At 46.6% G+C, this 144,179-nt stretch overlaps 1 protein-coding gene and 1 pseudogene across 1 annotated transcript; one reads left to right on the top strand and one right to left on the bottom strand.

The window, feature by feature from the left end:
* Nucleotides 1-58,835: 58,835 nt before the first annotated feature.
* TADA3 (transcriptional adaptor 3) lies at nucleotides 58,836-143,775 on the bottom strand. Its single transcript, XM_086939377.1, has 9 exons — nucleotides 143,369-143,775; nucleotides 123,957-124,168; nucleotides 117,252-117,502; nucleotides 93,880-93,985; nucleotides 92,472-92,604; nucleotides 88,083-88,186; nucleotides 84,991-85,100; nucleotides 75,363-75,548; nucleotides 58,836-61,626 (listed from the first exon to the last, which is right to left on the bottom strand). The coding sequence occupies exons 2-9, from the start codon at nucleotides 124,161-124,163 to the stop codon at nucleotides 61,434-61,436; spliced, it is 1,290 nt and encodes a 429-aa protein (XP_086795503.1). The 5' UTR covers nucleotides 124,164-124,168; nucleotides 143,369-143,775; the 3' UTR covers nucleotides 58,836-61,433.
* On the top strand, nucleotides 101,509-102,601 carry LOC147693131 (zinc finger protein 862-like; annotated as a pseudogene).
* Nucleotides 143,776-144,179: the final 404 nt, after the last annotated feature.

Below are 144,179 nucleotides of genomic sequence, written 5' to 3'. Positions count from 1 at the left end.
ACAGCAGGAACATGGTAGCCATGACGTAGCCTTTTGCGGAGAGGCTGCTAGATTGGCAGCTCCCATTTGATTTTCACACTGCTGGGGTTGGTGAGGGCTTGCGTCACGCTGTGATTAACAGGACAGGGTCTCGTCAGACCCTGCACTGTTAATTAGCCGTCAACGACCATTCATTTGAAAGTGCTTTAGCCTCCCCCCTGCTGGTCAGTAATTCAGTCCCATTTAGGATATTGCACTAAAACAAGTAGAAGGGAAACACAATCCTTCACCTTCGACAAAGCCGGTTTTCTTTTCAACACAGGAGCTACTTCCTTTTGTGTGCCCCACCAACACTAGTCGCTGAATTTACATGATTACAGCGACATTACAACAGGTTCATGAGTGTTAAGGTGCCCTGCCCCAAGAGCAATGAATAGCAGGGAACGCTGCAGCACTCCAGGAAATGGATCTGGTTGGGGGAAAACGACATGAACACTGAAGGGGGGGGGGGGAGGGGGGGGAGGGGGGGGGATGGAAAAAAGTGAGGTGACAGCTGATGTTAGAATTGCCACTTTTTTCAGATACAAATACCAGATATATGTTCATGTCTGAAAAGGGTGCTTAGAAATGGTATGTTAACACAAATCTGAGTAAAGTATAAATATGTTGTATTTCTTGAAGTAATTGGTTTAACTATTGAGGAACCACATGTGATTTCAATCGAATCGCCTACTTTAATACTTGGAAGCAGTCTAATCAAGAGAAATTAAATAACCTTTAGCCTGAAATCTAGTTTAAAACTCTGCCTTGCAGAATTTACAGGGCCCGACGGTGCTTGCGTGCACACGCACACTTTCACAGCTTGGGAATACTTTTGTACTTTTGAAGTGATTACATGATTCATGCTTTTATTTACTGGAAAAAAATTAAATCCTGATTTAGCAAGTTTTTTTTCTGCAAGCCTATGTTTGAAAATACAGCGCTCAACAGTAAGCTTACTCTATCAACTTGTGTATGCCAATAAAAGCTTTTTAAATAAAAAAAGAAAGAACGGTGTATAGCACAACGAAATACTCCTTTGAATGTGGGGAATGGGTTTGTGTACATGTCTGCTTGTTTCTTTCTGTGTGTGTGTGTGCATGCTTGAGAATATATAGCATTGTGCCACACAACAACAAAAAATGGTATGACATTAAGAAGTTGCAAATATTACAAAACTAGAAAAAGTTACCATATTATCCTGTTTGGCTTTGATTTAGTGTAATGATTTAACCTGTTTTGTTTACATAAATACATTTCTGTTGTGTTGTGATATGTGCTGCAAGTGGTATAGAAGTTATTAAGTATCATCCTGTCTTGCTGTAAGCCCCGCCCATAGCCCCGCCCACTTGCCACACCTCTAGCTCATTTTAATGAGTACCTGCACTTATTTTTTCCCATTTAAAGCACTGCCTGGGAAAGAGAATGTAACGGCGGATTGGAGTTCAAGGATTACAGTGATTGGAAGTTGAATCAGGAGAGCTTGAGGATGAGAGGCTGTTATGGGGCCCTCTGGAGAGAGATCTCTTTGCCAGCAGGTTGACATTTCAGGTTCGGAATTATTACAGTTGGACGCCGGATCCAGGTGCCCTGGCGGCGGATGGTTTTCTAGCAGCTCCCCGGGCACAGCCATCACCGACCGTGCGCTCAGCCCGTTAGAGCCCTTGACACGCGCCCGTGGAGCTCAGAGTGGGTGGAAGCATGGACGTCATTCAGGGATCACCAAGGGGATCCCTCGCTTTCCCTTCCTGATACCTGGCACTGCCCCTTGCGACCTCCGAGATACAGAGAAGGGACTGCCTGGGAGTTGGCCAAAATTAATTGACAAAAATAAAATCTGACATAAATATTGTGTCCTGAACACTGTCTACTGAAATTTGTAGATTGCATGTTATTAATTTCAATAGGGCTGTATTTTAGAATATTTAGAACACAATTTTTTTGTCAGACTAAATTTAGTATATGATTTCCAGGTACTATACAGCCAGAGTGCATTAAAGTGCACCAGTCTGGGACACATTGTCCACATGTTTACGGTCACTTGATGTCACTTCCTGTGATACCATTGAGTCACAGACCATGGGATGTCACTTCCTGTGATGCCATACATAGGTCAAATGGCATGTGATGTCACTTCCGCTCTCCCTGGTATATTGGTGAATCGACATCCATGGGCGCAAGGTCACGTTTCGTGAAGTCCAGCGCATTGCCCATGTAGCCTGTCCTTTCCAGCGCAAACAGACTGAGTGATCCGCGCACAATATGGAAGGGACAGCTGCAGTATAGGGTGACACCTAGAGAGTGTGTAAGGGTGTAAGAGTGTCAGGAGGCGAAAGTGGTAAGTTTAAACTTTGTGGGTACTCACCACTAGATGTGCCTTTCTCACACTTTTAAACTATCACCTGAGTGGGTTCGTTGTGAGTGGTGTGAAAAATGCACAGAAAAGCACACATTTCCAATGGTGTGTGAGGAAAGACTAGATATTGCATAGGAAAAAGGACTTTTGATATCCCAAACTTTTTGTTGTACTATAACAGCTTTCCTAACCCTGTAAGTGAGGATTTTAAGCAATCCCGAACATTTGGGAGGGAAGGAAACAGTGGGTTGTGTAAGCATGCCTAAAGATTTCTACATTAGGTCGAGCTCAATCCCAGTAATTTATGAGCAGGTACACGCCTGGGAAATGTACACATTTCTGTAAGAACGAAGCCAGGGTGCAGAGAGCTGAATGTCAGGATTGAGTGAGGGTTACATAACTGGGCCTTTCTATCCAGCCCTGACAGTAGAGTTTGTAGCAAAGCTTGCCAACAGGTAACTATGAGCCAGGCGTCAGAGGAGCGGCAGCCTTCATGGGTGCCAACTTCAGTTGGCAGCTTCCTTGTACCACAACTTGGCACTGGGATCTGTCAATAGGTTTTGAAAACTCGCCTTGCAGACAGCCTTAGTGTGTGAGTTGTGTGCGCCTGTTACTATGGGAGTAGCACCAAAGTGTTTACCTAGGAAGTGAAATGAATCAATCAAACTTGTTGAGACACATGGGCCCTGCGTGGGGCCCCGCACGCGGCATACTTTAACTTCACAGCTCTACCACTGACTTGTCTCTGGAAGATTTGCTGACCGGAGCCCCACCTAACCCATCAAACAAACAATTTCTTTTAACAGGTTGGTCTACTTGGAAGTTTAAGCCAAATAAACACGAGAGGGGTGGTAGTCATCACAACTAAACCCTCTTAACTAGTTCCAGGGTTTCCATCAGCACACCTCTTTAAGACATCTCCTGCCCCCACCACCACCGTTGCAGGATCAGGTCTACACAATGCTGGTCCACAAACTTTACAATGGCAGGAGTAAATGCACTTTATTTTAGAAACACAAGTATGTCAGTTGGGTAGTAAGTTACTAATACTAACCAGATTTCCAACGAGACAAAGTGCATGGGTGCTGCTTCGAGGAAGTGCGCGTGCGCAGTCCATCATATCATAAACAAAATTCTGAAGCACTACTCCTGTGACGCTCACATCAACCGAAACCCAAGCATGGACAAAGCCAACAGGTCTTGCCCTGAGAGAGCTGGCCTCTGTTCAGAGAGCGCCCTGTGCAAAACCCTATTTTGAGTCCACCTCTCATTCGTCGTCTTTAACTGTTGAAAATAATGAGATGAGAAGGTCTGGGTGGCAAGAGTAAGGAAAGCCATGAGAAGGAAAGGCATCAGAATGCACAAACAGGCGCTAGCGGCCTCCAGAAACAGTGTTTGAATGCACATTCTTTGGAGCCACGTCAGAGGAAGTCTGTTGCAGGCAGCTCCTGAGCCCACCTAAAGACCTGTGCCCTGAGCAGGGGCCCAGCGTGCGCAAGCTAAAGTCAAGCTGCATACCTTATTGATCTATTGGCTTTTTTTTTGCCCATGCTGTGCAACACTGTCTAAAAACAAAAAAACACCGCTGCATCATTCTGCTGGTCTGAACATGCATGATGATGTAAGTGCATTAATGTGGCAGCATCCACGTGCACGCCAGCCTAATGCACAGGCTTCATTTAATCTTTATTTACAGATTTACAGATCCAAGATGGCAGACACCACTTACCGATCCAAGATGGCAGGCGCCATTTACCGATCCAAGATGGCAGGCGCCATTTACCGATCCAAGATGGCCGGCACCATTTACCAATCCAAGATGGCAGGCGCCATTTACCGATCCAAGATGGCAGATGCCATTTACCGATCCAAGATGGCAGGCACCATTTACCGATCCAAGATGGCAGGCGCCATTTACCGATCCAAGGTGGCAGGTGCCATTTACCGATCCAAGATGGCAGGTGCCATTTACCGATCCAAGATGGCAGGTGCCATGCCAAAACCGGACGTGAAGGGGGCGGTGCTGGCCACGCTTGTGAGAGAGGCGTTTTAAGACCGCACAGACTTCTAGGACAGTGAGCGGACGAGAAAAGCAAAGCACTTCCTAAGACCCAGTAAGGTGAACGGGGCGGTATCTAAAGACTGTTCAGTATGAACGAGATGACGAAATATTGTTAAATTCAGAATAACAACATTGGGGACAGCTTATTCTTTGAGGCATGGTATCTTTGTTTTTAAGATTTAATTGGGCATTTTTTAAACAATAACAATAACAATAATTTCCAACAGTGGGTGTGATGTATACTTTATCAGGGAGATGTAGTCACAGCCACGAAGATAGGATAAGAAGTGAAGGGTTAGATTTGTAAACGCCTTCATTTCCTCTACAGACTGACAGAAAGCAGTTCAAGTGATATACGGACAGAGTATGACCAAACAACAACATCAATTGAAAGGGGGTCACTGGTATGCCCAATTGAAGCAGTGAAATGGTAAATACACTTTGGCAGGATGTGTGTTCAATGGGTAAGATAAAGGGATTCATGAATCCCAGAATGTTGTACTGACGCGTCTTGTCTTTGTGTTGTAAAATGTTCCCTCAGGTAATACAAAAGGCATGAATGTTTGCAGTGTGGTGAAAACGGACCCTCGCCCTGAGGAAATTGGCAGAAATGTAATAGGCAATAAAACATGTTGGCCCTCTATGGATATATTAGGCAATATAGTGTCTTTTAATGTGACCAGACCAATGGCACCAATAAAGAAGGATAGCTAGTGGGGGTCCAGCTCGCTTTTAACTTGAATAAAGTGGTTTCAAAGCATTAGGTCCAACTTTATTAGTTAGGGGCCAGACACAGTGAGTACTAGGGAGGTACATCCTAGCACTCATGTCACAAGGATTTTTAATTTTCATCACTGGCTTAACTAGTCTTTCACAGTTTTCACACAATTTTTTTATGTATGGTAGTGCTGATTATGAGAACCTGAGCCCACTAGTGAGAACCTACTAGTGGACTCCCATGGTGTTACTTCCGTGAGGCATTCCATACCTGTTCACTATTTTTTTCATATTTTTTCATTCTTTCCATCTTTTCACAATTTTTAGAATTGTTTGTCACATCACACAATGGATTGTACACAAGGGGAACTGAATTAAAGTGACAAAATAGAACAGGGATTCTCGGCAATAGACAGTATATAGATAACTGCTAAGATAGCACACAAAATTGTGATAGCTAAAGGCACGTGGAAATCCAAGTTGGACTGTTCAAAGAATGGGACCCGGTCATATTGTGTTAGCCGTGCCAAAACAACCAAAGAGACGAGCAACCACAAAACATATTTGTTCTGGGTTTGTTGATTTTCTTATACAGACATTTCTAATTGTGCAAAATTTGTTATATTGTGTTTTTGGAAAATTGTAAACATTTTGTCCACCTTAGTCAATGGTCTCTAACATTTTTTTCACAGCACAAAAGGCATCCAAACCCCCCCACCCCCCACATCCTTAAATCAGGGAGCAAAAAGCAGGTTTCAGCTAAACCATTTTTGATGTTCATTTGGAGGTGGTCATTGGTAGCATGCAATAAGTAACCAGAAGTGTTTTGGTTATGTCTCATCATTCAAACTGTAATACAGCTTTACTTGGCATGTCAGAATAGAATACAACAATTAGGTTTTATAATCCTAGATGTCTAATATTTGGGCAGTATCTGAGATGAGACACATTCATTTGGTTCTTGTAAACCTGTGTTCATCAACACAGGAAAATCTAGCCTTAGATGATATCAAATGATTATACATTAAATGATAGTTTTGCCTTTATTTCCATGGCAATCTTATACGGTCAGATACTCATTAGAATATTCGCTTTCACGGTCTTCAAACCAAATTACACATTGGCAATTTCTTGTCTTTGCCTTTATGCTGAATTCTTGGAATACACTCAATATTTACGGTTATTGGAACACATTTCAAGCACAGGTAATTTTTGCAGTGTTTCGTTTCTTAATTAATTTGGCCTACATCCTCAAGTTTGTGTTTTATTTCACTCCATTTTTTACATTAATGCACTAGCACGAGTCATAGCATGATAGCGTACCTAGTCAATCACCCTGGATATTTGGCACTTGGACTCCTTACATATTGTATCTCCAATTTGGGCTTAACATTCAGATGAGAACAAATATCATAATCTATTGACCAGATCTGCAGTCAAAAATACTTTATTACTCTGAACTGTTGGGTCATAGATGTCTACATGGAAAAGTATAGGGGAATTTTGTTAATTTTTTTTAACGTGAACATTAACACAAAAACATGTTTATGTTAAATAGTAATGTACATTGGGGAGGAGCCAAGCTCGACATCGTGATGGCCGCACGGTAGCTCGGCTCCGCCGGCCTCCCTGCCCAAACTTGACTATCCTGGCACTCATCCTGCCCAAAAAGAATAACTATTTATATGCGAAGCTCTGCAGTCACTCACCATCCGTCCTGGTGGATCCGGCGCTCAGTGGGTCCGCGGCGGCGACCTCCCGGAAAGTGCGGCCTCTTCGGGGTGGAGACCGGGGCCTCGCCTTCTGCGAGTGGCCGGCGAGAAGGTGTCGGCGGCGGCCTCGGGTGGAGGTTTGGGCCGGCCGGAAGATGCCGATGTGCGAAGAGCCCGGAGGCACATGAACGCGCCTGGGACTACCGTCCGGTGTTCCAGAAGTGGTGTGCGGCAAGCTGTGTGTGGGGGACGCCGTGTTGGTGGCTTCCCCCCTTTTGTTGCCGTCCGGCCATTCCGGACTCCATCGCTCGGTGGCGGAGAGTGTTTCCAACGGAGCGGTGGCGCCGGCGGGTCCCCCTCTTTTGGTGGTCATTATTTCAGCACCGTGGGTGTTGTTTGTGCGCTTGAGGGGGATCCCGCGGGGGCCCTGAAGGTGAGCCCACCCCTGGAGTTGGTTTCGAAGAAACGACGCAACAGTTGCAAAATGGCGGCTGATGCCATGTCCTGCGGAACGCCCCGGGATGCCGATTCCTTGCCTTTGTGTTCCGCTTGGGCCTGTTCTGGTGAGCGCGAACCCACGATTGGTGACATCCTGCAGGCGCTGAAGATTTGGCAGCTGGCCTTGGCCCAAGATTTTTGTGTACAAGACGAGGTGATGGCCGCCATTGCTCTCGGGTCGTCCCTTGGAGACGCGGATGGGCCCGAGGTGGCCGTTGATTGTTCCCCGCTTTCCGGTGGGTGTAGTGACGATCCGATACGTAAGCGAGTGGAACTGCTGGTGATCATTGACACTGGTATGTACGACTGCCGTAAACAGCTCCTGCTTTGCTATCGGCAGAGGAGATCTCCTGGGTTGCTCCCATTGATTGTCCAGCGACTTTTCCACGGCCTTTTCTCATCACCTTGTTTTGTGCCCACTGCATCGACGTACTTCGTGGCGTTAGTTAAGAAAGGACTGGGATGAGCTCGGATCTTACTCCGGAGGACTACTATTCGGTGCACGGAGATATGGTCTGCCCCAAATTGTGATAATTTGTTGATTCTTTCATAATCATGGATATCCGAAAACCAGCTAGTTTCGTTTTGGGCCACGCTCATGGTTTATTTGGGCGGGGGGCGGGGGCCGCGCTTCCTGCTACATGGTTCCTCTCCCCAGGCTCTTCTTTTTCACTTTCTTTTTCTCTGTACCATCTTATTCTATATTTCGGGTTCACTATTAGGGCGACAGGCACGCTGCTGTGGGGGGTAGGCCGTAGCCTTCTGCAGGGGTGCAGGGTGGGGTGGGTGGGTTAGGGTCTATTAGATAGTTATTTGTTTCTATGGCTCTTTTGTGTCCTTTCCTTGGGTCTCCACGACTGTGCGTATTCCCGCGGGGTGAGTTACTGGGGGGGAGGAATAGGTATATGATGTAATATGGTACCCACAGCTTTGTTTATCCTGAATTAGTTGCCCCGCCCCCAAGCACATTTGCTATTTGCATTATTGATCGCCATTACCGCCATGGGGAGGGTACAGTAACGTGGAGTCCCCCTATTCTCTACTTTCTTTTTATTTTTCATTTTAGTATTTTTGTTTTCTTATTTCCCGCGTTGGGTTGTATAATGATTGCAACTTTATCTGTCTCCCTGATGGTTTTTACTATTCTGGGACCGCTGTTCAGTTTGTCCCTGGGTACGTGAGGTTGTGAGTGGACACTACCAACGAGGAACTGTAAGTGAACCTATGGTTTGCATGCTCTGGACCTTTCTGATTACTGATCTGTGGATTTACTATTATGATGTAGTTGGTCTTGTTCCCCGCCACGTACACCAGGTCGCTATTTATACGACTGATCCTTTATTCTTTCAATATATAAAAATTAACCTCCTTTGATCCTATGTCGAGTGGCTCCATTTAGTTAGCAACATGGACTTGCAGCATTAGGTAATATCGTCTAACCACTCCGTGCCTTTAATTGATGATGGTGCTTTCCAGTCTTGTTCCGTGGCCGGCCCCCGGGTTGTAGGCCCGTATTTGTATGCATCCATTTACTCAAATAAAGGTTTTCAAAAATTTTAAAAACAAAAAAAATAGTAATGTACATTCATTTTATAATTCATGTTAAATGTAGAACAAATTAAAAAAATGCTACAGCATTAGTAACTTAATTTTTAAATAAATCTTTAAATAATGGAAATCTACAAAATAAATTATTTTTCTGAAGTTTAAATAAAAAAATACCCACCTAAAGAAAAAATCGTTTTTAGTATACATTAATAAGTAAAAGAGATGTAACTAATTATATTGTTACATTATTTTTACATTCAAAATAGGATATTAAAGTATTTCATGAATAATAATTATCTATTTGACTTTATATTTTTTACTATTTTAAATGTTTTCATTTGACATTATTTTAATTACATATCTCCATTATCTCCAATGTGAGGGTGTTGCAATACCAATGGTTGGCTATGTGTGGTTCTGAACTCACTACTTTTGTAGAAACTTATTCGATTTTGTGACTAAGAAAAAAAGTAGTAAACTTACTCAAAAGTGTAAATGACTCGAAGGGTAAGCTACTTTTGTGAATCAGGCCCACTGTGCTCAACATTTCAGTGGAGCCCTATACCTCCGATCAGGAAAGCCCAGTTTGTCATTTGTCCTGATATTGTCAATGAAAAGCCGAACCAATGCAGGGGAATGTCCCCTAGTGGCAGATTCCCGCTAGTGATCACAGAGGTATTAAATCCTTTTTAGATGACGCCATTAAAACTCCTCTTTTTTATGTAACTATCAAATATCTTATTTATAAAATCTTCAAAATGATCTTTAATTTGTACTGAAGGTGGTGGTCTATTCGTTTTTGCAGAAATATCCAGCATAACAAAGAATACCTGGAAAACATGATGTGTGCGCTATTTTGGACGTGGATGTGGTACGGCTACAAAATTATCTTGATTATTTTTAAGGTAAAGTATTTCACACTTAATTTAAATGGCTTAATATTAGATAGCACATTTTCAAGAGTGATCCACCCTAAGACATCAGATTCGTATTTAGAAGCTTCCTTTCTTTTCATGTTAGCTTATTTGTTTATTTTTTTTTGCGCTTTCTTTAGGTTTTTACCAAGTTTGAAGATGTTTTAATGTGTCTAGGATTCCTGGTACAAAACTTTCTAGACACGTGATTTCGAGGATGAAATCCAAAATGTGTAAAGGAAGATGTATGAAAGGAATATAAACAAATTCTAAATAAATTCCGCTGCTGCTAATATATATTTTTTTTGCTCTGAGAATAAGTGGAAAAACATCAAAGGTATTTTTACTGGGTCTTAGTTAGATGTTTAATGTCAGTAGGCCCGATTCACAGAACTATCTTAAGACACAATCCTAAACTTACTACCATTTTGGTATTCACAGAAGGCACCTACTCAATTTGGTATTCACAGAAGGCACCTACTCATTTTGGTATTCACAGAAGGCACTTACTCATCAATGAGTAAGTGCCTTCTGTGAATACCAAAATGAGTAAGTGCCTTCTGTGAATACCAAAATGAGTAAATGGTAGGAAGTTTAGGATTTTGTCTTAAGTTCGTTCTGTGAATCTTGCCCAGTGTGTGACTTAAATTGAGATCCAGATGTTAAAGCCTAATGAGTTTTTATAGTAGTTGATTTCTGTTTTTTTACGACGACACCCAAAACTTTGAGATGTTTTGCGGTCCTCTGTTTGAAATAATATTAGCTGGAAGACCATGTAATCTGAAGATGTCAGACAAGAATACAAGGGCCATCTAAGAGGCTGCTTCAGTTTTTGTAAAGGCTGAAAAATAGGCAATTTTCAGATTTAATTGAATTGTAATATTTCTAGTAGTGCTTGTATCAGAGTGAGGTAAATGTACAATGAAGTCAGTAGTCACATATAGTCAAAGGGACAAGTGGGCATTTTCTAAAGGTTGTAAGAACTCATCCTCTTTGGTGACTTGATTTTGCTTCTGTGCAAACTGAACAAGTAGGAACATGTTTGCGCACATCTGATGTTAAAGCAGGCCATCAAAAACGTATAACATTTACTTCTGTGATTCTTTTGCCTCTGTGTCCTAGTGCAGTTGAATCATGGCAAATTCAAAGTTTAAAGGAATGTAGTCATGGAGTTGGGATGTACAATCTTTCGCTGTAGAACAAAGGACCATCAATTTTTTGATGAGATGAATTATTCTAAATTCTTTCTTGACCAGAGTAATAGTTGGTTGCACTTTGGACTTCTAAAAAAGTAGTTGTGATGGAGGATAAAACTATTTTGAGGGAAAGAATATGTGAAGGGGCCATGAGGAACAGATACATCCTGATAATGCCTAAACAAGGAGGCTACAACAATATGTTTCTCCAGGCATATATATGAGATGGCAACATTATGCTCATCTGCCTTCAACTTGAATGTTAGACGGAGACCCGGAGGGTCGGCCGAGGTCAGGGGGAGAGGCCTCCAGTGAGGGCCGTCTCCAGCGATCGTACAGACGAGTAACTTCCCCCCCACAGATGGATACCACACAAGGTTGAGGACAACACTCTTTATATACGATTCTTGAAGTAAGGTTATCAGCGATACAGCGAGGTCTGGACACGAGGGTCCTCTCAATTCTAGTCTCTGTAGGGGAAGGGGTAGCGGGACAGTCTTGGTACCGGTCCGGTACGGGTGTGGCAAGATGGAAGCTCACAATCCTCGAGCTTAGGGGTCTGCAAGGTCGGGCCGCGGCGGCGCCAGCAGGCTTGGATGATAGTTCTCGAAGGAGGGCCGCGGCAGCGCCAGCAGGCTTGGATGATAGTTCTCGAAGGAGGGCCGCGGCAGCGGCCGCAGGCTTTCATGATGGTTCACGATGTAGAGGGCCGCGGCAGCGCCAGCAGGCTTGGTCGATGGTTCACGATGTAGAGGGCCGAGGCAGCGCCAGCAGGCTTCGGAGATGTTCACAAGGCAGGGCTGCGGCAGCGCCAGCAGTCCGTCAAGGATGAGTTCTTCAAGGTGTCTCTCGACTCCAGGATACAACTGCCTTCCTGCTCTGGAGCTGCCCCAGTTATAGGTCTGGTCTCCTTTGATGTCCGGACCCTCGCGCTTGGAGGTCGGGAGGTCCGGGATGAGGGAGTCCAGACACCCAGCAGGGGGGTGGAGCCAGCGCCCGGGGAGGCTGGGGGCGATCGGCACCTGGCGGGGGAGAGCCATCGACACTCCTTTCTCCCATTGACCTGCCAAGTGGTCTCTTCACCTCCTGGGTGGATGGTGGTGCCTCGATGTCGGGCCTGGCCAGGCCCAGGGTTGGGGTCGAGTCGAGGCCACGCGGCCTCGTGGTGCAGTGTCCAAGATGGCGGCTGGGCCGGGGTAATGCTGCCGATGGAGGCCCGGGCCAGCCGATGTCGGGGTGTTCGGGAGCAGGCGTCCCGTGGGGGACGGGTTGCGGGTTGCCTCGGTGGGTTGCCGGGATGGTTCTTTCTGAGGATACAGGGAGAGCCGGTGTCCGGGCCCTATCAGGCGGGGAGGGAGCGGGCCTTCCACGAGGCCTGTCCAACATGCGTCCCCCCCAGCTGAAGGCAGGGAGAGTCACCCATCTTCTTGGGTACTCTCCTTGCCGAGGCGGAAAAAGCGTGACAGGCCGTCCGCGTTGGCGTGATCTTGGCCAGGACGATGCTCCACAGTGAAGTCCATCCCCTGTAAGGAGATGGACCATCGTAACAGTTTTGGGTTTTCCCCCCGCATTTGCATCAGCCACTGCAGGGGTCGGTGGTCCGTCTGTACCCTGAAGTGAGTACCGAAGAGGTAGGGCCGGAATTTCTTGAGGGCCCATACCACTGCGAAGGCCTCCCGCTCGATGGTGCTCCAGCGCTGTTCTCGAGCCAGCAGGCGTCGGCTGATGAAGGCCACTGGCTGATCGACTCCCTCGGCGTTGAGTTGAGAGAGGACTGCCCCAACGCCATGATCTGAGGCGTCCGTCTGGACTATGAATTCCCGGCTGTAGTCGGGGGCCTTGAGCACGGGGGCGGTGCACATGGCGGTCTTCAACTTCTCGAAGGCCGCTTGACAGTCTGAAGTCCAGTTGACTGTTTTGGGGCTTTTCTTGGATGTGAGTTCCGTGAGGGGCCCCACAATGCTGCCATAGTCCTTTACAAACCGCCGGTAGTAGCCGGTGAGCCCCAGGAAGGCTCGGACCTCGGTTTGGGTGACAGGGGGTTGCCAGGACTGGATGGCAGCGATCTTGAGCTGAAGGGGTGCCACCAGACCGCTCCCCACTTGGTGTCCGAGGTAGGTCACGGACCCTTGGCCCACCTGGCATTTGCTGGCTTTTATGGTGAGGCCGGCCTGCTGGAGGGCGTGCAGGACTTCTCGGAGGTGGTGGAGGTGGTCTGCCCAGTGGCGACTGTACACAGCAATATTGTCCAGGTAGGCGGCGCTGAAATCTTCGAGGCCCGCCAGTACCTGGTTCACGAGTCGTTGGAAGGTAGCTGGAGCGTTTTTCATGCCGAATGGCATCACTTTGAAGTGGTAGTGGCCATCCGGGGTAGAGAAGGCGGATCGTTCTTGGGCCCTGGGAGTGAGGCCGATTTGCCAGTAGCCCGCTGTTAGATCGAAGATGCTCAAGTAGCGGGCCGCCCCCCATGCGGTCAACTAGCTCATCTGCCCGGGGGATGGGGTGAGCGTCGGTTCTGGTAACGGCGTTCAGGCCCCGATAGTCCACACAGAACCGGAGCTCGGGGGCAACGCCCGGGGCGGCAGCCTTGGGGACCAGTACGACTGGGCTGGCCCAGGGGCTGTCGGATGGTTCGATTACTCCTAGCGCCAGCATCTTGGTGACTTCGCTCTGGATGCAGGCGCGCACCCGATCTGGCACCCGGTACGCCCTGTGTCGAATAGGTGGACTATCTCCGGTGTCCACGTCGTGAAGGCACCAGGGGGTGAGGGAGAACAAGTTTGCAAACTGTAGCAGGAGAGTTCGACAGTCTTGGCGTTGCTCCGGGGTCAAAGCGTCGGAGAGTCTGACTCCTTCCACCGAGCCATCCTGTTCACGGGTTCTCAGTAGGTCAGGAAGGGGCTCGGAGTCTTCCTCCGTCCCACTGTCTGTGGCCATCAGTAGGCTGAGTTCCGAGCGTACGAAGTGGGGTTTGAGTCTGTTGGCGTGGAGGACTCGTAGAGGGTTCCGGGGAGATTCCATGTCGATCAGGTAGGTGACGGGGCCCTTGCGCTCTATCACCTTGAAGGGTCCGGTCCATTTGTCCTGCAGGGCACAGGGTTCGACCGGTGACATCACCCAGACTTGCTGTCCCGGTTCGAACTCGATGGAGGAGGCATGCTGATCGTACCATTTCTTCATGTCCTCCTGGCTGGCCTCAAGGTTGACTTTGGCGAGCTCCCTGAATTGCTGGGTCTGGTTGCGGAGGGTCAGGAGATACTTATACACATCTGGAGGAGTCTTTTGGGGGGTCATCTCCCATCCTTCCTTGACCAGGCTGAGGGGACCCCGGACCGGGTGTCCGTACAGGAGCTCAAAGGGGCTGAAGCCGAGGGATTTCTGGGGGACTTCTCGATAGGCGAATAGGAGGCACGGGAGCAGCACGTCCCATTGTCGACGTAGGGGCTCTTCCAGGCCCATGATCATTCCTTTAAGAGTGCGGTTAAACCGCTCGACCAGTCCATTTCCTTGCGGGTGATAAGGGGTCGTGAATTTATAGGTGACCCCGCACTGTTGCCAGAGAGACCTCATGTACTTCGAGATAAAGTTTGTGCCCCTGTCGCTGACGACTTCCCGGGGGAAGCCCACTCGAGAGAAGATCCCCATCAGGGCTCGGCCTACCACAGGTGCTGTCACGGTCCGAAGAGGAATGGCCTCGGGGTAGCGGGTGGCGTGGTCCACCAGGACCAGGATGAATCGGTGCCCCTGTGCCGTGCGGGGGTCCAGGGGCCCCACAATGTCTATTCCCACCCGTTCGAACGGGGTGGTGACGACGGGAAAGGGTTGCAGGGGTGCTTTGATCTTTCGGCCGCTCTTCCCGCTGGCCTGGCAGGTGGGGCAGGCCCGGCAGTGGTTGGAGACATCGTTTCGCATTTTGGGCCAGTAGAAGTGAGTTACCAAGTGGTTGTACGTTTTGTCTTGCCCCAGGTGCCCAGCGAGGGGGACATCGTGTGCCAAGTTCAAAAGGAAGTCTCTGAAGCGGAGGGGTACCACCAGTACCCGACTGGCCCCCAGCTCCGCGATTCTTTGCTCACTGTAGAGCAGGTCATTGTCCCAATAAATCCAGTGGGCCCCGGAGGTGTCTCCTGCGCTCTGGGCGAGGGCTTGCTGCCGGAGTCCCTCGAGGGAGGGACAGGCTCTCTGTTCCTGGCGGAATTGTTCCGGGGTGGGACCACCCTCTTGACGCCACTGGGCCAGTTCGGGAAGGTCCTGGAGTTGAACGGGCCCGTCTTCATCTTGTTCTGGGGGATTGGCTCCTAGGGCGGCTCCCTCTGGGATGATCGGGGGAGGAGGCTCTGGCCATTCCGGTTCTTCGGGACTGGGGATGGCGCGGGCGGCCATGGACCGGGTCGTTATGCAGGCCCATTCAGGGAGGCCCAACATCCCCAGGTGCTCTCTTCTCTCGACGGCAGCCCAGGGGGAACTCTCGAGGTCGTTCCCCAGGAGGCAGTCCACCGGGGCATCATCGCGGACAGTCACTTTCAGCATTCCGGACACTCCTCCCCACTTGAAGGGGACGCAGGCCATCCGACACAGGCTTTCTGAAATGTCGGCTGACCGGACGGGGCAAAGGATGTTTGGCAAGATCTGATCCGGGGTCACCAGATGACAGCGGACTGCTGTCACACTCGCCCCGGTGTCGTGTAAGGCTTCAGCCCGGCGTCCATTAATGTTGACCCACTGGCTGTATTTCTGCGTGTTGGCGGGTAGGGGGGCCCGCGGGATCATGTCTCTTTCCCCTAGGCAGACCAGGGACATGGCGGCTGGTTCCCACTCGGGCTGGTCGGCCTCGTACTCCTCAGGGTCTTCTGGAGCTTGCTCTTCCCCCAGGGCGGCGGCAGCGACCTGGCGGGGTATCGGGTTCTGGTTCTTCGGGCAATTAGGATCATTGGCGTAGTGGCCAGGTCGCTGGCATCGGTGGCAGGTAACGTTGGCTCGAAAACCTGGACGCATCGGGGGGGTTTCCCCTGCCGGCCGGGGGCGGGGTGTTGCTGGCGGGAGCCACTGGGACGGCGTCTCTGCCCCGACCATGGCCTCCTCCTCCCCCTCGGGGGCGATAAGGTCCTTGGGTGGTTCTGTTCGGCTGGCTGGGCCCGCTTCGGGCAACTCGGGTGCTTTCCCATCGGTCAGCTTCGGCGGCGAGTTGCCGAGGTTCAGTCAGTTTACTGTCGAGGAGGTGCTGCCTGAGCTCGACGAAACAATTGTAGGAGAGGTGCTCCCACACAATAAGGTCAAAGAGTTGCTCGTAAGTGGTCACCTTGCTGCCCTTGATCCACCCCTCGAAGGCTCGGCTGAAGAAGTTCACGTACTGCACCCAAGTCGTACCCGGGATCCGTTTGCAGTTGCGGAACCGCTGGCGGTACATCTCGGGTGTGAGTCCGTGTCGAGTGAGGAGTGCGGCTTTCTTGTGGTCGTAGGATGTCATCTGATGGTCCGGGAGTTGCAGCAGGGCGTCTCGCCCCTCGTTGACGAACCTCCCCCATAACCCGGCTCCCCAGTCGCTCCGGGGAATCCGGTGGGAGGTCATGGCTACCTCATAGGCTTTGAACCATTGCTGGATGTCATCGTTCCGGTAATACTCTCTGACGACATCCTTGGGGATGTGGACTTTGCGGTCTGTAGTGGCAGGAGTGTTCGGGAACCCCAAGATCTTTGTTCTGTTTGCAAAGCTCTATTTCTTTTAGGTTGCGCTCATGTTCGTAGGCTAGCTTTTTCTCTTCTAACTCTCTCTGTCTTTGTTTCTCTTCCCGCTCCTCTCGGAGCCGCAGGTGTTCCAACGTTATTTTTTGTTCCGCCAATTTCAGTTCTCCATCTAAACGAAGTCGAGCTAGTTCCAATTCGTGGAGCCTGCTTTTTTCCCGTTCTCGGATCTCCTCTGGGGAGAGACCCGATCTTCTTTCTTCCGTCGGGGTGGTGCTCGTTTCCGGTGCCTCGCGGCTTTGGTTTTCGGGTACGGCCGTACCCGTCTCTGCCCAGGATTCCAGGGCCTTTTTGAAGTCTTCTTTCGTGCTCAGTCCGGTGGTAGCAATGCCTAGTTCTATGCAAAATTGTTTCAGTTCTCTGTGGTTGTACTCTTCTAGTTTCTCCATCTGGAAGTTTTCTGTGGTTCCGCTCTCTTTTGTTGTCATTGTGGTTGAGTCGTGGGGTGAGTTACTCTCTGTACGATTACGCTTTGGTTCGGATCCCGCCGCTGGCCACCAATGTTAGACGGAGACCCGGAGGGTCGGCCGAGGTCAGGGGGAGAGGCCTCCAGTGAGGGCCGTCTCCAGCGATCGTACAGACGAGTAACTTCCCCCCCACAGATGGACACCACACAAGGTTGAGGACAACACTCTTTATATACGATTCTTGAAGTAAGGTTATCAGCGATACAGCGAGGTCTGGACACGAGGGTCCTCTCAATTCTAGTCTATGTAGGGGAAGGAGTAGCGGGACAGTCTTGGTACCGGTCCGGTACGGGTGCGGCAAGATGGAAGCTCACAATCCTCGAGCTTAGGGGTCTGCAAGGTCGGGCCGCGGCAGCGCCAGCAGGCTTGGATGATAGTTCTCGAAGGAGGGCCGCAGCAGCGCCAGCAGGCTTGGATGATAGTTCTCGAAGGAGGGCCGCGGCAGCGCCCGCAGGCTTGGATGATGGTTCACGATGTAGAGGGCCGCGGCAGCGCCAGCAGGCTTGGTCGATGGTTCACGATGTAGAGGGCCGCGGCAGCGCCAGCAGGCTTCGGAGATGTTCACAAGGCAGGGCTGCGGCAGCGCCAGCAGTCCGTCAAGGATGAGTTCTTCAAGGTGTCTCTCGACTCCAGGATACAACTGCCTTCCTGCTCTGGAGCTGCCCCAGTTATAGGTCTGGTCTCCTTTGATGTCCGGACCCTCGCGCTTGGAGGTCGGGAGGTCCGGGATGAGGGAGTCCAGACACCCAGCAGGGGGGTGGAGCCAGCGCCCGGGGAGGCTGGGGGCGATCGGCACCTGGCGGGGGAGAGCCATCGACACTCCTTTCTCCCATTGACCTGCCAAGTGGTCTCTTCACCTCCTGGGTGGATGGTGGTGCCTCGATGTCGGGCCTGGCCAGGCCCAGGGTTGGGGTCGAGCCGAGGCCTCGCGGCCTCGTGGTGCAGTGTCCAAGATGGCGGCTGGGCCGGGGTAATGCTGCCGATGGAGGCCCGGGCCAGCCGATGTCGGGGTGTTCGGGAGCAGGCGTCCCGTGGGGGACGGGTTGCGGGTTGCCTCGGTGGGTTGCCGGGATGGTTCTTTCTGGGGATACAGGGAGAGCCGGTGTCCGGGCCCTATCAGGCGGGGAGGGAGCGGGCCTTCCACGAGGCCTGTCCAACATGGAAGCACTTAGCAATTTTGTTGATTTGTACTCTGATGTTATACTCTGATGTTTTGCGACCAAGAGATGTCTCTAGTCTAGAAATCCTTTGTCTGAAGATAATAAATCGTTTTCAGGACAAAAAGTGAGAATTGTTTTCAGGAGAAGGGGATTTCCTTGAATAGAAGAATACAAATTGCTGATTTTTAGGGTCAACTTTTTCAATCGAAAACTTCTGCGGCTTGATGAGAGGCATCTGTTTCCTCCAAATAAAGTTTCTTGCTATTTGGCTGAAGATGAACAGTCGTATTAGTAAAGCTGTCTTTGAGAGCCAAACAGCGTTGATTGGCTACCGACTTCAATTGAAAAATGTCCCCCTTTTGTAACAGATTAATGATGGGTGTTGTCAAGGATGAATACTATGTAATTAATTTGCGATAACAATTCATAAAAAACATTGTATTTTATTGACAGATTACAGGACCGACTAATCTAATTTGCAGAGTCAAAGTTTTTGTCAGTCGTAATTTCATTAGGAGAAAAAAGGTATCTGTGGTAAAGGAAGGTGCACAGTCCAACTGTGTAGATTAAGATCCTTTATTGTAGGTTCCTTCCAAGTAAGATAAATGGGTCAAGATAACAAGTACAGAAGTAAAACCCCACCAGGAGCCAGCTGTTAGCAGCTCAGCCTGAGTTGACCAACTGCCACAGTCAGGTAGAGAGAGACACTGTGAGCCAGAGAGTCACCCAGGCATTCTATGATGTCACAGATATCATAGTACAGTCTATCCAGTGAAGAACAGTGGAGAGGACATTTACTACAGTATCCAAAGCATGAAATACTAGTTTGCTCTAAAGCACATTTCTCAAGTTTCACAAAATAGCTTTGTCACCGAAAACATGTTAAGACATGCCTTACAAACACGCCATGTTCATAAGACGTTCTGATTTTTTAAAAATATCATTTGGGTTAAGAATAACTGATGAGGTGGTGGTAGTCAAATGGATTCTTTTGTAACTTTCTTACATTTCGGAGGAGTAAAAGACAGGAATGTCCATTGAGGAGCATGAAAAGGAGGATGAAAGGGTTGTAGGACGTTACAGCGCAAACATAACAATGCATGCCTTCATATTACAGTTTTTACATTGCAACATCCATTACAATGCATGATATTACAACGCATGCCATCACAACGCATTTTTAGAAACCACACTTACAACGCATTCCATTACAACGCATATTACTTTTAGGGCAACAGTAGGGTAAGTGTTGGATAGTGTACGGGTACAAATTAGTATTTCCGAACCAGTGAGTACAACGGTAGGGTAAATGTTGGATAGTGTAGGGTTAAAAATGACTATTCGCCCATTACTTACCTCATAATGTGTTGTAATGGCATGCGTTGTAGTGACATGCGTTGTAATGACATGCGTTGTAGAGGCATGCATTGTAATGGCTGCATTGTAACGGTATGCAATGTAAAGGATGTTGAGTTGTAATGACTGCATTGTAAAGGTTGTTTCCTGGATAAAAGGCTTTTTTTTGTTTCCTCATTTCTCTTTAATGTACTCTTCTATTTGTGGAACTAAGGTTATCAGAGCAGAACAATCTACATCGCAGCAAAGACCTGAAATGAGCTCCTTATCAACATCAGACGCGCCCCTTCTCTGCACACCTTCAGGAAGAGCCTGACGACCTGGCTCTTTGACTGACCTGTAACTGCCCCAGTGCCTTAAGACCCTCACGGATGAGTAGTGCGCTTCAGAATTCTTTATTGATTGAGATGGAAGCACTCAGCAAATGAATGTGGCAGCTCATCTGGTAAATCCTGAAAACCAAGCAAAACAGTGTGCTGTTTTGTTCCAGCACGTTCAACTCTTTAAATGTACTCATGGAAGGAGAGAAAACATCACACAAATAATCATCTGGTTTCATGATGTCAACAAAAAACATTTGAGTGCAAGAAATAAAACCTCAAGACAGGCAACCAAAAAAAAGTCTGAATTGACAAAGAAACACAGTTGAAGAAAAAGGAGTTGCATACAAGCAAGAGCAACAAACTGTGATGAGCTTCAGGAATAGATTCCTTTTATAGTCTTGAACAGGAGTAACCTGGATGGAATTCACTGGAAGTAAAAGCCGGCATGTTGGATTGGTTTGTTCAATACATATGTCTACCGGACGATTTCTTGACCAAATGACATTTTCCTACTCTCCAACAGGTTTTAAAAGTGGATGGCCAACCACCAAATGAAACTGAATTTCATCTACTCTCACCAAAAAAAGTCGAATCTTCCTGCTTAAGAGTGTTGAAATATAATCGACAGACGTGAACATCGCCGGCGCCATCTTGCCAAACAAGAGCCATCGTATGCACGTAAACGGCACCCGTTTTAGATACCGTGGCCATTTTGTGCGTTGCCGATCACCAGCGCATCACCCTGACCTCACATTCATCCCCCGCGCTCTGCCAACCCCCTAGCACACATGCTAGAGTCATAAAGCATCCTCAGCGCAACCCAGCCCCGGAGCCACTTCCCGTGCCTAACACCCATGTCCTTTCATCCCCCTCGCATGAACAGGCCCATTGATAACCTCCTCCCCTGCACCTGGCTGTTCGATCCGGTCCCAGGCAATAACTAGCCCCTGCGGATACAGTTTATTACCCCCGTACATTAGAAACTCGCTCCCCATCAAAGGGGTCGGACTTAATCAATGACACAAGCCTCTTAGATCTGACCAATTCCGCATACTTCAGACCCTGCCGGAATGCACAGCTGCGCGATAATCACCTGCTGAGACCGGGGTGGAGGACATTTGCTGTTGGGTATGTGTGGGAACAAGTTGGAAGCTGGGATTCCGGGGATGTAATAAACCACTGTCAGGAATATGTTACCATGCAATAAACAGTCAAGATTGTGTATATAAGGCTATGCTACAGAGGTACAGTTAGAGCACCTCGAGAAGACATTTCGTTTGTCCGAATTGACGTGCTCTCCTCCGGAGAAATAAACCAGTTCATCACTCTCCAGATATCCAGCGCCTGCCTCTTTATTTGATTAGCTAATAATCGAGTAGATCAGAGGCAATTAACGCCAAAACAGTGATTGATGATAACTAGCAAAAATCTGCTTTTCTACCATCAGTGACACGTGGGTCCGGTAGAGAGGTCCTAACGACGGAGTGAACGACTGCAACGATCGGAAAGTGCACCTGCCTGAAAGAGATCCTCGTCAGGCAGCCGATCATCCGAACTTCACCGGTTCTGGACGGACCTCTCTCGAGTGATCTACAGTCCTGACTTGGATCCCACAGGAGTGCCGTGGCAAAAACGGAAAACTGAGGATGATCAGGCGCTGGAAGTGGAAGACGAAGAACTATCCAAACAGTCCGGGTAAGGTTGAGTAGGACGTTTATACGTCTGATTGGTAGGACGTTATACGTCTGATTGGTAGGATGGTTTATCCATCTGATTGATTGTTTGATTGCATTGGAATTGTTTGATTTGAAAAAACTAGTATTACGCTCTTTGGTTCTTTAGTTCTTAGGATATTTGGTTCTTTTTTAGATATTCCCTGCTTGCAAACAATGAAGAATAGGAACGTTCTCTCTCTTTGCAGACAGTGAAGGATAGGTAGTGCGGATCTTTGTCCACAATTGTTTGAGATCTTCATTTGTCCGATTATACGTCATGCCTATCTTCTCCCCACTGATTGGTAATTGGTTCTGCCCGGACCGCTTATTAGAGGTCAGTCATCCGGCTCCACCGGAAGGCACCCTGTGGTCTGGGCTCTCCTAACCCCCACCCCCTTTAGGTTACTGGCAGTTCCTTAAGGGTTTCTTTATTTTTCAAGTTAAGGTATTCTTAAGGCAGTCTCTTTGAGTCCATCAAAACAAAAACTAAACGCTTGACATGGACCAGGGTTCTTCTAAATGCGAAGTTACAAAGGGGTCTCTTCTATTCTTTTTGTCCTCCTCCCAGGCGGTGGTTGGATATACCCAAAAAAAAACAAGAAATAAGGTTCAGGCGGAGTGCCTTGAAAACACACAGAAATGAGGGAGGGGTAGTGTACCTTCACCAAGTCCCTAACATGTTGTGCCTAGGTGGGGGAAACGTTTGGTGACTTTTGGTGGCTCTTGACCCTCTCCCACAAACCCCTTAAAATCCGCTGGCATGCAGACGGCACTTGCCTGCTACCACGACCCCCTTGGGCCGTGGTTGTGGGAGACTCCGACTCCTCTTGGTTGCAGAGGTTCGTAGTCCCGAGCGCGTTGCTCCTTGAGCTGTAGCCTGTCTCGACCTCCGACCCTGCGTCCTGTCTGCTCCACGTTGGTTCCCCGACGTCGTTTAGTTCTTCTTTCTCGGGTCCCAGCTTACACAGCACACCTGTAGACTCCTTCCACTCTCCACGGTCCGCGTCTTCTCCCGTCGAACGCCATCTCTGCCCCTCCTCGTCCTCTTGAACCGTTGCCCCTTCTGCGTTGTCCTCCGCCGCTCGACTGCTAACCGCACTTCCGGTCGCATCCACCGTGGTGCCCATCTTGGGTTGGTCGGGTTCTCGATCGGAGGGTCCGAAACCCTCACACACCCCTAATAAGGACATGAATGTAAAATATGGATTAGTCCCTGTAGCTTACAGTAAACTATGACATAAAAGCACTAAAAAAGATCGTGAAAATCAGTGGCCACTGATGGGATCTTTTGACCTCGATAAAATATAAACGCTAGAGAAAGCTCTACGTAAAAAGAAAACTACCCCAACTATGCTTGACAGTCTCGGCATGTGGCAAAAAGAAACGTTTCAACAAAAGAAAAAAGATGAAGCAAGAATAGATAAGGAACTAAAGAAATCAGCTCACCTAGCTGGTAAAAAGTTAGAAGAGGAGATTAAGGAAAGAGAAAACTAGGAAGGAGCGATAATCAGAGATCTCAGGACAATGCCCTGTCATAGCGCCCTCGGTTCTTTACCCTGAGTTACCATCAAAACAGAAGATAGACAACGTTTTACTCCTAGGTCCACCAATTATCTACATGCCACCTCCTTATGCCGCTACTCATCCTCTAATACACCAAGATTCTCAGAGTGTAACCAAAGGTAGCGCCAGGGCCTCGGTACCCACGGCCTCCGCGCCGACTGAGCCTCTCGTGCCTGATACCTCGTCAAACGACAAACCAGTAAGAACAGAAACAACAGAAAAGGGCCAGTAAGAATCCCGCGATTGAGTAAGAGTGAGCGAGCAGGTATTAAGAAAATCGTAAAAACTCTGATAGAAAGTAAAGAAACATAAGAATATATAACAGATATATGTAACTCCTATGTCGACAATCACAAGCGACATTTTGTCGTGCGTTTTTGTTATTACACCCTTACAGCTTATGAGGAAAAGTACGAGAAAATAGGGCCTGACTGACTCATGACTCTGTACAGGAAGGTAGATACAGGAGACGAGAATGACTGTGATGTGGCGGAACTTTTTTCTTATACCCTAGAAGTCTTCCGCCACCTCATAGAACAAGGACGGGTAATCAAAAACACGACATCAGAAATGACCGAGCCTCCGATGGAGAGGCTAGACAATATAATGCCCATAAAAGAAGCAGCCCCCTATTGGGTCCCCCCTAGAGGATAGGGAACTCACGATGACATAAATCACCAGGACTCCAAAGGAAGAGTGGTTTATAATTGGGTATATCAGCCTTGGGATAGACAGGACATCCTGACGTTCCGCAAATCCTTGCCGGACTTGCAAAAGAATCCCACCGCATTTTACACAGAATTAGGTACCGCACTAGGATCAACAATTATGACGCTTGCCGACATCGACTTGTTCTTTGGGCTATGCCTACCAGCTGATGTGTGGAAACAGATCAGAACAAGCATTTGCAAAGCAATAGGTCTCGCATTAGGAAAGTTTGAGCTATTGGTATGGTAAATAACAATTGTTATATTTATGTTTTGGTTTTGAAAATAGCTAAATTAATACCTTTGTCATTTACAATGCAAATAGTTTTAACTTTCGCAAATGTGACACCTATAGCATTTGTAATGCAATATGTGTTGTATTTATGTGACTTAGATGCATTGATATTACAAATAACAATGGCTTTTATTTGTTTTAATAATTAATACTTAAATAAAAGTTATTGTAATTTATAATGGCAATAGCTTAAACTTTTGTAAATCCCTTTTGTGAAGATTATGTTCAGTGTATTTTATTGTGACGGAAATCCAAGAACAGAAGTGAAATATTACCATCTTTTTGTGACATTTGTAATAAAGCTTGAAATATTGAGAGAACATATTTGAACCTGTTGTTGTTGAATGGTTGCACAGATTGATGCTGTGGTGGCGCTGAGTGATGCTGTGGCGATGCGATAGATAGAGTGAGTGCGATAGATAGAGTGAGTGCGATAGATAGATAGTGAGTGCGATAGATAGATAGAGGGAGGGCAATAGATAGATAGAGGGAGGGCGATAGATAGAGTGAGGGCGATCAATAGATAGATAGATAGAGTGAGATAGATAGACAGATAGAGTGAGTGCAATAGACAGACAGATAGAGTGAGGGCGATAGATAGATAGACAGATAGATAGAGTAAGGGCAATAGAAAGAGTGAGGGCAAAATATAGATAGAGTGAGGGCGATAGAGTGAGGGCGATAGATATATAGAGTGAGGGCGATAGATATATAGAGTCAGGGCGATAGATAGAGTGAGGGTGATAGAGTGAGGGCAATAGATAGATAGAGTGAGAGTGATAGATAGATAGAGTGAGAGCGATAGATAGAGTGAGGGCGATAGATAGAGTGAGGGTGTGGTTGTGTGTGTGGGAGTGTGTGTGGTTGGGTGTGGTTGTGTGGGTGTGGTTGTGTGTGTGTGGATGGGTGTGTGTGGTTGTGTGTGGATGTGTGTGGGAGTGTGTGTGGTTGTGTGTGTGTTGTGTTTTTGGTTGTGTGTGTGGGTGTGGTTGTGTGTGTGGTTGTGTGTGTGTGGGTGGTTGTGTGGGTGGTTGTGTGGGTGGTTGTGTGTGGTGATGTGTGGGGTTGTGTGGGGTTGTGTGTGGGGTTGTGTGGGTGGTTGTGTGTGTGGTGATGTGTGGGGCTATGTGTGGGGTTGTGTGTGGGGTTGTGTGTGGGGTTGTGTGTGTGGTGTTGTGTGTGTGGTGTTGTGTGTGTGTGGTGTTGTGTGTGTGTGTGGTGTTGTGTATGGTGTGATGTCACGTCAGACCTGAATGTGATGTGCTCTGCTGTGTGTCATGTGGTGTCAGGCCTGAGTGTGATGTGCTCTGCTGTGTGTGATGTGGTGTCAGACCTGAGCGTGATGTGCTCTGCTGTGTGTGATGTGGTGTCAGACCTGAGCGTGATGTGCTCTGCTGTGTGTGATGTGGTGTCAGACCTGAGCGTGATGTGCTCTGCTGTGTGTGATGTGGTGTCAGGCATATGCGTGATGTGCTCTGCTGTGTGTGATGTGGTGTCTGTCCTGAGTGTGATGTGCTCTGCTGTGTGTGATGTGGTGTCAGGCCTGAGTGTGATGTGCTCTGCTGTGTGTGATGTGGTTTCAGACCTGAACGTGATGTGCTCTGCTGAGTGTGATGTGGTGTCAGGCATGTGCGTGATGTTCTCTGCTGTGTGTGATGTGGTGTCAGACCTTACGGTGCCTGCCAGATGTTGCTGAAAAGGATGGGCTAAAAGGGAGGGGGGAATGCAAGGAGCACAGCTGTACCCGTGATATGATCAACACATTATATTTAAAACTCTTTCACAGAAACCATACAGGTGTGCTGGAAAATGTAGTAAAGGGTGGGCTTTGTTATTAAAGAGCCCAAATCGAACCTTTTTTCGAGTGTTTACTGCAACAACGCTCGACTATTTTGGGAATTTACAAACCAGGACGCCCAATATAAACATTGGTTTTCACGTAGCCAAAGTGGGAGAAGCAAGGTCTGGATGACAGTCGGTGTGATCTTGGGCATGACAGCCTTCAGCGAGCAACGGGGGGCGGATTCCTTTGAAGTCTGATGCCGACTGCAAGCAAACCATCATGAGTGCGGAGAGAGGCTCACAAGCTGCTAAATGGTGTGTTCACCCATTCACTGCCTACCTTCGAACTAAGGCAGTCTGTGATAGAATGAAGCAAATGTCATAAAATGCACAGTCGGCATGCTACAAAATAACGTTAACGAACTGCACTCATCATAACTGTCTGATTGTTTGCATCCTTGTGCACCACCAAACACCGTGCTGCCAATGCCGCAAGGTCCAACTCATGCCACGGAAACCCCAAACAGGACCAAAAGACTAGAAAGCTAGCAGCAACACACTGGTGCGGTCTCCTGTTTTCAAGTTGTTGAAGTGAAATAGTAAACAGTGACGGGTACATCACTCGGTGTGCGGTGGTTTAAGATTCACTCCGATACCACCAACACAGTCCAAGAAGAAATGGACTACACAAACGAATGCACAAATAAGTACAGGGTAAAAACATAAAATACAGCTTTCTTTTTGTCTCTATCCTTTTATCTATCTATAAGTTGGAATGTTTGCAAATGGTGACACAGTAGAGCTATAGCGGCACAATAAAATTACATACGAGAAATGGCACAGGTGCGTGCACAGCGAAGAGGCAGATGAAGGGATATCAGACTCATGCAGAAATATTGGCTTACACGTGAATGCAGATAAACTGACTGACACATTGATTAATGCATGTCGGACAAGCAGATACACGTGTAGACAGTACAATTCAACGGAAAGGCAGACAAGTGTGTTCACCCATTCACTGCCTTACTTCGAACTAAGGCAGTCTGTGATAGAATGAAGCAAATGTCATAAAATGCATAGTCGGCATGCTACGAAATAACGTTTACGAACTGCACTCATAATAACTGTCTGATCGTTTGCATCCTTGTGCCCCGCCAAACACCGTGCTGCCAATGCCGCAAGGTCCAACCCATGACACGGAAACCCCAAACAGGACCAAATGACTAGAAAGCTAGCAGCAACACACTGGTGCTGTCTCCTGTTTTCAAGTTGTTGAAGTGAAATAGTAAACAGTGACGGGTACATCACTCGGTGTGTGGTGGTTTAAGATTTCCTCTGATACCACCAACACAGTCCAAGAAGAAATGGACTACACAAACAAATGCACATAAAAGTACAGGGTCAAAACATAAAATACAGCTTTCTTTTTGTCTCTATCATTTTATCTATCTATAAGTTGGAATGTTTGCAAATGGTGACACAGTAGAGCTATAACGGCACAATAAAATTACATACGAGAAATGGCACAGGTGCGTGCACAGCGAAGAGGCAGATGAAGGGATATCGGAGTCCTGCAGAAATATTGGCTTACACGTGAATGCAGATAAACGGACTGACACATTGATTAATGCACGTTGGACAAGCAGATACATGTGTAGACAGTACAATTCACCGGAAAGGCAGACAAGTGTGTTCACCCATTCACTGCCTTACTTCGAACTAAGGCAGTCTGTGATAGAATGAAGCAAATGGCATAAAATGCATAGTCGGCATGCTACGAAATAACGTTAACGAACTGCACTCATCATAACTGTCTGATCGTTTGCATCCTTGTACACCGCCAAACACCATGCTGCCAATGCCGCAAGGTCCAACTCATGCCACGGAAACCCCAAACAGGACCAAATGACTAGAAAGCTAGCAGCAACACACTGGTGCTGTCTCCTGTTTTCAAGTTGTTGAAGTGAAATAGTAAACAGTGACGGGTACATCACTTGGTGTGTGGTGGTTTAAGATTCACTCCGATACCACCAACACAGTCCAAAAAGAAATGGACTACACAAACGAATGCACATATAAGTACAGGGTCTAAACATAAAATACAGCTTTCTTTTTGTCTCTATCATTTTATCTATCTATAAGTTAGAATGTTTGCAAATGGTGACACAGTAGAGCTATAGCGGCACAATAAAATTACATACGAGAAATGGCACAGGTGCATGCACAGCGAAGAGGCAGATGAAGGGATATCGGACCCATGCAGAAATATTGGCTTACACGTGAATGCAGATAAACGGACTGACACATTGATTAATGCACGTTGGACAAGCAGATACACGTGTAGACAGTACAATTCACCAGAAAGGCAGACAAGTATACATGGGTTGACAACATAACTGGGTAGAGGAACGGACAGACCGAAGGACGGTTGGATGGACGGGCAGGCAAACAATTAGACGGATAACATAGTAAACAGTCAGACAAGCAAACGCCCATAAAGATAAATATGAAAACGGCGAGATACCCGGCAGGTAAACAGACACTTGAGAGGAAAAAGAAAAACAACAAACAAATAAACGACAGACAGGTACATGAAAAGACCAGTAGGTAAAAGATTGAACAAACTGAAAGGCAGGATAAACAACAGGGAGTTAAAGGGATAGACACAAAAGAGGCAGAAAGCAAAAAAGTGTGAAGCAGGGGGCGGGGGAGGAGAAATGGGAGACACGGCCTGGCGGCCGTGAAGTGTGAAGCAGTGGGCGGGGGAGCGGAGCCCTTTGAAGTGAAGCTCTCGGAGGCAGGCGGCTCGGGAGCGAGGGAAAAGCGTGTGTTTGTGTTCAAGTGAACTGTTTGAAATCCGCCGATGGTTTGAGAACTTAGTTTGCCCACTATAATTCTCCCCTATCCATTCCTTGCGGAATGGGATAGGCGAGACCTAAAAATAGACCACACTGACCTGTTCGGTCATACCTGGGGACAACTCGATGTGCTGGACAAACAACGAAACCCTGGACCAGGGGTCTGCAAACCGGTCCTGGAGGCCCTGTAGAGGGTACGGACACTGGAAATCCCAATGCCCAATCCTGTTAGGAATGAATAAAGAAATAGGGGCGAGAGAATTGACAAATGGACCGAGAGGTAGAGGACGTGGGAGAGGGTACGCAAACGACGCCAGTGAAGAGAGACCAGGTAGAGTAAATGCATTTGACCGTCTCCGACAGAATCAGTACCAACAATCTGACTACAACAACACGTACAATTTCTCATAGGACTGCCTAGGGCATGGGAGGGATCCAGTCGAGGTCTATGTTGGCCAGCAAGGCCCTTATGTTACCGCAAAGGTCCTGGGCACAAAGTCACCATTTCTGGTAGACACTGGAGCAACACGTGGTGCATTATCTAAACGACTGATTCCAAGGGCACCCTTGTCTGGCTCACACGTGACATCAATAGGATTTGATGGTACGTCCTCCACTAACCCCTTGTCTAAACCGATCCCCTTTGACCTTGGAGAAAATATCATTGACACAACATTTCTCCTCTCCTCCAATACTCCAGACGCCATTATGGGTCCCGATCTGCAGAAGCATTTTCGAGCGACCATCAGATGCTCGCCTGACGGAATCCGAGTCATCTTATATGACAACCACCACCACCTAAGACCTCACCCATCCCAACACATTTACCCCATTACCGAAGCAGACGTGTCCCTACTGGACACTTTACCACCGCACTTGTGGGCCAAGGCTGACTCAGATGTAGGACGAATTATGATAGACCCAGTGCATGTGACAATACGACAGGACGCAACCTTACCGAAAGTACCCCAGTACAAGATATCACCAGAGGGCGAGAAAGCATTGATCGAAATAATACAGTCACTGGTAGAAGCAGGAGTAGTAGAGGAGGTAGTGAGCAATGTCTGTAACAGTCCGATCCTACCGATCATTAAGAGACAAGGAAAGGGAGATGGGAAAGCATACCGCTTCATCATTGACCTACGAGAGATCAACAAAATAGTTGTGCCACAGTACTCTGTAGTCTCTGACATCACCACTATCCTGCCTCTAATCCTGTCCACTGCCACCACGTTCACCATAATTGACCTTAAGAACGCCTTCTTCTCCATACCCATTCACCAAGACAGCCACTATCTCTTTGGATTTACCCTAAGATCCCGCTCGTATAGATTTTGTCGAGCACCCCAGGGGTACACCGAGAGAACGAGCATCTACAGTCAGGCGCTCAAAAGACAGTTAGATGAAGTTCAGTTACCAGACGGGGTGGCGTTGATACAGTATGTAGACGATATCCTTCTAGCAGCAGACACCACTCCACTAGCAGTCACTGCCACCATCCAGCTCTTACACTTCCTTGCAGAGAATGGCCTCAAAGTTTCCCAAAAGAAATTGCAGTTTTGCAAACCCCAAGTCACGTATCTAGGACACCTCTTATCAAAGGAAGGGAGGAAGCTCACGCCTGACAGAATCCAGACTATTCTAGACACTCCCGTCCCTAAGACCCAGAAGCAAGTCCGCTCTTTGGTAGGCCTTACCTCATTCTGTTGAAAGTGGTTGCTGAACTTCAGTCTCATAGTCAAACCCCTACTTTCCCTACTAGCCAAATACATTCCATTACCATTCCCTTGGACCCCCGAATGCCAGACCGCGTTCAAAGAATTACGAGATGTCCTTTGTTCAGCACCCATTTTAGGAACCCCAGACTACTCCAAGCCATTTTCCCTCTATACACACGAAAGAGAGAGATGTGCCTTATCTGTCCTAACACAATCAATTGATCCCAAGCAGCGCCCTTGCGCTTATTTCTCAGCCACCCTTGACCAAATAGCCAGAGCGCTACCGGCGTGCTTATGTGCCATAGCAGCTGCAGCAGTTTCGATCCGCCAGAGTGAGGGAATGGTACTCTCCAACTCTCTTACGGTGTTAGTACCCCATGCAGTTGACACACTCCTGAATCAAACCAAAACCCAACATCTGACTAGTGCACGACTGACAGGATAAGAGTTGACCGTGCTAGCGCCACACATTACTCTGAAGCGATGCACCACTCTAAATCCAGCTACGTTGTTACCTCTGCCCGAAAACGACCCCAGCGTGACTCCCCTACATGACTGTGTGACCCTCACTGACAAACAGACAAGGAGCAGGATAGATCTCCAAGACACTGCTTTTCCAGAACCTGACGGGGAACTATGCGTAGATGGCTTGTGCATCAAACTCCCAGATGGCACAACCTCAGCTGCATACGCCATCACCACTGCCCAAAACATAATAGAAATAGCCCGCATTGCACAACAATCCGCGCAGGCGGCAGAACTGATTGCCCTCACACGAGCATGCATCTTAGCAGCAGGAAAGACAGTAAACATATACACGGACAGCCAGTACGCTTTTGGGGTGTTTCACCATTTCGGGCTCTTGTGGAGGGAAAGGGGAATCCTGACCTCGCACGGCACACCCATCCTACACGGAGATCTAGTTTCCGCCTTGACTGAAGCAGTCCTCCTCCCAAAGTAGCTGGCAGTAAATAAATGCCAAGCGCATAAGAAAGTGACGGACATTATTGGACAGGGAAATGCACTAGCTGACGTTACTGCCCGAGCCACAGACGAAGACAGAACTGCAACACGAATGTATGTGACTAGAGGCCAGATGTAGGTGGGAGATTTTGGCCATTTACCGGCCGGTAAAGGCCGAAATCGGCCGTTACCGACCGGTAAATGGCCATGGAGATGTAGGGGGATAAAAAACATGCATTTTCGGGAATTTTACCGAATCGGTAATTTTACCGATTCGGTAAAATTACAGAATCGGTAAAATTACTGATTCTGTATATTTTACCGAATCGGTAAATATACCGGTCGGTAAAATTACCGAAAATGCATGTTTGGTATGTAGGTGCCAATTTTAACATTGACACATGGCTTTGAAAATCGGTATTTTACCATGCAATACAATTGCATGATAAAATACCGATTCAGGTGTACATGCACATCTGTGCATGTACACCTGTGCCATGTGGCACACATACATGCCCTTAGGGCATGTATGTGTGCCACATGACACACAAGCCTAAAACAGGGGTGCCAGAGGGTATCAAAGTGACACCCCCTGCACCCTTGCAAAATTCGGTATTATTTGATATTGAATCCTATGGGCTTCAAGGCCCATAGGATTCAATAGCAAATACCGATTCGGTATTTACCGAATCGGTAAATACCGATTTTTACCGATTTGGTCAGATTTACCGAATTGGTACCTACATTAGAAATACCTACTCTTAATTACCCAATCGGTAAAATTCGGTAATTAACACCATCGATGCTAGTGTTATTTTCCTCCTGTACTGCAGATCACTGTTTCCCATTGTTCATGACTAAGCATGAGCGAATTTTGCGGATCTCGCGTTTGCGAATTTTGCGGATTTGCGGATTCGCAATCCGCAAAATCCGCGAATTCCCGCGAATTTGCGGATTTTTTTTTTTTTGTGTTCGCCCGTGTTTCTGCCAGTTCGCGAGGGTTTTGTACACTTTCGCAAATTGCGAACTTACCTGTCGGGTCGCAAGTTTCGCGAACTTGTTGTTTCTACGTGTCCAGCCTGTTTGGGACACTCTTCTTCATCACTGCCACTCTCTGTCACCACTGCCACTCTCTGACTACTCATGCCACCCTCTGCCCCACCCATGCCACCCTCTGTTTCATCACCACACCCTCTGGTTGTCCAGTGTACATTATTTTCGGCAAAGCAAAGCACACCTTCCCTGCCTCAAGTGACCTGAATTCATTTGGGGCTGATTAATGTGTCACAGAATATTTTTTTAGCTGGCACCTGCTTCCTTAGTGCGCCCTGATTAGTGATCTTTTGCACTTGCTAAGTGCTTTCATTGTTGCAAAATTAGTTACAACACCTGCCCTGCCCCAACTGACAATAATGAATTAGGGGCTGATTAATGGATTTTAACTTCCAGCCTGGCTCCTGCTTGTCTCCCTTAGCTGTAATTCAGGACCTTTGTGGCATATGTGTAACTATTCTGAGGTTCAGAGCAGGGTCACATAATAGTTTCAACTGGCAACTGAACTCTGGAGGGGCCCCTCAGGAAGCACTACAGGAAATGGCTACTAATGATGAGCCTGAACTTTTGAACCTGGTAAGTAGTTACTTTCAGTTTTGCTAAAATCGTATTTCTGCAATTTTGCACTTATTCGCGGGCCGCGAACTCACGCGAACAGTGCGAGCAGTGCGAGCAAAATCCGCTGCTCGCGGATTTGCGGATTTTGCGGGAGATTCGCAAATCTCGCGGATTGCGGATTTCCCGAAAATCCGCAAAATCCGCGAGCGGAACGGATTTTCCGCCCATGCTTATTCATGACGAGCTCAGCTCGTCATGAGTGTATGGAGGTGTACATCATGACGAGCTGAGCTCGTCATGAGCGTCCAAGGGGTTAAGAGTCTGTATTTCTGATTTTGCTACATCTGGCCCTAGGTCACAAGCTGAGAAATGGACAGACGCTAGGGCCACTATAAGAGACATCCAACTGACGAGTACACCACACGAACTGACTGAATGGGCGCGGGTGGGACTGAAAGACGATGAAGGCTGCTGGAGGACAAAAGACAGAGACAAATGGCTGCTACCGAACGCCTATCTGATCCCCATATTGACCATGGCACACCTACCTGCACACATAGGATCCGCTCCCATGACCAAACTGATTGCTAGGGTATGGCATACCGGCAAGATAGCAGACTCAGCAAAACGCTTAGTACAACAATGCATGGTAACTGCAACACAACCCAGGGAAAGGGACAGTAGTACCACGGGGAGGGTTTGGAGTCCCCGACCATCCCTTTGAAATCCTCCAAATGGATTACATTCAACTAGAAAGGTGCCATGGTCTGAAATACGTTCTAGTTATTGTGTGCGCCTTCAGCAAATGGGTGGAAGCATACCCCACTCGTGACAATACTGCCACTGCAAAGGTATTGCTGAAGAAATTCTTCCCCCGATATGGCCTTTGTAGAGTTTTATGGAGCGACAATGGCCCCCATTTCATAGCCGAGGTCATCCAACACATACTGAAGGGGCTGGGAGTAAAACAAAAGTTCCATGCCATTTTCCACCCCCAGTCAGCGGGCCTGGTAGGAAGGCATAACGCCACACTGAAATTAAAACTAGCAAAGATAGTCACCACAACTGGGCTGAAATGGCCTGATGCCCTTCCACTGGCATTGCTATCCATGCGCTCCACCCCAACCAGACACCAATTGACCACGCACGAGGTTGTTTTCGGCAGGCCGATGAATATTTGGGCGGCCCCGAAACCAACAACCATTAACGATGTCCCGGACATACTCATGTCGACTATTTGTGTAAATTGATGAGCAAACTAACTTATCCACCAACAGGTGCAGTAAGCCATACCAGATGTGTCCAGGGGCCAGGACACAATATCAAACCCGGGAACTTCGTCCTGATTCGGAACTTCCAGAGGTCGAAGAGTTTGGAACCCTGGTGGACGGGCCCCTGGTAAGTCTTAATTACCACCCGAACTGCACTTCGAGTGGAAGGAAAGAAAAACTGGCTGCACACTCACCACTGCAAACGAATAGCACTGACACTGGCAACAAAAGAAGACGTGGACAGCCAAGAAGAGCTCCTGACGAAAGATCGACCAGCCCTGAGTTGTTACCCTGAAACAGAGACACTTGAACGGACAGAGTTTCCAGACCCCACAGTGCCGTCCAAAGAAGGGTACAACTTACGACGACAGGAGAGTGCTCCGACCAAGCAGGCCACTAAGTCAAAAGTCTCAGAGCGGTAGCCAACACTACAAAGGCTACCAGGAGAAACGCTAGACAAAAGTATGTGGTCCTGCCAGTCTCACCGAGCCTCTTGAAGGTGATGGAAGCTCCCGAACATCTGAAGAACCGCTGCAACGACACCAAGACTGCCAAGATCCACAGCTTAAAGACAATCATACTCCTCACAGCATCTCTTGCCAATGGTCACAGTCTGGATCATTGAAGAGAGTGCTCCTGCTAACCTAACACTGATACCGACCAGGCAACCCACCACTGAAAAGGAACACTATCTGGTTTCACTGGCACCACGGCTCCGAGAACGACGCAAAGAGTTCTGGAACAATTCCTTTGTGCAGTTGTTGCACCAACACAATTTTGTCGCAAATGCCACCAACTGTTGGATCTGTGGGCTGCTACCACATGCCACTGAACATTCCATTCCTTTCATCCCTTCACCTGTCTCCGTTCATGGGTCCTGCCTCGCCTGGTTAATGCTCCTGCAAGAGAGCTACAAAGACAATGCCACATCCGATGGGACAATGAAACAATTCTATAACGAGTTCTGGCTGAACAAAACTGGAAGAACGACTGCTCCCTTTTGTCCTCTCACTTCAAACGCAACTTTCCCAATGAACATTCCTGCAAAAGAACGAGTGGAAATGAAAATACTGAATAACCCAGCCAGACCAACCTTCTCCTTTCTAAAGAAAAGAACAGCTGCAACCACAACTGTAGCCCTATCTGTAGTAAGCGTCCCATGTCTTGTCTGCATCGAAGGCCATGGGACTGAAATCGTGGGCCACAGCACTTGTCAGATCACGAGAAAACTGAACACTGCCGACCCCCCTTCATTTGTTGCATCACTCAACATGTACTTCATCTTTGGTACAAAAGCCTACACCTGGCTCCCAAAAGGCTGGGGGGGGGGGGCGCATGCTACATCGCTTTTGTTCTGCCTCCAACCTACACTGCACCTGCCAGACACCACCGAGAAAGGCGATCTGGAGACAAGGACCAAGCGGACTCTGCTATATCCCAGTTTCTTGATACAGCAAAAGGCCTTGTCCCGCTTTGGGGTCCGATGACAAACAGCCGGGCAATTCGACACCTGACTCAAGCAGTACAGACAGCTTTGAACGTCACAGCCGGCATCCTCACCAACAACACCGCCGAGCTTCAAGCGGTCCGCCTGTTGGCTTTGCAGAATCGCCTTGTTTTAGACGTTGTGCTGGCAGACGGCGGAGGAGCATGCCGCATCATCGGTGCCAGCTGTTGCACTTTGTCTCTGATGGCTCGCCTTCTGTCTATAAGGCAATTGAACAGCTTCACAGGCTGGCATCAGAGATCCACCAAGAACAAGAGACTTGGACACTTCGGAGCTGGTTTTGGGGCATATTAAAAGATTGGGGTTGGAAACTGTTGATGATCATCTTGGTACCAGGTTTCATAATATGTGGCTGCTGTTTGGGGATACAATGCACACCGCCCTTGTGTTCTCTATGTCTGAATTCTTTGTGTCCAAGAACTGTAGAAACTCGTATAGAACGAATTAATGCAATGTATGACACAGAGATACAGAATATCATGGGGATTGAAATAGATTAGCAAGATGTCTTGGAATGTTCAAAGGAGCGACTGTTGAAATATAATCGACAGACGTGAACATCGCTGGCGCCATCTTGCCTAACAAGAGCCATCGTATGCACGTAAACGGCACCCATTTTAGATACCGTAGCCATTTTGTGCGTTGCCGATCACCAGCCCCTCACCCTGACCTCACAGTCATCTCCCGCGCTCTGCCAACCCCCAAGCACACATGCTAGAGTCATAAAGCATCCTCAGCGCGACCCAGCCCCGGAGCCACTTCCCGTGCCTAACACCCATGTCCTTTCATCCCCCTCGCATTAACAGGCCCATTGATAACCTCCTCCCCTGCACCTGGCTGTTCGATCCGGTCCCAGGCAATAACTAGCCCCTGCGGAGACAGTTTATTACCCCCGTACAGTAGAAACTTGCTCCCCATCAAAGGGGTCAGAATTAATCAATGACACAACCCTCTTAGATCTGACCGATTCCGCATACTTCAGACCCTGCCGGAATGCTGTAATGGCTGGATTTTCTGTTTAGATGGGATCAGCCCCCAGGGGCCCCTGTGACCCAGCCAAAACGTACTCACCTTCCCTTTCTTAGATCGTATTCACAATGAGTAGCTATACAGATAAATATACAGATTGCACCTAAGAATGGGGAATGACAATATACATATATGGATTTTCTATAATATCTTATTCACATCAGTTGGCCTCGCGGTCACCCCGACCCAGACCGTTCTACCCTAGGGCAGATCTGACACACAATCCGGTGTGTCTACACACGGGCCTGCAGAACCCAATGCTCCCTTTTCCAAATTGTTCGCGATCCTGCGAAACTACACGTCAGTGTCCCTCCTGACGCTCTCACTTATTTTAAGCCACAATCTGGTGGATTTACACACTGGTCTCCCACCCAGTGTTCTCATTAACGCCGCATATCAACGACGACCACATTCCTATGAACCATTATTGGGACGATATCTCGGCAATCTACTTGGGACAAAAACTAAAATAATAACTTTGAATATGGGTTCAAATTGTATAGTGTACTTCTTGCTTTTGACATCAAAGGTCCACTCATTCCCTCTTTATTCGATTACCACTTATTTGATCGGGATTTCTCATCCGTTCACCTAAATAGTGCTCAACTAGGAATATCGTTTACCCCGATTGAACATAAGCACCAGGTACACAATAATTCTATACGAATTAGGATATTTATTAACAATAGACATAAATCACATTACTATGCAACATTACATTTGCAAAGGGAATAAAAGATAAAGGTTAGAGTGCACATACTATAAGAATCGGTCGGACATCACCTGGTTAATGGGAAATCGGGACTCGGCAGTCATCTAGGCTCCTGTCTCGTCTCTGGGTCCTGGCTCGCCTTGCAGTCACCCTCAGCCGTCACAAGTACACGTCTGCACCGCTAGGCTCAACCTCGTCTGCTCTCCCTCAGGACCTCGGAACCTTGCTGTTTATTAACTACCGTCTCTCTCTCTCTGTATCAGTGCGCTCCGCGCCACTTCTCGTTCAGTCTATCTCAGAGAGTTTCGGTCTTAAATCTTTCTCCGACTTCAAAGATGGCGACTTGTCCACCATGAAAGTGAATAATAGCAGAGATGCTAACGGCTAGATGCCGCCTACGGACTGACTAACTCAAGACTAACACCTTCGCTAATATCAAAGCCCGTTCCTTCATGGAAATTCACGGCCAGTAACCTGCCGCCCACCAAATTCTTGTACCTCCCCGTACCAAGGACACTTTCCCAGCCGGCCGGCCTGAAGTTGTGTCTTCGGAGTGGAGAAAAATACATTCCTTCGATAAGGGTCAGCCTGAACCGGTTCTCTCCAAGCGAACAACAGCTTGAAACTAAAACATTACACTTAACCTAGAAAGCCTTCTCGAGCTACCGGGCAAAAAGCAAAATGGAGTCTGTCTCGTTTAAGGCCTACGGAGCCCATAATATGCATAGCTCCATGAAAAACAGATCGGCATGTTAGCAAATGAGCGAATCATGACTAATACTTATATATCTAACCCCTCACTTAAATTCATAAGCCTTACTCTAAGGAAAATAACACGCAAATGCCTTTATGTATATAAGACAGGGTCCCTGTCTATCGGCCTACTCCCTATGCTATGGGGGTGATAGGCTGGAGTCACTTCTCCATCATTCTCCTTCTCCAAAGAGCTAGCAAAAAGACAGCCATAACATTACACCCCTTGACTCCAGTCTATTAACCACAAACTAAATGGAACTAACGTCAGTAGACGAATAATATGAAACAAAACTAACTGATCTACGAGCCTTAGTAAGTCTAAAATATTGTAGCAGGGAAGGAATACACTGAATAAAGCAACAAATCGCTATAAGGATACAAACAGCAACAATAACCCCTCCCAAAATTTGTCGTAAAAAATGCATGTCAGGGAGCCAGTTAAAAAGCCAGTCAAAGAAACCCTGATCTATATGTTCTCTAATTTCTGCAGTCAAGTCGTGGAGTTTATTAATATGGGATTGGATATCTTTAGAATGGTCAGATAAATTAAAACAACATAGACCTTCAAATTCAGAGCACTCATGCCCATGTTTTAACAACAAATAATCGATTGCAGCACGGTTTTGTAAAATAGCTCTACGTTCACCTTGGGAATCTAACAATAAATCTGATAAAACAGTAGATGTTTGGTTGATCGATTTTACCATCCAGCAGGCCATTTTACTGATTGTTTTGGCATTATACACGGCCAATGCCGGAACACCAATAATAGAAAAAGCTAAACCAAGATATTCTGATCTGGAAAAAAGATGAACAGAGGAATCGCAGTCTTCATGTAATGACATAGAATCCCGAACAATACGAGAATGGGAAGGGGGATGTGAAGAAAACATTAGCAAACTTAATCTAGTGATGGCACATGGGCCACCAGAAATATTCGCAGGAATATAGGGCCAAGATGAATTCCCGCAGGAAAAGAGCCATCCAGCTGGTAATAACATTGAACGATAATGGCTAGTGGCTACAACTAAACTTTTACAGGTCATATTGTTTTTCACTGAAAGACATGAATTAGGAAGTCTTTTTAAACATAGCAAACGTTGATGAAATGAAAAAGTAGTAGCGGCTTGGAGTTTCAACCGCAAACATTCAGAGATGGCCTTAGGATTACAGGTCATCATGAAACAAAGGTCACCAGGGGTAATATTAAAAGTAGTAATTCTGGAGTTAATAGGGACATCGAGGTCCGAAAGAAGAGTACATGAGGGACAAAATTCATGGGCCGCAAAATCGCCCAGAATAACATTAGGTCGGGCATTGGATACATTGAATACATGATGCAGAGTTTCAGTAGATGCAGGGACAGCAACCAAACAGGTCGATAAAATGTCAGTGACAGACTTCATGGGGGTAAGGCAAAAATGCGGAGAGTTCGTCACTCGCTTAGCGAGTGTGATCCAGAAATTTGAAGATTTCTGCCACGCAGATCGCGCAGCTCTTGTTATCCCATCACTCGGCGTCGGTAGATCCTCTCCTCTCCCGGCGTAGCAGGCCAAAAGGAGTCCAACGCCGACACATCCTGCAGCAGCAGTCCAAAGAATGATCTGAAATAATACAAACACAGGCCTTAATCATTCTCGTAAGTAACATTTATCAGCTGGGACAGCTTCCCAGCCATCTTGCCCTGGCTTCATCACCAAAACGGTGTTGTCATGACCGGTCGCAATAATATCAGCCTGTTCAGGAGGATTTTTAGGCGATTGCACCCATATTTTAGCTCCAGGAAGATCAGAGGATCCGAAGCCTTTTTGTCCTCGCACAGTTAGCAACGTTGGGGCAGAGCCTTTTTTGATCTCACCACTGAAGACAGGCATAATCAGTAACTGAGCAACACGGTCAGACTTTTTGATGAACAAATCCGTCTCACTGCTATTAAGCAAGAGAACCTTAATCTCTCCCTGATAATCACTGTCGATTACTCCTCCGAGTACTTGTACACCTTTCAGGGCCAGGCCAGATCTAGGGGCAATTAATCCAAAACTACCGGCAGGTATAGAGACACCAATGCCAGTTTCAACAATTATTCGATCCTTTCCTGGGAAGTGTACATCATTTAATGCATGCAGGTCGAGGCCTGCGGAACCTGGGGTTGCTCTACATGGAGCCATAGCACCGGGGGTAATTTCCCAATATGTGACAGTAGTCACCACAGAATTAGGTTTCGCATCAACATGTGGAGGAAAGAAACGCATCAAAGGAGATTCAGCATGCAACAAAGGACGATTGTTCAATATCAGTAAAGCTTGAAGTAGGACATCTCTCCACTGGCTGTAACGGTCATCAGTCAACTTGCGCAACTGTTCTTTCAACAAGCCATTCATTCTCTCAATCAGTCCCGAAGCTTGTGGATAATATGGAATATGAAACACCCAATCTATATTATTCTCCATACAGAATTCCTGCACCAATCTTCCACGAAAGTGGGATGCATTGTCTGATTGAATTTGGAATGGGACACCATAATACAGAATAATTAGCTCCAGGGTTTTAATGGTACTCACTTGGGTAGCATTCTTGCAAGGGAAAGCGACCAAAAGGCCACTATAAGTATCAACCACTGTACAAATGTATTGACAATTTCTGCTCATGGGGAGCGGACCAATATAATCAATCTGCCAAATTTGGGCGGGCAATTTACCTCGATGTAAGTGGCCTCGAACAATTTGAGGCACCTCTTTCTTTCTAGAATGCTGGCAAATGGGACAATGTAGAATGGCATCTTTAATTAAAGAAAAGGGAATATGAATTCCTCTATCAGCAGCCCACCTGTTAGTGGCTTTCTCTCCAAAATGTCCTGCTTTCTGATGGGCCCATTTCGCCAATCCCGCCAAATCAGAATCTTGCATGTCAACCACTGCCTCAGAAATTTTAGACTGTTCATCTGCAATATTATGAAAAAATTTGTCAAGGGAGTCGATTGGAGTATGAGCATCCACGTGAAAGATTGTTACAGTACTCTGCGGAAGCAGTTCCCAAATCTCTTGCCACAATTCTTTACCCCACAGCTCTTTAGAATGTAATTCCCAATTATGCGAGTGCCATGTAGGCAGCCACACTGCTAGTCCATTTGCAGTGGACCAAGAATCAGTGAAAATATGACATGTACCTGGTAACTCCTGTTTCAAAACTTGGTAAACAGCATAGAGTTCAGCATATTGACTACTCTTACCATCTCCAGTTGTGCTCAACAATTTCTGTGTAATCGGGTTATAGGAGACAGCTTTCCAATGTCTCTTGTCACCAATGAACTTCGCAGAACCATCCGTAAACCACACATGTTTTCTATCCTCCGCGGACAGATCATCAAATGATTTACCCCACTTCACGGGAGACTCCTGCACTACGGGAACCGAACACTCACTTTCAGCCTCATTGGAGGGCGCCTGCGCCACTCGCTCATGTAAAACCGCCACACCTTTCGGACCCACACGTGCCCTGTCCTGAATGTACCATTTCCATTTAATCACACTAGCCTCCTGAGCATGTCCAATTCGATGGGACTTCGGTGAACTCAAAACCCACTGCATGATGGGAATCTCAGGCCTCAAAATCACAGCATGGCCTAAAGTCAATTGCTCGGTATCCACCAGAGCCCAATAACAAGCAAGCAACTGTTTTTCAAAAGGTGAGTAACGCTCACCAGCCTCTGGTAACTTTTTGGTCCAAAAACCTAATGGCACTTTTTGTCTGCCTTGCTTTTGCCACAAACTCCAATTGGCATACAGACCTTCCACGGATACATTCAAATCCACATTACCTTCACTCACGGGCCACAAATCCAAAGCATACTGAATAGCTTCTTTAGCCAAATTAAAAGCAGTCTGTTGAGGTTCACCCCATTCAAACGCATTCTTTTTACGAGTGACTCGATACAATGGAGCCAAGATCTGACTCAAATGGGGAATATGCTGACGCCAAAATCCAAACAATCCAATAAAGCATTGCGCCTCTTTCCTATTTCTGGGAACAGCAAAATCAAGTATTTTTCGTTTAACCTGTGGAATCACCTCTCTGTGACCCTCATGCCAATTAATTCCTAGAAATTTTACAGCTTGGGATGGAGTTTGTAATTTGTCAGGATTAATTTCCCAACCTTTTGCTCGCAAACAGTCAATGATCTGATCTAAATGAGACTGCACCTGGTCTTGCGTTTCACCTTGAATCAAAATGTCGTCAATATAATGACAAATCTGAACTTGTGGAATCGTGGGCACTTCAGATAAATGCTCCGCCACCAGCCGGTGACAGATCGTAGGACTATGTACATAACCTTGAGGAAGACTCCGGAACGTCATTTGACGTCCATTCCATGTAAAACTGAATTGTTCCTGGCATTCAGGGGCAATCGGAATTGAAAAGAATGCATTAGCAATATCAATGGAAGCATACCACGTACCCGGATGCTTTTGAATTCTCTCAATCAATGTAACAATATCAGGCACTGCAACAGTCAATTTAGGTGTATGTTTGTTCAATTCTCGATAATCAACAGTCATGCGCCAAGAGTTGTCACTTTTGCGCACGGGCCAAACAGGATTATTCCAAGCAGATGTGACCGGAGTAATGACTCCCGCGTCAACCAAATCCTGAATCGTAGCTGTAATTTCTTCATGACCACCTGGGATGCGATATTGTTTCTGAGAAATCACTTTCGTCGCTAAAAGGATCTTAATAGGTGGCATGCGTAAACGGCCAACCCGTACGGGTCTGGTCGAAATGTACTGTCTAGTACCAAATTGATAGTAACCATCATCCAATTGCAAAATCATACCTTTCAAGATGTCAATTCCAATAATGTATTCCAAAAGTGGCACAACCAACACAGAGTATTCTCTACGAGGAATTCTACCAATTTTAATTTCAAGTGCAGTTTGAACTGCGGGTGTTTCTTTACCACCCAGCCCGGTAATCGTGAAAGACTGTCCATGAAATTTTCTTGACTTACCATGAATTAAAGTGGCCTCCGCCCCAGTATCAACTAACGCTCGGGCCCTTTGGATATTACGATGTTTCCAAAAAATCTCAATATCTACATAGGGTCTGTAATCTCTGTGGGCCCACCTGCGTACCGGAGCTTGACCTATTTCCTAGTCATCTTTCCTGCGTTCCGTCAACCAAGACAGATCAGGGTAAATGTTCTCAGTTTTCTTGGGTATCAGAATTTCTTGTTCATATCCGTCTCCAGTACGAAACGGGTTAGTGTCAGGTTCAAAAAGTTGTGAGTTACGATCAGAGAGTCTGTTACGATCCTCCCTCTTTCTTATGTCAGGGGAAAAACTCCTTGCATCTCTACGTCTGCTAGAACCACGATCATCTCTTCCCCTCTCACGATCATCCTCTCTCCCCCTCCCATCAGTACGACGGGGGAACCACCGCGTTCATAGCGCCGATCATCACGGCGATCAGTATTCACACATCGTCTCTCATCACCACTGTCATCCGAACCACGATCATACTCATTCTTTCGCACACGACGGGCACCTTCCTTTCGATCCAAACCACGCTTACGAAACATATCCCATAGGATATTATTAGGTTCGCCATCAATTTCTTCCCTTTTGACACCATCAGCAATGAGAGCAAGAAACATGTCACGTCTAGAGAACTTATAGTCCCCAGCAGTACGACCCTCAGGTCGGGATTGTCTTTCAGGTTTAAACCATTCACCCAGCTCACCAAGCTGGCGAACAGACTCGAGCACAGCAGACAAAGGATTGCCAGTTTGATTAATCAATAATGTCATCATGACCTGCTTGTAAGCAACAGGAGAAGTACGTATAATGCGGTTACGCACAGAAGATGTTAAAAGACCATCCAATAACCTGTCAGCAGTACTAAGGAAGATACACGTTTTCATGACTTCTTCCTTTAAACGTTGCGACGCATCGCGCAGAGTATACCACGGCTTTTCATCAGAGGGCCAATCAGACTCAGTTGGATATTTATGATTACAGCCTTCAGACGCAAGCTGGAGCAAAGAAGTTTGGACATTACCATTGAAATTCCGAAAATGGTCCTGAATAGTAGAATCAGAACTCAAAGAGCAAAATCGTAAGCAATCAACAGCATCGAGCATAATACCGGAAGCGCCAAGCTCATAAAGACGCACCATCCAGGTAAGCAAGGCCTCACCAGGCCGTTGTTTAAATCGTTGCAGGATGTCACTAATCTCCTGCTGAGTAAAATCTTCAATACAGTCAAGAGGGATACCACCCGGATTACCAGGGGCTTGTTGTAATTTCCGTCGAAAGATCGGGTGAGCAGAAACTGCGGGAAGAGCTTCCGAGGAAGCCCGCATCTTAGATTTAACAGAACAATCAGGGCAAGCTACGTCATCCACACGGGAAGAACGAGCACGGTCAGAATCAGGAGTCAAATCAATGCACGAAGCAGATTTACAATCACGTCCGGAGCGAGAAGACTCGCGCTTGTCACCCTCCTCTGCCGAGGAGTCAGAAGTATGAGAATCCCAGATATTACCGTCCCACTCATCGGGGTTCCAATCCATTCCAGCTTTTGCTACAACCATACGCACTTTGCGTGAAGACACACGTCCACGACGATGTTTATACTTATATCGTGCAATACGGACCGCAGCCCTTTCGGCAATGGTCTGATATGTTTCAAGTTTATCGGCAAGCAATTTATTTTGACAACGCAACAAAGTGTGCGCATTTTGCAACTCGACACACTGTCCTTCCGAATCTTTAAACTGTTTCTGTAGTTGAACAAACCTCTCATGCAATATTTTGTATGCATTAAGAATAATCCACCCTCTGCGTCCTAAAATAGGAAGCTCATCACCCTTCACTACTGGCGCTTTCTGTAGACACGAAATCACATCAGCAGGCTCCGCCTGCTCTAAGAATGAAGACCAATTTTCACTCAAGCCAGTAGAATCAGCCCACTCACGGGCCAAAGCCTCGTAAGGCGTAGACTCCCAGCCGGGAATCTGGATCGGTAATTTAAAAACCGAATGTGATTTTTTCGCAAACATAATGACACGCAAAAAATTATATACACAATTATAAACAAAATTTTATACGTACAAGCCGAGCGCAAACCAACGAGATGAAAACACAACGCACACAGGCTTCGTAAACAGTTCGTGACGCCAGATGTAATGGCTGGATTTTCTGTTTAGATGGGATCAGCCCCCAGGGGCCCCTGTGACCCAGCCAAAACGTACTCACCTTCCCTTTCTTAGATCGTATTCACAATGAGTAGCTATACAGATAAATATACAGATTGCACCTAAGAATGGGGAATGACAATATACATATATGGATTTTCTATAATATCTTATTCACATCAGTTGGCCTCGCGGTCACCCCGACCCAGACCGTTCTACCCTAGGGCAGATCTGACACACAATCCGGTGTGTCTACACACGGGCCTGCAGAACCCAATGCTCCCTTTTCCAAATTGTTCGCGATCCTGCGAAACTACACGTCAGTGTCCCTCCTGACGCTCTCACTTATTTTAAGCCACAATCTGGTGGATTTACACACTGGTCTCCCACCCAGTGTTCTCATTAACGCCGCATATCAACGACGACCACATTCCTATGAACCATTATTGGGACGATATCTCGGCAATCTACTTGGGACAAAAACTAAAATAATAACTTTGAATATGGGTTCAAATTGTATAGTGTACTTCTTGCTTTTGACATCAAAGGTCCACTCATTCCCTCTTTATTCGATTACCACTTATTTGATCGGGATTTCTCATCCGTTCACCTAAATAGTGCTCAACTAGGAATATCGTTTACCCCGATTGAACATAAGCACCAGGTACACAATAATTCTATACGAATTAGGATATTTATTAACAATAGACATAAATCACATTACTATGCAACATTACATTTGCAAAGGGAATAAAAGATAAAGGTTAGAGTGCACATACTATAAGAATCGGTCGGACATCACCTGGTTAATGGGAAATCGGGACTCGGCAGTCATCTAGGCTCCTGTCTCGTCTCTGGGTCCTGGCTCGCCTTGCAGTCACCCTCAGCCGTCACAAGTACATGTCTGCACCGCTAGGCTCAACCTCGTCTGCTCTCCCTCAGGACCTCGGAACCTTGCTGTTTATTAACTACCGTCTCTCTCTCTCTGTATCAGTGCGCTCCGCGCCACTTCTCGTTCAGTCTATCTCAGAGAGTTTCGGTCTTAAATCTTTCTCCGACTTCAAAGATGGCGACTTGTCCACCATGAAAGTGAATAATAGCAGAGATGCTAACGGCTAGATGCCGCCTACGGACTGACTAACTCAAGACTAACACCTTCGCTAATATCAAAGCCCGTTCCTTCATGGAAATTCACGGCCAGTAACCTGCCGCCCACCAAATTCTTGTACCTCCCCGTACCAAGGACACTTTCCCAGCCGGCCGGCCTGAAGTTGTGTCTTCGGAGTGGAGAAAAATACATTCCTTCGATAAGGGTCAGCCTGAACCGGTTCTCTCCAAGCGAACAACAGCTTGAAACTAAAACATTACACTTAACCTAGAAAGCCTTCTCGAGCTACCGGGCAAAAAGCAAAATGGAGTCTGTCTCGTTTAAGGCCTACGGAGCCCATAATATGCATAGCTCCATGAAAAACAGATCGGCATGTTAGCAAATGAGCGAATCATGACTAATACTTATATATCTAACCCCTCACTTAAATTCATAAGCCTTACTCTAAGGAAAATAACACGCAAATGCCTTTATGTATATAAGACAGGGTCCCTGTCTATCGGCCTACTCCCTATGCTATGGGGGTGATAGGCTGGAGTCACTTCTCCATCATTCTCCTTCTCCAAAGAGCTAGCAAAAAGACAGCCATAACAAATGCCCAGCTGCGTGATAACAATCACCTGCTGAGACCGGGGTGGGGGACATTTGCTGTTGGGTATGTGTGGGAACAAGTTGGAAGCGGGGATTCCGGGGATGTAATAAACCACTGTCAGGAATGTGTTACCCTTCAATAAACAGTCAAGATTGTGTATATAAGGCTATGCCACAGAGGTACAGTTAGAGCACCTCAAGAAGACATTTTGTTTGTCCGAATTGACGTGTTCTCCTCCGGAGAAATAAAGCTGTTCATCGCTTTCCAGATTTACAGTGCATGCCTCTTTATTTGGTTAGCTAATAATTGAGTAGATCAGAGGTGATTAACGCCAAAGCAGTGATTGATGATAAATAGAGAAAATCTGCTTTTCTACAAGAGTGGCTTGATTTCTTCTCTCCTCTGGCCTGTAAACCAACCATCAAGGAGAATGGCAAAATATTGGCCTTAATCCGTGACCATCGTTTTAACCTTCAGAAGCAAATTGTGCCTATAACTATGAGCACCCACCACCAATACAGACTTCTCTGGAACATAAGCCAATTCATTCCTCAGCAGGACCTGAAAACTGTAGTCGTGGAGCTGGTACTCTCCATGCTAGACTATGGGAACTCTCTCCTCTCAGGTCTCCCCAAAGCACATCTAGCATAGGCCGTGGTAGTGAACTCTGTTCCGTTTGCAGAGTTTGCAGAATTTTCTGCACTCCGTGAAGCTTGCGGAGTACAGAAAACTCCGCTTTGCGATGTGCAGCGGAGTTTCTTCCACGCTCGCGAAAGGTAAGTTCGCGATAGCAAACATTACGTTTGCGAGCGCGAGGTGTCGCATAAGTAGAATTTCTACCCAAGCTGCAGGAATACCAGCACAAACTGCAGTTCGCACTGCACTCAGCCACTCGTGTAACGTCACTGTTTTTTTTAAACTTCGCGGAGTTCCGCATAGCAAAACTCTGCGAACTACGCCCAGGGTTAATCTAGCAACCCTGATAGCAATGCTTCACACAGCTGCCTGCTTTGATCATAAAAAAAAATCTAATCATATTTCTCCTGTTAACACCAAATAATGCCTTCCTCTTGAAGAAGAGCCCAATTTAAGAATTCATGCATGACCCACGAAGCCTTCCACAATGCCACATTCTCCTGTTTGGTTGGAAAACTGAAAACGGGGATTGGGAAATACTGAAGCCCTCCCGCCTGAACCTCCAACATTCAGGCAACAACCTAGTATGAAACAAGCATTCTCTAGCAATGCAGCAAGATCTGGAACTTCCTTGCACAGCTCTTCGCACAACTTCGAGTCTTTTCAGGTGTAAAAAGAATCTCAAAATCCTACTATTTGAGAGACACTTTGGATGAAGCTGTGATCACTTCTCCACATCCCCTTTATGACTTATTCAACCTATCCAGATGCAATCCGCCTCACCTTTCTCCCTGGATGTGAATGGCTGGGTCCATGTACGCCTTTTGTTGCTGATCTGTTATTTTTATGTAGATTGTTATCCATATTCTTCTTCGTGTTCTCTTGTAAAGTGTTCTGAGTGGGAAACAGCCTTTACCACGAAGTTTTACAACGAAAATTAATTACAACGGATTTTTCACATCAGTTATTTTTACCACGCATATCTTCACAATGCTTCTATTGGTGAGTATGTGGTAAGTAATTTATATATTTTTAAGGGGAATTAAAAGAAGGAGGTTTGAGGGGCCTCCCCTCCCAAAATATAAAATTTAAAAATATTAGCAAACCATTAAACGACAGAAATGTAATTTGTTAAAAATATATATATTATGTTAATTATGAGGAATTAAGAATTAATGTCTAACTTTTGAACAGTAGGTGGCAGTGTTAGACTGTGACTGGATTTTACACTATCAATAAGCATGGTAACAGTATGTGTGGAAGTGGATTGCGTGGTGAAGGTATTTCAAATGTGAGTGAATGTGAATGCGTGGTAGTGGTGAAGGAACATATGAAACCACAACAATAAATAAACAAGAGAAAAAAAGGCAAATCCCCCAAAGAAAATCTGTCAAGGACTTTAAATATATATTTCAGCTGGTTGGAAAAAGACTACTAAACCAAAGGAGACCAGCAGAGAGAGCTTTGATACTGGCTGTAAGGGGACCTTCCTTCACCCTTGCATCCTTCACCCTTGCTTCCTTCACCCTTGCATCCTTATGCAGAGGAACAACTCCAGCCAGGAGCATCAGACAACTTCCCGGGTGAGTAGGTAGGTTCTTTCAACTAAGTTGGCTTTTTTTTAAACAAGTGTTTAAAAAAATTAAAAACTCTGCACTAATGTTTGCCACAATTCTCTGATAATGGTTGTCTGCCCATGGCGGCCCCAGAGTCTGACCCTGCTGTACACAATTTCAAGCTATTCTTTGCCCACCTGAAAACTTTGGGCCAATTCGGAGAAAACAATCTTGGTTTTGTGACACTAAAAACATTGACATCAGGGTATCCCTACCACACCTGCTCCAGAGCTGGACATTAATTCCACAAAAGAGGAATACAACGAATGCATGGATAAGCGAACCAATGAGCACGTGTCACTGACATGCAAGAGGAAAATACCTGAGCCTTCTCTCCTCTGGTTCTCGAAGAATCTATATGCTGAAATAATTCATCTGAGGCATCTTGATAAACTATGGAGACAAGCACCTCCACCTTCAAATCATACTACTCTTTGGCTGCCAGAAAAAAACTACAAATAAAACATCTTCAGAGCTCAATCTAGCCACATTAAACCCAAGATCGATACTGCTAAAAACTGCCCAAGCTACGTTTCACATCATCATACAATCAAACTATTTCTCACATCAGCATCAAAATGTGAAAAACCGCCATCTTTGCAGAGAATATAAAGTCTATTGAGCAATCATTTCTGCCAAAATCCTCTGTCCCAACTGACTGCAGACTGATTACAAAGCCCAGGGGACCAGGTCACACTTTGACACAATCTCTGAGTCAGAATTATTTGAAACTATGACTAGGATTACGCCTTCCAATCACCTCGCCGACACATTGCCTAGCACCCGGACCAAGGAAATGACCAAGATGCTGCCACCATATCGGACCTGCCTGGTTAACCCCTCACTGGAACAAGGTGTCTCCCCCAACAGGTTGAAAATTGTTCATGTCTTCGTATCCTGAAAATGCGCTATCAATGGCCCGAACAACTTAAGTGTGATTTCAACACTTCCCTTCATAGGAAAAGTGCTGGGAAGCTGTGCAGCATTACAACGATTACTCTTCTTCCAGGCTAATAAGTTCCTTGACGTTTTCCAATCTGGGTTCAGGCAGAGTTGTAGCACAGAAACGACCCTTCTGCAAATGGTGGATGACTCTCTGTGCCTCCTCGACTTAGAAGACTTTGTCTACTGAGGTTCTGCAACTTTTGGCAGCCTTCGATGCAGTAAACCAACACGTTCTGTTTAACATCCTAAAGGAACGGCTAATGGCCCGATTACGAAGTCATTCGGAAACTGTTCTGACCGAATCGTTCTCGGAATTGTTTCCGAACGAATCATATTCTGCAAGTCTGAACAACCGATTAAGATACTTCTCAACATAGTTTGTTCGGACTCGTATTGACTTCAATGGAAGCCTGTGTTCCGAATGAGAACACAGGCTTCAAAAGGGGTGGTTGTGGAAAACCTTTCACCCTTTGCCGGGTACCCCATGGTGCTTGCCACATTGTGCACGGCTGGAAAGAGGGGTCCCTTGGGTACTGCATCATCTGGATGGGGGGGCTGCTAAAGGCCCCCAAAGAGAGATTCTGACAGCCGTTTTGTGTCGGGCATACCAAATCCGAACGGCTGTCCGAATCGGTCATTGTAATTGCTTGCTCTGAAACATGTCCATAGAGCTGTTCGATTCGGCTCAGAAAGACTCTGGCTGTCCGAATGCCTTTCAGGACCCAATGAGATAGCCCGAACGGTTTCCTGGCATCGTAATCGGTCTTTTGGAAATGTGTACGATTCAGCCAAAAACAAGGAACGAATTCCAATCCCGTTCGGAGCCTTGCTGAACGACATCGTAATCAGGCTACAGGTAATGAAGGGACTGTTCTAAAGTGGCTCAACTCCTGTTTTTCTAACCTTTTACAAATAGTGAAAACGGAGAGCGCTGTCTAGGAAAAGAACAAACCTAAAACAAGGGGCTCCTGAGAACTCCGTCCTCTCCGCACCCTGCTTTCATCTATATTTTGTACCACTTGATGAGATTTTGAGAAAACTAAATTTCTCCATCATTAATACCTTAATGATACCTAGATCTACCTGAAAATGTCATCTTCTGAAAAACATCCGCCTACTCTCCTCCAAACCGGCAGGGTTAAAAAATGGATGGCGAGCCACCACTTAAAACTCAATCCAACAAAAACTGAAATTCATCTAATCTCACCGAAAAAGTCCAATCCCCCTATCCAAGAGTGGATGGAATTAGTCTTTTCTATGAACTGCTATCTAGCCATTCACGACTACCACATCACTGGGTTCATCCATGACAACCTTCTAGACCTCCAGAGGTACATTTCAGAAAGGGCCAAGAGACAACGCCCTCAGCTAAGACTGCTCTGGGGTATTAGGCAGGTAACTTCTGAGCAGTACTTGAAACCTGCGCTCCAAGCGATGGTTCTTTCTAGACTCAATTATGAAACCTTACTGGTCTCTGGTCAACATAAAGTGCATCTAGCTCCACGGAGAGCAGTGCTCCATGCAGCTGCCTGCTTTTTTGATAGGCCAAAGGAAATGTGACCACATCTCTTATTTTGGGTCCCCTGCAATGGCTCCCCATTGATGCAGCAGCCCAATTTAGCACTGCATGCATTACTAACAGTTTTCCATAACTTCACTCCCTCTTACCTGGTTAGAAAACGGACCTTTCGACTTCAACAAAGATCAAGGGAGCAGAGTCCCTCCTGTTCAAACCTCTGGCATTCAGGCAAGAACGCTTCGTGGGACAGAAATTTTCTGTTAGTGCAACAAGGCTCTGGAACCCCCTCCCACAGCCCTTCGCACCACACCATGTCTGTTCACATTCAGAAGAAAATTCAAAACCCTCTGATTTGAGAGACATTTGGATAAAGTAAAGATCTTTCTTGGCATCTACTACATTGACTTGATTTGTCTCTCCTGTTACCAAATAATTGTTCTCTACCCTCTATTTGTGCTCTGCTGAGGATTTATAATGATTTTTAGGTAAGTGTGCCTTATCTTCCAGAATACTTTCTGTTAACAACGTTTTGTTTCTTTGTTTTCTTGGTGAATAGAGGTCGTTTTATGATGTTTGTTAACTAGAACGTACTACCTGTTCTCTTTTAAAGCGCTCTAATCCCTTTGGGGCAAGTCCTCGCTAAATAAAAATTGCAAAAAATAAATTGCAACTACACCAAGAAGAAGGGAGCTGGTCCAGAAAAAGGATCTTGTGGCACATGCAACACATGCTTCAAACAAGATTTTTCATAGTTGCATGCTACTTTGATTGACATAACACTTTCCTATCTAGATGTCCACCATGTTGTATGGGTTATCTTAACATAAGTAGGATTCTGCATTCTACAGACCAACTGCTCGTCACTTGATGGCAATAAAGCTGGTGAAACTGCTGCTAGGATCACCACTGCTGGAAGGATTATTACATATTTATCTCATTGTGATGTTTCACACAAAACACATAACTATTCTGGGGTCCTAGCACAATAAGTCTGCTTCAGTTGCTTTCTACAGGCATATGCCTATCAATGAGGTTCATAGGAAGGCTACATCAGTGTGAGAAGTTGGCCTGGCATATGCTGTCCACTAGTTAAAGTGGCCATCTTGCACCAGTACAAACAACCCCTTAGAGGTGAAAGGTTAAAGATGACCTTCTTTGAAAGCAATCCTAGTGGTAGCTGTGGAGAGCAGCCTGCAGGCTAAGTCGTGAAGGAATGTAAAGCAGTTTGTTTTACCAGTCTATTATCTCTTGAATGACCAAATGAAAGGAGAACCACACCAGGAATATATATAAGTATATGTATTTATTCTAAAACACCCTACTAGTCTCTCTTGGGGCTAGAGGTAAAAACACATACGTTACACTTAATAACACATAGTAAATTACCACAATATACGATAGGCCTGAGGGGCGAACCAAACTATATATCAATAAAGTGGTATTAGAACCACAAACTGACTGGACACAAGGCCTAGAGCCTGTAGAAGCGCTGGGACCACAAGGAACCACCCAAGGAATTGACACAGAGGAAGCACACAGCTGCGAATCGCCATTAACTTCAATGGGAAAAGCCGCGGTTGGCAATTTAAAGATAAGGGACACTTAAGAGAGGACTTTGAGCAAACCTCTTTAGACTTAAGGAGTTCTAGGGCCGACACCCACAGGAGCACCGGAGTACTCTAGTTACCTCACCCAGGGAAGCCGGGTGCATAGGTGTTTTTTGATGTCGGGAATCGTCGTTGATTTTAATGGTGATCTGCTGCAAAGTGCTGCTGCCGTCGAAGTGGAAAGTGTCTAGTGTGATCCAAGCCTGGATCAAAGATGTGAAGAACCTGAAAGCAGAGGGGACAGAGTCTGGGTCACAAGCCAGTGACCAGGGGCACTATAGACGAATGCCCACCGATGTCGGGTGATTTCAGGTTGAAGAGGTGAAGCTCGACTCTGCAGTCACGAGGACCAGAAGGCATCGACGATGACCAGGAGCTGGATTTGAGCTGTCCCACGAAGGATGTCGAGTGCTGCTGTGTCGGTGCCCAGATGGGACCCAACAGCAACCCACGCAGAAAGAGAAGAAATGCTTCGGCGCGGACCGGCAAGGTCCGGGGGACTCACCGAGTGGTGGAGAGTCAGGGCACATCTGGAGCAACCAGGGAAGCCCACGGAGAGTCAGTTTCCTTCATAGGGACCCACCAGTCGACAGACCAGGAATCACGAAGGGGCCTCGAGCGGTCGCACTCAGAACTGGCTCACGGAACACTCATGGAGTGTAGGCCAGCAATCTTCGGTGCAGATGGTGCTCGGGGCTTGGGGCTTGGGCTACGAGTAACCCAAAGCACAGCTTCAAGAGACGTCGAGAAGCTAATGCACTTGCAAATGTGCATGGTGGTCAGGAGTTCCGGTTCCACGTTACACGCGAGGGCTGCGGGTCTCAGCTCCTCTGTCCAGTTTCACGCCAGAGCAGGGGCTGGTAGCCCCTGCAACAGGTTTGAATTTGGCTATGCACAGGGACACCAAATGTGCCCCCAATGCAGACTTCGAAGCGCTCTTGGAGTGCACCCACCCAGCCCCAATACACTAAAACCTGTCTGGGAGGTGGTTACACCTACCTGTGTACCCCCCCCCCCCCCCCCCCCCCACCGCCATGACTAGCGGGGGGTGGGGGGTATGATTCCAAAGTGTTTGACACCAAACATGACATGTTTCCGTGCAGCCATACCAAAGTTAGCATTTACCGCAAGGTTATAATGCATTTAAGTGTATATGGTCTGGCTGCATCACAGAACAACCTCAGAGAATAGATTCCGAAGGCTGCAGAGGGGCCCTGCTAATGCATGGGCACCCTCTCACATGAACCCATGCACCCTGCCTTCATGATTGATAAGGCCTGCCATAGGGGTGACTGATAGGTTTCTATGTGCAGTGATTTAAGGTAGATATAGGGAACCTATATCTTAGTAAGGGGTGCACACACAACCTTACCCAGGCTGCAGTAGCAGTCCTGTGGTGTCATTTTGGAAGGCTTCCCAGGGGTGAAATAATACATGCTGCAGCCCCTGGTAGGCCTCTGGGGTACCTATGCCCTTAGTACCTAGTGTACCATATACTAGGGACTCACAAGGATACCCCTGTAACCAAACTGGAGTGTACCTACAGTACATGGAATCAATTTAGAGAGGAAGCAGCTAGGCTGGGGACCTGAATAGCAGGTTCCCAGCCAAACTAAGTCAAAAACCATCAAAACACCAGGAAAAAAATGGGAGCAACCAGGTAGTCAGATTCCACCTTCCTACAATCAGTTACACCACAAAAATGTCTTAGGCACTATGGCCTGACATACAAAGTTATTCCAAATTGTGTATCAATGTTTTGAGAACGGAATATATTTTTGCAAACTGAGCTATGTACAAATAGTCAGTTCACAGAATACAGAATCGCAAGAGGTCACAGAATGCCCCTACCTAAATAATATTCTATGATTATTTCACGTCCCCCGTGGTGGACAATCCTGAACTCGCAGTAGAGACTTATTCCACCTGGCTCAACTCTGCCTTTTCTCATATAGTCCAAACAAAAAAAAGGCGGCCTAAGCAGGACCCGTCTGTCTGTTCTCTGGTTCTCAGAGGCCCTTAGACTTGAAAAACAAGGTTGTTGATGCCAAGAGTGGAAATGGAAAGTCCAATATGACTCCCACGAGAGAGAAACTTACAAATGCTCGTTAACTCAATATAAAGCCCTATTGGTTTCAGAAAAGGCAGCCTACTTCTCATCGCTAATTGAATCTGCCAAAAACTCAGCGAAATAACTATCAAGTCATCAACAAACTCACTAAACAACAGGAGTATAAAAGGGGTTGGGTTAGCCAGTCCTTTTGCGATTAATTTGCTTCGCACTTCAAGGGTAAAATCGACTCAATTTGTGACTCATTTGGTCACTGTGGTAATGTTTCGCCGTCCACCAGCCAAAATAATGTGGACGCCGTTTCCGATAATGACGTGTCCACTAATGGCTTAGAGTAATTTTCCCCTGTCTCGGAGTCACAAATAAAAGTGCTCATCTTGAGCATCAAGTCAGGTTCTCTGGATGATCCCTGTCTGGCCTCCGTTATTAAGCTGCTCCCAAACATTATTGCAGTCCATCTTTCAAACCTTTTCAATAACATGTTGAGAACAGGTATCTTTCCATTCCAATTGAAGCAAGCCTTCATTCTGCCTTTATTGAAAAATTTAATCTGGACCCCGAAGATGCGGCCAATTATCAGCCTATTTCTAGACTTCCCTTCCCTACGAAAATATTTGAGAAAGTGATGAACACTCAATTAAATCAGTTCAATATTGGCTCTACCTGCCTGGATCCCACTCAATTCGGTTTCAGGCACGAACATAGTACAGAGACTGCCTTGATCAAGGCCACTGATGGGCTTAAATTCACCCTGGACAAGAGGGGGGGTCAGCTGCCCGTATCCTGTTGGGCCTGTCTGCAGCATTTGATACGATGGATCATTCTATGTTGATACACCGTTTGGGAGCAAAAGGTATAATAAAATCTTGCCTTGAAACTAGTCTCCTCCTTCCTATTGAACAGGGAAACATAATCAACATTGATGCTTTCTCCTCAAGCTCGTTCCGCCTGCTCTGCGGGGTTACGCAGGGATCCTCTCTTAGCCCTACTCTTAAATATATACGTTACTGATCTGGCTCCACTGGTCGAATCCTTCGGGTTCTCTCTCGCATCTTATGCGGATGATACGCAAATTGTGCTATCAACCTCCAACAATGCCAACCACACTTGTCTTCGCATCCACGACTGCATGAAATTTATTTATGGCTGGATGAACAAACACTTCCTTAAGTTCAATGCTGGAAAGACCGAGGTGATTTTACTCAGCAATAATCACAACTTCTGGACTGCTCTTGACATGGGCCCCCTTCCTGCACCCACCAGGAAATCCAAGCGTTTAGGTGTCATGATTGACAATCGTTTACTTCTAGGCAATTAAATCAATGCAGTGGTCTCGTCTTTCGGATAATACCTTGAGAATACTTTAAAAAATATAAATTTTACTGCCCAGCTCAGTCAGAAAATCAGCTATCTTCACCTTGGTATTGTCCAAGATCGACTACTGCAACGCCCTCGACATTGGCCCACAAGTTCAATAGTAGAACAAATTGCAAATTCTTCAAAATGCGGCACTCAGACTCCTACTGGATTTGCCTAGGCACCACTCTGTTTCTTCTGCTCTTAAGGATCTTCATTGGCTGAAAGTCAAAAACAGAATTAAGTTTAAGGCCCTCTGTTTGACATATAAAACCCTCCATGATTCAGGACCTTCCATGCTGAAGCAAGCCTTATCATGGTACATTCCAACAAGAAACCTAAGATCAGCAGGCTCCATCGGAATAAATCCTATCGAAATGGGGTGGTAGCAGCTTTGCGGTCAGAGCAGCCACATGCTGGAATCCCCTTCCACTCAATCTCAGGACAGCTCCTTCCCTGCCCCAGTTCACAAAACGTTTGAAAACTTGGCTCTTCAATCAGTTGGTCCTCTCTTCAGCTCATCATTGCTTATAAAATCAGCACCAAGACACCTTCGGGTATACGCTGCGCTTTATAAATAGCTTATTATAACAACATTAATTTGGCAAGTCACACTTTTGAGAACCGTTATGATTGGCTATAATGACAGGGATTGTGGTCATCAAGAGACGGCAGACAAGTATCTCTGTGATTGCTTTCCAAAACAGAAACTTTTTTTGGCGGGGGAGTAGCCCAAGTTCCTTTAATGAACCTGAGCTCCATTAAAAAGCAAAAACTTTTTTTATTTTGGAAAAATTCAGCGAGAGCAGACCGGGGTCCATAACTGATCAATCGTTTGCAAACAGAATTAAGGTCACAAACTGCTGAAACGTACTTCGCCAACTGACTTGCAATTTGCAAGGAACGGCCTTAATGGGCTTCTCCAAATACCGATTCAGTATGGGTTGCTAAACCCATGTCCCGCTTTAGAAAAAGCTCTCCAAATGGCAAAATGGGGTTACTACATCAAAAAAGTGATGTTGCTGTTACAAACCCTGTAATGAAGGGTTTGTGGCCACTAAATTACTTTGTACATCATGCTCTATGCTCTCCCCTCCCCCTTAAGCAGCAGTTTGCCCAAGTCCATGCAGCCAGATGCTGCCTTCTACTCCTTTTCTAATATATTTGAGATGCACCAGACCCTCAAACTGAAAGTGGCGGAGCTGGGAGGCTGAAGCCAGGCAGCTACCTTTATGGCAAGTTTGTTATTCTTGGCCATAGGCTCTCTCCAGCCAACACCTTCCAGCCAACCCCTTTAGCCGTCAGCCCAAAACACCTTCCAGCCTCCTTAGCCGTCAGCCAAAAATAAACAGTAACTAGTCCTCATTTTCACAACAGGAAACCAGCAGGTAAAGGGAGTCTGGCCCCAGACTGGCAAGCTCTGAATTAGCATCTAAATAACACAACGCATCTCACCGCTACATAGCATCGTGCCCATTAGTTGCAAATGAAAAGAGATTGTGAACTCCAACCCGCTTCATACTTTATAATGTACTGGACATTACACTGCTCTCTTTTTAACAGAAGACACACAGGTAGGCTTTCATTGTACAAAATACACTAACCTGGAGGGAAACTAGGAAAAAAGTAATACAAGAAAATCCACTTTTTTCAATTTTTATTATGACAAAGTTTAGGATCCTTTTGACCAAAAAATGCAATCACTACACAAACCTTTTATGAAATACAATCCCATAGGAATTCAAAATTGCATCATCATCTTTGCCAACATTAACCTCTCTGGATAGAAGATGATGAATTCAGGTTATCTGCTGGCTTACTTTAGAGGCCGGGTTTGTGTTCTGGTGACGGAAGGTTGTACACCCTTAATAACTGTGCAGCATTTGCACAGACATATGAAACAAGAGCTATCTAGGACTGAAATTCATTACTCTTGACCATTTCACTTTGAAAAAGAGAATGAGGTAGGGGCAAGGAGGTGAAGATTGGGATTGTTTTCTTTAAGATGACCAAGACGAAAACCACATACATAGAAAAGGAAAAAGACTAAGTAAGCTAAAGTGTTGTGCCTCAATCAACACAACCACAGCTACACATTTTTAAATTTCACAATTAGAAAAATGTACCCATATTAAAAAAAACATTGTTCATTAGCAATTTGGCAATAGTTATTTATATTAAATAAGAAACTTATTTTAATAATACAAAGAAGACAGTGCACAACCGAGGCTCTTTTAGCAAAACGGGAAGACCGTCGGAAGACAAATACCACTGTATATGGTAGCTGCCTAATATATGACCAGTCAGAAAAGATTGTGTCATCGGTGGAGTTTCATTTTAATGCCCTGCTGCCTAAAGCCCTGAGTCACCTTTCAGCAAGGAAACAATTTCAGTACAACTCAAATAAGAATCCTCTACACAGGTTAACAACATGTTGTGATACTATAACACCACATTGAGGCTCTGACATTAGATTGTTTTAATGATAAAATGGATGTGTGCACACCTGATTTTATTTATTTAAAACGATCTCAGGTTTTAATTTCCGATTGTGTAACCTGAAGAATATTGTACAATCTATAATGCACAGCCCTCAGGGAGAAACATCAAGACAAAGCCACTGAATGAAAGATGACAAATATTGTACAACTTCCACATACCCATTGCCCCTTTTAACTGGATGGTAAAATTATGGTCAGAAAAATACTATCAACCAACATATAAATGTCCATTATGTTACACCTGAGTCAACGCATAATATCAAGTAGGCCTTATGTCTTTGCAAGAAAGCACACTCCAAACTTGAAATCCTTTGCCAAGAGATGCTCGTTGAATAGGAGGGACAGCCAGTGTTCGTGAACCACATATTCAAACAAGGCAATACAAAATGCATAAATGCAATGAAGCTCAGCTGTAGCTTGTAACTCAACGAAGCAGCAGGCACAATGTGATGTTTGCAAGCAGTTGTAAACAGAAACGACGGCATTTACAACTAACCTGGTCACGTGACAAACCCAAAGCTGTTGAAATGTTCTTGCAATCAAAGACAACCGCCAGATGATTTTTACTGTTCAAAATGAAAAGACATATCATATCTCACGAGAGTGAAACCAATGAGTCCTAGTTTCTCCTTTTTGAAAGCAAGACAAATTCCAGAACTGCAATGTTGAAATGATAGGCCAAGTTCCTCTAACCTTCCAATTTAGAGAAGCCAACATTTTTCACAACTTTAATTGTGACAAATACTGTATCACATCAAAGCCTAAATTACATTAATAATAAAATAAAGTAGTAAATGAAGCTACTTCACCTGAGGACAAGCTAAAAATAACTTTATCTTTAACTCTGGTTGGAGTTGTCTTGCAAACGCCACTCAGCAGCACACTTAAAAGACACAAACACACAACTCAGCACACGGCTCCTTGGGTAGAAGCGTATGCTAATCAATGCGAAGAGAAATTCATTTCTTGACTAAAGAGCTGTTTGCAAACAAACAATCATGCACAAATTATAGAAATTCACTAAATATTTACAATTCCACAAGAAGTTTAAAGGAAAAATATGTATAAAGGAGTTTACAAAAGCAGTGAAAGTCTCTCAACTTCCAAACAAGTTTTCCAAATGGTGGCAACAGATCTCAGTGCATCCATGACATCAGAGGGCGCATGCAGCCGGTCCTGCATCATCCACATCTTTCACAGCAGACCTCAATACCTAACACTACTGCGGGCCAGCAGCGTGTACAACCTCCAGAGATGCTCCGTCCAGCCACAGATCAATCCTCATACAGATCTACACAAATTCCATCCTGAAAGCAAACCGATGGCTTATAAGAATAATATAACAAACCACATGGGACAAGGGGACACTTTCTACAAGAAGAAAAACAATGGTTTCAGTGCCTTCATGTTACAGTGAATATACAACAGGAGCAGTGATGGGAGTATGAGGGGGGTCGAGGGGGGCTAGAAAGAACAACTGCTAGACACATGGCACATGGGAGTTGTGGAAGCCAAATACCACAATAGTGCAGCTTCCTCCTTCCTTGATTTGATGTATCCATTGGATGAGCATTCCGAGCGGCCAAGGTGCTGCATCGCCAGCTCGTGGTGTATGCGGGAATGTCTCTTTCTTGGGGGACCGATAATGTAATGCTAGACCTGACTAGCGCTGCTGAAAGTTTTGTTCAGTTCAGAAACTTAAATGATGTTCTGTGTTTTCCTCCTGTACAAAACTTGCTATCCATCCAACAGTTTGAGGATGCTCTCCCTCTCCTTCAACGTCTTCCATGCTTGGTCCTTTTCTTTCTTCGTTGGTGTCCTTTTCTTTTGGCGGGCCGCCATGATTTTCCGAAATGCATCCATCACTTCGTTGTCTGCCAACCTCACCCGCTGTCGGAGCTCTTGTTTATTCATCTCCTCCTTAGCTAACCTGCAGTGAAGAGACATTGAGGAGGTTAATAAAGCAAGGCTCTCATTTATGGACAATAGAGACAAAAACACTACATAGTGTCTTAACACACACCACAATGCGGTACTGCTCAGCATCAAAGTACAAAGCTGATTGGCTACAATAGTTGGCCACAGCAGAGCCGAGCTTTCGGATTAGCAGTACACATTATCGAAATTCATCCTAAATCATTAACCTTCAAAAATATGTTATTGAATTCAAGCTATCATATCCTCGGTGATATGCAAAGAAAAATACTGTTGCGTCAGGTCTAGAAATGTGACTTGACAATTGCCATGTTGACGAAACCAGGTACTGTGCTATACTTGGCAAAATATGCATAATTTTTCAACATTCAGACCTAGTCTAGTAATCATGCCTCTGTTCTGCCACAAACCATGACAATCAAGGGAAAATAATGGCAAGAACCATTAGACAATGCATGGAAAAGTCACAGCACTAGCAGTAATTTCAAACCAGCCACTTAGCTGTACAACAGACGATCAAGCAGCACATTTAACAGTGTTTTTAGGTTTCACCTGTATAGAGCTTGCACTGTGCTTGTGAAATCTATTGTAATCAATACAAGTCTTAAAAGGGGCTTACATCCTGCCCTTACTTTTCATTTGTTTGCGTGCTTGCCACTTACTTTTCCTCCATTTCTACTGGTTGTAGCACGCTATTTCCTGTTGTTCTTCGTGTGTTTTCCTATCAGTGGAGCTTGGCCCCAAGTAACCCTTCTCATCTGCTTTTGTCGAACTTCTTAGTTTGTGCAGCCCTCCCAATCCCATGCCTAACAGCTCCCCTCTACCATTCTATTTCTGAGTTTTGTGGATATTTCATAACATATCACGCGTTTTGGTGTACTGGCTCTGTCCAGCATCTAAAGAGTCAATCTGGATGAAGGTATTTCTAGGACTAGAAACTGTAGGAGAGCTCTGAAAGTCAGAACGTTGAGCTTCTGCATGGGGAGATCGAGCACATTTATGTACTTCAAGCTACTTATTGGCGTTCCGAATTAAAAAACTAAGAGAGAGTATTAATGCTTTGCGAAGCCATCCCTAGCATAGTAATGGAAGTTTTGCCATGTGAACTTTATAAAAGATGCACCTTAGCTAATTCTGACATCTAGTGGTTTCGCTCGTCATTGTATCATTTTTTCCCATGGACTGTGGACATCAAAGACCGTGTTAATATGAATCTCTCACTACATCTTCGCGAAGCCCTTGTTTGATCACCCATTACACACAATATCCAGTTTTTTTCGCCGTAGGATTTCGAAGCCTCAGCAGCATCGTAGAACTAAAACCAAAGACTGGATTCAACCACACAGTGACCAGAGGGACGTTTAGCTAAGAAAGTTTAGTACAGAGCACTTAGAGTCCAAACTGACTCCCACATTCCTAATTAGCGTGCCATTTGATAGTTTTCATTTTTTTAGAATGAAGAGAACACTGTTTACATATTGCCATCTGCATAACGATTACTGGAGTAATTTGTCTCCCGATGACCCCTCAACATAAGATGTAAATCCAGCTTCGAAAACAAGAATGAAAACTTTCCTGGTGACAGAAACCAGTGTGGGACTTGCCGGCTTAGGCAATGAAGTCTGGATTCTTGTCTCTCCCTGTTGTGGAACACTCACATGTGGAAGCTGCTCAGTCTGCAGAGAAGAAGAGCAGAAAGCCTGTGGGAATTTGCCCAAAACATCTTGTCATTTTGGCTGCAAACATGTGAAATCCCTCAAGAGCTCTGAGAGATATGTATTTATTTATTACATTTATATAGCGCAGCACTTTCACCCTACGGGTATCCTGGTGCTGTGACTTGCCCAGATGACATTGTGGATGAAGATAGCCTATTAACGATGCGGAATGCTCGGATTGCTAGTTCTTAAGGAAGAACCATGTCTTTAGGCTTTTTCAAATAGAAGCAGAGATTTGATTTGCCTAATGTTCAGGGGAAGGGCATTCCAGTCGTGAGGCTGCTATCCCAAAGGCTCTACCACCTGTCCTGCTCTTCTTAAATCTAGTGGTGGATACCAGATTTGCACTTGATGAGCGTAAGTTTCTCCCTGGAATGTACCAGGTGAATTTCTCCTGCATGGATATTGGACCTAGGCCATGTACTGCTTTGAACACCATACAGATAGATTTAAAATGAATTCTCTCATTTATGGGCAGCCAGTGAAGGTCTTTCAGAGCTAAAGAGGTTGAGGACCTACGTTGCCTGTTTAACACCAGTTTAGCTGCTATAGACTGGATCCTCTGTAGTTTCCGTAGTGCTGATTGTGGTGCTCCAAAATACAGGGAGTTACAATAGTCCAATCTGCTCAGTATTAGACTCCTCACCACCAGGGATCTGGAAGTGGCGGGCAGGAGCGGGAAGATCTGGCGCGGTGCTCTTAGCAAGGAGAAGCACGTACCGACTGTTTTATTGACTTGTGATTCCCGTTGGAGGTTGTCATCCATTAAAACCCCCAGGTTAAGCACTGTTCTGGCTAGGGTCAGTAGTTTACCCGTAGGGGTGAGTCTGAATTCGGCAGGATAAGGCAGAGCGATTTTGGCTTGTGGAGCAGTATACTAGCTCAGTTTTTTCTCCGTTAAATTGTAAGGAGTTTTTCCTAAGCCAGCTGGAGGTCTTGAGCATGCACTCCTAAAATTTCTCAATGGATACTGCCTGGCTTCCTTCCAGAGAGAACACCAGTTGCGTACCGTCTGCATAATTGACTAGGTCGATGCCAAAGGACTTAATCATTGGGATTAAAGTGCGCAGTTAAATATTGAATAAAATTGGGCTGATTGCAGAGCCCTCTGGCACCCCATGTCGTACTGGGGTCTTGGAAGAGGTGAACGGTGGAACAGTTACCACATGTTGCCTGCCCGTCAGATATGATTGCAGCCACTTTAGCGCCCGTCCTTTCATTCTAATGTTCTCTAGTCTTTTCAGCAGGATGCTGTGATTTACCGTGTCGAATGCGGCCGACATGTCCAGTAATACCAGAACGGACAGATTACCATTGTCAGCTCGCATTCTTAGGTTATCCAGGACCGTCGCTAAGGCCGTTTCCGTTCCATGCCCTGGTCGGAAAACCGAATTGATCCTTATCTAGTAGTTGATTTTCTTCAAGATAGAGGGACAGGGACTTACTAACTGCGCGCTCCATAATTTTTACTGTATACTGTAGAAGAGATATTGGTCTAAAACTTGATGGACAGTTAGGATCGAGTGACGGCTTTTTGAGCACCAGGGTCACTACTGCCTGCTTCCAGGCCTCCGGGACGGTTCCCCCTTCTAATGACTGGCAGCAAATCTGACACCGCCAGGGAAATAGTTCCAACTGGAATTCTTTCCAGTTCGCCTGCGGAAGGGGGTCCAAAGGGGACCCGGAGGAAACGCTTTGGTTTAAGTTGTAAAATATATCCTCAGTGGGGATTTGAAAGCACTCTAAAGCGGGTGGCAGATAGTTCTTGGGTTCCTCTTTCTGTTGCTCATCTCGTGGGAGGTTCCTTTTCCTCGTCAGGGCTGCTATTATTGTTGGAGTTTAGATCACTAACTATCTTGTTGATTTTTTCGTCAAAGTGGGTAGCGATATTGTCGCAGAGTTTTTGTGTTGCGGTTACTTTATTGCCCGTACACGCTGGATGGGATAGGTCCTTTATGATGGTGAAGAACGTTTGTGTGCTATTAGGTGCCTGCAGAATTCTTTTAGCACAGTACTCTGCTTTGGCCCTTGAAATTGCTTCCTTGTATGAGGCCTGCAATGATTTCAGCGTTTTATCCGCTTCCTCATATGACCTTCTCCATATCCTTTGGGTTCATTCCTGTCACTTTTGTTATGGGTAGAGACCAATAACAGTCATATGGAAGGATGGTAATGCCTCCTTGAACAGAAATAGTTTAAGGCTTAAAAAGGTTCCTAAAATTTGACTGCAGCAACTTTCAAGGCTTTGCTTCAAAAACCCTCAATCTTTCTCCATGTTTCTTGTTATTGAATTTCAAATGAGCGATGGGTTGAACTTTATTAGGTTGCGATTTGCAATTGGGACTGTACTAGGGAAATAGTGTGGGATTGTGCTTAGAACCTTTGATATCTGACATGAATCTATGATTTGTTGCAACTTGTGTGTTGGCTGGTGGTTTCCTTAATAACATACTTACTGCATGTTTAACATGTTAGGCACTATTTCTTGGTGGAGTGAACCATTTATGCTATTCATTGATTCCAAACTCAAATCTAAGTGGCTATATTTCATTGTGCTGTCCACACAGATTTGCACATGCAAAGTTGAGGCTTTTAACTTTTTGGCTTCAGGCTCAACCTTGCAAAGAACAAGAAAGATGTTGCAATATGGAGTGATCCATGCCGATAAAAGACAAGGAGACTGTCCCCCCAAAAATATCATCTCTTTAACTCAATTTTTTTTATAGAAAGTTATTCGGTTTTCACAGTATTGATCAATCAAACAGCATTGTAAAGCGCAACACTGTCACCCCTAGGGATATCTGAGCACTGTGTCTCCGTCAAAGAGCCACCTCCAGAATCTCTTTCTGGAGTCTGCTAGTGAAGGGGCTGAGTGGACCTGGAAAGGAAGGTCGGACAGAAGCTTGGACTCCAGAGGTCCTGGCTAAATTACTTCTGTAACTATTTCAATGGTCTCTCTTGTTTGGCTTGGGGCTAAACTGATTTGAGTGGTATAGTGAGCTGTTGTTGCCTTTTGGCTGCTCTGTGATATTCTCTCAGATAACCTTTATAGGTCTGTTTATCAGTCGCTGCACAGGTTTTTTCTCCATCGATGATCCAAATTCAGCTCAGTCTTTACATTTTTGACAGGTCTACATTGTACAACTTGTCGGCATCCTTCCTTGTTAGTTTTGGAGTTTATAGTTAAATGTGGCTACTACTGCAAGTGTCCTGGTAACTGGATGAACAGTCAGACAGTGATGAAAACTACAAGCAGCCTTTCGGTACACCCTGCGGCAGATTTTAAAATGGTTTTCTTAACCCTTTTAGAAATTGAGGTCCACTCAAGGTTTGGGCAGTGAGGTTACCTTCTGAAATGTTAGTGTCATATGTAAAGACCAGGTCAAATGTATGGCCTCGTTTGTGGCTGGGTTGAGATAGTTTGGACAAAACCGAGCAAGTCTAGGTTTTCATCTGTACCCTCCACCTGTTTGGTACACATACCTTGATCCATACAAAGTCACACATTAAGTACTCAGCTTGCCCCAATGCATCATGGTAAATGCTGTGGATGATAACACTTCAGTAGTAGTCTTAAATTTTTTACCCTTGTTGGTGCAACCTATGCTGTATAATTTTAGGCACGTGTTTCTGGAATCATTCCTTCACCAGCAAATAGCAACATGTTGTTTTGGGGGTGCTGGAAATGTTACCCAAAGTCTTTTCAGGTCTCTGTACCACTCCCTCGGCGCAGATGCATCAACACAAGCTTGTCAGCTCAGTAGCTCAAAGGAAACTTTTCAAACAGGAGGAGGGTGGCAGCACACCGCCTCAAATTCCAGCACTCACTTTGCCCCAATGTACCATGGTAGATGCAGTTCATGATGGCACTTACCTCAGTAGTAGTCTTTAAAATTTCACCCTTGGTGCAGGCTGTGCTGCATGCTGGGGTGCGAACGTGTATGAGAACATAACACCCAGAGGGTTTATCTTCTCCCTTGTAGAGGTGGCAGATTGAGTGGAAGAAAGTGGGCCCTTCAGCAAACCTGTACTGACTTGAAGTAGGAAAAGGTGATAGCTAACCAGGCTTCCGGCGCAAATGGAGCTGGCATCTACATTAAAGTGCCAGGAACCGGTGTGGATCGGTTTGCCATGGGCTGAGTTCGAACTGAAGCTGGAGGTCGCCCTGTGATGATCTCGAAGGGTTCAACTGGAACGGATAGCAAACCCAACGGAGAATCACTTGGATCTGTGGGGCCCAAAGGCGCACCAGATGGAGTTGGCAAGGGTCCAAACAGTCGGAGGATGGAATTGCTGAACTCTTCCATCTCTTTCGGTGTAGCAGGGGGCCCTGGAAACTCAGGTTGGGCCGGGACGAATTGTAGGCTAGGCTCTGAAATCATTCAACTTCGGGGGCGACATCAAGATGTATGGTGCTGCCTGTGCCTTCTAAGGAGAGTGTGAGTGGCGGGAAGTGGGGCGAGTCTGGCTTATATTTCTTGTGTTTTTTTCTGGATCTGGAACAGGACCAACCGAACTTTCAACCTGGACCAGTCGCATCGCAGAGCCTTTCGGTGCTTGTTCTTGAAACGATTTGCCTTGCAGTCTCGCATGGCATTTGGGTTCATCGATGCGCAATCCCTGCAGGCCTTGAAGTTGTGACTCGACCCAAGGCACCACCAAAAAAATTAGGAGGATCGGTCAGGAATTTGTTAGTGACAGTCCTTACAGGGCTTAAAACCGTTTTTTTGGAATGTAATATTTCCCTTGCACACTGAAAATGAAAAGATTTGGAACAGGTAAGGGTCTCAAACAGAGGAGAGTTAGCTCCGGGTATGAATTTTGTGGTGCGGAAAAAAGTATATGACTTCAGCGCAGCCTAGAGGTGCTTATATAGGCTCTGTACATCATTTCTGGAACGGTGCAAGTGCGAAGCCAAATGGCGCCCCTAAGGCCTTGCAGGGGTACTGCTGAAAAAAAAGATTCCAGATCTCTTCTGATGGCTAGGGAATATTAAAACGGTGAGGAATCTGCGACTAGAAGTCTCTATCTGAAATCTAGTGTCGGGCTCGGCCCTCTGCAACTTACTTTTCTTCTAATAAGTCTTTTGAGTCACACAGTATAGAAACTCCTCCGTTAGTTGGTAATGCGCATGGGCAGCAGCTCCTTTGTTAGATTGTTTTCTGTACAGCGGTGAGGGTAGAGATAGAGCAGTAGATAGGACAGTTTGGTGACCATGCATGAAGGTACACACAAGAGTTTAAGTAAGTAAGCAAAGAGGTGAATGTCTGCAACAACCAAAGTCTTTGAGGGAGGTGGTGGGAGCCTGTGAATCTGTAAAGAAGCACTCTCCATAACCAATGGTTAGCACATGAGCGTTGCAGAAGATTGAAACAAGGTTCTTAGAACAGTTTGATGAACTCTAGACACCCGCACAGTAAAGCTAGGTAAACATGTATGCAGTGGACCAAGTAACTACCTCACAAATGTAAGCTATGCAAATATTTCCAAGGAAAGTCATAGTGGGTCTTCTCGTTCATATGGATGAGGCCTGGGAGGGGCTTGCAAAATTCTCTTATACACCTGAATACGCCTGTTTCAAAAAGAGCTCGACCTATGTGTGATTTGGCAAAAGCAACAAAAAAGTTGCTGTGTCGTCAATATATTAAGGAGGCTGCTTGACAGCTGGGGTGTGAAGGACCATTTCTACTTGCTATTGTGGCAGGAGAAAAATAAATGGAGGTCTGTGGTCTGGTTGAGGTGGAAGGGGGAAGGAACGGAGAGTTGGTCCTGAGGACAGCCCTTTTTTATGAACTTGGAAGAAAGGCTCCTGTAAAGTGAGGGTCTGCAATTTGCTAAAATGTCATAAAGATGCAAAAGCGGCATAGAAGGCGAACTTCCAGAAGAGGAACTGGAAGAGGCATAAGTGTAGTGTAGCGTAGTGTAGTGGTTCCAAGGACACTGGTAAGGACAACATTAAGGTTCCATATAGTGGATGGTGGTACCCTTGGTTGAATAACCTGTTTAAGCAATTCTTTGAAAGCTCTGACGAATAGTATCTTGAATAAATAAGAGTGTTGCCTGCTCTGCATGTCAGCTGAGATAAAGGGAAGATGAATCGATGTGTAAGCGAGGCAAGATTTTTGGAAGTGGAGAAGGTAATGCATAATCTCCTGGACTATAAGTTTAAGAGGGTCAAGGTGCTTAGATCATATAGTAATAGACAGAACTCTTCCACTTGGCTGCATAACAGGTTTACAGAGTGGGTCTGCGTGCTTCTTTCAGGGTGTCCATGCATTCTTCAGGAAGAAAGAGATAACCAAACCTGCATCTGTTTCAGGTGTAGACCAACTGAGTGTTTCAGATGCATGTTTAGACCGACAGAGTGACGGAAACTACCTTTTAAATCGTAAACTGCATGACCCACTGGGCGGGCTATATACTGCCCCGAATCCAGTAAAAGGCAGCAACGGGAGGAGAAGATTCCCGTTCAAAAAAATAGACAGGATGTTCACTATATGCAAATAAGTGTCATTTGCTGTGAGAGGTACCACTACGACGAATATGGTACTTGGACAGTGGTAATATCTAGAAAAGTTGTTGCCACATATATCAGCGCTTTGGAGTCTCTAAACACTACACCAAGAGTGAACCTAACTCTGGTAATATCTGGAGGAGGAAAGAAATCCCTTATCTCTTATGTCCTGATGAAGGTGGTTTTCAATTGAATGATTTGCCACCGAAACGCGTCCACGCCACTTTATCTGAATCCAACCACAAGGAAGTCTGGGAAGAAATAAAATCGTTATACCCACCAGCATATTAACTTGATGTACAATGTTGTATCAGCTTATGCAACAGTTTATGTAGATCTGTGCAACACACAGGGTCCCCCATGTATTTGTTTGTTTTAATGAAATGTTTTTTCGCCGGGTTTTAACATGTGTGTACAATGTACGTGGTTCATAAACTTTTGTGAATATTGTGTGATATACAGATTTTTTAAAATTAAATAATTTGTAAACGTTACATCTCGAGTTTAGTGGTTTAGATTAGACTTGATTTAGCCATTTGCTGTATATACCCTAGAATATATATAGTGTGTTCGGTGTATGTATGAGTTGATGAACTTTGTTGTGTATAGCTACCCAAGAGAAGTCCTATTCTTCTACTGACCACTTCTGGACTCCACGATGCCTGCAGCCTGAATCCAGAGAGTCCCCCAGACCGGCTCCGGAAAGAAGAATCAGAGGTCTACAGGTCCCCCTGCACCCAAAGCCCCTGGGTCTTGGTGAGCTAAACCAACAGTGCCCCTACGATCCCTACATTTCTACTTAACTCTTCTGTTGTTGGTCTCCCTCCTGCAACCTCTGGTGCGATGCCTGCAGCCTGTTTGTTTAAAGCAAGTTCTCCATTGGTAAGCATTGGGCGCCCGACGCTGTAATCGCATCCAGCAATCGGCCGCCCCTGTGCCGCTGGTAGTGTATGTTTGATGTTGCTTTATTGTCCCCCCCTGTGCTTGCTCTAACCTTCAAAGCTTAGCTCCTGCAACCCATTTACCTACCTGCAAGCAGTGTGGCTTCAAGCACCCCCACTCTCCATTGAAATGCATTGGGCCGAACTCCGATTTTGACCTCTGTACGCAGTCACCTCTGTCCCACTGGTAGTGCAGTTTTGGTACTCATCTGACCCTTGTCCCTTGCTGACCTTTGGTCCCGAAGGCTAGAACTGTAAGTCGGATACTTGCCTTTATAACCACATTATTGTTTTCCTCAATAGGATAACATTGAACTGTTCAAAAATTGCAATTAATTGTCGGCGTTTAAAGTCTCAAGTATTTTCCTGCAAACCGTACTTTCCTTGTTGCAAAGATCTTGGTCTTACAATAAAATCAGAACAAAGCTTATGTTTATAAAATTTGTGTGGATCTCCTTTTTGAATTGTGAGTCAATTATTGGTCATTTGTGTGCAATACATATCTTACACTCTTCTGTGTTAGGCCTAAGGCTGCTCGCTCACACCATCACTAATAGAGCACTTTGGGTTTACATTGAGCCCTGCTCAGTTCTGGGGGATCTCTGGACTCTGTGCATTTTATAACAACCTAGTGGTATACCTTCTACAGAGCCAGCTTCCTACAGACCTCATGGTTAGTAATAGTGTCATCAGTGATGAAGGCTTGGCTGGATACAGATCCAGGTGTGTATCACCCAGGGGATCTACGTCACAGTTATCCCGCAGGTCATCTCTGGGCTCTGGACCATACAGTTCATCAAAAGGGTCAGCTGGATGGAGTGGGCTACCCCCATATAGAAAGAATGTGGGGACCCCTCCAATGTGCATAAAGGAGGTGGTGCATGAGGTGGTAGTGAAGGAGAAGTAAGAGGAAGCGGAGGAGGAGCAGTAAGGTGGCTAGTGCCCTGGTTTTTACGTATTTTATGCTTGGGAGGTGGGGGATGCTCCCGAGCAAACTGCTCCTCAAAAGTCAATTTTCTTCTCTTGGGAACAGTGTCCTGGTGCTTCGGTGGCAGCTTGGTGGAAATGATGCAGGTCTGGGGGTGGATAAACTGTCACTTTTGTCGAGCATCTAATCTCTCTTTTAAGCGTTGAAGAATTGGTTGCTCCTAATCTTCTGAGCTAAAGGTCAATGACGTCTTAGCGCCAGAGTGTGCCTTTGGAGTCGAGTGAGCCCTCAACGTGGTCAATAGTTTTGGTGTGATGGTATCCTCGGTGCCCATGTTGATTGTTTCCGTGCCGATGGTGTTCTTGGTGTGGATGTCTGATTCAGTGGAGGCGTAGACTGCAGTGCCGGAGGAAAGGACCGTGCCGGCTCGAAAGAGGGGCCATTGTGGCTGCGGAAGGGAGGGTTGTCGGCTCCAAAGCTTTCAGTCAGTGCCGAACACACCCAGAAGGCAGTGGTGGACTAGAAGGCTGCTGTTGATATTCTAGGTTTCTAAAACAAACTCGGGCGTCCCCTCAACAGAAAACACACAAGTTGAGTATTTTACCCAAGGAACAGCATGCCGTTATTTCGGCGGGAAAGGTAAAGTTACAATATTTTGAATTCTAATCTCTAAGAGCGTGCTTCACATAGGGAGGCAAGGTCTATGGAACAACAGTCTTAAGTATCTACAGTGACCAAGTCTATAGTGCATAGCATATCTAAGTATATAAATTTTTTTTAGCCATAAGCATTTTAAAATTCAAACATAAGCATTAATTTCTACGACAATGAACAACACAGATAAAACACTTTCGAGTGATTTAAAGAGATATTTTCCACACCATGAATTTCGTAAACCTCTGTTGTATATTTATTACATATTCCAAAACAAATTAATATTCATACAGTATACAAATTCTTAAAAAACATGATTATACATTTCATAAAAACAGATTAAAACAAGAATCACAAGACTTGTGATTCTTGTTTTAATCTGTTTTTATGAAATGTATAATCATGTTTTTTAAGAATTTGTATACTGTATGAATATTAATTTGTTTTGGAATATGTAATAAATATACAACAGAGGTTTACGAAATTCATGGTGTGGAAAATATCTCTTTAAATCACTCGAAAGTGTTTTATCTGTGTTGTTCATTGTCGTAGAAATTAATGCTTATGTTTGAATTTTAAAATGCTTATGGCTAAAAAAAAATTATATACTTAGATATGCTATGCACTATAGACTTGGTCACTGTAGATACTTAAGACTGTTGTTCCATAGACCTTGCCTCCCTATGTGAAGCACGCTCTTAGAGATTAGAATTCAAAATATTGTAACTTTACCTTTCCCGCCGAAATAACGGCATGCTGTTCCTTGGGTAAAATACTCAACTTGTGTGTTTTCTGTTGAGGGGACGCCCGAGTTTGTTTTAGAATTATTATCCCCCCAGTCCCCAATTGTCCTGAGCGGGGTCCTCCTTTCATTTCTTAGATATTCTAGGTTTGACACCTGACCCCTAATGTGATGGTGCTCAGCCTGTAAATGTGGTCGCTGTGCGACCGTGGGTTGTATGTGGGTGCGGACCTTCCACAGGGTTGGAGTTTTCCGTGATTAAAGCCTTGGGCTCTTGAAGGAAGTTCCCCTTCGACTCGGACCAGCCTCTGAATTGGGCTGGATCAACTGGGCCTCGGAGGGACTGGCTTCTTCTGCGGCTGCGACGTTGCGTTCCCCAAAGATATCGGGGTTGTCTTGGTCTTCTTCGACCAGAATGTGAGTTAGGCCACCTGGAGCTGCTGTGCGAGAGGGAGGGGCAGATATTGGAGGCTTGATCAGTCCAGGAGAACTTGGAATGGCCCTAGAGACAATATTGGAAGGGTGTCCTTTCCATCACTGACTTGGCTTTCTCTGCAACAGGCTGGAGGGCTCCAGAGGGGGCCAGAGTACTGGCCGTGAAGTGTCTCGGGGAGTCAGGATTTCAATGTCCATCTGGTGTAAATGAAGACGGAAGCGGGATTGAGGATTTGATGCAGTGGATTCTTCCAATAAAACAGGAGTCCAGTGATTCGAAGGGCCTGGTGAAAATCACTGTTAAGCGCTGAACACGGATTTCAATCGGTGCATGCTTGAATCTGATGGCAAAAAAAACAAAAAAACAATAGGGCCGGTGCCCATGCACATTTCCAACTAAAAGAGGAGTCACTACATCTCTTGACTCGAAATACTTTTTTTTTTAAGAAGAACAAGTTGCAAATATACAAGCCCAAACCTAGATGGCAAAAGTGTCCATCCTCTAATGCCGTTGGATGGTAAAAGAATTGCCAAAACATACCGGAACAGTGGTTAGGTGTTGGAGTGAGGCTGAAGCCTCCTTGGGCTGGAGAGGCAGGCTTACAGTCATGACCACCCTTGTGGCACAGTGACCAACTAGGTGAAATAGCCAACCTTAAGGGCTTTTCACAGTGAGCGACGATAGGGATCAAAAGCCTGGAAGACATATGGAGGAACGAGTCGCTAATAAGATTTGAGGCCCTTAGTCAGGAATAAGAAATTACTGATGCTGAGCGATTTCGCAACTTATAACTGAGGACCAATTGCTCACAGAACCCATTCCGGACAGTGGGGTATGTGTGATTTACTGGAAACTGATGAATAACTACCCCTACCTGTTGGGACCCCTAAGAAGAACTTGGGCGGACGATTTAGGAGACATAGATGACAACTGGACTGAGGCCTTGAAGGGACCACGTAAAATAGCCATCCGAGCCAGATTCACACTAGTGCAGCTCAAAATTCTCCACAGGGTATATTAGTCAGGCACTCAGAATAGGGACAACTGAGACGTTGCTATGTGTTAGGGGTTGCACCCAGGAGGGCAGATTTTTTCACATCTTGTGGGAATGCCCTGTGATACAGGGTTTCTGGTGGGGGTGACAAATGTGATGTCCAAGGTTATGTCAGCAAAGGTGTTCCAAACGGCTGATACCTATGATACAGGGAGAAGAAGCCTGGCTCCGCTACACCAAGATCAGGCTGGATGGTGGCTGGAGTTGCAAACCGTAACACTGCAAGGAGCGGGGGGGGGTGACCCCTTGCCCCCGAGTGTTGCTGAACAGAAGGCAGATCTAGACTGGTGCCAGAGGGCTGAGGAAGTAGCCTACCGAAGTAGAGATTGTCCAAGAAAGTAGGAAAGGGTGTGGGACCCTGGCGAGAACACCAGTGCACGACTCCGGGGGAATAAAGCAGTGCAGAAGCTAGGCTGGGCAGTCGTTACAATAGGGAGTCGACGAGCTAGATGCATTTTTGGCAGCCGTAAAAGTGCCAGAATACCCATTGTTTGCTGTCAGATGCTTCCTGTCCATTCTACGTCTCATCCTCTGTACTGTGCCATGCTCTCTTGCTCTCTTGCTCACAATGTCTCTTCTTGTACTGTATAGTATGATGAGCTTTGTTCAATAAACTTTTTTATTGCCTTTTATAGAATTCAACACACCATAACTGGTATATAAAATATTACAGATGTAGAAATCTAAATCAAAATGTTTAATGTTTCAAAAGTCAAACTCTACAACACATTTCATTGATCTTACCTGAGCAATTCCTGCTTTTTGGCCCGATTATGAGCGCTGAGAGCTTTCAGCTCTGCCTGCCGCTTGCGCAATTCTGCCAGAACCTCATCTTCTGAATCATCGGTTGGTCGATCCTCAGATTCCAGCAAGCCTTGCGCAATCAGCTCCTCCTTAATACGACCCTCCAGGGACTTGGTGTGTGGGACGCTGTAGAACCAAAAGGTTGTCATTGAATTACAGCTTAAGTGCTACCAATAAAACTTAGTATGTACCAGATTCAGGCCCTGTGAATGTATTCTTATTAGTTTCAGAGATGTTGGATTACTGGGGGCTCATTTATATGTCGGCTGTAAGGATTCTCCATCTCAACATGGACAGAGTTTCCTTATCACTAACATAATGGTCCACCCGCTCGATTTATATGGGGGCAGACGATTGGTGTAACCACAGTGGAGACTATTCCATCATCACCATGGTTACACTCCTCCAACGTCCAGTTACTGTAAAGGCCGCTGGAGCTTGACAAATATATCTGCCCACCTTATTTAGATGGCAGACATACAGGGCAGATAAATCCCTTAAGTAAGGGGCAATGAAAACTGTCTAATACACCCCTCGCCCTGTCACAGCACTTTCCTTTTCATTTTCAAAAAGAAAATCACACTTTGGAATCTTATTTTGGGAGAAAAAAAATATGTTTGACAAATGACTTAACAAAGCATTGGCAGGTACCCCAGTGGCAGCGGATCTTGTCAAAGCTTAATGAACAAACGACTGCCAGCTGGGGGGGTCTTTTCTAAATTAGGTGGGCAGTGACTGTTAGTGCGACAGACTCATTTACTCCATCGCCCTGACAGACTTCTGCTCGACTAATTATAAATCAGCCCCTATGTGCCTTAGACAGAGTTGCCATTTTAAGCATTGTTTTATTCATTAAAAGCTGCATGTAATTTGTAAGAGTTTTATTTCAGTAAATGTCTGCGTACCCTGGCTCATGCTGGACTGGTCATGAGTCTTCAAGCTTGCAGGCCAGAGCCTGTGATGACAACAGAATGTTGAGTGCAGGCAGGTTGTTTGAGGTGTGTCAGGGGAAGGAGGAGATCATTTAGGTATTGTAACTCGCTTGGGGAGTCCTCAAAAACATTATAGGACGAAGGACAGAACTTGTTTAGGGTCCACCTAGTGATGCTCGTTACATACCCTAGCCTCCAGGGACCACCAGCCAAACTGTTTTGGCTTTTCTATTTTATCAGTGAAATTACAATTTGGGATTAAAAACATACAAATGAACTAGAAGGACCATGTTGAGTATCCCTGAAAGAATAGTGCCATCCTGCAGATAGACTGCCAATAGATAGGACAGAAGAAATAACAGTGAATGGAACGATTATGGGCACACAGTTATAGAGAATATATTTGCAGTTTACTTTAAACATGTTTGTATTCTTTTCACTGATACACAACAAAAAGCAATCATCATAGTAAACATATTTGCAATATCAATAGTCATTTATTTTCTCCACCTCCAGTCCCCCAGGGTAGTCATAACCCCCCCACCCTCCAAAATACCAGTAAACACACTTATGGTATCTTTTTGCTCAAGCCGTGGATTTGCAAAAGAAGTTCCCGGTACCCCCTCCGCACTGTCTACCGCATCACCCCTCCATTGCAGCAGTCCCTGCAGACTCCATGCAGGCGTCCATCCCCTCTGCGTGTGCGCCTTGTGTACCCATATCCATAGCCTGCACCCTTACACTAGATCCCCAGACCCCCCCCCCTCGGCCACCTACAATGCCTCCAGTATAACTGCCCAGATGTCTAATCTTCCTCACACCATCATCTTTCCAGGCCAATCTAATGTGAGTCTCCTAAGCTATGGCCACTCAATTGTATCCCTACTACACAGGGACACAGAGGGCTAGCGGGCTCAGTCAGCCCATTGCAATGCGGCTCTTGGCAACAACCAACACTAGCTGCTAAACCTTCTAAGGGTCTCTTCATCCACGATACCAGTCAATCTCGTCAGTCTCGCCGTCACAGTCGCCCAAATGGAGCGCACCATCAGACACAGCCAGGCCATGTGTAGAAAGGAGGCACCCACCTTCCTGCACCTTGGGCAGTCTGCCGACCTACTGGCATCAATTCTGCTCAGCTTAAGTGGCATCAGATAAGTGCAGTACATATCTGAAGAGAATCAACTTAAACCTGCTATTACACAACACCAACCTAGTAAGTGTGCATACCTCCTTCCATTCTTTCTCCGTCAAGTGGTCCTCTAAAACAGCCAACCGCACCTGCCTGGCTGGAAAGTTGCCCCGCACTCTGTTGCCATTGAGTGCCCTACAAATCGGACATCGATCGCTGAGCAGTACTCACCGACAGCAACATTTGCAACATATCTGATTGTCGAGGAGCTTCGGGGAAACCCAGCCATATCGCATGAGCCGAACTACCAATTTTAGCATACTGAAGGGCTGTCCAGGCCCCACCGAGAACTGCGCGCAAGTGTCCTCAGTGACAAAAAGTTTGTCCGAGTACAATCTCGTAATGTCTCACGACCCCCTTTTCTCCAGCGAGCCACAGACCTTGCCTGGATGATACGTTTGAAGGGTACCAAGGAACACATCTCCAGCTCTCTTGCAAAGTGTTTTTGTTGTTGTCTGCCCTAGGCATCAAAAGGGCATCTAACTCCTGAACACAAAGAAGCAGGCAAGCTAAAGTACTGAGAATAAAAAAAGGAGGAGTGAAAGCAGCATTTGTAAGGAATCTCATACATTTTCCAGAACCCAGAAACTCAAATTCAAACGCTCAAACCAATTTGATGAACTTGCTGCAATGCTCCAACTACTTTGAAAGTTTACATGGCCAAAAAGACAAAAGGGAAGTTTTCTGGCATGGTCCTACGCAACCGATACTGAGTGATGGAAGCTATTCAGAAGTAAAACTGTTAACAAGTAAATTCCAAATCAAACCAATGGTTTGAAGCAAGTACACCACTGCATGTACTGCATACACCAGCAATATACAGGTGGGTCCATGTAACAAAGAGTATAAAACTAAATCTATAACTTAACCGGTTTTAAAGGCCTGCTAAAAAAAAATATTATTGGTCATCCGAATCAACAGTGGTCAAACTCTAAATGTACCGTTCGTCATTTGTTTACATGATTGAAATGCCCTTGTTCTTTACTTGATAACACTGATAAGGAATGGCCCAAGAGAAACAAATGGATACATGGTCACAGGTAGCATATTTGCGCAGCTCCACTATCACGCTTTACTATGCCGATCTCCGTTGAGCATATATTGTGATAAAGCCAGATTGCGCCTCCGTTTTGTGACCAAGTAGAGGGCTGGGAGAATGCAAATTTAAATCACTGAGACAGCTACTGTACCTCTAGGGACTTCTCAAAGAAGGGCAACATAGTAAATAGACAAGTCGGCACAGCCATGACTTCAAGATGGCAGTGTTCCTGTAAGGCTCTAACAGACAGGCTGTGATGGAGGCAGCGGCGACACAGGAAGATACACTTAATCGATGCCAGGATCAGGGCTTAGAAGTACTATGGGCCTAAGGCTCTCCTCCTCCATCGGGGACACTGAACGCACACACCATCTGTCCGAACACACACACTGCCCATCCAGTCAAAGTGGGAGGCCACCTAGGGTGACCGGTGGGCCCAATAGACTCCGCGGCCTCTGCGTCAGCGCACACTGGGAGCAACTTCATACCATAAGACAATGACAAAAAGGGGCACAGATTGTAAGGTGGTGATAGGCAGGAATAGAAAAAGAGTAAAAGAGACGGAATAGCACAGATGCTGATCACCATTCCAGACACCGCACACCTCCTACAGAACACCAGCCTTTGCTGAAAAAATCAGGTCTCCTGAATAGTGGCAACAGACCCTCCAGGTACAGATAATTCAAGAAGCTTAGAGACAGATGAAAACAAACGCAAATCCTGGTGTATTAAACTTTTGGCTGCCAACTTGAACTACGATACCTGATGCATCACAAATGCAGGAGTTTCAAAAGAGGCCTACTATGGCTGCTTAAGAGTGTTAGGGTCTTGATAGACAAGGTAAGAGGCCTTATAATGCGCTCTCCCTGACTCAGTACCAATACCAGCATCCTTTTAGTAGAAATGTCAGCCTCCAGACCTGCAGGGCAGTTGCATTCACGGAGGTAGTGAAGGGAGACACACAACCTATACCCACCAAACATTCCAAACCACAAGAAATCAAACTAGAGGCCATAATAAGAGAAATCATTGCAGTAAATATCTTGGTAGGAACTGTGAACGTTACAAAGACCTTGAGGAACTCATAGGTGTCTACAACATACACAGAATTCACCACACTGCACCAACAAATGAAATCTACGAACAAACGAATTGCAGACTTGGAATCCTCACTTTACTCACCCTACACTGGTGAGAAGACATCTGGCACATACGTCAAAAACTCACAGTCCCTCAAGATACGTCGTAATCAGACAATGGCCGATTTTAAGGGACACCAGAAAACATGGAACTAATGGACAAGCAAAATTATAGTTGATGGCAAAACCTCTGAATACACCAAACCACCAGACCTGGAAGAAATCCTGATTACATGGACAACATCAACATGGACATTTGTAAAGCTCCCCAAATGGAAGACCCTCCTGGAGAATGTAAGGTCGCAGACAATAACAAGAAATGTTACATTAGATGATTCCCTACTCTCATTCCCTCTGATGATCAGACAGGGGAGTCCTTAGGCCAGTGAACAGGGACCAATACAAATCCACACCTCCCCCATGAAAGTAGACACACTCTCAACCTCAGAAACAGATTCAGTCTAGATCCGACTCCTAAGCCAGACTTTTATTGCATTTACATGCACCTCTTGACCAATCTCACTCATTAACCATCCACCCCTACACTCATCCCCACATTCACACCATGTGAACTGGAGCCAAGCACACCATGTGCACTCATCCCCACTTTGAGAATTCAAACCATGCACAATCTACATTGTTCCACATTCAGCTTTAATTGATTGGATAGCACTTTATCATCAATCATTTGTACCTTTCCGGGTGACTGTGCATTGGCCGCATAATCCCCTCCTGTTTCTCATTACTATAATAATGAGCACCAATAAAACTTGAATACCACGTCTGGTGAACTCTTTATATTTTTGGAGGTACATTGGAGAAAATTAAAGTTACTGCATGTAAACCATACACTCCCTTTATATTGGCAGTGGTGCAGCAAACATTGCTTTTTCATCTTTCTTTTGACTTACGCCCACAAAAGTTAAAATCACTGTGCGTCACTTCTTATAAAAAGAGCCTTCTATGCCCAAGTAGAGCGTATGTAGGATCTGTCCCACAGCAAAAGCGGTCACAAGAAAAATCTATAAAACATCAGTCGTATAAGGGGGCGCTTCAGAGCAACAGCTGTCGCCATCGTGCCACATCATCTCGACTCCAGAAAGACCGACTGTGTTCACTAGACCTTAATCTTCCTGCCTGGGCTGTAAAAGTTATACTAGGATAGACTTAATCAATCAATCAATCAATCAGTGACACTTATAAAGCGCGCTACATACCCGTAGGGTCTCAAGGCGCTGGGGGGGGTGGGGGGGGGGGGGGGGGGTGGGGGGGGTGCCGCTACTGCTCGAACAGCCAGGTCTTCAGCTTCTTCCTGAAGGAGAGGTGGTCTTGGGTCAGGCGCAGGTCGGGAGGGAGGGAGTTCCAGGTCTTGGCGGCCAGGTAGGAGAAGGACCTTCCTCCTGTAGTCGCTCTTCGGATGCGGGGGATGGCGGCGAGGGCGTGGTTGGCTGATCGGAGGTGGCGTTTGGGAGCGTAGAAGTTGACTCGTCTGTTGAGGTAGCTCGGGCCTTGGTCGTGTAGGGCCTTGTGTGCGTGGGTGAGGAGGCGGAAGGTGATTCTTTTGTTGACGGGGAGCCAGTGGAGGTCTCTCAGATGTCCGGAGATGTGGCTGGTTCGTGGGATGTCGAGGATGAGTCTGGCTGAGGCGTTCTGGATCCGCTGGAGTCTCTTCTGGAGCTTGGCGGTGGTACCGGCGTAGAGGGCGTTGCCGTAGTCCAGTCGGCTGGTGACGAGGGCCTGGGTGACGGTCTTCCTGGTCGCGGTGGGGATCCACCAGAAGATCTTCTGTAGCATGCGTAGGATGTTGAAGCACGCCGAGGAGACGTTGTTGACTTGCCTGGTCATGGAGAGGGAGGAGTCCAGGATGAAGCCCAGGTTTCGTGCATGGTCTGTCGGTTTGGGTGTGGTGCCCAGGGCGGGAGGCCACCAGGAGTCGTCCCAGGCGGAGGGTGAGGAGCCCAGGATGAGGACCTCCGTCTTGTCCGAGTTCAGTTTCAGGCGGCTGGTTGTCATCCACTCGGCTACCTCTTTCATCCCTTCATGCAGGTTGGCTCTGGCGGCGGCGGGGTCGTTGGTCAGGGAGAGGATCAGCTGGATGTCGTCGGCGTAGGAGATTATGCTGAGGTTTTGTTTGCGTACGATGGCCGCGAGGGGGCTCATGTAGACGTTGAAGAGGGTGGGGCTCAGAGATGATCCTTGGGGGACGCCGCAGATGACTTCGGAGGCCTCTGACTTGTACGGTGGAAGGCGGACTCTCTGTGTTCTTCCGTCGAGGAAGGAGATGATCCATTCCAGCGCCTTGTCCTGGATGCCGATGTTGCTGAGGCGCCGTACTAGGGTGCGGTGGCAGACCGTGTCGAATGCCGCAGAGAGGTCTAGGAGGATGAGGGCCGCTGTTTCTCCCTTGTCCATCAGGGCTCGGATGTCATCGGTGGCGGCGATGAGGGCAGTCTCGGTGCTGTGGTTGGCTCGGAAGCCGGATTGTGAGGGGTCGAGGGATCCGTTTGTCTCGAGGAAGGCGGCCATCTGCTTGTTGACGGTCTTCTCGATGACTTTGGCTGGAAACGGGAGGAGCGAGATGGGGCGGTAGTTCTTGAGTTCGGTGGGGTCCGCTGTGGGTTTCTTGAGTAGAGCGCTGAGTTTGGCGTGCTTCCAGCTCTCAGGGAAGGTGGCGGTGTCGAAGGATGTGTTGATGATGTCTCGCAGGTGGGGTGCGATGACAGCGTCGGCCTTGTTGAAGACGTGGTGAGGGCAGGGGTCGGTCGGTGATCCGGAGTGGATGGAGTTCATCGTGTGGATGGTGTCTTCGGTGCTGATCGGGGTCCAGGCGTGGAGGGTGGTGGTGGGGGGCGGTTGTTCGTTCATGGTGTGCGTTGGTTGGTTGTTGAAGCTGCTGTGTATGTCCGCGATTTTGTTGTGGAAGTATGAAGCGAGGGAGTTGCAGAGGTCTTGCGATGGGGTGATGTCGTTGTTTCCTGCGCTGGGGTTGGAAAGCTCTTTCACGATGTTGAAGAGTTCCTTGCAGTTGTGTGCGTTGTTGTCCAACCGGTCCTTGAATGCTGTTTTCTTGGCGGCGCGGATCAGCTGGTGGTGTTTCCGGGTGGCAAGTTTGAAGGAGGTCCTGTTGTCCGGTGTCGGTTCCCTTCTCCAGACTTTCTCGAGGGCTCGGCAGTTCTTCTTGGAGCTTTTGAGTTCGTCGGTGAACCATGGGGCCTTCTTGCTGCCGGGTCTGCTAGGCGGGTTCCTCAGTGGGGCGAGTTCGTCCGCGCAGTTGCTGATCCACTTCGTGAGGTTGTCGGCGGCCTGGCTGGGGTTCGCTGTGCTGGCAGGAGGGTGCTGGCTCAGGGAGGTGGCGAGCTGGTCTGCTGTGATCTTGTTCCAGCTTCTGCGGGCGGCCTGTTGCTGGTGGTGAGTCGTCGTTCTCTTGAAGGTGAAGTGGACGCAGCTGTGGTCCGTCCATTGAAGCTCAGTGGCGTGGCTGAAGTCGATGTCTGTGCTGGAGGAGAAGACTGCGTCGAGTGTGTGTCCGGCGAGGTGGGTGGGGGTGGACACCAGTTGCTTGAGTCCCAGGTTGGCGAGGTTGTCGAGCAGGGTGCTGGTGTTGTGGTCGTTGTTGTTCTACAGATGGAAGTTGAGGTCTCCCAGGAGGATGTAGTCAGCGGAGGGGAGGGCATGCGAGCTGACGAAGTCGGCGATGTCCTCGCTGAATTGTGTGCGTGGTCCAGGGGGTCGGTAGATCAGGGTGCCTCTGAGGGTGGTGTTCGGGTTGGTGTGGATCTGGAAATGCAGGTGTTCGGCGCTGGTCAGGGTGTTGTCAGTGCTGGTCGTGAGACGGATGGTGCTCCTGTGGACGATGGCGATGCCTCCTCCCATCTGATTGGCGTTTCGGTCCCTCCGGACGATCTTGTAGCCCTCTGGGATAGCGATGGCGATGTCGGGAGCTGAAGAGGCGTTCATCCAGGTCTCCGTGAGGAAGGCAACGTCAGGGGCTGTGGCGTCTAGGAGGTTCCAGAGTTCGATGGCGTGTCTGTGGACGGAGCGGGTGTTGAGCAGGATGCACTTGAGGTGGGTGCTGCTGGTGTTCGACTTGGCGGGTGTTGGTGCGAGGCAGGTCCGGATGCAGGAGAACTTGCAGGCGTGGCAGCTGAAGGGTCCGTGGGTGCGACGTGGTGTGGCTTGGTGGCACTCTGGGCGTCGGCCGGTGTTGAGTGCGTTGAGGGTGGCGGCTGAGTACGTCCTGCGGGTCGGTCGGGGTCTCCGAGGACCAGGGGTCCTGGCGCTGGTCGCGATCCGGTCGCGGACGGGCGCAGACGGGCTTACCTTTGGCGCGCCTTCGGCGCACAAACGGCGCACCCGCTGCGCGGGACCGCTGCGCGTTCGCACGGTCGCCATTTAAGGCGAAGTGCGCGGGTGGGCGGAGCAGCTGCGAGGCGGGAGCGGGGAGGGTTACAGAAGAGAAAAAAGGGGCGGGGACAAGCGGCGGTGGCGGGAAGGGAGGGCGGAGGGCGGCGGGGTAGGTGGACAACAAGGAAGGAAAGCCAAAAACACGGGCCAAAAGAAAATAAGCAATACAGGCTTATACAGGCACAAATAATTGACAAAACAAGGGAAAAACGAAGTTAGGCAAAAACAGGCACAAATACGTGACAAAACAAGGCAAAAACAATCCCCGCAGCGGAGGCAGCCGGCAACCGGCAAAATGAGGCAGCGGCGAGGCAGAGGGCAGGCAAGGGGCACACGCAGCAGCTGGTGGCCGTGCGGCGCGGGGGTGTCCCACAAGTGGGTCACACTCACCTGCGTCGCACAGTCGCCATTTAAGGCCAAGGGCGCGGGTGGGCGGAGCAGCTGGGAGGCGGGAGCGGGGAGGGTTACAGAAGAGAAAAAAGGGGCGGGACAAGCGGCGGTGGCGGGAAGGGAGGGCGGAGGGCGGCGAGGTAGGCGGACAACAAGGAAGGAAAGCCAAAAACACGGGCCAAAAGAAAATAAGCAATACAGGCTTATACAGGCACAAATAATTGACAAAACAAGGGAAAAACGAAGTTAGGCAAAAACAGGCACAAATACGTGACAAAACAAGGCAAAAACAATCCCCGCAGCGGAGGCAGCCGGCAAAACGAGGCAGCAGCGAGGCAGAGGGCAGGCAAGGGGCACACTCAGCAGCTGGTGGCCGTGCGGCGCGGGGGTGTCCCACTTATGTGTTGCTTCCTACCAAAAACAGTCAACGATCCAGCAAGACAGTTTCAGCGATGGACAGAGTGGTGCTCACCTGAAAGGCTTGTTCTGGCTCCGAGGAGATGTGCTAGCCCCATCCGTTCCAGATTCTTTCCCAGCTATGTCTGGGATTGAGGAGTCTTCAACGGGAGATATAATATTCTCCTAATCGAAAATGGAATTAAAAAGCAGTTGATCAGATAGTGTCTGCAGGAGAAACAAGAACACAAACGCTTACAAGGCAGTAGGTTGATCTGAAGCCAAATGTGTTGAAGAAAACAGGCCTTCTGGAAAAATTATCCTTGCACTAGCTGCTTCTTTAAACATGTTCACACAACAGTCAAGATGACCTCTGCAACTGGAGCTTCACTACACTGGAAGAGTGTCCCAGTCAATACAAAAGCAATGATGTCTGCACAACCTCCTACATCAGTTCACCATAGTTGTGGGATTCCACTACCGGAGAAGCAGTCAGGCATAGTTTACCGAAGACTGTGGCAAAAAGCACTAAGTTACAAACCTGAGTTAGACTTATTAAAATAAATAGAGTCCAGAAGCGATACTGTAGTTGTCGCAAATCTCCTTTTTCCATAAATGAACTGTCATCAAAATCTGCCCCCCCCCCCCCCAAAAAAAATATTTGAGAAATAATCTTAGTTGATGTTGCAAAACTATACTGTCTACATTTAGGTCGTTGAAGGAAGTCAATCTCAAACTTGCCTTAAGTAGAAGACTGTTGCAACAGACAAGCTTAAGACGCATAAGGCATCTAGTGCCAGTTCAGTAAGATTTTAAAACCTGCTTTGATTTGTGCGAGCCCGGAAGAAAATGTCTTATATTTTTAAGGAGATCTTTCACTTGCTATACGCTATGGAAATAGCCACCTGAGTCCAGTAACAACCCCAAAGCAGAAGGGTACAATCTACACAGAGACGAAGCTGTGGGGAAGGCTTGTCACTTTCAAGGAACAAGAGTGAGCATTCTAGCAGTCAATGGTATAAAGACATATGGAGGGGGTACACACTGAGCACAAGGAGAATCCTCTCTTTCAGAGACCGTATGAGGAAGACTGGGAAGGGAACTGGATCTGAGCTGAGGGAAACAAAGCATGGCACCTGGTTTCTGCCCAAATGTTAAATGATAAAATACTTTGATGCTCTTATGTTATTATGCTTCCTATTTTACACTAACTCTACACCACCCAGATCTTCACGAATGGTCAAGGGAGGTGTTTAATTATTCATTTATTTGAAGTTAGTATAGTGCAGATCTTAGATAGAGTACTTTACAGGTGAAAAAGAATAGAAGATACAGAACTAGAATACCTCAGTGATGTTGAGTACACACAAATTCTTTGTGAAAAAATTTACGGGCTGATCTCAGGTTCCGCATGTCTAACATCCAACACAACGTGTTTCCGAGGGGGTTGAGGAGAAGGATATGGAGTTCTAGATTTTGGGTCTCCTCCCTGAGAAAGCTTGGTTCATAGTTCTGGCATTCTTGAAGGCTGGAGCTTTCAGAGGAGAGTGTCTGTGCTTTGAAGTGCACATGAGCCACCTTAGATGATCAATTTACTGGATTGGCAACTCGAGTGCAGACTTATGAACATTTCACACTAGTTTCAACAGACTTCTCAACTCGTTGGGCAGGCACCCGATACTTGCCAGCATCTTACCACTGCTTGCATTCTCTCATCATATCACTGTGGTTATATCTTGACTCAATGACAGAAGCAGCCTTAATGTAGGCACTTAAAGCTCTCTCACAATGTGGATAATAGGTACTATGCACAACAACAGGACTCCTGCCTAGAGTGCATAAATATTATAACACTTTCCTTTTGCTCCAGTCTCTACACTACTAGTCACAGTACTCTTCACTGTCCATTTCAAATTTAGGGCCTCATTAGGATCGCGGTTTTTCCGCATCATCCGGACCGGCGGAAGTGTCCGCCGGCCCGGAGTATGTGGAAAAACCGCTGCGGAGCCTTCAAAGACCCCCCGCCAGATTAGGATGGCTCAGGAAGACCGTCCGCCGCGGTCGCCTTCCGACCGTGGCGGAAAAGCTCTAATATGTAGACACCGCCAGCCATATATAGGATGGGGGTAAATAGATGCCTTTCCGCGGCGGCTTCTCCGCCGTGGAAAGGCATACAGTGATTTCTTTGGGGGCCCGTTGCAGGCCCCCAGGGTGACGGGGGGTGGGGGGTGCACATGGGGGGTACCTATGGTACCCCCCTGCATTTGCATGCACAAAGCGGCAGGCACCACGCGGTGCCTGCCGCTTTGTGCACGCATTTTTAACATTGCGGCGGGTGCTGCTTCAAGCAGCACCCGCCGCAATGTTAAACATACAGGATGTGACCGCCAGGGTGGCGGTCACATCCTAATCTGCACGGAGGGACCGCCGCTGCCCCTGCGGACGGTCCCTCCTACTCTGGGGTGGCAGACGGACGAAGGTCCGTCCGCCATCCTAATGAGGCCCATAGTCTCTACATTTGTAGCTGACTAATTGAAACAAAATCTCCCACGCCCTTGGAGGTTCTTGGGTGCCCCATTTTGTAAGATACTCAGGAATATTTTTGGTTGTGCACCCAAACATAGGAATAAACATTCTTCTCTCAACAAGGAGTTATTATAAGGAAATCCATTCTTTCCATCCTATCCCTTGTTTAAACTCTACAAAACACACAGGAATGTCAAGAACACAAACCTAACACAACTAATGCAAAAAAACAAAAAAAACAAAAACACAACAAATAAAATGCCTTTTACTAATCTACTAGCCTCTAATCTTGGGTTTCGGAGTAGAGTGCTACTCGCTGCAAAGCGCTTTAACGCTTTGTCAGGGGTAGTAAGTGTTATTTAAATACCATTTACAATATCAATTCAACACCTGGCTCTTTTCAAAATACGGTACTGTTCAAGGTCCACTCACCTGCCCATCACAGCATGGTATGTTTTCTGACTTTCAACTCACCAGGATAATATAATACAATACCACAGAGAGACAAGGGTTACGGAAGGGTATACCAGTACTACGACACTACAAAGCATGATGTTCTAGATGAAGCGTCACTAGCTCAATACAAACGTTCAAGGTGGATTGGCTCTGAATGCAGTTCCAAGGAGCCGTTTAAAGACTCACCTCTACGAGAGCCTGCAGAAGCCGCTGGGTTAATGGTCCAAAGGGACAACCATCTTCTGGCTGATCATGCTGCAGCTCAGATTTCTTCAGCAGGGCTTCCATATCTAGAACAAGAGTCAAAGTGATGAAATATAATGATCAACAAAGAGTCTGTGTTAAGCAGCTAAAAGAATCAAAATCTAAAGATAACGATAAGCAGGGAATCGTAGGCACAAACATCACAATAAGCAGTCAATAAGAAAAGGGAAGTGGCAGCGCACGCTTAATTTTTAAAATATGGTTGCCCTAGTACAGGTCCAGGTGTAAATGTATCCAATCAAGGAGCTGTGAAATGGAAGCCATGGCACTTAGCAAGCAGTCAAGAACAGATTCAAAAGTCAATCAATCAATCATTTGTAGAGCGCACTACTCACCCGTAAGGGTCTCAAGGAGCTGGGGGGGGGATGGGGTGGTGCTTCTACTGTTTGAACAGCCAGGTCTTGAGAAGTCTCCTGAAGGTCAGCAGGTCCTGGGTCTGTCGCAGGTGGATGGGGAGGGTGTTCCAGGTCTTGGCAGCGAGGTGGGAGAAGGATCTGCCGCCGGCGGTCGTTTTGTGGATGCATGGAATGGTGGCGAGGTCAGCGGAGCGAAGCTGGCGGTTTGGGGTGTAGAAGGTGAGTCATTTGTTTAGGTATGCCGGTCCAGCATTGTGGAGTGCCTTGTGAGCGTGGGTGAGGAGCTTGAAGGTGATCCTCTTGTTGATGGGGAGCCAGTGCAGGTTTCTCAGGAATGCTGCGATGTGGCTGTGGCGAGGTATGTTGAGGATGAGGCGTTCTGTATGCGGTGTAGTCTTTTCTGGAGTTTGGCCGTGGTTCCCGCGTAGAGGGCATTCCGTAGTCCAGTCTGCTGCTGACGAGTGCCTGGGTGACCGCCCTTCTTGGCCCGGTGTAGATCTTGCGAAGCATGCAGAGGGTGTTGAAGTAGGAGGAGGAGATGCCGTGGACTTGCTGGGTCATTGATAGCTTGGAGTCCAGGATGAACCCCAGGTTGCGTGCGTGGTCGGTGGGTGTCGGTGAGGCTCCCAGTGTGGCCGGCCACCAGGAGTCCTCCCAGGTGGAGAGGGTGGAGCGGAGGATGAGGACCTCCGTCTTGTCCACGTTCAGTTTCAGACGACTGTGCTTCATCCATTTGGTGACGGCCTTCATTCCTTCGTGGAGGTTGGTTTTGGCGGGGTCCTTGGTGAGGGAGAGGATCAGCAGGGTGTCATCGGCGTATGAGACGATGTTGAGGTTGTGTGATCGGATGATGTTGGCAAGCGGTGCCATGTGAATGTTGAAAAGGGTCAGGCTGAGGGAGGATCCTTGGAGTACGCCGCAGGTGATCTTGGTGGCTTCGGAGCGGAATGGAGGGAGGCGGTCTCTCTGGGTTCTGCCGGTGAGGAAGGGGGTGACGCAGTCCAGGGCTTTGTAGTCAATCCCTGTGTCGTGGAGGCGTGCGCGTAGGGTGTGGTGGCAGACGGTGTCCAAGGCGGCCGAGATGTCCATGAGGATGAGGGCCGCGGTTTCGCCGTTGTCCAGCAGGGTCCTGTTGACGCCTGGGTTGGCGATGAGGGTGGTTTTGGTGCTGTGGTTGCTGCGGAAACCGGATTGGGATGAGTACATGGTGTTGTTCTCCTCGAGCAAAGCAGGTCAGTTGCCTGTTGACAATCTTCTGGATGACTTTTGCCGGGAACGGGAGAAGGGAGCTAAACCCACAACAATGTAATTAAATATTATAACTAAACTGGCAAAAGAGTAGAATGTTTCTTTGTTCCTTCTGGATTATTCTGCTGTTATTTGGCTCCACTTTAAAACTTCAAGGGCACACAATGTTTCATATAGTCCATTGTGCAAGAGTTTCACCAGGAAGGGACCATCAAGACGACCTGTCAATTACCAGAGGGTATCTTTTCAAAATCTTTAATGATTATTTGTAAATTGAGGTTATGATCAAAGCTTGTTAAAGAAAAAAATAATTTCATACACCCTAGATGAAACACTTCAATGGGAGAAGATTATTTCGAGGATCTTGAGGTGTGGTTTCATTAAATCATTTACCATCTCCAAAGTCAACACTGCTAACAATACTGACTTTTTTATCAGACAATGAAGAGGTGGTCAAGATATAAGGAGAGGTATATTGGAAAGGAAGGTCCGTAAAGGTCTGTTATGAAATCAGTTTTGAAAAGGAATGAGTGATTCATGAGGACATTTTCAAATAAACTCCACTACAGCATGTGCTAAAGGAAATATTGAAATCTTTTCTAGCACTAAAATTGTGGTCAAAAACCTTTCATCAGAAGTTTCAAATCTTGCCTCATGTCAGAGTAAACAAATGTTATACCACCCTATCTTCTGCACTCCTGATAGTCACAATGACATCCTGTGGCTTGCAGCAAAAGGTGATACTCCTAAAGAAGCCATGAGGCTTTTAATAGAAAATGATTTGTGCAAAGCCAAAGTTTTGGCATTTGAGTAGGCCATGCACAAAGAGCCACATAATAGCAGAAAACAAGTAAACACACATTAACACATGTGGAGAAAACCAAACATCTAAAGGCTTCCATTCACACAACACACCACAAACAGCAGCGCACATGAAGACACTAATGAATGCTGAGCCACAAAGACAATTATATTTTCAAATGAATGACAACGATCCACGTAAGAGTGGAGGCAGAAAAGGACAGGTGAATAGATGGATATAAGAAATAACATGGGGAGCCGGTGGACAGGTGTGGGCACAGATGGCATTGACAAACCAACGAATAAGAAAAGAAATGTACATTTGATGTTGACGATTTTTCACCTGATTTTCCTTTAAAGATATCAGGGGATTTGTTGTGCTTCTTAAGTTGACATTATGATACAGTTTGTGCTTCAGCTGAGGTGGATTCTGCATGACAACAGCAAGTTTTAAACGGGGGACCTTAAAGCATTCAAAATTATGTCTGTTAAACCAACTAGGAACAGGGTATTTCTACCCATGGTGCGTTGTGGATGATACAAGCACATATTCACCTTTGTAAATGTCTTAGGGCCCGATTTAAATCTTTGCGGTAATGGTACTACCGTCACTTTTTCAACAGATTCACTGCCTGTCTACTTGGCGGTCCACCCGCTCTATTTAGATTTTGGCGGGTTGGTGTACGAAAGACCACCAGAGTTCGCTGACTCAGCCAATAATTCTCACCCGCGTCAACGGCAGAAGTGGCTTTCGGCAGGAGTCCAGCCAAGATCATCACCGAGCTAATCATGATTTACCTTTCTGTCAAGGCAACTGTGGCGGGAATACCTCCTACTTTCAGTTGGCGAAATCTAAGGAATTGAGGTTAAAAAGAACCTTTTTTTTTTACTGCTTTCCACTACCATTTGCAGTCTTGAACCCCATAGTCCAGGTCCCTTCTGTCCTGCTCCAAATCCACCAAGACGCCAAACAACTCTGTTGTCGCTGGGATCGAAGGTGTACAATTGTCTTACTATGAATCATGCGTTGGCAATTGCTGAAGTTTTTTTTGTATTGCTCTTACATACAATCTTCCCATATGTGTAATTCAGCAGTGTTCATTTCCCAAATTATCAATGTAAAATTAACACATCTGTATTGACAATTAAAAAAAATATTGTTTTTGTGGTGCCTGTGGGTGTGCGTTCAATAGTGTGTGTATGTTGTTTGTGTGGCATGCAATATGTAACAAAATGGGGCATAACACATTACCTGTACATGTTTTTAAGCCAAACACAACATATAGGTTTATTGACACGAAAATAAGTAATAGTTACCAATCTCCACTCAACCACTACGACATTACGATCACAATGGAGACATTCATAGAGGCTTCGAGGAATACCGCCAGCCTGACGGAGACAGCACACATCTAAAAACGGCGTGCGGAACTCCGTCAACTCGACGGAGCATCTGAAACCGCTGCCTCGGGGGGACGGCGGGAGCACCGCCGAGTTCCAAATCAGGCCCACCGTGCCTCGTCTCAACAGAAGCATTAAGGCAGATGCTAAGACTCCCGTGTTTGAATAATGGGGCAGCCACCTTTGACAGCATTACTGCTTCCTCCAACATTACTGTGGATTCATGTTTTGGCACTAAACACTACGCAAGACGGTCAACGACGCTCATCATTAACCTCAACTTCACTGTTTTAGTACACCAGATCTGTTCAAAAGACACATACATTTGAGGGAACAGCAGACTACTTTTCTGAATGTGAAACAAACATAACAGAGAAAAGACCCACTTAGCATGACAAGCCTAGAGCAATTTTATAATACTATACCAAGTTGCCTAATGTGGCCCCTCAGTCATAGTTAATACGGTTTAATCGTTCACAAGCGTTTGTGTGCAGTTATCGTCTACCTTTTGTGTCCAGTTCGGTCAGAAGGCCCTTCTTCTTGTCAGCAGCTGCAGCAGCCCGAGCACCATCCTTCTGCTCTTCTAGCAGGTCTTCCTGAGCCCATCGCTGAGAGTAGTGCTTCCCCAGGGGAGGGATCTGAAGAGACATCAATAATCAGAAAGAAATAACGTTGCATCCTATACATCTCAAACTGCACAGAACTATGTAACTTTCATTTGCAATAACCCTGCAATATGGGATAATGGCAATAATGCGTTTACACAGAAAAACTGAATGCGATGGCATGCATGGCCCATATGGTCTACATGCTCAGAGCCTACAAGGTATCCAGCTTTACCTTTCCTTGTACAACAAACACATCCCTGCCACTGCTGACATGCACAAGCACAGTCGCGCTGTGCCAATAATAATAAACACTTTTCTCTACTCTGAGTAGTTCCTAGGCCTGAGGATCCTTTGTTCATTGTGAAAACAAAACATGCTTGCTTAGCCACAGACATCATAGTGGTTAGAACACAAGTCTGTTTTAGGACAGCCACGGGGGTCTCTAGTAAACGCGTTCTGTGGGCGATGGTCACTTCAGCTTTACCAAGGACAAATGCAGGAGTTTAACCCCTTCGCTGCTGGCCCGTTTCTGCCGCTGTGCGGTAAACAAACGAACAGGGCGGGCCGTGATGAACCCCAGCCGTCATCAGCACACAAGCACCACGGAGCGTGACCGCTGGGGTTCGTCACCACCATACAAGGGGTTAAGAACATATTTCCTATATTATGTGCCTTTACAGTTTTTGAACAGTAGAAACGCTCGACTCGGATATTAAGAGGTGCTGTTTATGTGAAAATTAAGAAAGAGGTGACATAAAAGTATTTGCCTAGGATTACACACTTTGTGACGAGTTTATGGGGCAAGCACATTACAGTTTGGTCGAGCAGATTATTCAAGTCACCAGACCTGCAGGCCTGGTGACATTTTATTAATTTTTCGAGGCCTGTTATTGTAGGACACTATGAGAGTTAAGAAACTTGAGGAGTCGTCACCTATGCTCAACTGCCCATGGTATCTCAGGTGCACTAATTAATAGAGATACTGCCATTAATCTTTTATGGAACGCAAAAACAAAGCTATGTCATGGTGCTTGAATAAAGTGTAGTCCACAATGAGCCTAGCAGACACACATAAGAGGATATGCAAGATCAAGAATACACAACTAATGGATAGAAACTTCAGGTGCCCAGATTATTACTGTACTTCAGTGGCAATCTAATGGTAGACAGCACCATACAAATACTCATAATAAAACAAAGATAAAGAATTGTGAACATTCCCTTTGATGCTAGAGCGTTTAACTTGCAGGTGGACAGCAGACAGTCACTCAGAGGTCTTGGGTTCCACCCGGGATAGACCTGTACCTTGTAGTGATCGGCTTCATCTTCCGGGGGTTTCAGCAGTTCCTCCACGGCACGGACCTCCTCACATGTAATATCAGCACAGTACGGCTCCACAGAGGCCCAAAACCTAAAAACAAAAAAAAATGGAAATTAATTTATCTAGCCAGAGTTCCGGCCCCATAAATTTAAAAATTAAAACAAAAAGGAAGAATGGGAGGTGGACCCAAAGACCTCTTTTACCGAAAAGTGCAGGGGATACAATCAGCGGATTGGCAGTGCTGATGGGTGCAATTATGAGCTGCAACAAGCTTTTGACAATGTCAATAGGTCCAGCTTTTAAATTAGAGTGTTCTAGTAACTGGTCAATTTAGGTACTCAATAAGAGATCATACATGCACTCTTGGTCATCCATGCAGACATGCATCCGCTCATCCACCAAGAGACTCATTCTTGCATTTACCCATTAGAAACCACAATAAATTCATACAAACTCAAAATATATGCAGGATAAATTAAAATAATTAAAGAAGTAAACATGCAGCCACTGAAACATGGCTTAAAATAACAAATAAAATTAAACATAGCAGTGAGTGGGTGTCTTGCAATGGTATTGTACATAGTATATCGTTCTTTTAAAGTCCCAGCATCGCTGTCATATTTAGAACCAATGTGCTGGACATTTTGGCATGGTAAAACGATGATACAGTATGGACAATACCTTTCCATTGTGGTTGCCTGGTTTAGAGGCAGTGGCTTCGTAGCACTGCAAGTGAATTGAGTGGCAAGCAAGTGGGCACTATCTGGGAAGCTGTATTTATGCTCCCAAAAATTAAAATTAAAAAGTAAGCAAAGAAAATCAAAACGGGACTTATAAAAGGAGACTATGGAGTGCTAAAGGACTGTCCCACCAGTAGTAAGACTGAAGCACACTCATTTTAAGGAGGATGTGCACCTGATTAAATAAATACAGTCACTCACAGGGCAATATAGCCAAAAGCTGAAGTGGGTTGGCCCTTTACCTCGTGCTGTATGAGGTCATGAATGGAAGCAGTCTAAATGGTATTCATTCAAACAAAAGGCAGAAGATGACCGACACAAACTCCTACTACTACGTATGATAGAGTAGTTACAGTTAAGTCACAGTTTCCACATGAAAGGTATTTATTCGCTTTCTTTATAAGTTTTACGGTATTCAACGAGTCAGCATGAAACTTTCCAAAAGAAACCAAACTGATTACAACCTCATACATTACAGCACACATGACATGTTAAATTACATAATTGATGACCACTCTCCCTCAGAACCCCCCCCCATTCCCCCCCAAAAAAATTAAGGAAAAAAAGAGAAAAATAAGAAGATGGCCAGGAGGGGTGGAGGGTGGTTTGAGGCCATGTAGATTCTTGGTATGTATGTCTTGAGTGATGAAATATGAAAGGTTATAAGTAGTGCCTGGGGGGGGAGGCCACCCACAGAGGGGATGGGGAGAGAGGTAGAAGAATGGTAATAACCTTACTTCACGTTAAAAAAACAGACATTTATTGAGAAAAAACAGGAAGTATCAATATAACATTAAAAAAGAAATAAACGGACAAAGTAGGTGGAACAACTGTATAATTGCAATGCATTCTACATACTGTGCAGGCGCGCTTCGTCCATTGGGGCGTGGGGGCGTAGCCCCCCCTGCCCGACGCCGCCCGCAGCTCCCTCATGACAATCATGTCAATGAATCAACATGACGTCAGACCGCTGGGCGGGAGTCATGTTGATTCATTGACATGATTGTACAGACGGCAACACAAGTACGCATGAGTGGGGACGGAGGGTGAATTTTTACCCGTGCCCACGCATGCGCACTTGTGTTTTGGCGGCGTTGCGCATTCCCATCAGGAGCCCTAATGGGCGTGCTGCGGGCGAGAGGGTACCTGTGCCCCTGGCGCCAGGATTGGCCAGGGGCGCTGTGAGCCTGTGACGTGTGCGGGACCGGCAGCAAGGTAAGAGTTTGTGTTTTTCGGTGTTCCAGTAAACTAGCTTGCACAAATGACTTGAGATAGTTTAGCGTGTTAAAGCATCTGCTGCAGAAATGTGTGCGTCTATTCCAGGTCACCCGTTTATTTCACGGCATGGGGTTTTGGAAATGTAGACTGAAGTGATTAGGCGCGGCGCACAGCTTTGGTGGATATGATAGTTCGCTGGGAAGGTAGGTAGGATAATCAATTTAATGTGCTCCTACAGGTGACGCAACTGTTCAGGTACGTCCTAAAGGATTGAGGGGTTGAGTGCGCTACTGGGGTGTAGGCGCATCCCTGTGGTGGGCACACTTATGTGGTACTGTGTGCTGCGACACAACACAGTAAATTCCAAAGAAGTACAAATAAAGTTCCAAAGTTTGAAAGTTTCAAAATTTAATCAGCGTTTTCCATAGGTATATTTCATATTTTCTTCATATGAATGGATTGACAATCATTTTTATCACCATCAAAAACTGAAAGTAGCTCCAATGCATTTCGGACAAGGAGTCCTTTCTCAAGGAGCACTGCAACAAAGGATATACAAAAGGCCAAATCAATGCAAAAGATTAAACCATCGGTATAACAACATGATAACAAGGGTTATATACGAGTATCCGTGAAACAACCTCATGCGCCCTTTATGGGAGGGAAATGAATAAAGATTCACCCAAGAGTAAAGTTGAGGGTAGAGGGATGAGTGTAGTAACAGTGCGCGAATTTGCTGGAATCGTGTGACCGGGCAGTGAGGGCTTTACACGAAGGTGCCTAATAGCGCAGTTAGCGGCTCATAGAAGCATGCGGTATAGATTACAATCCCAGAAACCTTTTGGTCTCAATGACCGAACTGAACTAAGTTGCTATTTATAATGCCTTCTGGGCACATTTTGATGCATTATAACTCTGTTTTGCTGCTTGCACACAGCCGCTGCGCTTTTACTTTCCCTTTTCGTTTCACCCACTTCGATTACACGTTCCCTTCTAAGATGGCCACTCCATTCACTCTCTTCTTCTTAACCCCTCTTTTATTTTCACCACTCCTTCACCCTTTTTCAAAACTCCGCTTTCACTCCGCGGAGTTTGACTCGACATGAACTGGAGCCTAACGCCTTCGCGTAACCGTCTTACTTAGTAAGTCCTGCATGAATTTCACTCGCTCGCATAGCGCTTATTTGCTGTTTGTTTACGCTCAGGTCTTCAGGATCGCCACGAATTGTTTAAACTGCTCACGTCAGCCCCGCATGCTTCTATGAGCCGCTAACTGCACTATTAAGCACCTTCGTGTAAAGCCCTCACTGCCCGGTCACACGATTCCAGCAAATTCGCGCACTGTTACTACACTCATCCCTCTACCCTCAACTTTACTCTTGGGTGAATCTTTATTCATTTCCCTCCCATAAAGGGCGCATGAGGTTGTTTCACGGATACGCGCATATAACCCTTGTTATCATGTTGTTATACCGATGGTTTAATCTTTTGCAGGGCTCGACAAATGTACTCGCCCGCTCGCAAATGCGAGTGAATTCTGTTCAGGTCGAGTCAGTTTCAAGGCCTACTTGACCGGCCTGGCGAGTGCTATCTGGTAGGTGCAGTTACAGTTGAAGGCTCTAGGTGGCAGCGCATTGCGGTGCGCAATGAAAGGCTTCAGGGGGCAGCATGTTCATGCACGCACGCACGATAGGCGGAGTGCAGGTGGTGCGGTGCGCAGTTAAAGTCTTTAGGGGGCATCATGCATACACTGCCTATTGTTTGGAGGCCAGGGCCGTCAATCTTGTAGCGCGCGAAAGCGCTACCAATGACAGCCCTGGCCTGCCCCCGCGCTGTGCTGCTTAAAGTGCAGCAGTGACGTAGCACGCCACCACACGCGCTCTCCTCGGTGGAGTCGGGACTCAGTGGCAAAGTGCGGGACGATTTGGCAGAGGTGAGTCACTTTTAAATTTTTTTTCATTTACACGAGGCTCCGTCATGTTGTCTCACCTTCACAGGTCAGCCTCCGAGTCTACGTTTTCCTTTTTCAACAGCGTTAGCTTTCCTTTTTCAACAGCGTTAGCCGTGTACCGTTCAGGGCTGGACTGGCAATCCCCCGGTAGGCTGGATGGGGTGGGGGCCGGTTTTATGAGAGGGGGCCGGTTTTGTTGCAGGGACCGATGTGGGCCTTGACCTGACCGACCGGGACGGGTCAGAGAGTCAGTTTAGTAGTCTGACTGTTGACAGACAGACTATTTGTACTCCGTGTCTCTCCTCGTGAAATGATTTCATTTAGGCTATTATCATACGATTTTTAAAAATCTACCTGGCAGTGCACTATGATGACGCGCGCAGCGAGCAGTGAATGTCTCCGCCGCGGTCTTATGTTCACCCTTAGGGTTGGGTCTGGAGTGGACCTGGTGAATGTGATCATGCGCATTGGGGCGCGCTGAGTCACGCAATAAAACTTGTGCATGACTGGTAGTGAGGCGAGGTCGAGGAGGCAGGCATCAGAGAGCCAGAGAGACGAGTGAGAAAGAGCACCCCGTAATTTTATTATTTATAGCATGCTACCCGCAGGTGAGTCTCCTGAGTGTCCGTCCAGTTGTATGCATGTAATCCCCTGATCATGGCACTGTCTGGGGGCGTCGCGACCCGGCCGGTATCAAAAGCAAAAAAGTAGGCCCCGGCTTATTTCTGCAGGCATTGCAGTGGATTTGTGAGCAAGCTGGAGGTGGCGCGAGGTGATGATGGCTGGCCTGGCTCTAGGCAGGCTAAGAGGTCGGAGCGGAAGGGTAAATCATTTGTAGCCTGAGGCCTACCATTTATTTGGGAGCAGCAGCTCGCACGCACTTTTCGCCGATCTTGACTTTGGTGCATCAGCATCATCACAGTCGTGTAACCTGCACATGTATTATCCCTCAGAGTCCGAGTGCACCCGCACAATTGAGTGACATTGACAACAACAGCACTAAACTCCGCCACTGTGTCAGGCCTGCACTCTCAAAGAACACTTGTAAAGCAGCAGCGCACCCGGGACTTTCATTGCTAATGCTGGCGCTGCTAGTGCTGGAGTGCAGTGGGTGTGAATGACGTGCTACTGGCAGCAGAAGCAGACTGATGTACATGCAGTGTGATGAGGTGGATGATCTGGGAATCACAGATCCACCACGTCACACTGCATGCACATCAGTCTGCTTCTGTGAACTACTGTTCCCTCAATGCCTTTTCCTTCTGCTTTGCCCTGAAAGTCCACCAACTCGTCTCCCGTCCTTCAATCAGCCAAAACGTCGTCACATAGAGGAGCCGGCCTCCCCTCCCTCCCTGCGCCTTTTGTGTGACCCTTTTGCAGTAGGAGCACAGGGCAGCCAGCAGGCCTCTACAAACCCATTTTCTCCAGTCTGAGGGCTTTGGGGAACTGTTTGCACAGCTCGCCGATCGGGGCTGAGCAAAGACACCTAACAGGTTAGGTCAGTCACCGTGCAAGCACGCATGTTCAGTTACTTCTGAAAAGTGATAGATTACCCAAAAAGTAATCAGACGTGCAGCACTGATTAAGGGAAGTGCCTCATCTAAATGACTGATAACATTAGCATTGAATTTACACGAACAGGTGCAGGTTTGAGAGTCGGGGTAGAAAATCCATTTAGCACATAAATGGCATTCCAAGTAGCCCATTGGCCTGTGTGTGACAAATAGGAAGAAACTGCCCAGCACAAGCAATAGAAATTAAAACAATCCCCTTAGAAGCCTACAAAACATATCGCCCCATTACAATGGAGCATATTAATTAAGTGAGGTATCCCACGTGCTGCATATTTACGTAGCCCTAATATTAGCTGGTTAATATTTTATGTACAATGTGGCGTCGAAAAAGGACAGCTGACGTTTCAAGATTCCAGGGTCCATGCATGAGGGACCTACCCAGCCCAGATTTATGCTTTGCGTTATAAGATCCAGTGTAGTTTTTGAATAAACAGGGCCTCAAGTCCCAGAATGCAATGCCTGTGAAACTTGAGTCCTATGGAGGTACGAGGGCAGGGCCTGCACTTGAAAGGGAAGGTATGGAGTTTGAGGAGGAGGGTGGAAGGGTTGTTGGTGGTGATCTCACAGCTATGATGGCCACCTACATGCATGACATTGAACTGTTTGCAGCCCTGGGCATTTAAGCTACAAAGCATTCCTATTAAGCATGTTAGTCGAGCTAGTTTAATTAGAGGAAAGAAGACTGCCACAACCGGAATGCATTGCATTCTCTCATTAAATAAAGCCCAGTCTTGGAATCTTTGTGATGTCATGGCGAGAGGTCAACATGCTAACTGCTAAAGACGTGAGCCCAGTGTGGTTATTTTTCATAGACTTGCATGCAGCCCTCTCTATTATTTAAGTTTCACACTCCTTCCTTGAGCATTATTTTGTGACCGGACACGGGCCAGTTCGAGAATGTCTGTTTGGCATTGTGTTGAGAGTTGCATTCGCTTTTGGTGTGGGACCTTTGTGTACCTGCATTTTCAGTTGGTAATATTGCTTGGTGTGCCGAGCCCTAGCGGTGTGTTTTTGTGTGTGTGCGCGTATGTATTCGCGCACTTGTGCACACATTCTTCCTGCTGCTGATGCAGGGGTAGTCTTTGCCTTTCTCCCTCCAAGGTTGATAACAGTCATGGGTACCAGTGATTTGTGTGATGATCCAAGAAGTGATTTGTGTTTTGTGCGATGCAACTACTCGGAGTAATTTATTACGCTGCACTGAATTTTTTCCTTTGGTCTTAATAAGATTCAATATTTTTATTGTGCATTGCGAGTTGAAAATGAATGTCCATGTTGTAATGAATCTGTAAAGCGTTATGTGCAAATTTGTTTACAGGTCAGACTGTCTGTGCTGTGCCCATATAAACTCACTGTTTAAAAAAGGTTTGCTTAATGCCTTTTCCCAGATGAAGCGCAATGTGGAGAATTTGATTTGGCTGTAGGTTCATGCACTTTTATAAACGTCCCGAACTCTGTCAGTTATTATCTGAAGGTAATGGAAATTAAATGTCTTCCCAGAGTTTATACTGCTGCAAGTTGCATTAGAACAGGTTGTGTAGTTTATTTGTATGTTTCCTCACCTTCATTGCTTGATTTTGCTTGCAAGACAGTGTGACCATCACCTAAGGTGCGGCTTGTGCAGATTGTGTGACCACTTGACTAATTACCACCCAGTTTCCCCCCAAAAAGTAGTTTAGGCCCAGAGTTAGGCTTTGGGAGGGGGAAGCGTCAGGCAGACCTTTTACTGACCAGGTATAAGCCCCCCCCATATTAGAACCACCCGCAATACTCAAGAGCAGACTAGTCTCAATAGTGAGTTATTTTAGAAGCTGCACTGGTGTTGCACATCGTTCAGTACCATTAGAGCGCATTTCCAAATTGGGGTGCTTTTGTGCGAACCTGAGAGTGCCACACTGAGTTACAGATCTGATGCATACAAATTTACATTGGAACCATCATATGTTATTAATTATTGAAAGCAAATGTTATAAGCCAGTATTGTAGTTTTGTACAAACTTCATGGTAAATTTTTAAATTAGTTACAGTGAGTTTGTTGTTTTTGATTCTAGCTCAAAGCGGACAGAAGCAGTCAGTGAGTCAGTGCTGGCTAACTAGTGAGGACAAGGCAGACAACAGGCAGAGAGTGCAATGGCAGACATCAGGTTGTGGTTGGCAGGAAAAACTGGAGCTAAAACTCCAATGAATAATGCAGGAGAGAGTTCAGCAGTTGGGAAAAGGAAGTCATTAGAAGAAATCCACCAAAAGCAAAGGGAGTATGATAAAAAAAAAGACAGAGAGTTGTACAACAGAAATGGCTTGAAGATTTCAAGTGGGCAGTGATTGAAGAACAGGAAAGTAATGGAGCTGCTGCTGACCTAGTTGAGCCCAGTTTTAAAAAATCTCAAGTTTTGTATTGTGGAGTTTGCAGGAAATTTCCTCATCTCGCAGATACTAAGTCTTCCCTATATGTTGATGTGACAGATAAATTCAAAAGGGAGACGTTGGAATGGCACCACAAGAGCAAATTGCATGAAAAATGCATATTACATGAAGCTGCAATTCAAAAGCCACAGGAGACCTGCATAGCCAAATCAATCACAAAAATGCATGAAAAAAATATCCGGCACTTGAACATTTTATTTAATACAGCCTATTATATTGCAAAACAAGGTGAGGCTTTTATTAAGTTTCCAAAACTCTGCTCACTGCAGAAAAAGAACAATCCTGAGTGGAATTTCGAAAATTATATGACTGATCATGCATGCCGTAACTTTGTAATAGCAATTTCCGAGACCCTAAAAATGTCAATTCGATCCCAAATAGAAAATGCTAGGTTCATCAGTGTTCTGTCAGATGGGTCAACTGACAAAGGAATTCAGAAACAGGAACTTATTTATGTACGATTTGTTTGTGAAGGCACCCTTGTTACCCATCTGTGTGACATTGTCAGCATGAAAAACTCCACTGCGTCCGGAGTGAAAAATGCTATTATGGTTGGCCTGGAAAGCATGGGCATTTCTCTGGATATTCTGAGCCAGAAATGCATTGGTCTAAATACAGATGGAGCTGCTGTGAACCTCGGTACTAAATCTGGTGCTGTGAAGCAGCTACTGGACGAAGTCTCCTAGCATCAAGGATGGGACAATTGCAATCACATTGCAGTTGTGCACTGTGTAGCTCACAACCTAGAGCTTGCTGTGTGTGATGTTAAAAAAAAGAGTTCATACATATCCAAATTTGAAGAGGTGCTCAAAGGATGTTTCAAACTATATTATTATTCACCTAAGCGGAGAAGGGAACTTAAAGAGATAACTGATAATCTGGAAGAGCAGTTACAACATTTTGGTGGCTTGCAGCAAATCAGATGGGTAGCAAGTCAGCACAGGGCAGTAACAGCGCTTAAGACAAACTGGGAAACTACAGTACTTCATCTTGAGCACCTTGCTACTGGTACTGATGAATATTCAAACAAAGCCAAAGGATTGCTTCATGACATGAAGTCAGAGAAGTTTCTTTATTTCTTGCACTTCATGATAGACTTCACAGAGCTGCTTCAGCAAGTGTCTAAGGCATTTCAACAAGAAGATACTCTTATTTCTGAAGTTGCAAGAAGAATCGAGGTGCTTCAACAGAAGCTAATACTGCTGAAAACAAAGCCAGGAAAAGCACTAACACAATTTCAATTGCTTTTTAAAGATGGAAATTTCGCAGGGGTCCCGTTACTAACACAGGCAAAGCCTGCTAGAAAAGGCAGCTCTAATGAAACTAGTGTCAAGGAAGACACTATTGAGTTAATAGAGAATGCTCTTTCATTTATGAGTGACCGCTTTCTGAAGCACATCTCAGGCAAGCCGCATTCTTTGTTTAACATTTTTGATTTTACTTTGTGGCCAGACTCTGTTGAAAAGATTAGAGTTTTTGGGGATCAAGAATTTGAGGACCTTGTACAGTACTACAAAAAGGTACTTACTGATGAAGAAATTGAGTCTGCCCCTGGAGAGTGGCTAGATTTTAAACTGTACGTCTTTCATCGGAGGTTGTTGCAGCCTGTATCCCTCTTCACTCAGCTATTGAAAAAACGCCCAGAAGAAGTTAAACATGTCCTTCCAATTTTAGAAATCATGCTTTCCATCAGTCCAACAACAGCAATATGTGAACGGGGGTTTAGCAGCATGAACCGAATAAAAAATGAGCTCCGTACGTCCCTTAAAAGTGACACCATGTCTGCTTTAATGCGAATCCAAGTAGATGGGCCAGAGTTAGACACTTTTGATCCAAACCCAGCCGTTTTGCATTGGCTTTCAGCAAATCCAGGAACAAGACATATTATGGGCCACAAACATCCTTGTCAAAACACTAGTGTTGTTACTGACTCAGAAGATAGCGACTCAGTTTAATGCTACTCTGTTCAAATCAGCACCATTTTCCTTAACAACTTGTGCATTTTTGTGTTTTACCATTCACTGTGGTGTCTGAATACTTCTGACAATTTGCAATGGTGGCAGCTGTTTGTCTCCTTTCGAGACACTGACTCTCATTCACAGACCTGTGTTGAATCCATCATCGTTCTTTAGTTCACTGTTCGCCACCCCAGTTCAGGACTGGCTATGCAAATCAGTCTTGACCAATTTATTAAATAAAACTTCTGACAATTTGCCATGGAGCTGTTTGTCTCCTTTCGAGACACTGACTCCCAGTCACAGACCTGGGTTGAATCCATCATCGTTCTTTAGCTCACTGTTCCCCACCCCAGTTCAGGACTGGCTATGGAAATTAGTCTTGATGACCCCTGTGCCTCATGGAACAGTCCAGCCCGAACTGCCAAGCCATGGACTCCTGACCCGGCCCGTGGCACTTTTTTTCATACAAATTAAACACTGCCACAGCTACAGCAATGTAAATGAAACTTTGAGGACTTGGCAGCATAAACGGATTACAAAATGAGCTACATTCATCTGCTGACGGAGCGCTAATGCTGTATTTTGAAAGAACAAGCACTGACTCTGGCCATAAAGTTATTTCAAAGGGAAGGACAGAAGGCAGCGATCTGAAGAACGCAAACCTTAGCCTCAGTCTGAGCATCAGCTTCCTCACTACAAGTAAGTGCCAGCCTGATATGTATACATGTTAAAGTTAAGGTATTTTTTTTGCCATGTATGTTCGCAGAAACCTTCCCCACAGCACTTTGATACACACATAGGGAGGTAAATGGATGAAATTTGCCGTTTATTTGGGTGGCCAACGTTTTCCTGGGTTGTTGGCGCTGCATATGTTTTGAAAAAAGTCCATTATGCGATCAATTGTGGGTCGAGTGCATTGCTGTTAGGTCGAGTAGAAAAGTCTACTCACTCGACCTGCAGGTCAAGTGAGATTTTTTAGATTTGTCGAGCCCCGTTTTGCATTGATTTGGCCTTTTGTATATCCTTTGTTGCAGTGCTCCTTGAGAAAGGACTCCTTGTCCGAAATGCATTGGAGCTACTTTCAGTTTTTGATGATGATAAAAATGATTGTCAATCCATTCATATGAAGAAAATATGAAATATACCTATGGAAAACGTTGATTAAATTTTGAAACTTTCAAACTTTGGAACTTTATTTGAACTTCTTTGGAATTTACTGTGTTGTGTCGCAGCACACAGTACCACATAAGTGTGCCCACCACAGGGATGTTTTGGAAATGTAAAAATTCTCCGAATTTCTTTTTTGATAGTTGCAACAACAGCCTTCAACAGATTTCATTTTATAAACATTTTCCAGAAAATGAGTTAACAACTGTCACCACAAATATAATGTACTCTTTGAACTAAGGTTATAAAATTTCAAAACGTTAACAAACGGTAGAGGCGGAATAGCATGATATATGCATTTATTATTGCATGCATGTTGGTGTATGTTTGTATGTGAATTTGTATAGTACATACCTAGGGCTTACAGGATGGCAAATACATGGGCGGTAGAAGGTTTCCAGCATAAAAAGGTAGGGGTGATGTAATATGTAAACTGGCACATCCTTCAACATCGATCCTAAAGGCTTGTTAGAGTCCTTAATTTATTTTTATATGGTCATAAAAATACATGAATGATGGATGGATGCAGGGTGGGTGCATTAATGATTGTTGGGTGGATGGGTGCATGGATGGATGCATGCATGATGGGTGGATGGATGCATGAATGATGGATGCAGGATGGATGGGTGGGTGGATGCATGAATGAATGATGTATGGATGTAGGATGGGTGGATGCATGCATGATGGGTAGATGCATGATGGATGGATGGGTGGATGGATGGATGGATGCATGAATGATGTATGGATGGATGCATGCATGATGGGTGGATGCATGATGGATGGATGGGTGGATGGATGGGTGGGTGCATGAATGAATGATGTATGGATGCAGGATGGTTGGGTGGATGGATGGGTGGATGCATGAATGATGAATGATGTATGGATGGATGCATGCATGCATGCATGATGGGCGGATGCATGATGGATGGATGGGTGGATGCATAAATGAATGATGTATGCAGGGTGGATGGGTGGATGCATGGATGCATGCATGATGGGTGGATGCATGATGGATGGATGGGTGGATGGGTGGGTGAATGAATGAATGCTGGATGGGTGGGTGGATGTATGAATGATGTATGGATGCATGCATTCATGATGGGTGGATGCATGATGGATGGATGGGTGGATTCATGCATGAATGAATGATGTATGGATGCAGGGTGGGTGGGTGGATAGATGGGTGGATGCATGAATGATGTATGGATGGATGCAAGGTGGTTCGGGCTCGCTCGCTGCGCTCGATCGCTGCGGTGCAATATGCAAATTAGTTTACGCCTCACCACTTTCAAATGTCACCAGCCGCCCCTGATACTGTGGTCCGAGAACTATCATGGATTACATCAGTGACAATTACTTTTGGCTAATACCGTAAGTAGGAATATTCTGTGTTTGGATATCTTCCCTAATCAGTAGAGAACGTCAATAGGGGTGGAAGAGAGGGCTGCCTCGTAACCGTCACGGGCCTCGTTGCCCAGCACGCAGGTGCGTCGTCCAGAAGCTCGTCAGCTTGTGAGGCTCAAGGGAGCCCTTATGTAGAAAAAACAGCAATGGACCGCACACCGCTAGCCCCTCCTCCGGGTCGCCCCTAAGCACTCTGGTATGTGCAGTGCCTGAAGTTCAAAGAATCAATGAAAGTTCGCAAGTAGTTCACCTATGTAGGTGCAAGTACTCTTATTGATTCTTCGAACTTCAGGCACTTCACATACCAGAGTGCTTAGGGGCGACCCGGAGGAGGGGCTAGCGGTGTGCGGTCCATTGCTGTTTTTTCTACAGAAGGGCTCCCTTGAGCCTCCCAAGCTGACGAGCTTCTGCACGACGTACCTGCTGGAAGAAATAGCGCAGGGTTTTGGTGTGGAGGTTGTCTCTTACGCTGACGACACCCAGCTGGTGATCTCCCTGTCTCGGGCACCTGATGTGGCAGCCTCTAATTTCAGGGCATGCATGCAGGAGCTTGCCTCCTGGATGGCTAAGAACTGCCTGAAACTAAATGGTAATAAGACTGAGGTGCTTGTGGTAGGGGGTGATCCGGCGGGTTGGACGTCGGCGTGGTGGCCTCCTAGTCTGGGTCCGACACCTATACCATGTACCCAGGCGTAAAACCATGGGGCATGGCTAGACCCCACTCTTTCCTATGAAGTGCACACCAGGCGCATAGTGGGGAAATATTTTGGAGTCCTAAAAGCCGATGCAAAGCAATGGATCTCCTGCCAATAGAGGCACGAAAGATGCTGGTACACGCCCTTATAACATCTCGCCTGGATTATGGCAACAAACTCTATCTGGGTGCCACTGCTAAATGTCTCAGTAGATTTCAGGTTATGCAGAATGCTGCTGCTAGACTTGTTCTCATGCGGCCAAGGAGGGCTGACTCCAAAAGAGCCCTCAACACCTTGCACTGGCTCCCAGTAAGGAAAAGAGTAATGTTTAAAGCACTTTGCACCTGCCATCGCATTATCAAGGGAGCTGGTCCCGCCTACCTGAGGGATCTTGTTACCAGCTATGTACTAGGGAGGTCCTTGAGATCAAGTGGGACCACTCTGCTAACAGTATCGAGGGTAAAGAAAGTCAGAATGGGGGTCAGATCCTTCCAGGTCCTGGCAGCTGAGAACTGGAATAAACTCCAGCTGAAACTCCGGATGGAGACCTCAAGTCAAGAGTCAAGAGTCAAAAAACACTTTATTCGATTAAATTAAAATCACAAAAGTATGCTATACATTCATAGTTGATTAATGGAGTATATAAAAATTTTTTTATATATAACTTAAAAACAAGACACATTATATACAAATCCAAATTTCATATTTACAAATTTCATATTTACAAAAGTTATAGAAAGATTAAAATGTTTGTCCTCATACTGCACTGTCTGTGGTTTACTACAGAATTTCATTTCATTTATACGGTTTGTGATATGGAGTATGTTCGATGATCTATTTACAATAATATTTACAGACCTATAATACAATCATTTACAGTGCTACCCCGACTGGGCGTACAGTTTTTAACAAAGGCTAGGACAGTTAATCAGTAACTTCACTCTATTTCGACGAGACCTGATGGACATAGTGAGAAAATTTGCTACCCCATACATGATTAGGGGTGTTTCCATTAATTGTAAAAACAGAAAGGCCGGTTTCACTTGGGTAAACTTATGATCATTTAATATGGGCTTAATATATTTCTCTCTTGCAATTCTAAAAAAAGGACAAAAAAAGAGGAAATGAAGAGAATCCTGGTCTGAGAAATCGTCACACTTACAGGGGGCGTTCTCATGTGGTTTACACCATTTATTGTATTCACCCAGCAGGAAGTGAGACTGATCAAAGCGAAATTTAGTGAGGAGCCACCGGTGGAAAGGTTTGTTTACTACCGCCAAGTATGGTTCGATAGCTAAAGATGTTATTGTCAAAAAATGTGACCTCACGGTTGGCTTCATAATCTCGCGAGTTTCTCTATCGGCTTCTCTTTTCTTTATATATTCCAGTTTTGCCCAACTAATGTCCTCTTTTTGTAGGCCTTCAGGGTTGGTATATAAATCAGGGCGGCCCAAATATTGTGCTATTTTCTTGATATATGAAAGCCACTCAATCTCAGCCACACGATCCCGCCCCATACAATCTTTAATAATCGTGTGGTTCAATGTTAAGTTGGGATTAAGCCAAGTTTTAATCCATGCCCTTAGTGGTGCAAGGGACAACATATCTTCAATGTAACCCATCCCTAATTCCATATGAACTGAGTGAGCAGGTGTGGATTTTGGTAAGCCCAGAACAGTTCGCAGAAATATGTTCTCTGCCCTTTGGATTTGGGTTGTGTTCTTATATCCCTAAATAGAGGCTCCATATCTGGCTATTGCCAGGGTTTTGGCTTTGTATATGGATAATATAGCCTCTGGTGGTTTGCCGCCAAGACGTTTGGCGAACCCCAATATAGCAGCAGATGATCGTTTTACAGCTGCGGTCTTGTTCTGGATTTGTGGTGCCCATGTCCCTTTCGCGTCGAACACCACTCCTAGATATGTGAAGGTTTTAACCTTACTGAGTGCGGCACCATTACAGGTCAGGGTTCTGGTATTACTTTTAGAATTACCCACAGCCATGACATGCGACTTTCCTGCGTTAATCACTAAATCCAGGTCTTGCATAAAAGCCCCAAAGGTGTTAAGTAGATGTTGAAGACCCCTCGGGGTCCTTGACATCAGCACCGTGTCGTCGGCATATAAAAGTACCGGCGTCACGGAACCACCCATGCAGGGCACATCTGCAGAGGCAGTTTTTAGCGACTCACCAAGGGAGTTAATATAAAGGGAGAAGAGCATAGGCGCCAAGATGCACCCTTGGCGCACTCCCCTTCCCGATTTAAAAAAAGAGGTGCAGTTCCCTTCTTGGGTCATACGGATGGTTGCCTTTAAATCACTGTGGAGTCGCGCTAAAAAATCCACAAGTGCCCGATCCAGTCCCATTTCTAGGAGTATTGTCCACAGCTTTGACCTATTAACTAGATCAAAAGCTGTGGACAAGTCCATAAAGGCCAAGTACATCATTCCCCTTGAAGCTACAGTGTATTTGCTCAGTATGAGGTGCAAATTGAGGCATTGATCTTCTGTACCTCTGGCAGATCTAAACCCATACTGTGCATCACACAAGATGTTTTTATCTGTAGTCCAGGCTGAGATTCTCTCTAGTATTATTTTACCCAAGATTTTAAATGAGGAATCTAGCAGGGATATGGGTCTGTAGCATCTAGGGTCCCCCCTTTGACCCTTCTTGAATATGGGGATGATGACAGCCTGTGACCAGGTAGTTGGAGGTCTTATTTTGTCTATACCAACTACATTAAAGACATTTGTAAGGACAACTGACCACATTGCTGAGTTTGTTTTGTACATATCAGCGGGTACGCCATCTGGCCCGGGGGCCTTCTGTGATGACATGCCCTCGATAGCACTCTGTACCTCTTTAATAGTAAACTTAGAAGGGGGGCTTGAGTGTCGATCGGTGTTAAATTAGAGGGTCCAAAGTCGATGTTGCTGCCATAGATTTTTTGGAAATGGTCCAGCCATTCCTTCTCAGGAATATTTAGCTCCAGTGGCGCATTTTCTTTCCCATTGAACAAAGGTGTATTAACAATGGTCCAGAACTTTGCGCTGTCCCTCAGGGTAGCTTTTTCATACAGATTATCCCACGCCTGTTTCTTGATTTCCTTTTTCCTAGCTAGGATATCCTGATTGTATTGTTTTCTAAGCCTCGCCACCTCCACTCTATCACGGGGTACCTTTTTCAGTGCTTTATGAAGCGCTCGATGTGATTTGGAGCATGCATTATTGAACCACCCCTCAGTCTTTCTCTCTATTTGTGGGTTTACATTTTAAGTCATCTGCCACCTGACGACAGATGGCTTCAAAGGACCCAATGATATTCCCTTTGAATCTCAGTGGCTCTCTACAAACATTAATATCGCTGCCCACTTTCTCGTTAAGGGAGTAAAAGAACTCTTCATGTATAACTTTGCTCCATTTCACCCGTCTCCCTTAGTCCTTTACGGTGATATCAACAGCGATATCTACTTCTGGGTTTTTATTAAACAATGATAAAATATTATCCTCCATATTCAACACAACCGGGTTGTGATCACTATGTGTGGTATGTATAGCATTGTAAAAAGTAACATTCTGCAACATAACTGGTGAGATAAATATATAATCAATAATACTGTTGCAATCCCTGGCTCTGTAGGTTGAGACCCTTTCTTTACTATCAAAAAACTCTGGTTCGTAAAGTTCGTTTTCAAGAAGCAGATCTTCTAGGGTCGACCCTTTAACAGAATGTTCAAAATGTGGGAGTTGGAACATGTCTACATTCAAATTATCTATGAAATGACAGTTTTGTTGACATAGATGTACATTAAAATCTCCTAACAAAATATAATATGTCGGCGCGGTTTGACTCTCTTTAAAATTACACAAAAAATTATTCAGGGAATTGAGGTTTTCGATATCACCAGTGCCTTGGGTAGCGTTATAGAAGTTAATGTAAACGCATTTAGATTGATTAGTCAATGTGACTTCCAAGGCTAGAAAATTTTGGGATAGAGTGTTTATTACTTTCGCAGTTCCATTCATTTTAACTGACATTAAAAATTGTAAACCTCCTTTGTTTCGACCAGAATTTGATGGTTGTGCAGCAAGAAAGTAGGATGTATACCCATCTATCCAAAAATCACAATCCGTATCCCATGTCTCCTGCAACGCTATCACATCATACTTTTTCAATATATTCAACCAGTTTATATCTTCCCTTTTAGAGCGGAGTCCTGCAATATTCCAACTCATTAGGTTAACTATAGAACCCCTTGCATTGCTATCATTAGTTGTAGACGATGGGTCAGTAACACAATCAACAGGAACTAGTCAATCAATTTCCTCCAAATTTGATAGTGCTGAAAACATATTTGATAGCTCCAAACCATTACTTAATTCACGACCCTGGTTTACATGGGGTTTAGGTAACATACCAGTTGTTTGTGTTGCCCAAGAGCTAATACGGTGAGTTTTAGTTGGGGGAACATTACGACTTGCCCTTTCAGGGAGCTTTTTTGGGAGTACAGGTGGGGGGTAGAAGAAACCTAAGGGTACTGCTCTTATTCTATCCTCTCTAATCTCAGTTGCATCCCAAAATAGGCGGGATGCCTCATGGGGTCGGTTAAAGTTAACAATTAGGCAATCCCCCGAGAATTTCTTCTTTGTATATCCCACCCAATCCACACGTCTGCCTGTTTGGATGTATTCAGAGATATTGTTAGGGCCAGTACAGTTAGCATTGCACCATGTTTTTATATTGTCCAGTACTGAGTCATTTGACTCAGTTTCCCCAGGTTTTAAGACTGGAATGTTCACCAAGATTGCGACAAAAGGTGTAGCTTCTGGTGGAAGGTGAACTGGTGGCCTCGAACGAGGTCTTCTAGACCCTGCTGTGTTAAGCCCCTCTTGGGTAGAGGTCAGGGGCAGTGTCTGTGGAGGGCAGGGTTTGGGTGCGGAGTGCAGCTTTGTGCTAATTTTGCTGTCACCTTGCCCCATTCCGTGACCAATTGACCCTTGTAATGGTGCAGGTGGAAACTGAGGGTTGGCTAGTACGATATTTCCCTGCTCCATAGGGGATTGGGGTTGCTTCTGTGGGTTGGTAGGGGATTGTGGGGTAATGTTGGGTGGTGGGCACCGATGATCTTTCTCGAAAGAAGTTACAAATTTATTTATCCTGTCACATTTTTTTAAAATATCGGAAACACAATCCCTTAAAGTATCAATAATATCTGTGGAGATTTGTATAAGTACCCCTTCAAGTTTGTCAACCAGGACCTTCTCCACCATGTCCTTGATAGATGATTCTAGGGCACTCAATGGGGTGTTTTGTTGCTTACGTCGCTGTGCACCATGTGTACTTTGTTTGTTAGTGCGCTTGCTACTCTGGGGTTCAGGCTCAGGTTCCTGGGTGAGAAGAGTGTACAATTTGGCAATCAGTCACTTTTCCCTCCGCACCTTCTTGTACCAGTATATTGTCTATGTCTACGTCTGGTAACCTAGTAATGGGTGCTTTTTCAATCACAATTACCGGGTCCAAAGGGGTTGGGTGTCTAGACAAATTAGGCAAAGTTTGACTATCCGATGATATGGGATCCAAGCCAAGTTCGCGCTCTTTGTCTGCTATTTCCTGGTTCAGCTTACCGACAGCTGTGGTCAGGAACGACATAATGTTAGAAGATGCAGGGGTTTTCCGCGCAATTTTAGCCTTGGTTGTACCCCCATTAACAGAAGTTTGTAGTTTGCGCTTACCCATTGTCCGGTGTGCAAATCGAAGGGGGGATGCCCGTCCCGTCCCCTGTCGTCCCCTGACGGCCACAGACGGCCCGCCCTCTGCCCGGGCTCAGCCCGGCGCCGCCCGCGCGCGTCCCGCGGGGCGGGAGGCTCTCTGTGCTTTTGTGGCGCCTCCGGGCGCGTGGAGATGTGTCACGCCCTCTCCGGGGCTGCTGGGAGCGGTAGTCCGCAGGTGGACAGCCAGGTGAGTTTGCCTGGAGCCGTTTCCCTCACGGCGGCGTCAGGCTGTGCAAATGCCCCCCAGGAGCGCTCGGCGCTCGGTGCTTTTGTGGCGCCTCCGGGCGCGTGGAGATGTGTCACGCCCTCTCCGGGGCTGCTGGGAGCGGTAGTCCGCAGGTGGACAGCCAGGTGAGTTTGCCTGGAGCCGTTTCCCTCACGGCGGCGTCAGGCTGTGCAAATGCCCCCCAGGAGCGCTCGGCGCTCGGTGCTTTTGTGGCGCCTCCGGGCGCGTGGAGATGTGTCACGCCCTCTCCGGGGCTGCTGGGAGCGGTAGTCCGCAGGTGGACAGCCAGGTGAGTTTGCCTGGAGCCGTTTCCCTCACGGCGGCGTCAGGCTGTGCAAATGCCCCCCAGGAGCGCTCGGCGCTCGGTGCTTTTGTGGCGCCTCCGGGCACGTGGAGATGTGTCACGCCCTCTCCGGGGCTGCTGGGAGCGGTAGTCCGCAGGTGGACAGCCAGGTGAGTTTGCCTGGAGCCGTTTCCCTCACGGCGGCGTCAGGCTGTGCATGGAGACCTCTGAAGCTAAGTTCAGAAAGGGGCTTAAAACCCATTTATTCGCTAGTTAATCCCGCAGCCGTCGTAACGCAGGATGGGCTGCCGCCTTCCTCTCTCACAACAGCGCGGGGACATGCCGAGATGGCGTAACCATGCGCTTTATAAACGTCATTATTATTATTATTATAACGGACTACTCTGCATGTACATATGAATAAGAGCCAGAGGGGGTCGAAACGCGTCATGTTTGCTTATGGACTCTCTGCGATAAATAATATTTTGACAATCAGATGGTAGGCCAGTTGCATGCTGTTGGGTACAAGAGTGTACTAATAATTTGATGCTTTGTAATGAACGTGTATGACATTTAGCAGCCTCTTTGCACACTAACCCCAGTTCCCGAATCTCAGGTTTCATGCAGATCGAGAGGGGCATGGCAAAGCTAAATGCTGGAGTGGGGGTGCGGGCGAGGAGGTGGGAGCAAATCATTGATTTGTCCCACTGTTTTACAGATCTGCATTGCACCTGGCAGACACATAGCCTGTTTAGCTTGCTTGTGATATTTTGAATTTCATGAAAACACATCAAATGGAAGGGAGGGATTGGGGGGGTGGGTACATTCCAAGGGGTTGTTCAAAGCAGCAGTTCCCATTTTATCTCCCATAGCCTTCTTTACTCTTCTAAATCTAGATGGGAAATATAGCAATCTTGAAATGAAAGAAAAAATTTACTCAGAGAAGTAATGCTGCTTGATGTGGAGTAATTCCATTCAGTAGTTGTCAAGAAATTAGGATTATAATAACAAGTTAGTGGGCTTGAAAGCGAAAGACAGATATAGCGCGGCTGTGTGTGGACAGTCCTTGAACCTAAGTTTGCACACTTTCTGTGGCTCTACATTTAAAAATAAAAGCCCCATAGAACAAAGACGCTTTTAGCTTCCATTGTCCATTACGAGTACGCAATACCAAAGCTTAGTTTATAAACCTGTTAAAATAGTGTCCACAAACAAAATTCCTGGCCAGGTTACAGACCAGGCCTTACAGCCAACCCAAGCTACTCATGTTTGAAGACTGTGCACATCAGAGGTTGGCAGTCTGTGACAGGTTAGCAAACTTAACACTTTTGTGCCCTTATCCCCAGAACTTGTTATTGGATTTGCATGGAACTCCTTGTAATAAAAGAAAAGGTAAACGTGCTACCGTTCTGCCAAATTTCATACTGGTCCACGATACGGTGCCAAAGATACTATAAAAGTTTTTTTTTTAAATATCTTTATTTGCCTCCAATAGACTTAGATTACTAAAAATAATTTACTCCTGGGCACATCTACCCCTCTGGGTATCCCCAACAGTATGAACATAGGCTCCATTGGGAGACTGACACCTAGTATATTGTTGCTATTGCAGTCCAGTAGAAGCCAATCTCTGGACAGGATCATATTGTGTGAAGGAATAACCCACTCTCAGCTCCACATCTCAGACAATTGTGGCTTTTGGCCCTACCGATTGTATTTAAATGGGCCCTGGCATAGTATGCTCTATGGAGGAACGTGAATGGAATACATCGTAAATGGGATGTAATAGCCACCTCTCTCTCGTGCAGCAGGGCCGCACCCCAGGCCATGCTGTCCAATTCACCTACTTCATCTTTCCACCTTACCTTTCATTTCTGGGATGTTATTGAAGATAATCTTGTAGGTCCAGGAGACGGACTTCTCAACCAGCTCCCCCTGGAGGAGCCTCCCTTCAGGTGGTGCACATTCTTGGGGTTCGTCTACCAGTATCCTTCCCGCCAGCCAGGCATGTTGCAGTTGTAGATATTTAAAATAGTTGTTGTGTAATTGGTATTACCGTTGCAAGGAGCTAAAGGGGATTAATGTGGCCCCTTTTATGAGATCCCTAGTTTGGAAATTCCAATTGCCCTTCAACTTTCCGATTTCCTTCCACCCACAGGCGTGTCTCTTGGGTCTATCTTTTGTCACATTTGATTAACCTTCCCACCTCTATCCACGCAGCTATAGTCATCTGGGTTGCACTCAGCAGTGTGTGGGACTCCCTACCACGATACATGTAGTGTAAGTATGAGTAGGTCTGGAACTCCGTCCTCTCCAGAAAGTATGGTAGGCGATTCCCAGGAAAGTATTCCCAGACATTAAATCACAATTAAGTGTGCTGCCCAATAGTAGACCCGAACATTAGGAAGAGAAATACCCCCATTGTATTGGTTCCTCTGCAGTGTTCCCAGCGCCCCTCTCTGATGTTTCCCATTCCACAACATCATTCCGGTTTCGATATTAATTCTATTAAATATTTCTAATGGGATCTTATGATGGGTATTTTGAAGGATGTATAGCAAATTTCAGGAGTGTCACCACCTTGTACCTGGCTGCTCGCCCGATTATCGTCTGTGGTAACATTCTCCATCTTTCGACATCCCCATAAAATCCAGGAGGAATAACGGTTTGAATATTATGGTCTAGGCTAGCTTCAATATTACCAGTCACATAAATACCGAAATATTTAAACCCCCTTCTATCAACACGTAGCTGTCTAGGAAAATCCTGGTCAACAATGCGGCCAACCGCCGGGTATAGACTGGGTTTGTCCCCGTTAATAAGAAAAGAATGTTTGAACCCCGCTTCCACTTTTTCCATTCGTCAGATCTTCCTAAATTGTGAGATTTCAGCAGGAAGCTCAACTTGCTAATAGCCTATCACATGTTAAGTTGATTTATTAATCAGCACCAAAATGATTTGCAAATGAGCATTTTTGGACCCAGTGCCCCAATTTAATGCTGCCGCGCCTTGATGGATTTGCACAAAACCCAATATCAAAAGAAAGCTGAACACGAAAAAGGCCTGGCAGAGTTCATTCTGATATTGGCTAAGGCATCAAAGTTATTATCATATGAAAGATTTTGGACTCCCTCCCCAGTCTAAAATGTACTCCTTTTGATTGATCTGCATATAACTGGACATACCAAGAGATAAATTAACATACTAAAGATTTGCCTAGTTTCATGAAGATTCATAAAACAGTATCACATTTACTAGCTATACTCCCCATTATCATAAAGTCATCAATAACAGCAACTTGTTTGTAAGATTTTCGTAAGTGACAGTGGGCCCTTAAAACACTACCATCTGACTTCTCAAGCTCAGGGTACACAAAAACCACGATCCTCTTCGCTTTGTCCCTTGCTACACCGGGTTTTCTGTATCCCAACATCTTGCATCTCAATATCACTTTTCCCTGTTCCCCTCACAGAAATCAGCTACAGGAAATCCTTCCTTATTCGCCTTGGGACAACGAACCACACATCTCATTCTCTCTCTTCCATCGCCAAATCTTTTGCTCATACACTGTTCAGGCGCCCACCGGTATTTGTTGAACTGTAGATTTTTTGTTCTAAGAGCATCTCCCACTCCCATCTTCCACCTCATGTTCCCTTCCAGGCTCATCTACATGCGCCCAATAATTCTCACTGATCCCAAATGTTGCTTACTGATCCCGCAGCCATGATCTGGATAGTCGCACTGTTCTCCCAGTCTGATGTTTCCTTCAACGCCATTCTTATCCCCAATCTACCCATCACAGTCTCGGACCATAGGGTCCTTTGGATTCAGCAGCCCAGGGCCACTCAACCCGCACGTGGTTTGCTTCAGACATCCAGAGACACAAATCAAAAATCACCTGCCTTTTTTGCCCTTCATCCCAGCTTACACTGTGTAATGTCATACCTGTTGGGAGCTTCATTTTTTGGAACTCTGGGTGTTTCAATTGGTTCTTCAGAAAATTCATAATCCTGGACCTTCGGTTGAAGGATTTTAGTCTTTGGCCTCCCTGGACCAGGACCCACAGCATGGGCTCCCTTGCCTTCGATTTTCGGCTTTTTAGGTTTGGTATGTTTGATCGGTGAACCAAGTTCATGTTCCTTTCCCAACTTCAGGAAGCGTCGATCACCTTTCTTATCCTGCCAATCAGTCAAAATCTATAGGGCAAAACAAATAAAAACACAAAGAAATTAGAACTCAAGATTGAACAGCTAGATTCTTTATAACATTTGAAAATAATACACATTTTTTTCTGAAGCAGCCGATCAGTGCTACCACAGGCAGAACGACCTTGTAAGTGTCAAACATTTTCATGCCTTATTCGTAGGATTCTTCATTCTATTTTAAATAGCGATCCTACTCCCCTACTGAATTTTTATAAGATATAAAGTGGCTTTTTTTAAAGGAAGAGGTATACTATTAGAAAATACAAATGTGTAAACTGTACAATTAGTTGGTATTTCGGTCAACTATTCTCCTAAAAGAGATACGTTGGTTGAATGGATGCCAAGTGACATTGGAAGCAACACTGCATTACTCTTCGATTAAGCACTGCTTCTTCCATTTCAGCTTTTTCCCTCTGAACAACATCCCCAGATTCTCATTTGCCATTCTAATTGAGGATTACCTGACGACTGGTAGGAACACACTACACACATGACAAGTAACAGAACATGTGAAGGGAAAAAGCAGCATTTGGAAGTCTCAAGTTATAACTAACGGTTCGGAATGCAAAACAGCTTGAGCTAAAGAAGCTTCAGAGTCTACATTTGGACATTTAAAGGACTACAGCATACCTTAGATGGAGGACATGTTCATCAGCAGAAAAGCAACATAAGGACACATTTTGTTGGTGACTGAAGTCAGATCATGGCTTGGAATAGCTGTCCACCCTGCCCCCGTTTTTGGACTGCCTTAGGTTTGCCCCGGTTGGGCTTAGCAATCTGCAAGATATTCTTACCTGTATAGTTGGGGGACCAGGATATACCGGTTCCTTCCCTGTATAAACAGATTACTTCTATCTTCCCTACAGAGTGTGTCTACACGCCTGCCACGCTTTTGGGAGTGGAAGCGAAAGAACTGTGCCAGGATGACAATACATGGGCATGCACATGATGTTGGCTGCCATGCAGGTTATCATGCATAGTTTAGGTGGCACTCCACATACTTTCACTCGAGCTCCTCAGCAACGACAAGCATGGAGGGGGTCCCGCACTTCTTATAGGGGCAGCAGTGATCAAGACGCAGTTTGTGAGGCCTCACCCGAACCACTAATATTATGGCTGTGCAACATTTCTAAAAATTCCATGCACTTTATATATGAAACATTAAAGGGGCATTTTAGAGAGCAGATGCAAGTAGAACTGCACATTTTAACATAAGACGCCAGGTTAAAATTACGGCCTCTGCTTAACAACGTGTTATTCTGGGCAAAAACTCTCCACCGACGATAAAAAAGGGTAAATGTGACACATTGTTTATAAAGTTATTTAAGCTTCACTCCAACATATGGTGATCTAGGGCTATTTACACTGTTTAAGACACATTTACTGTCTGGAGTTCATGACCTGTAGGAGTACAGGAGAAGAGCACTTCCCATGGAACACGCAGAAACATTTTAACACTATGCAGGGATACTGACTTTTTTAATTACTTTGTATTAAAAAACACATGTTTTGCAGCATGTGAAGGATTAGGTAAATATGGCTTTCATGTTAAGTTTTTTAAATGGTGGCAATAGCCTTTAATATAATTTGCTTCTCTCTTTTGTGCCCCAAACCAAAAACTATCCCCTCACATCTTCCCTCACACTACCTACTAACACATACTAACTCCCGTTACATCCTCATATTGATTAAAACTACATTGCACACTTACCCATGTAACTATCCCACTGGTTCCGCTCTCTCTCTCTCAATCTTTATCACCACATTTTGCGCTCTCCCACACTAATACAACAATTATAATATCACTACACGCTATATCTTACTACACACTTTTAACCCGTTCGCTGCGTGCGTCAGCCAACGACCGTCACAAACACTACCTCCGTAGTGCTGCGCACATCCGTTGGCCGACGTGGCCCCGCCTGCGCATGGAAACACCCGCAGTAGATTTTACGCCACAGTTAACGGGTTATTACCGTAGCATTCACATAATAAAAACAAACACACAATATTATCCTCTTATTTCATGCTGATGTTGTTTGATGTTTGATGTTTGGTGGTTTTTATATAGCGCTCTGTCACTCCAGGGAGCATCCTGGCGCTTTGTCTTCATTGCTGACAGGTTGTACGGTGTTTCGACTGCATTTGAGTTGTTTAAGTATAATTAGACCAGAGTTTTACATTTTGATTCTGAGAGTCCGTAGATCCAGGTTTTTAAGGATTTTTTGAAAGTCTGTTCTGATGATATTAGACGGAGGTCCGTGGGGAGTGTGTTCCAGGCCTTGGCCCCAAGAACTGCCAGTGATTTTCCCCCCTTGGTGGCAAGTTTAAACTTGGGGACAGTCATCAGATTGGCTGTGGCTGATCTAAGTTCTCTCGAGGGATGATACCTATGAAATCTGTTATTTAGGTATTTTGGGCCCCGTTTGTGAAAACACCTGAATGTGATCACAATGATTTTGAATAAGATCCGCTTCTGAATAGGAAGCCAGTGCAGCTTGTTCAGGGCGGCTGAAGCGGATGATCTTCTAGGCAACCTTAGGACCAGTCTCGCTGCCGCATTTTGATTAGTCTGTAGTTTGTGTAGGGTAGATTTTGTTACCCCTGCATACAGACTATTACAGAAGTCAATTTTGGATGTTATTAAAGCAACTGCTACTGTTCGGCGGGCGGGCAATGGTAAATAGTCAAAATATTTGCGTAGTCCTTTCATGATGTTAAAGCAGACGGCTGCTATTTCTTTGGATTGTTGCTTAAAAGAGAGCAGATTGTCAAATGTTATGCCCAGGTTTCGAGTGGCATTGATGGTATCGGGAGGAGCTTCCGCATCGGGTGGCCAACAAGTGAGTGGGGAAAATAAATGATTTTTCCCAAATGGAAGGATCTCTGTCTTTGCAGAGTTGCATTTCAGATGATTTTCGTGCATCCACTTAAAGGTCGCCGTCAGACACTCTTTTAGGTCTCGTTCTGCTTTAGCTGTATCTTCGTCCAGAGTCAGGACCAGTTGGTTGTCGTCGGCGTATGCGACCGTATTCACGTTGAAGGACACAATTAGATTGATCAGGGGAGCCATGTACAAATTAAATAAGGTAGGGCTCAGACTAGAGCCCTGAGGTACCACTGAGCCAATCTCCTTCTCCTTTGAATAGAATTGTCCTAACCTGACGATTTGTTTTCTGTTTAACAGAAAGTTTGTGAACCAGTTTAACACGGTGCCCCCTATACCCGCCTCAGCTAGGCGATGTAATAAGATGGTGTGGGACACCGTGTCGAAAGCTGCCGATAAGTCAAGGAGGACAAGGACAGCCTTGCCCCCCTGGTCTAGTGCAGTTCTTATGGTTTCTGTTGTGAATAACAGAGCTGATTCGGTGGAGTGGTTAGCTCTGAAACCGGCCTGGTTGGGGTGTAGGATGTTATTTGATTCCAGGAACGTTGTTAACTGTCTGTTGACCAGGGTTTCAGTGCATTTACACAGTGCAGGGAGTTGGGAGATCGGTCGTAGGTTTGTTAGGACAGATGGATCATGTGAAGCCTTTTTTTGTAGTGGCTTTACAATGGCCGTTTTCCACGCATTGGGGACTTCTCCGGATTGAAGTGAGGCATTGATGAGGTCATTGATGATGGGGCTTACGTCCTCTTTAATAGCCTGGATTAGTGAGGGAGGGCACGGGTCAAGTGGCGATCCAGATTTAATTTTTGACAGAATTTTCAGAGTGTCTGCTTTATTAATCGGGTCAAAAGTATTCCATCTGACTGTTATCCCAGGGTTACTTTCTTGCGAATTGTATTCTTTGTTTTCTGTAATGACAGGGAAATTTTTGGTGATGTTTACAATCTTTTGTTCAAAGTAATCTGCAATGTCATTGCAGAAACTTTGTGATGATGGTATCTCATGAGATAGTATTTTTGGATTTCGGAAGCTTGTGACTATACGAAAAATTTCTTTTTGGTCATTCTGTGAAGTTTCTATTCTTTTGGTAAAATAGATTGTTTTCGTTTTTTTTATAAGTGCGTGGTAATTCTGTCTTGCAGTTTTAAAGTTGGCCTGATCTACCTCGTCGTATTGTTTACGCCATTTACGTTCGAGTCTACGAACTGTGCGTCGTGTGTCTTTCAGTTCATCTGTGAACCAGGGAGCTGATGTTTTCCCCTGTTTGGACGTGGATTTTTTGTTATTTCTTCCGGAAGTCAGTTTCTCACCTATGGTTCTCATCCATTTATCATAACTAAGATTGTCAATAGTAGCGTTTCCTACTGTCTCTGGTTTATTCTCTCTAACCCAATTTTGTAGGTCAGGGTGCTCTATGATTTTGGCCCAGCAAGGAGTTGGCTTCTCATCTCTAACTTTAGCTGGTTTTGAAGTTTTCATTTCTTCTGTTTTGAGATAAAAGGCAATGAATTTATGATCAGTCCACGTTTGGAGTAGGGGCGTAGAGACGTTTATTGACTTTAAATTCATGCAAATGCAATCCAACACATGGCCCGCTGTATGTAACAACTCTCTTCAACATACACAACCACAGCCTCTTTATACATCTATATCATTCTCTCTCTTTCTCACACACTATTGTACAGTTGTATAGCTCTTACATTACTGGCTGGACAACACCCAGGAAAATGTGAGGCATGGCTAACCACTTATAAGGTCCCAAAGGCGAGACCTATTGGCTATGCCAATGCTTGTTTTTAGCTACATTTTTAGTTGGGGGCCGTGGGAGGAGCCTCAGGGTAACGACATGCTCCCCTCCCCGTAAAAACCATTGCATCGCCCCCCCCCCCCCCCCATTGTGGCCCACCACAAGGACTTTTAAAAAAAATTCCAGCTGATCCATAGTGAATATGCAGCAAAATATGAAAGAAATATGTGTTTTGACCCCAGACGTGCTTGGGGGGGGGGGGGGGGGGGGGGGGGGGCAGGCCGTTCCTACCCTGCACGTTTTTCCCAAGACAAAGGACCGAGTCCCGGGTCCTACGATTGTTGCCGTTTCTGGGGAAGGAGGGGCTGTGCAGCCCCCACCCTGAGCCTTCCAATTGCCCCATGAACCCCATCCATCGGTGTCAACATTTATTTTGGGTGGAATGGGGCGTCCAGAACCACTTCCTGAGCCTCTGAAGAGCCCTAGGAACACCATTCCCAAAGGCCTAATCGCAGGAATGTCCTGGGGACCCCATCCCCCAGGGCACTGCAGTTTCCTGCCTGCAAGAGAAGCAGGCAGGGAGAACTTCAAAGTACACATTTGCTCCCGCCCTGCTGGGAGCAAAGAAAGATGCTACCACTTGGAGGGAGAAAACAGATGTATAGATGGCTGAGCCCCTGGGACTCTCGCCACACCTTAAGGGCTGCCATTACTGTGGGTGTCCTGGGTACAGCAGATGGCGCTATATGTGACCACTGTTCCAACCAGGTCACTTCCCTGCCACAGATTTCTAACAGAACTGCAGACCGTACTCCCCACAGGATTACCAGCACTGGGTACTACGCTCATCCACAAAACGTCTCAGAATGCTTCAGTCTGAGCTACAAGAGAATATGGTGGGCCTGCTCTGCTAGATTTCGAAATAGAAAATGCATCTGCATGCAACAACCAGTGCAGAGACTTACCAGACTGTTCACAAGTATGAAGCTGAATGTGGGTTAGATGTTGTTTATTGAAGCCCAAAACAATACCTTTTTGTGTAAAAAACTTACTGTATAAATCCTATTCCACGACTAGCCAGCAAGCATCACAAAACAGATCTTCTCCAACCAAATATAAGAACAGACTACTGTCACTGAGAACCATAAAGCACACCTCTACAGATCATACACCATGTAGAAGTGTGTTGTACAAATGCAGGTTAAATAACATAACCAACAGTAGCATGTAGTGCGATACAAACCTATATACATGTTGGTAGTCAAGGCAAGAGGAAATTATGGTATTTAGCTAGACAAAGTTGACTTGCCATGCACCATCATCTCTCTATTCACTCTACAAAGGTAGCATGACCACAACCTTTACAAGTATGAAGCAAAAGAGCAAGGGAAGGGGTGAGTGACGTCACCCAACTTGCATTTCTGACAAGCCTGTTGCAAAAGAGAAATAATGGGTTACTCAGAAAAGGTAATCTTTTTCCAAGTGATCTTGAATTTTTATCTTAAACACATAGCAGAGGAGATATGGTTGGGAGGGAGGAATTAAATGGAGGGGTGAAAAGAATGAGAAGTGATACATGGTATTTATGGTATTTACAGCAACATATTTAGCATGGGTTCCACAAATTAAATACCTATATTTAAAATATTCTGTATTTTGTCTGTTTAAAAATCCTCCCCTTCAGGAATGAACAAATGTTTACTCCCTAGAAAATCAGCTTTCTTCTGCGTTCAAAATTTAAAGACTAAACTGATCCTACCTCAAAAAACTCTCCTTCCAATATTAGTTTTAAAAAAAGAACATCTTGCCTGTGTCTCCGCCTCTAGGACCCGGAGCCGGCGGCTGGCCGATGATAGTAGCGTCTCCAGCTCCAACTGAAGCGTGTCCAGCTCCTCAATGCCGATCCCATCATCCTCAGAGCGGGACAGCACTGCCGTGTACCGTGGACACACCTTGATGTGGTCTACAGACTTAAAATCATGGAACTGAAGAGGACAGTCTTTCAGCTCATTCATCTTTCCTGTAGAAAAAGAAATGTGATCACATTAGAATGTAACTGTTAGAACAAAGACATTTTCAAATCTATCATGACACCCAGGTAGGTATTCATGCAGAAGTCCAATGAGCACACAGTCACTTGATGATTGAGAAGGCAGAAGAGGTACTAAAGGCATTGAAGCACAGACTAGAGAGCAACATGCATTGCTTTAGTCCAACCAACTGTGCCCATATTAGGACCTCTCCATCCTATGTGATTCAGACTTAGTACCAATTCCCAGTTTGTTAAAGAGCAAGACAGTTTTGCATTTAACTAATTTAATGTTTTTATACAGCGTTACACCTCCTGGTATCCCTGAGGTTCGTAAAGCCTACTTATAAGCATCCCATATATGGAACTTCCAGTATACAGCGGCTTCCACCCTCTTCTCAAGTAAGCCCAACAGGGCTTCTGTTCCACCTGGCAGGAAAAGAAAATTAGTTCCTCCCGTGCCAAGGAAAGCAGAGGAGTCATTCAGACTTATAGATGAGTCCTTCCCTCTCCTAAAAACTCAGATGGCTCACTTTTCTTCCAGCTCCTGTAGAAAATTTCTGTTGTCGTAAGACTCTGAGGTGGTTCATCTCTCAATCTGGTTCAAAAGGGTCCCCTCTCAGATAATGGAAAGGAACTAAGACATCTGTTAAAGAGCGAATTAATTGGAGGAAATGTACATTTAACACCCCATTTGGCAAAATTGTAACTGATTAAATTATTACCGAGATACAGGTTTACATTACCAAAGTATCTACAGTCAGACCCCAAACCAACAAATCTGTGCAGTCTTACAGGAAAGAGTAAGACCTTTTGATGATAAATCAATATACATTGTTCCCAAGAACTGCCCCAAACAATGTTATAATGACCTATGATGCATCAGCTTTTCCAACAGTTGATTCCTCTTCCCAACATATGATAAACAGCACTTTACTGGCATAACAAGTCTGTCAAGTACGTGGATGCAAGAGGTGCTCACGCCGTTTACTTTTATAGTCACAGAGAGTTTGTCATCCAAGATGATTTCCAGGTTTCTAGAGCAGTCGGTGGGTGTTTGTCCAAATTGTGACGGCCACCAGGATGTCTCTGATGATGTTGGTGGCTGCAATGAGTGCTGTTTTGGTGCTGAGATTCTTTCAGTAGCCAAATTGGGTGTTGCCCAGTAGGTGGCAAGTCTCAAAGTGTGTTGAGAGTTGTTTGTTGAAGACTTTCTCAATCATACTGGCTAGATACGGGAGTTGCATCATTGGTTAGGGTTGTGGGTGTTTTTTTTTTAGAAGAGCTTTGACTTCTGAGTGTTTCCAGTCGTCAGGGAATGTGGTGGATTCTATGGAGGTGTTTATGATGTGGAAAAGGGCAATGCTGATTGGGGAGATTGCCAAGTTGTAGATGTGATAGGAGAATTAATCCGTGCTTGATGATGGTTTCGAGGATGTCTCTGGTGAGGGGTGCCTTTTTGGTCAGGTGGTTGGTAGCTTGGCAATGAGGTCAGCCAGGTCCCTGTTGGTGTGGAAATTTGCTGTAGATGTTGGCGATTAAGATGCATAATAAGTTTAATAGGGTGGGTAGGGAGGTGTTGTTAACAGTTGGAGAAGGTGTGGTGAAGTCGCTTCTGTTGGAGCTTCCTTTCACGTGTTCCACTAGTGTGTTTCTTAGGGTCTCGTGGTTGCTGATGGTAGTGCCCTAGTACAGCAAATCATTTTTCATGCTGGCCATTAAGAACCGGTAACTGCTTTTCAAAGGTCTCAGTTGGTCAGTCTCTGGACTTTTACACACTATTGTACCCCATCTGCCAAACCAGACTTAGTGATTCAGTCAAAAAAAGTATTTAGGAGTGCACGCATTGAGAGATTTGTGTGCAATGCGACTTAACTTTAGGATGCTCCTTGTCTCAAGTAATTAGTGCTTTAAGTGACAGAGGAGCGAAGGAAGAAGAAATTCATCCCCCCTAAACTACTCACAAAATGTTACATCTGCTCATCAACTTCCTTCCACTCGCTCCACATTCTTGCTATCTGTGCTGCCTTACGTTTATTCACTACCATTTGTGGCCCAGTCCCTCCCTCAATTGACAAACTGGCTCCAACCCTACCTCCTCAACCTTCAATTTCAAGTCAATTTAGCTCAGTCTAAATCCGCCCACCCATGAGCAACTCTGGATAAGAACATGGGTCTGCTTAACCCTTCCGCTTTATTTAACACCTGTATGGATCCTACCAGTCCCCCCCACCACTTAAATTAGGGCAGGAAGCGTTGCCCCCCCCCTGCTCCCAGTGCAGCAAAAGTGAAAAATAAAAACGGTAATAAAATGAATTACCATTTTATTTTTCAATGATCCTAGCCCGGTATTTGCGGACTGGCAGCAGGGGAATGGTGTTCAATCTACCAGTTAACACTGCACAAGTCACTTTGGCCGGCTGTCTTGTGTTCGCCAGCCTAACATGCGCAGTGTAAACCTCTACATCTAGCTCTCTCGTACAGCTGGATGGAGAGCAGCCTGTGCCTTCTGAAGCGCGGAGGTAGTCCGCTCCAGCCAATCCTGGTGCTGCTGTCATGGTGCTCATCTGCAGGATGAGAGAAGTGTCAGGATTTGGGGAGAGGAGTTGGCTGAGGCTCCAAGGTGCTGTTGCACTGACAGCATTTCAGAAGAAAGCCACTGGGGGGGCGAAGAAGTTCAGTAAGTACATTTTTCATTTGGAAATGAAACTGACATCTTACAACCTTTTGTTTTACAATGATTGTCAGACAGCTCATGTGACAAAAATCTCTAACTGTAACAAGAGAAAGATAAGTTAACACCATTTTCCAGGATAAGATAGTAAAAAGACATACAGACATTTGACCTCTATCCTTGAACACAGAGAACAAACTTGTCAAGATAAAAACAAGATTTAAAGGTGTATTTATTGCTCATTCACTTTCTGAATGAACAGAACACCTGCTCCTTCCAGCCTAAGATCAATCGCCAGAACGGACAAGTAGGTGCTTGTTAGACGGGGACCTGGAGGGTCGGCCGAGGACAGGGGGAGAGGCCTCCGGTGAGGGCTGTCTCCTGCGATCGTACAGACGAGTAACTTCCCCCCCACAGATGGACACCACACAAGGATGAGGTCAACACTCCTTATATATGATTCTTGAAGCAAGGATATCAGCGATACAGTGAGATCGGGACACGAGGGTCCTCTCAATTCTAGTCTCTGGGGGGAAAAGGGGTAGCGGGACAGTCTTGGTACCGGTCTGGTACGGAGGTGGTAAGATGGATAGCTCACAATCCTCGAGCTCGGAGTCCTGGAAGGTCGGGCCGTGGCAGCGCCGGCAGGCTAGGATGATAGTTCACTTGAGAAGGGCCGCTGCAGCGCCGGCCGGCAAAGGCGATGGTTCACACAAGGATGGGCCGCGGCAGCGCCAGCAGGTCCCGACGAAGGTGTAGGTTGCAGAGGGCCGCGGCAACGCCAGCAGGCAGGAGCGATGGTTCACGAGGATGGGCCGCGGCAGCACCAGCAGGTCCCGACGAAGGTGTAGGTTGCAGAGGGCCGCGGCAACGCCAGCAGGCAGGAGCGATGGTTCACGAGGATGGGCCGCGGCAGCGCCAGCAGGTCCCGACGAAGGTGTAGGTTGCAGAGGGCCGCGGCAGTGCCAGCAGGCAGGAACGATGATTCACAAGGCAGGGCTGCGGCAGCGCCAGCAGTCCGTCAAGGATGAGTTCTTCTAGGTGTCTCTCGACTCCAGGATACAACTGCCTTCCTGCTCTGGAGCTGCCCCAGTTATAGGTCTGGCGCCCTTTGATGTCCGGACCCTCGCACTTGGAGGTCGGGAGGTCCGGGATGAGGGAGTCCAGACACCCAGCAGGGGGGTGGAGCCAGCGCTCGGGGAGGCTGGGGGTGATCGGCACCTGGCGGGGGAGAGCCATCAACACTCTCTTCTCCCATTGACCTGCCAAGTGGTCTCTTCACCTCCTGGGTGGATGGTGGTGCCTCGATGTCGGGGCCTGGCCAGGCCCAGGGTTGGGGTCGAGCTGAGGCCACGCGGCCTCGTGGTGCAGGGTCCAAGATGGCGGCTGGGCCGGGGCAATGCTGCTGATGACGGCCCGGGCCGGCCGATGTCGGGGTGTTCGGGGGGCAGGCGTCCCGTTGGAGTGGGCTGTGGGTTGCTTCTGTGGATTGCCGGGGTGGTTCTTCTGGTGACACCGGTAGAGCCGGTGCTCGGGCCTTATCATGCGGGGGAGGGAGCGGCCCCTTCACGAGGCCTGTCCAACATGGCTAAAATAGCTTCACCTAATAAAATCTTCTCCTAATAAAATCTGACTCACCATAATAAATGGGCAAGTAGATTTTTGTGGGCCTGCAGTGGAATGCATGAGGGACCACTTTATATCTGAAAACCGTGCTCGGGCACACTCTCAGTTCTTTATCTAATGTATCCACTGCATACACAAAGCAAACCCTTTTGTAAAACGTTTTGCACTCTAACAGGCATTTTTATTGCCTTTGCCAGCATTCGAGTATACGCATGAGAATGCCTTTTATTTATCTGATTTGGTAATTAACACATAACTAAAAGACATTGTCATTAAAACTGCCAATAGTTCAAACTATTGTAAATACGAGAACAATTTCACTTCAAACAAATGGCCACCAATGTCCCGGGCTGCTTGGAAAGTGAAAGCACCCATGGCGCACTGAATGTTGCAGGAAAGCATGTCGTGCCTGCAGTAGGAGAAACTCATTATAGAAAATAGTGCTTACAGACTAAATAAGACACACCATGTAACAACAGAAGTAGAAGGGCCAGTCCTTATGGGAGGTTATAAGTGCCTGCATTTACAAATGACAATGACACAAGCCAATGAAAAATATGGGCAGAGTTTCAAGTCCATACACTAATACAGCATGCCTTGCAGAACAGCGCATACGCTGCCCAGGCTCAACCCAAAAAGGAACTACAGAGGATGACCAATAACCAAGGGCCAGCAATTCAAAGCAAGGGGGGAAAAGTGTCATTTATGCACACAGTAATCTCAGGGAAAGTGTCCCTGTACAAAATGTATGATTTAAATCATCATTTAAATAAAATGTATTATTTATCATACTAGGGAAACCGGAGTTAAGTAGCACCAGTGGAAGAAAGGCTTTGAGGATATCACTGGTTCCGTTCACATGAATAGGGAACTTGACTCTTACGACAGTGTGAGCTGAAAGAAGACGCTTAAAAATATATATTTCTGTGACGGGGTGGAGCAGGACAGAAGCAAGACTTACTGGAATACGACTACTAAAGATACGACCAGTACCGTATCCCCTCTTTTCCCGCAGCAAACCGAGAACTGGAGGCGTTCCGACCAGGCAATGTTTTCACCCAGCCTGGAAGGGGAACACTGTTTTTTGAATTGGCCAGAGTTGGAGCAAAGTCCCGCCCCCGGTCATGAAGAGGAAGAGGAGGACGCCGTACGCCGTAAATTGCGGAAGTGAAGACTCACTAGAGGGGTTGCAAAAACTGATAGCAAATCCAGCAGCCACAGAGGCTAGAGAGCCCCGCAACCCACATCCTTCAGGGGTCTCCCTACAGAAATACACACCAGGGGAAGACCCCGAAGCGTTTTTGATCAATTTTGAGAGAGCCGCTCTAGCTTGTGCGTGGCCACTAGAAAAGTGGCCGTTTTTCTTGGCCCCCCCTTTTCACCGGGGAGGCCCAAGCGGCTAACCAGGTCGCAAACCCTACAGGCAACACACCTTATGCCACAATTAAAACCATCATATTGGACCACCGCGTCTAGATGCGGAAGCCTACAGAGTGCGGTTCAGGATAGCAAGGGGAGCACCTGGGGAGATTCCCAAGACTCTGTTGTTCCGCTTAAAAATGGTCGCAGACAAATGGCTTAAAATCTATTTGGAACAATACTTAGAAGCCCTGCCCTACGGAACCCAGAAGTGGTTAAGGCAACACACTAATCTAACGACCACCCAAGCTATGGAAATGGCCTCCACATTTACCAGGGCTCAACCTCGGTTGCACCCTTGGGAGACGGAAAAGCATCCCAAAACCCCACTCAGGGTAGATAAGAAAGCCCGTCAGCAACCACACTCAAATATAGCACGCCCCTCAAAACCTGAGATCCTCAGTTTTAAGGGCCCTCAGTGCTTCGAGTGCGGTGCCTGGGGGCATATAGCGCGACTATATCCACAGAGGAGAAGTCCCAAAGAACCCATGAAAGTAGGGTACCTGCCCAAGACCGTCCTATATTCTGCCTAACTTGGAGGAGCTTATCATGTAAGTGTAAGGGTGAATGGGGCGAGGATTAAGGCCCTCCTAGATTCGGGGTGCAAGCAATCTGTGATTCAAGGGTTTTTTGTACAGTCCCATCAAGTGATACCGAATACCGTGGTGTATATAAAGTGTGTACATGGAGATGTCAAAAGCTATCCAGTGGCACACATACCCCTATCTTAGCAGAGGGGAAAACCTTGGTGGTCCGAGTAGGGGTTTTAGAGACACTCCCAGAAAAAATAATCATAGGGACTGATAACCCGCACTTCCTGGACTTGTTCACCCAGACCATAAAACAAACCGACCCCAAAGAGCCTTCCTCCACCCCTGCTTTGATGTCACCAGATCCGTGGACAACAGATAGGAGCTTTAGGTTTGCTCAAAGTAACTACGCAACCCTAATTAATGCCTGGGAGCAGGCTCATTATACCCAAACTAACCCTGACGCCAGATACCCAAAGTTTGTGATTAAGGAAGGCCTACTCTACCGGCAGGCAAGCCCAGATGATCCCCTCCAACTCCTGGTCCCGAACTCATTTAGAGAGCAAATAATGTTCTACTCTCACACCCATCTTCTAGCAGGGCATACTGGTAGCGAAAAGACAACTCAGAATGTCTTGAGGTATTTTTATTGGCCAGGGGTGTACAAGGACATTAAAATACATTGCCAGGCCTGTGACGTCTGTCAAAAGAAAAATACTCATAGACCACCCGCAGTACCCTTACAACCGCTGCCAATAATTGGGACCCCTTTCGAAAGAGTAGGGATGGACCTTATAGGACCCCTCCCTAAAAGCCGCTGTGCTATCAGTATGCCCTAGTCATAATAGACTACGCCACTAGATTCCCAGAGGCCTTTCCACTAAAAGTCCCTACCTCCAAGGTTATAGCAGAGAAGTTCCTTGAGCTGTTTTCTAGGGTAGGTTTCCCAAAGGAGATCCTAATGGATCAAGGCACCCCCTGTATTTCTCAGTTAATGCAGGAGGTGTGCAGACTACTGGACCTTCACCAGATCCGGACGTTGGCATACCATCCGCAAACTGACGGTCTAGTGGAACGCTATATTGTAACCTTCAAGTCTACCCTTAAAAAAATGCTTTCGGTGAACGGAAGAGAATGGGACCTCATCCTTCCATTAGCTTTATATGTGATCAGAGGACAAATACAAAGCAGTTTGGGCTGTTCCTCCTTTGAGATGCTATATGGACGCCAACCAAGAACATTACTCGAGATGACCAAGGAAGCCTGGAAAGCAGAAGGACCAGGAGAAGAGAAAAGCTTATTGGAGTATAGCCAGACCCTTAAAAACAACATAGAAACAAGCATTTGCAATGCAATAGGTCTCGCATTAGGAAAGTTTGAGCTATTGGTATTGTAAATGACAATTTTTTTATTTTTGTTTTGGTTTTGAAAATAGCAAAATTAATAGCTTTGTCATTTACAATGCCAATAGTTATAACTTTTGCAAATGTGACACCTATAGCATTTGTAATGTAATATGCGTTGTATTTACGTGACTTACATGTATTGATATTACAAATAACAAAGGCTTTACACTTTTTTCAATAATTAATACTTAAATAAAAGTTATTGTAATTTATAATGGCAATAGCATAAAGTTGTGTTAATAACTTTTGTGAAGATTATGTTCAGTGTATTCTATTGTGAAGAAAATCCAAGAACAGAAGTGAAATATGAACATCTTCTTGTTACCATTGTAATAAAGCTTAAAACCTTGAGAGAACATATTTGAACCAGGTGTTGTTGAATAGTTGCACAAATTGTATAAACAGTGCAACTCAAAAACTATGTCACAATACAAAGGGGAAAATATTCTCTTTATTAATGACATAATATACAAAGTGCCAGAAGGAATGAGGGAAGGCCGTTTTTAGACTGCAGTGGACCGGGGGATTTCTTACCTACCGTATACTTTATTTGCATGTTTTGACGGGCAGAAGCATTTATTGTATTTATGAGGAGTGTTTTGTATATCAAAGTGAGACTGGATGTAAAAATGTCATGTGTGCATTAATAGGAAGTTTAAGGAACTAACCTGTGAAATTGTGTTGATACTAGACTCCTTTAACACGACAACCGCTCGGCTGCCGGGTACAGTTCTATCTCCTTAGACACTTCAGACCGATAAAAGCCACACCGACTCCTCGATCGCTTTAATGCTATGCATGCCGACTTTAAACAGTACATGCGTTGACTTACCACAGCCGGAAGCCGGGCGCCGCCTGTCTACCAGTCTCCTGTTGTGTTTTTTCCTTCCCTGCTTCGGATTGTTGTCCCGTCCTTCTTTCAGCAGCCCCCTCCATCGGTTTACAGCCCCAGTCAGTCAGCACTGCCCGTATGTCGCACTTCACACCGTACTGAAGCGCTACCCTCCCCTGCGCGCGCTGCCTCCCCCTCAGAGCCGCCTCGCGTGCGTCGCCGCTCGCCACTCAGCACCACACTGGCGTATGTTGTCAATAACCATTTATTTGTTGCTGCAATAGAAGCAGCCATCACATCTGACCTGTCACGTCTGCCAGAATGGAAATGATACACACAGCACAGCGCGTTTTCTTTCTCCTGCTATCATTGTTAAAGCGCGGCAGATGAAGCTTCATTGCAAGCGAGCTCCGTGTGCCGGTGTTCTAACTACTACGTGTAAAAGTTACTGCTACGTGTAAAAGTGACTGCTACGTGTAAAAGTTTCGATAGGGGTGGGAGGGTAGCGCGGAGGACTAGAAATAGATTTAAATAATTGTTATTGGTAGAGGTAGCAGTCAAGGAGAATTTATCGGTCCGTGACCAATGAGCGTGTGCCGCTTGACGTCATGGACGCATGCAACCAATGACGGTAATTTGCGGCTGTGCTGGGGAGATCATCCAGACATGGGAAAGGCGTATTGTAGCATCTGCGCGTGCGCGGTGAATTACGCATGCGCAGACTGCATGGGGAAGATCATTCCGATGGGAAGATTGGAACTACGGTACACCGGCGCATGGAGCGCCCTGCCGTCCGGGGTAGCCCGGGTCCCCAGGAGGGGGCCGGGGAGAAGGAAGAGTGTGGCGCCTGTTGCGGGGCTCCTCTGACCTGAGGGAGCCCCGATTTAGAGGATGAGACGCGCCGCGCCGTGAGGAGCCCTGCCGGAAGAGCGCAGTCGGTGAGTGGGGCCCAGGGCTGAAGTGAAGTGCGTGCGTGCCTGTGTGTATGCCTGGGGGGGTGGGGGGGAGGGGGTTAGGGGTAGGGGGGGAGTGTGTGCGCGCGTGTGTGCGCGAGGGAATGTGTGTGCGCATGCGTGACTGTGTGTGATTGAGTGAGAATGCGAGGTAGGGGATAGTGTGCCTGTATGTGTGCCTTATGCCTGCGTGTGCATGCGCGCGCCTGTGTGTGTGTGTGTGTGTGTGTGTGTGTGTGTGTGCGTGCGTGCGTGCATGCAGAGGGGTGGGGGCTGCCTGTGTCTGTGTGTGAGCAAGGGCTTTGCACCGCGCATGCGCAGCTATCAGACGCTCGCTCCCGAGGTGAAATCCGACCTCGTCAAAGCGCGCGTCTGGTAGCTGTCCACTCTCCTAAATACGGGCAGCATAAGTTGTCGAGCTGATGCATTCATGCTTCGCATGAATGCCACATCAGCTCGACCTAAAAATAAGGGAGCTAGCCTACTCCAATCTAGAAACCAGCCAGAAAAAACAAAAGGAGTGTTACGACAAAGGGATGAAATGGAGGCGGCTTGAAGTGAACAATTGGGCTCTTGTCTTATTACCCTCTTCCACAAAGAAATTTCAAACAGAATGGAAAGGACCATATAAAGTGGCTGACACTGTGGGGAAAACGACATACAGATTACAGATATCACCCCGAAAAACACAGACCTTCCACATCAATGCATTAAAGAAGTGGATCTGGCCTCCCCCTAAAGTCAATCACCTCACCATACCCACAAGGGCATCATCCACCTCAACAATAGAAGAACTAGTGGTCAATGAAGACCTTAGACAAACAGAGAAAGAGAGCCTGCATAACATCCTGCTTCCTTTTGCGCCACTTTTTTCGGATCTGCCGGGGAAGACCGCGATGATAGAGCACAGAATAGAAACCCCAGACGGAACTATAGACAAACAACGCCCCTACAGGATATCCACCACCAAAAGATCAGCAATACGGAAGGAGGTCCAGGAAATGTTGAAACTAGATGTGATCAGACCCTCCCGGAGCAAGTGGTCCTCTCCGATTGTAATGGTGCCCAAACCCGATGGGAGTACGAGATTTTGTATGGACTTTTGCACACTAAATTCTGTCTCTTCCTTCGATGCGTACCCAATACCCCGCATCGACGAACTGATCGAGAAACTCGGAGACGCGCAGTACATCAGCACGTTAGAGCTGACCAAAGGCTATTTGCAGGTGCCCTTAAGAGAAGAGGACCGGAAAAAAACGGCCTTCGCAACACCAGACGGCTTGTATGAGTTCAATGTTCTCCCATTTGGGCTGCATGCATCAGCCCCTGATTAATGAGGTTCTGAGAAGGCACCAAGTTCTTAGCTCTGCCTACCTGGACGGCATAATATTCAGCCCCTCATGGGAGACCCATCTACAACATCTGCAGACCATTCTAGGGAGTCTTCAGGAAGCTGGACTCCATGTGAACTCAAAAAAATCATGTATAGGCTACCAGAAAGTAAAATACTTGGGATATGTCCTGGGACATGGAACGATTGAACCCCAGGTAGAGAAGATTAGGGCAATAGCTGAGACCCCCTTCCCCAAGAACAAAATAGAGATGAGGGCCTTCCTTGGATTAATCGGGTATTATCGAAGATTCATCCCCTCATCTTTCGACATTGCGGCTCCTCTCACAGACACTCTAAAGAAAGAGTTCAAGCCAATAGCCTATCAAAGCCCTACCCCCGAGATGTGGCAAGCCTTCAACGCCCTAAATAGAGTCATCACCACCACGCCGGTGTTATCTTCCCCGGACTTCACAAAGCCCTTTATCCTTCACACCGACGCATCTGACTATGGGGTGGCAGCCGTTTTGTCACAGATGTCCCCGGATGAGGTATTACATCCTATACTTTACATTAGCAGAAAACTCTTCCCCAGGAAGGTGAAGTACCCGACAATAGAGAAAGAATGTCTCACAGTTAAATGGGCCGTAGATAAGTTAAGATATTACCTCGAAGGACACCCATTCACCCTATAGACCGATCATGCTCCACTACAATGGATGAGCAGTAACATCTCCCACAATCCCAGAGTCCTACGATGGTTTTTGACTTCTCCGTCAAAGTCCGTCATAGAAAGGGGGCCGATAATGGTAGTGCTGACTTCTTTCACGTTTCCCACTCCCCGATCAGGAGATTCCAGGGGGGTGGTGTGTGACGGGGTGGAGCAGGACAGAAACGAGACTTACTGGAATACGACCACTAAAGATACGACCAGTACCGTATCCCCTCTTTTCCCGCAGCAAACCGAGAACTGGAGGCGTTCCGACCAGGCGATGTTTTCACCCAGCCTGGAAGGGTCAACACTGTTTTTTTAATTGGGCAGAGTTGGAGCGAAGTCCCGCCCCCGGTCATGACGAGGAAGAGGAGGACGCCGTAAATTGCGGAAGTGAAGACTCACCGGTGTGTTGTACACCAGGAGAAAACACAGACGTGAGCAGGTGAAAAAGCGGAGGACAGCGCGGAGAGAAGGTGCGGCGAACTACCGGCAGCAGAGGCGAGCCAGCGAGCAGAGAAGCCAGGAGGCCAACGACAAGGCCCTTCGCCCAGCCATGCTTCAGGGGAAGCGTGACTTTCCCAGGTACGTGCACGTATCTCAAAGTGGGCGGATAGAAAAGGGGTTAAACCACCCTGAAGCAACACTCGAAACCTTCCTCTCACTCCATTCACCCTAACACCTTCGCCACTACGCTATAGTATTCTTTTGGCTTAATTGTTTGTGCACGTGTGAATCCCTCACTCCTGTTTCCCTGAGATTGTTAAAGATATCGAGCACACGACTGAAGCAAGTCCATTTTCTTTTTATGCTTGGGACGACATCCAGACCGGCACCTAAATCCTCACCAGCACCCTGGAGTGGAGAAGAAGCGTCTGGACCTATGAAAGGAGAGTCTCTCCCCAGCAAAGAAGGACCCAGAAACCCCTCTCCCTTACTATAGAAGCATTGTGCGCCGAAGGCGTTTACTAAAACCAATAAAACCCTTTTTACCTTCCCTTTGTGTCCCCTCAAGTCATTCCAGTCCGCCACAATTTCCTATTCCGTTAGGAGATGAAGTAGACAAGCATTTGCAATGCAATAGGTCTCGCATTAGGAAAGTGTGAGCTATTGGTATTGAAATGACAATTTTTTTTAATACGTGTTGGTTTTGAAAATATATAAATTAATAGCATCGTATTCACAAAGCCAATAGCTTACACTTTCCTAAAGCGCGTCCTATTGGCTATGGCAATGCTTGTTGGTAGCAAGCAAGGACAGTGCTGTTGTGGTGCTGAGTGATGATGTGGTGTTGTATTAGAGTGATGTGGTGGTGTCCCAGAGTGATGTGGTGGTGTCCCAGAGTGATGTGGTGGTGTCACCGAGTGATGTGGTGGTGTTCCCAGAGTGATGTGGTGGTGTTCCCAGAGTGATGTGGTGGTGTTCCCAGAGTGATGTGGTGGTGTTCCCAGAGTGATGTGGTGGTGTTCCCAGAGTGATGTGGTGGTGTTCCCAGAGTGATGTGGTGGTGTTCCCAGAGTGATGTGGTGGTGTTCCCGAGTGATGTGGTGGTCTCCCTGAGTGATGTAGTGTTGTCCCCGAGTGATGTGGTGATGCCCCTGAGCAGTGCCCCCGAGTGATGTGGTGGTGCCCCTAGAGTGATGTGGTGGTGTCCCTAGAGTGATGTGGTGGTGTCCCTAGAGTGATGTGGTGGTGTCCCTAGAGTGATGTGGTGGTGTCCCTAGAGTGATGTGGTGGTGTTCCCAGAGTGATGTGGTGGTGTTCCCAGAGTGATGTGGTGGTGTTCCCAGAGTGATGTGGTGGTGTTCCCAGAGTGATGTGGTGGTGTTCCCGAGTGATGTGGTGGTCTCCCTGAGTGATGTAGTGTTGTCCCCGAGTGATGTGGTGATGCCCCTGAGCAGTGCCCCCGAGTGATGTGGTGGTGCCCCTAGAGTGATGTGGTGGTGTCCCTAGAGTGATGTGGTGGTGTCCCTAGAGTGATGTGGTGGTGTCCCTAGAGTGATGTGGTGGTGTCCCTAGAGTGATGTGGTGGTGTCCCTAGAGTGATGTGGTGGTGTCCCTAGAGTGATGTGGTGGTAATCCCGAGTGATGTGGTGGTGTTCCCGAGTGATGTGGTGGTGTCCCAGAGTGATGTGGTGGTGTCCCCGAGTGACGTGGTGGTGTCCCCGAGTGACGTGGTGGTGTCCCCGAGTGACGTGGTGGTGTCCCCGAGTGACGTGGTGGTGTCCCCGAGTGACGTGGTGGTGTCCCCGAGTGACGTGGTGGTGTCCCCGAGTGACGTGGTGGAGTTGGAGTTGGAGGGTGGAGTTGAAGTTGGAGGGTGGAGTTGGAGGATGGAGTGGGAGGGTGCATTTGGAGGGTGGAGTTGGAGGGTCTGGTCAGAGGAGGATACATTAACAATATACATGCTGGAGTGAGAGGCATAGGGAGCTAACAGCATAGTATGGTTAAGTTTGGAATCATGTCAGCAGCGAATAGTAGCGGAAACAAAGGTCTGGGCAAAGATGTAGCGCTGGCACGCTGAAAAAACGTTCACCTCTTGCACAAAATAATAGTAAAACAAACGCATCACCTAGAAGTCTAGGTTAAATTTAGTGTCCCAGCTAGAATATTTTTAAATCCTTCTGAAAAAAGATTGTTGTCTGTATACAATACATCCACAAATCATACACCTGGAGAAAGAGTTCAACTGTTGACGTTTCTGAGACTCCAGTACAGCCCGAGTGATTTCGAGTAATTAAAATTACTCGACCTAATAAATGTTAAAAAGCTCTGTGATAATTGGTTATCAATTTTGCCAAAAAGGTGAATGAGGTTGTAGCAAAGGACACTTTTTTTTTTACAAAGAAGCCAACTACTGAAAAACCTTTTTTTTTTTTATTTTAGCCCTTCGAACCTTAACTGCAACATGCAATTACAGGACTTTTCTTGATAACCCAGGACTAGCTAGTCCACAAATATTCCAACATGAAACGTGAGAAACGCTACTGTGCACTGAGAATTTGACTATACACGTTTCAACTGTGGTTTAGGAGGGAATGTAATGAAATGCAAACACAACCTGCTATTGATCAAGTCTGTCACAAGTGTAAGGACAAAGGGAGAGGTGTCAGCATGTGAAAGATCAAGTCAGGTAAAGATGATGGGAGTCAGAAATATACAAATAAATTTCAAGTAAGAGGTCACAAATGTGTAAGTTTATGAGGAATTTGTGTTGCATATTTGCAAGACTGGAAAATTAAAAAAAGATACTTACTGCATAACAGCTTAATAGAAGATGGGCTAATACAAGTCTCAGTGGGTCAAAAGTGAATAGATCTGAGAAGTGACCTAGCCTGACCTCGTCAGCGCCGGTCGCTCAACCCGCCGCGTGGCTCCTGCTGAAGTCACCCGGTCCCCCTGCTGACACCGCCGCTCATATTTGCCGCCTTTTTCCCGCCGTGTTTCCTGTGCTGCGGTGCCCCTGATTTTGTCCTCTGTAATTTGGTCATCGTAGTTGCCTTTTTTTCCACTGTATCTCTTCTACTGCTGTCCCCCTGATTGTGTCCTCTGCATTTAGCCCCCTGTCTTGTGTTTTCGTACTTGTGCCTGTGCCCCTTATTTTGTCCTCCTGCTCTAGCGCTTCTAGCCCCTTTCCCGCTGTCACACCCCGTTCCCTGCTGCTGCTCCCCCGCGGCCCCGCCCCCCCTTCTGTTCCCTCGACCCTCTCCCATTCACCACCCCGCTCCCACCTACCAGCTGCTCCTTCCTCCTCTCGCCTCCCCCCCCCCCCCTCTCCACTTATGGCAGAGTCCGCGCGCCCGTGCAGCGGGCGCACCGATTGTGCACTGAAGGCGCGTCAAAGGCAAGCCCGTCTGCGCCCGTCCGCGCCTGGCCCGCGCCCAGCGCCAGGACCCCTGGCCCCCGCCGATGCATGACCACGACGGACCTACGACACCGCCACCCTCAACGCACTCAATGCCGGCTGGAACCCTGCCTGCTACCGAGCCACCCCGAAACGCACCCATGGACCCTTTACCAGCAAAGCCTGCCGCTTCACCTGCTTCAGAACCTGCACCGCACCCGCAAAGCCAAGCACCAGCAACAACCACCTCAAGTGCATCTTGCTCAACACCCGCTCCGTCCACAGACACGCCGTGGTACTCTGGAACCTCCTCGATACAACCTCACCAGACGTCGCCTTCCTCACGGAAACCTGGATAAACGCCTCCTCAGCCCCCGACATCGCCATCGTCATCCCGGACGGGTACAAGATCACCAGGAGGGACCGCGTCAACCAGACCGGAGGAGGCATCGCTATCGTACACAAGAACACCATCCGCATTCCGACCAACTCAGAGGACACCCTCACCGCCGCTGAACACCTCCACTTCCAGATACACACCGATCCCAAGACCACCCTCAGAGGCACCCTCATCTACAGACCCCCGGGACTACGCACACAATTCAGCGAAGACATTGCAGACTTCATCAGCCTGCACGCCCTCCCCTCCACCGACTACATCCTCTTAGGGGACTTCAACTTCCACCTGGAGAGCAAGAACGACACCAACTCCACCACCCTGCTGGACAACCTCGCCAACCTCGGACTCAAGCAACTGGTGAACACCCCCACCCACTACGCCGGCCACACGCTTGACCCCGTCATCTCCTCCAGCAAGCACATCTCCTTCAGCCACTCCACCGGACTTCATTGGACGGACCACAACTGCGTCCACTTCAGCTTCAGAAGAACCACGATCCACCACCACCCGCAACAGGTTCCTCGCAGGAGCTGGAACCAGATCACCGCCAACCAACTCACCACCTGCCTCAGCCAGAACCCTCCCGCCAGCGCAACGGACCCCAACGAAGCAGCCAGCAACCTCACACAGTTGATCACCAACTGCGCAGACAACCTCGCACCACTGAAGACCCCTACCAGCAGACTCGGCAGCAAGAAAGCCTCCTGGTTCACCGACGAACTCAAGAACTCCAAGAAGAACTGCTGCACCCGCAAGAAAGCCTGGAGCAACAACCAGATCACAGACAACATGACTGCCCTCAAGCACGCCACCTGCAAACACCACCAGGGGATCCGCACCACCAAGAAGACAGCATTCAAGGAACGACTGGACAACAACGCCCACAACAGCAAGGAACTATTCAGCATCGTCAAAGAGCTCTCCAACCCCAGCGCCGGAAACAACGACATCATTCCCTCGCAAGACCTCTGCGACTCACTCGCCTCGTTTTTCCACAGCAAGATCGCCGACATACACAACAGCTTTGGCGCACAGACCACGCACCCAACCACCGAGCCAACGCCCCCCACCCTCTGTGCCTGTACTCCGGTCAGCACCGAAGACACTACCCGCGTGATGAACACCATCCACTCCGATCACCAACCGACCCCTGCCCCCACCACATCTTCAACAAAGCCGACTCCATCATCGCACCCCAACTCCGGGACATCATCAACACCTCCTTCACCACCACCACCTTCCCGGCGAGCTGGAAGCACGCCGAGCTCAGCGCCCTCCTGAAGAAACAAACAGCGGACCCCACCGACCTCAAGAACTACCGTCCCATCTCGCTCCTCCCTTTTCCGGCCAAAGTAATCGAGAAGACCGTCAACAGTCAGCTTGCCGCCTTCCTCGAGATGAACGGATCCCTCGACCACTCGCAGTCCGGCTTCCGATCCAACCACAGCACCGAGACCGCCCTCATCGCAGCCACAGACATCAGATCCCTGCTCGACAACGGGGAAACAGCGGCCCACATCCTCCTGGACCTCTCCGCAGCGTTCGACACGGTCTGCCACCGCACCCTTGTGCAACGCCTCAACAACACCGGAATCCAAGAGAAGGCACTGGAATGGATCATCTCGTTCCTCACCGGAAGCACCCAGAGGGTCCCCGCCTGCCCCGTTCAGATCCGAGGCCACCGAAGTCATCTGCGGCGTTCCACAAGAATCATCACTCAGCCCCACCCTCTTCAATGTCTACATGAGCCCCCTCGCAGCCATCGCACGCCAACACAACCTCAACATCATCTCCTACGCCGACGACACCGAGCTGATCCTCTCCCTCACGAACGACCCAGCCACCGCCAGAACCAGCCTACGCGAAGGGATGAAAGACGTCGCTGAGTGGATGAAGAACAGCCGCTTGAAACTGAACTCAGACAAGACGGAAGTCCTCATCCTGGGATCATCGCCCTCCGCCTGGGACAACTCCTGGTGGCCCCCTGGCCTGGGCACCGCTCCCAAGCCAACGGACCACGCACGTAACCTGGGCTTCATCCTGGCCTCCTCCCTCTCGATTACCAGACAAGTCAACGCCGTCTCTTCGTCATGCTTCAACACCCTGCGTATGCTCCGAAAGATCTTCCAGGGGAACCCCACCGAAACCAGGAAGACGGTCACCCAGGCACTCGTCACCAGCTGACTGGACTACGAAAACACCCTCTACGCCAGAACCACAGCCAAACTTCAGAAAAGACTCCAACACATCCAGAACGCCTCTGCAAGACTCATCCTGGACCTCCCCCCGACACAGTCACATCTCCGGACACCTGAGAGACCTGCACTGGCTCCCCGTCAGCAAGAGGATCACGTTCAGACTCCTCACTCACGCACACAAGGCTCTCCACAACCCAGGCCCCAGGTACCTCAACAACCGCCTGACCTTCTACATTCCCACCCGCCAGCTACGATCCACCAGCCTCGCCCTCGTCGCCGGTCCACGCATCCGCAGAGCCACCACCGGAGGAAGTTCCTTCTCCTACCTGCAGCCAAGTCATGGAACTCCCTCCCCATCCACCTCCGACTGACCCAGGTCCACCTTTCCTTCAGGAAGCAACTCAAGACCTGGCTCTTCGAGCAGTAGCAGACCCCCCTCCCAGCGCCTTGAGACCCTTCCGGGCGAGTAGCGCGCTATACAAATGCTATGATTGATTGATTGATTGATTGAATAGATGATGATTCGCGAGTGTGAAATTACACCCACATGGCATTTTTGCTAAAAGGTTATGGGAATAAACCTACTGATGTGAGAAGGCATTTTGATACCAAGCTGGAATGCAAATGTTAAATGTTTTCAAGTCAAAGGACATGTGGCCATAGTAGGATCATGTCTTCTAGGTTGGCCTCAACACAACGAATTAATGATGAAGCTGGATCCTGATCAGGTGTTATGTTACGAAGACATATTGATGCAAGTAAAAAGTGAACCATGAAATTGGCAAGTGGAAGAGACTATTCCACAGGTGTTTAAAATCCTTAAGCTAGTTGAAAATTGTTGCATACAACATAATTTAAATTAACAATACTACTGAACTTTCTTTTGAGATGGTTACCCTATTTGGTTAGTTCAGCATGCACACATTTGCAGCCTGTTCTTCCAGTTCTCCTTGCCGTTTGCCAGCGCATTTAATTTCATTCTTGTTGAGCTCCTTGTGTTGATGTTGTGCCTTCAGCCACTAAGGATAGCCTGAACCATGTGCATGGCGTTCATGTGTTCCATTCACACAGTGGCGCTCATGTCATCATAGGGGTCACATTCTAGCATCAGACCGTTGCCACGCGCTGTGGGCGGGACTGCCGGAGGCCACGCCCATGCGCAGCCGCGGGGAGTGGCCGCGTAGCCCCACCCACGCGCGGGGTCTGCCCCTGCGAAGCCCCGTCTCCGCGCGGAGGGGCCCCGCCGCCGGCTGACGGCCTCACTCACCTCACTGGCAGCCTCCAGGCGGAGGGGCGGTCCGGAGGGGAGGGATCCGTCCGGCCGATGGGCCCCTGTCACACCTGCGCACGCGGAGTCCTCTGCAGGGCCTGGGCGGAGCCAGAAACCGCGGTGGTCAAGAGCAACGAGGGCGGGACCGACTACCACCGGAAATGACGTTTTGTGACGTTGTACATGTCCGAACCGGGTGGCTCTCGGCAGCGGATAGCGTCAGGGAATGCGCTGCGGGGCAGAGTTTGGCCAGTGTACCCACTGGCCGCATGCATTCACGTGGGTACACTGGCGCTCCGCCTGACTTCGGCGCAAGGGCCGGTCTACCAAGGCATGCAGGCCCGGGCAGCGAGCTAGAATCCCGGTGCACGCCCACTGCGGCGAGGAGATGCAGAAATAGACCCAGTGGTAATGCGCGGGACCCTTGAACCAATGAGAAACCTGCAAGCGTGCGACCAGCCAACCCCAAACCAGGCTGTGAAGCCTCCAAGCTAATGAACATCTGAGGAGATCTCCGCAGCCCGCCCTCTCACGAGTACCCAAACCTATCCCAGGCTGCGACAGAAGCGACTAAAATGGACTCTAGAGTATGTATCCGGCTGTCTGATTGGTGGTGAGGCGGCAGCGCTTGGTGTAACTAAGGAACCAAGCAGCCTGTTTTACGCAGCAAACAAGCTGTAGTAAATAAATAACGCATTCTCCAGGAGAAATCCCGACCACTGAAGCTGCAGATCTAAATGTGTTCTATCTAATCAGCAGTTAGTCCCATAATTATTGGAGTCCTTTGAGCACTGTTTGCTAGATTAAT

The sequence above is a fragment of the Lissotriton vulgaris genome, chromosome 9 (assembly GCF_964263255.1).
Source record: "Lissotriton vulgaris chromosome 9, aLisVul1.2, whole genome shotgun sequence".
In the NCBI taxonomy this organism is placed as follows: Eukaryota; Metazoa; Chordata; class Amphibia; order Caudata; family Salamandridae; genus Lissotriton; species Lissotriton vulgaris.
The sequence above is the reverse complement of the archived record's forward strand: the minus strand, read 5'-3'. Positions and strand labels throughout refer to the sequence as shown.

Bases quoted from the DNA above. Each gene is read 5' to 3' on its own strand.
- TADA3 (XM_086939377.1), bottom strand. From the start codon at position 124,163: ATGAATGAGCTGAAAGACTGTCCTCTTCAGTTCCATGATTTTAAGTCT. The intron at 85,101-88,082 runs GTGAGTCTTTAA...ATTTTCGATTAG, and splicing joins TTCTGCAGGCTCTCGTAGAG to GAGAATATTATATCTCCCGT. The intron at 61,627-75,362 runs GTAAGATCAATG...TCTTCACTGCAG, and splicing joins AAAAAGCAGGAATTGCTCAG to GTTAGCTAAGGAGGAGATGA.